At 36.5% G+C, this 144,179-nt stretch overlaps 1 long non-coding RNA gene and 1 pseudogene across 2 annotated transcripts; both read right to left on the bottom strand.

Annotated features, from left to right (window-relative positions):
• Positions 1–16,814: 16,814 nt before the first annotated feature.
• Positions 16,815–108,466, bottom strand: LOC311584178 (heterogeneous nuclear ribonucleoprotein A/B-like; annotated as a pseudogene). Its single transcript has 5 exons — positions 108,289–108,466; positions 99,220–99,284; positions 92,321–92,656; positions 91,852–91,938; positions 16,815–18,227 (listed from the first exon to the last, which is right to left on the bottom strand). The product of its transcript is annotated as a heterogeneous nuclear ribonucleoprotein A/B-like (transcript).
• Positions 108,467–113,987: 5,521 nt separating this feature from the next.
• On the bottom strand, positions 113,988–119,670 carry LOC311584378. The gene is made up of 3 exons (XR_014774843.1): positions 119,585–119,670; positions 118,577–118,664; positions 113,988–114,046 (listed from the first exon to the last, which is right to left on the bottom strand). It is a non-coding gene; the product is annotated as an uncharacterized lncRNA (long non-coding RNA).
• Positions 119,671–144,179: the final 24,509 nt, after the last annotated feature.

A 144,179-nucleotide genomic window follows, 5' to 3' on the forward strand; every position in this document is an offset into this window, starting at 1 on the left:
TTTTAATGTATACAATTATATTATTACACATGAATAAAAGAAACTACTATTGGGTGAGTGTTCAGGCAGTAGACTTTCTCAGTCATTTTTTTCATTTTGGTAGCTGCTAACCTGCACTTCTGGTTCACTCGGGTATTTAAGTTTTATTCCTTCTCAAATTTCTGATAGGGTTGAAAACCAGATAGTGTAGTCTTTCAATTAAGCTTAGTTTATCGGGAGTTAAGATGTTTTTTAGATCAAGATAGATGTTTTAAGTTAGTAGAGATGAGATATGATAGATATTAATCTTCATTCAGAAATTTAGATCCAACAAGATAGGAAAAATGTTTACTTAAGGTTTGCCAAATACAAATAGCCAAATCACTATGAATGTAACAAAGGAAAAGCAAAAGTTCAAAACTAAATGAAACTATCGAGTCACATAACTCTTCAATCAGCTTGCTGCTCTGAACATACTCCTCATTCATATTACAGGTTGTGAATGTATTCATGCCTATTTGATTAAAGAAACATCACTTTTTGCTTCTGAACATAATGAATAATCTCCTGTTCACTTGAAAGGTGACAATGTAACATTACTTTGATTTTCATGAAGGTCTGTACTGCTCCTTGCTAACAGCCTAGAGCAGTAGATTCAGATAAAAAATTAAAATGTTTACTATCTGTCACCTGTATTAGGTAAGAAGAGTCCTCTAGAGAACATCATTTTCTTATCAAGGACGATTTATGCTGTGCACTTTGTTTTCCTGTGAAATTCAGAAGGCTGACACCCTTTTGTCTTTATATGAAGTTTCATCTCTTCATCAGGTAGCAAGCAGTCAAATAACCTCTCAGGGGCTGTTGAAAGCAGATTCTAACTACATGAAATAAGTTGAACTGTTTAACATCAACAGCTAATTCTGCATTGCTTTGCTAAAATACTGCAGCATTTAAATACTGAAGAAGCAATATACTGATAATGAAGCCATTCGTAGGCAAATAATTTGGAACAGGTATTTAGTCTGCAGAGTTTCTTTACACATTTATGTGCAGTCTAAAAACATTTTCAGCCAATGTAATGCAAAGCAACACATCTGGAAGGGAAGTCATGCACCTCTACTAATCAGAACTTAACAGGGGAAGGACCTTTTCAACTAAAGCTCCCTTGAGTGAGAGAAAAAAAAAAAAAAAAAGAAAAGAAAGAAAAAAGAAAAAAACTATGTTTGGTTACCGACATACACATGTAATTAATTCAGCTGTCAATATTATTCATTTTGCTCATAACTATGAAATAACTTCATTTCTTGAACTCTAGAAAGTGTGTTGTAAAATAGTTAAATTAAGTATGTTCCCACAGTAAGGATCACGGCCCAATGAAATATGTTTATCTGTGTGTCTGGCATAAAAATAAAGTTATCTTCAGATCATCATTTTGTGTTTTTACTGACTAGAGAAATGTGTTTTCAATTTACAATGTTTGCTTCCTTTGTATTGTTATGCATTATTTGGGAAAAAGATGGTGTGCTAGTGGTATTAGTTTGTGAGGGACAAAGAATAGGAAAAAACCCCAGCCAAAATATAAAAGGAAAACGTTCAATAAAGTATTTGCAAGCCAAACCTAAGAACACATCAAAAATAGTATCCACCATGACCAAGTAGGCATCATCCTAGGCATATAGAGGTGCTGGGTGCGTCAATATACAGAACTCTATCAATGTAACCCATCATATAAACAAACTGAAAGAAAAAAAAACATTATCTGCTCCTTAGATACCAAAAAAAATTGACAAAATCCAACAAGTCATGGAAAGATCAGGGATACAAAGCACATACCTATACACAGTAAAGGCTATATACAGCAAGCCTAGAGCCAACATCAAAGTAGACATGGAGAAACCAAAATCAGTTCCTCTGTAATCATAGATAAGACAAGGCTGTCCATTCTTTCTGTATCTCTTCAATATAGTATTTAAATTCCTAGCTAGAGCAATAAGAATGCTAAAGGAGATTAGAGACTACAATTTGGAAAGGAAGAAGTTAAAGTATCACTATTCACAGATGATATAATAGTTTATATAAATGATGCAAAAAATTCTACCAATGAACTCCTACAGCTGATAAATACCTCATCAAAGTGGCTGAATACAAAATCAACTAAAAATATCAGTAGCCCTCATGTATACAAATGACAAATGGGTAGAGAAAGAAATTAGGGAAACTACATTCTTCATAATACCCACAAATTACATAAAGTATCCTGGTTTAACTCTAACCAAGCAAGTGAAAGACTTGGAGAAAAAAAAACAAAATATCTGAAGAAAGAAAATGAAGAAGATATCTGAAGATGGAAAGATCATCCATGCTCATGGATTGGGAAGATCAACATAGTAAAAATGATCATCTTACCAAAAGCAATCTACATATTCAATGCAATTACCATCAAAATACCTACCCAGTTATTTACAGACACTGAAAGATCAATTCTCAACTTCATATGGAAAAACAAAACAAAACAAAACAAAACAAACTAGAATATCTAGAATAATCCTCTAGAAAAGATCTGCAGGAATCTCCACCCCTGATTTCAACCTGTACTATAGAGCAAAAACTGAATGGTACTGGCATAGAAATAGGCTGCTTGAACAATACAATCTAATCGAAGACGCAGAAATAAACCTGCACACCTATGGCCCTTGATTTTTGTCAAAGAAGCCAAATCCACACAGTGGAAAAAAGATAGCATCTTCAAAAATTGGTGCTGGTCTAACTGTATGTCTACGTGTTGAAAAAATGCAGACTGATCATATTTGTCACTCTGCACAAAACTAAAGTCCAAGTGGATTAAAGACCTCAGTATAAAACCAAACACACCAAATGTGTTAGAAGAAAAATTGGGGAAAGCATTGAACTCATTGGCAGAGAAGACAATTTCCTGAACAGAACACCATTAGCTCATGCTCAAAGATCAAGAATTAATAAATGGGAGCTCATGAAGCTGAAAAGCATCTGTAAAGCAAAGGACACTGTCAAAAGAACAAAATAGCAGCATACAGAGTTGGAAAATTTCTTTACCAAACCTATATCCGACAGAGGGCTAATATCTCAAATATATAAAGAACTCAAGAAATTAAACACCATCAGACCAAATTATCCAATTCAAAGATAAAATACAGAGCTATGCAGACAACTCTCAACAGAGGAATATTGAATGGTCGAGAAACACTTAAAGAAAGGCTCAGTGTCTTACTCATCGGCAAAATTCAAATCAAAACGACTCTGTGATTCCATCTTACACCTATCAGAATGGCTGAGATAAAAAACTCAAGTGACAGCACATGCTGGCAAGGATGTGGAGGAAGGAGAACACTCTTGTATTGCTGGTGCGAGTGTAAACTTGTTCAACTGCTCTGGAAAGGAATATGGCACTTTCTCATAAAATTGCAAGACCCAGCTATACCACTGCTGGGCATATATCTGAAAGATACTCCACCGTGCAACAAGGACATTTGCTCAACTGTATTCATAGCAGCTTTATTTATAATATCCAGAATATGGAAACAACCTAGATGTCTCTCAACCAAAGAATGAATAAAGAAACTGTGGTACATCTACACAATGGAATACTATTCAACTATTAAAAACAGCAGCAGGAATCTGATCAGAGTGCTGGAGCAGTACGGGAGAGTGGAGTGACATGAGCACCATGAGGCATTAGCTCTACAGGGAGACCATCAAGGCTGGTTGATCTGGTCCCAGGGGGCCTGCACAAACTGAACAATGCATGCAGAACCTTGATCCCCTGTTCAAATGTAGCCAATGGTCAGCTTATTCTCTACATGAGGTGGGGTGCAGGTAGCAGGAACTGCCTCTGATATAAACTCTGGTATCCCCAATTTGATCACTGCCCCTTGGAGGGGCAGCCTTGTGGGCACACGGAGGAAGGAGAAGCAGGCTATCCTGATGAAACTTGACAGACTGTGGTCAGCCAGTCGGGGACGAGGGCACTGCCACCCCTCCACCCGTGTCAGAGTTCTAGATAAGTGGAGTAGAACAGAAGAGGGTGGGAGGGTGGGAAAGGGAAGATAAGAGTGAGGGGTAACAATTGGGATGTAATATGAATAAATCTTAATAAAAATTTTAAAAGAGTATTTGAAAAAAATAACTGAAAGGAATCAATTCTTGTCACTTAGGTGATGGAAAGCAGCTAACTGTTCTGTGATGGAAGCCAAGCATTGGTTAAGCTGTTTTTCTATGCTTACATTTTCTTTTATGTTCCTTGTTTCTCTCTCAATGGTGTCCTTGTCATCTTTTTCTGCTATTTTTTGATATCATTAGAAACTAACTATTAAAAGGCTAGTTTCATGGTCCTTAATCTTTAATCAGGTATAAGAATGGGAGCACATAGATCAGCTCCTTTGGAAGTAGAACCAGGGACAAGTGTCCTAACAATGTAAAGGTTTGGTCATTCATGTGTAGGGATAATCATAGTATCTTTATCATGTTATGATAACTAAGAGAGAGAGAGAATGAATTTGAACTCTTTATAAAATCTGAACATTCAATTTAGTGTAGGTGCTTAATTCCACAGTATTAACCTGGAGCCACGGTGCATGCCTGTGATCCCAGCACTCTGGGAGGCAGAGGCAGGGGGATCTCTGTGAGTTCAAGTCAAGCCTGATCAAAGAGAATCTTGGACAAAGAGAGTCCAAGACATACAAGCAGATGAGCCTATTGCAAAACACTAAAAACAACAAATAACATAAAACAAACATACAAAAAATTACACAGTATAAACGTGATTTGAAGTAAAAAAAAAAACTCCTTTCTTCCTCTGGAATTAAAATGCCTATATCTGATCTACTCATAATGAGTACATTGAGTTTGGTCTTGATGAGAATACATTTTATTCTGTGAACATGGTACAGATGGGTAATTGTACATTCGAGAAAGAAGCTTCTTTGTTCAGAGATATGAGATCTCAAGGCTGGAAGGAAAGACAGGCTCTCAATTTCTTAGGCAGATGGTATTTCTGCTCCTTATACTTGTGCCCATTTTAAATAGGATGCTTAGGAATGCTTTGATTTGGAAGATGGAATAGAAAAAAAGAAAAGACTTCAATTTTAATTTATCCTGTCAATTCTTAGATCAAAAGGGGCTTGGATTTGAAATCAATCTTTGATAGCTACATTGCCTACTAATCAACAAATCTATAACTGTCATGATAAACATAAGTTTTATTTTCATGTAGTGAAAGTATTAGACATGCCATATTACCTTCAATATTATGGTTTTCAAATATTAGTGAATGAGTCAAACACATTATACCTGAAACTCAACATTATTTATAAATAGCATAGTTGTCGGTTCACTAAGTATTTTACCAAGGCTAAAAATCCCATCAAGAGTGGAAAGACATTAGATTCCCCTTAAAATTTTTTTCTCTAGATTGTCTATGATTATTTTTAATGTTCTTTTCAGAGTACTTTTGTGTCTTTGAACACTGAATGGACAGAAATAGCAATAATTGTATAATTTTTATGAATCTTGCACATATTACTTGAATTATCCATTCTCATAAATACATATTAGTTAGTGGCATATAAAACAAGGCAAACATTTAGCATATATACGATTTGGTTGTTAACAGAGCCTTGCACTTTTTGATTCTAGGACTATAAATCTTTACTAGATATCAACTACTTAAGTGAATCACAAAATTTTCAATAAGATTGAGCTAGAAATGATCATAATGAGTGAGTTAACCCAGAAGCAGAAAGACTCAAATGGTATATACTCACTTATATCTGCATATTAGCCCAAGGGGCATGTCCCATGAAAGCCTTCACTTACCAGGAAACTGAGACACAGGGGAGGACATTCTAGTGGGACTCTAGATGAGAGAAGCATGGGAAAGTGGCAAAGTAGAAGGATCCAGAGAGTCCTAGAAGCCTACAAGTAGAACATTATGATAGGCAGATTTGGGCACAAGGGTCCCGCTCAAACTAAGGCACCAGCCAAGGACAACACAGGCGGTAAACCTTAAACCCCTACCCAGATCTAGCCAATGGACAGAACACTCTCCACAGTAGAGTGGAGAGTGGAATATTACTTTCTCACATACTCTGGTGCCTCATCTTTGACCATGTCCCCTGGAGGGAGAGACCTGGTGGCACTCAGAGGAAGGACAGCAGGTTACCAAGAAAAGACTTGATACCCTATGAACATATACAGGGGGAGGTAATCTCCCTCAGGAACAGTCATAGGGGAGGGGAATAAGGGGAAAATGGGAGGGAGGGAAGAATGGGAGGATACAAGGGATGGGATAACCATTGAGATGTAACAAGGATAAATTAATAAAGGAGAAAAAAAAAGATTTCTGTTAAACTGCAAACATGCTATATTTAAATCCAGAGGGTAATTGTGACTTTATAGAATTCATTCAGTGAACCTTAAAAATGTACACACACACACACACACACACACACACACACACACACACTATAGAATTAGATAAATACTAAGATTACTGGGCTGACTTTATACCTTAAAAAAGATTAAACTTTTATTTTAAGTCTTTTTACACAGATTAAATTGCTATTTACCTATGGCATGCACTAGAGAGTCTGGCAGCAGCCAAGTTTTAGTATCTGCCCATGTTTATGTCATCACAATGCCATGAAGTGCTGATTCTAAAGTGTGATGACATGGTTGAGAACTCACTGTGGGCTCTGTGGTGAACCTATTTGTATGTAATTTGTCAATGTCAAAGGTATACATGCTGTATTTAAGGTCTATTGGTTTGGGCACTTGTAATATATCAGAGATAATACTTCTTTACTGAATTGATTTGGTACATTTCAGTAAGCAGAAACTAAACTAGGCAATGTGAATAATACAGAAAAATTTAATAAATTGTTCTATATGCTATACATTAAAATATGGTTGTGAGGTTGCTATATATAATATATAATTATATATAATTAATGTAATCTAAAATAACATAATATAATATAATAAATGTGCATATACTTTTAATTCATGCATTTATACACACATATATCAAAGTATATATTGGCAGAAAATTTTAAATCATTTAGTTATTCTAGATTTTCCCCCTGAGTATTTTGTTAATTTGGGATAAGAATATATTACAAATAACTAAAAATACTAAGTTAATCGTGTAAATACTCTAATATGTTGCAAAGATGAACCCAAGAAGCAATATAGTACAGTTGGAAAATACATGAGTAACCTGTTTTTCCTAATATAAACTATTTATAAATTGAGCAAATTAAATTTATTATCATGATTAACCTTCAGTTGAATGCAATACTTTGTGTACTGTGTTAAAATGCTATCACCCTTTTCAAGAGTTGCATAGTCATTGTAAAACACTGTTGTAAGAAGGCCTTGTTTGGCAAGAGATAGTCATTATGTAGTATCAGCTCTGCTGATCTCTGGAAGACATATCCTTTTCTGGCTGAGCAGCCTGCTGGCTACTGATGCAGAAGCTTCCCTGTCAGTTCTCCTGGCTGCATGACAATCTTGCAGCATTGTCTGGCTCAGCAGGCTTCATTTTATCTCCTGCTGGGACTAGAGGCTTCTTGAAAATGTGTCTGGCAATGAATTTTATTTAGTCCTGATGTGGGTGAGTTGCTCTGCAACCCACAATGCATAGCCATCTGTTCATCTGAGGCATCTCCATCTGGGCTCACTACTGGGCTCCCCTCTAACTGTAGACACTTGGGTTAGTGTGAGAGTTAACCTGGATGTGGTGACCAGAGTGACTCAGCTGATATGGTTGTGCTTACTTGGGTGGGGAAGCTGACTGCGATTCGGTCTCCTTGGTGTTCTATGGTGGTCACAGAAAGGGACAGTCTGAATTTAACAGGAGATGTACTGTTTATATTACAGTTACCTGGGTTGCCCAAAGCAATTCACCATTGTTTAGCCCCAGTGGGGTGGTAGACACTTGGACCACATAAGAGTAACTCTATAACTTCTGTCTTGGTTTCCTCCTCATTAAATATATTCTTAAAGAGGACACCTAAAGAAAAGTTTTCTTTAGAAAAAAAAAAAATAATGAAAATTTCATTTCATGTTTGATTGTTGAAATTAAGATGAGAAATACAAAACAGATGTAGATGCAATACATATTTTTTCACGTGCCTGCCATCGAAAGGGATATTAAGAAACAGTACTGTTCTCCCCTCTGTCCCACTTTCCTAGTAAGTGAAGACTTTCGTGGGACATGCCCCTTGGGCTAGTGTCCAGATATAAGTGAGTATATACCATATGACTCTTTCTGCTTCTGGGTTAATTCACTCATTATGATCATTTCTAGTTCAATCCCTTTGTCCGGAATTCCTTGTTTTTAATAGCTGAGTAGTATTCCATAGCGTAAATGTACCACAGTTTCTTTATCCATTCTTCTACTGAGAGACACTTAGGTTGTTTCCTATTGGACTCTAGATTAAAGAAGCATGGGAGAATGGCAAAGTTGAAGGATCCAGAGGATCCTAGAAACCTACAAGAAGAACATTATGATGGTCAGATCTGGGCCCAAGGGTTGTGCTCAAACTATGACACCAGCCAAGGACAATACATGCAGTAAACTTCAAACTCCTACCCAGATTTAGCCAATGGACAAGACATTCTCTATGACTTTTACACACACTCCGATGCCCCATATTTGACCACATACCCTGGATGGGAAGACCTGTAGGCACACAAAGGAAGGATAGCAGGCTACCAAGAAGAGGCTTGATACCCTATGAGCATATACAGGGGGAGGAGGTCACCATCAGTCACAGTCATAGGGGAGGGGAGTAAGGGGAAATGGGAGGATACAAGTGATGAGATAACAATTGAGATGTAATATCAATAAATTAATAAAATATATTTTTTAAAAAGTAACAGTACTGTGCCTGAGTGTTTTGCTTTGCTGGTGGTTCTGACCTCACCAATCCGATTGGCCAAATAGAGGTCTGCTCAAGAATTTAGTAATTAGTTGAGTATCTCAGTTATGATTTCTGTGACAAACTACTGTGACCAAAAGCAACTTAGAGAGAAAAAGGCTCATTTAACTTTACACTGGGGAGAGTGATGGAGTCTTTATTATGGTCTGATGTACAGAAGAGGAAGCCCTAGGGCAAAATGTTAGGAGATTCATTGAAGATTAAGCCTAGTAAGTGCTTGTGCCTTTCTGTGCTTGGGAACCCATAAAAGGCACTGACCATCCCACATTCCATCTCATTTAATCCATACTCTAAGGTCATGACATGCAGTTTTTCCTAATTAATAGTTAGGAAAATAACTCTGCACAGAGAAGTTGAATAATCATCCTGGAACTTCTGTCTCAATTGGTAGATCTAGTGTTCACTGGAGCGCACCAGCTTCCTGATCTTTCTTTCTTTCCTTCTTTCTTTTCTTTTCTTTCTTTCTCTCTCTCTCTCTTTCTTTTTTTCTTTGTTTCTTTCTTTCATGTAGCAGTCTATCAAGTCTGTCATTTAAGGAAGTCAAAACAGGAGCCTGGAGGAAAGAACTGATGCACAGACCATGGAAGACTGCTGCTTATTGGATTTCTCTTCATGGCTTGCTTAACCTGCTTTCTCATAGCAACCATGGTCTCTAGACTAAGAGTGACATGCACAGTGAGCTCGGCCTTCCCTCACAAATCATCAATAAGAAAATAAATCACAGGGTTTCTCATAGGCCAATATTGTGTAAAGATTTTCCAATGAGATTTCAGTTTCATATGACTTTAAACATGTGTTAATTTGACATAAACCTAGCCAGGACAATGAAGTCTGGCATCACATCTTAATCTTAATCACCAAAATTACTTCATGGTGAATAAGAAATCATATTTATAATTGGACACTAACTTTATCATTTTAATCTTAGATATTTCTTATGAAAATTAGGAGCAATATGTTGTTTTGTCTGAAGTTTATTTACTCTTTACCTTGTTGATGAACAACAATGAACAATTGATATACTTCTCACCTCCAAGTAGTTAGATACAGCTCAAATCTCACCAGACAATGGCATAGTCCCACAAAAGACAGGTCCTGATTTTTGGAGCCTTGAGTCAGTGTAACTTCTGACCAGATCACTAAAACTGTGTATTCCTAGTACCTATTCATTTTTGGTAACTGTAAGAATGATTAAACAAGACATAGAAACTAACAATTGTACTTTTATAATGGGTAAAAAGATACAAACTGGTAACAGGCAAAGGGAGAGATGTATAGAGTAAGGCTGGAAGAAGCCCAAACACAATAGTTTGGGCTCTCCTACAGTTATAAACTCTTGTAGAGCTATTACCATCTGACTTTTCAAAAATATTGTGAACTAAGGAGTGCTCAATAATTTTTCAGTGTCCAAAGCCTTTGTTGGAGTTTAACTAGAGATTATTGCTTGAGTGTCTGACTTTTATTTTCCAGATGTTCTTAGAGTTTTAAGAGAAATATGTAACTATAATTGCATTTTTCACAGTCACATAACATCTTCATGATGTACTTCCTGTTGTCAAAAATATCAGGTGGACAGAAACAACCTTGACTGTGGACAGGGCATTTCAGTAGCTTAATTATCACTTCTAGTTGGCCTAAGTGAATGCCACATCTCTCTTTGGATAAGATGCTGTTTTATTGCTGCTTTGGTATGGGGGTTGTTTTTGCTGTTTGCTTGTTTGCTATACAGCAGGATTCTTTATAAATACAGGGACTTACAGGCAAGCTTGGGCATTACCACAGAGTTCTTCATGTGTAAACACACTTAAACTAGAACACAATTCTGCCTTTGCCTTACAGTGTCTGTTAAGCTTCTGGTTACTATAAATGTTTCTGCTTTTACTTCTCTGAGAAAAATATTGTCCCACTGTATTATTTCAACAATTCCATTTTATTAGTCTACTGATGTATTTGTAGTATCCACTCAATTTCAGTTATTGCTGGTCAATATTGCTAAACACCAACAGCTTTAAAGTAGTCTACTATGCTTTATGAATATAGGTTTAGTCATAACTGTTTACTACCTGATGACAGAGATGAAAACTTTTCAGTTTTTATTCCCTAAGTCTATGTATGTCTCATATTACTAGAAATTCATATTGACTTGCATAACTATGATTATAATCAGTATTTTTTGGAAAAGGACACCATGATAGCCTATAAAAAGCATTGAGGTTACAATTCTAAAATAGATTGTTCAAATTAAATAAATTATTATAGTGGCTAGTAATTCTAACAAAATGGAAATTCAATAGGTAACAATGGGAACTTTATTAGCCAAAATCTATCACTGCCATCCCAGATATGACACTTCGGTCTTTTGATGGCACAACAAGGACATTTCAAATAAAATCAATAACTTCTAGTACTTTCTTATTCTCATTTTCCTGATGCATTCTTCATGTAATGGGTAATTTAGCTCTAGTGTAGCCTGTTTTCAATTTATTTAGGTAAGTCTGGATATAGTCAAGCACAAAGCCACCTGACTGTATTTGAAAAAAAAAAAAGATTTATATACCTCAAAACTAGAGGTATGGGAACTCAATGGAAGGTTTGTCTACAGACTCCAGCCCTGTCAGAAACCTGCTACAGGTAAGAAGTCACGGTGCAGGTAATGATGTGTGACTTGATGAGGGCCAGACACAGATGATTTTCTTGTTTTGTGGAGATGCGGTGTGGTTTCTTGACAGCAAGGTTATATTGCAGCTTCAAGACACTGGGGAATTGCATCAACAACTCAATGGCATTTGCAGGAAGGGGGCTTGAGGATGAGTTAATGGGAGATCTTAGAATTGACTGGGAAGTGGCCCATGCTTTGGGCATTAGAGAAAAAGTTTTCTCTTCTCTAGTGCAGGTGATGCCTTGGGCTCTGAGGCAGTAGGAAATTTCCATTTCACAAAAATGTAGATTATTGGTCCCCATGTTTTGTTTCTTTTCTCTGTTTTCTTCTCTCTCTCTCTCTCTCTCTCTCTCTCTCTCTCTCTCTCTCTCTCTCTCTTTATCTTTCTTCTTCCTTTCCTCTCCATCTCTCTCTCCCTCTGGCCTGCCTGCCTATTCATGGGCCCACCCATCTGTCCTTTTGTCTGTCTGTCTGTCTGTCTGTCTGTCTGTCTGTGTAATAGCACAAAGGAAAGAGAGCAGTGCTAGGCTAGAGGCCCATTCTTATAACAACCAGGTAACTAGTCCACGTAATTAGTCCACATAACCAGTCCAGCTGGTCAGTTATTGGGGGGTCGAGGGGGGTTGCAACCTGTGGTTAAAGATATGGGAGAGAGAGACGCAGGGCTCAAGCGAACAGTAGCTTGTCAAGAGCCGTTTATTGAGGGTGGGGGCAGGCTTTTTAAAACCTGCTTTAGGGAGGGCGGGGTAAGCGGGGAGGGTAAATGGAAAAGTACAAAATCTTCTGGGGTTGAGCCCCGGGAACATTTGCAAGGGGAGGGGTTTTCCTAGGTGAGACAAAGCAGGATGTCTCTGTGGTTATCTCAGGATCCGATCGCTCTCTTCTCAGGGCTAAGCCGGATGCCTTGCATGCCTAATGAGTGGCCCAGCAGGATGTTTGCTGCAGATGCTGAATGGGTGGGGGTCGGCCACAGGCCGTTTGGTCCCTGGCAACCAGGAATTGTTTCTATATTCAGGGACCAAGAAAAGGGATCCTAGTACAGCCACTTCCATGTTCATATACTGAGGCAAATGGCCCAATGCATATTGTCAGTATCAGGGACATAACTTCTACACAGAATACCGTAGGACAAATGAAAAAAGGAGGATGGAGGAAATGTGTAAACTGGATTGCATACTGGAAGTCCCCTTGGAGTTAATAGTACTTGTTCTAGAATCCTTTCTTTTTCTTTTTTTATTATGTTTCTTTTTTTTAAACATATACATTATTACACATGAATAAAATAAATTACATACAGCAGGAAGAAAAGCAGGAATTATGTAAATTATATAAATGTTACACTCATAGTGATTTGGCTATTTGTATTCGGCAAACTTGAAGTAAACATCTTTTCTATCTTGTTGGGTCTAAATTTCTGAATGAAAATCAATACCTATCATATCTCACCTCTATTAACTTAAAGCATCTATCTTGATCTAAAAACATCTTAACCCCTAAGCAACTAAGCTTAATTATAACACTAAACTATCTGGTCTTCAACTCCATTAGAGACTTAAGAAGGAATAACACTTAAATACCTGAGTGAACCGGAAGTGCAGGTTAGCAGCTTCTAAAATGAAAAAAACAAAAAAACAAAACAAAAAAACAACTGAGACAATTTACGGCCTGAACAGTCATTCAACACTTTCTATAATGTTGGAGCAGCATCTGCAGCCTTCTATCCCAATATATCTACAGACATATTTGTGCGGAAGGAACTACTGAGAACTTGCTTACCCTGTTTTGGCAGAGTTTGGGTGTCGACTCTGCCTGCCCATTTTTTAGGCAGAATTCTGCCTGTGGCAGAAATGAGGACATTTTGTCCAGTGGCTTGTTTGCTGCAATTGAAGCCAACTCCATAAGGAGGTTCTTTGGTGCTCATCTTCTTTAAGATAGGGTGGGTGTTGCCAGAAGTTGTCTTGTTGTCAAAAAATCTTTAGAATAATAAAAAACATCTTTTAATGCCATATTCTGTAGGTCTCCAAGGCCTTTGAAGACCTTATTTAACTATTTTAATTTATATATCTATAGAATCATATCTATCTGTTAGACCTAGGATATATATTCTTGTGATAAAATTAGACTAATATTTGACATGACCATGATTTGTTCAACTAACAATTAGCTAGTACTACTAAATTATCTTAAATAGGCTGCAGCACCACTTTGAAGGTATTGGAAATAAACCTTGTATTATAATTGAGTTAGATAGGTATAATACTTCATCATAGAATAGAATATATATATGTGTGTGTGTGTGTGTGAAGAATAATCTTAGATATGAATTCTATACAAATGTATCAAAATTACACTTATTTTGCTTCAATATACAGAATTCTATACCAGTGACTTAAAAAATAACGTTATTTGTGAGTAACATTAAGGCTTTGAATTGAGGATTAGATTCAATAACCTACCTTTTGTTCTATCATCCCTCTATATTTCTATATCCCCCTTTCTTTCTTTTCAGCTCCTATCTTCTTACCTATGAAAGAAAGATAAAGGAAGAGAGCGATGTCCCTGAGTCCAACCTAGTTTTCTTTCTGTATAAGACTAATACTAACTTATAACCACCTCCTGATGAAAATAAGCATCTGTAGGCAAAGAGAGCAAACAGAAACCAGCCCAACCTCCCTTAGAGGAAATGGGATGTTGTTCTCTTAAGGTTTCTTCAGGCTGATTTAGGGTGAATAATACCTTTGAAGGACCCTCCCCCCAAATTGGGGAAAATGGTCAAGCAAGCCAGGGATAGCATTTGTGGTCCATTTCTTAAGTTCCAGGCTTAATAGGATTCCTGTGTGGGACAGTCTGAAATGCTGGATCAATTGGGATCAGAAGCTTTCTACAACAGTGTCCTGGAAGCTGTCCTGCTCTGATAGGTAACAACAATTGAGATGCCTGGGGCTGGAACATGGAGGATGCAGGATGTCAGCATCCAGCTTGTTGAGAGGAATGAACTCTGTCAGGTCTGATCCAGCATCAGTGTCACACACACACACACACACACACACACACACACACACACACACACACATGCACACCCTTTTTTTTTGAGGAGGGTTTCTCTGTGTAGTATGGATTTCCTGGAATTTTCTTTGTAGACTAAGCTGGCCTCGAAATCAGAGATACACCTGCCTCTGCCCCTCAAGTACCAGGGTTAAAGGTGTGTTCCACAGCTCTGTGGCCTAGAACCCTTTCTTATTCAAAAGACAATAATATTTGAAGTTTTGAGCTATCTTCTTACTTTTTAATTAAAAATATACATTTATTTGTGTTATTTTATATGCATGGTAATTTCTGTTTGAATGTCTGTACATGTATACCTGGTACCCGTACAGGCCAAAAAGAGTTTGTATGCCCTGGAGAAGGTATTATGGATGGTTGTGAGCCACTATATATACTCTAGAAATTCAATGCAGATCAGTCTTCTTTCTGCACCCTGACGGAATTATTTAATGGAGAATAAAGAACCCACCAGCCAAGCTAGTGTCACAGGGTAGTAAAGTGCTTCAGAAACAGAGGATGGAACTCTGGCTGATAACTCTGTAACAGAGATGGCTACGTTTGGTAGTTGTAATCCTTGACGTAATTACTCTCATTGATAAGGATGTGGAGGTCCTGCTTTATGTGGTATGGAGGAAGAGATGAGAAAGAATAAGGAGGGATCGAGTCTTAAGGTCTTCCTACTTTAGTGACCCTAACAGTGAAACCTAGGTGTTATTTTCTAATTTGTAGTGTCTGTGACATTAAACAGGTACAGTGTGCTAATTAGCTCATTGTTATCGCCAGTCTATACCTTTCTGGGTTTCTTTCTTTTCCTTTCTCCATATGCTTAGGAACCCACATATAACATTCCCTTGGGAAATTATTGTGTTTCCCGAAGCAAAGACAAGACAAAGCATGCAAGGAAGGAAGCTTTTAAATCCGGAACTTTCTCTTTGCTTCTCACAGCGACCACTCAGAGTGAACTCTCAGTAGAGAGGCAGTGGGGGTGCGCCGTGAAGTTTGGTTCTGGGCTTAAGCTGGAGGGACTGGTAAGGAAAGTTTCTGTAAATAAGTAGAAGGTGGTAGGCCAAGCATCACAATAGAGAAGACTAGTAGTAAGAACTTGGTAAAAATCACCATAAATGATTTCTTACAACTCTCCATAGAGTTACTGCATGCTTGCCATCCTAACCCTGCTACTCAGCCCCAGGGTTTAGAGTCCATGTTAGTGTTGTAGTAGACATTCAAGATAAAAGCTGGAAACAGTTATTATTTTGACCGTGCGTTCATTTTCTGTATCTTTAAAGTTGAGAAACATTGTGATATAAATGTATGAGCTGGCATATTTCTTACTATATTCACATAAACTTTCACGCTGAAGTCCAATTGAACAACCTATTGAGAGCTATATAGACAGAGTAATACTCCTTTCCTGAAATGAACGTATCTTTATACCTAGAACATGTGTATATTGTCAAAATGTGACCTTACCAGGAAAGGACAATGTTGCAGTTGTTTTTGGAGTTAACAAAACTCAAGATGAACCTAATCATTATATATTACTTGGATGGGACCAATAATGAAGTGTCATTAAAAATAGAACTTTCCCAAGAAAGTTCCCTGATATTATGAGGACACTGACAATGAAAACATGTTTTTAAAGAGTACAATGTTCTAAAAAAAAAAAAAAAAAGCAGATGAGGTAACCCAGGAAACAAGACTTGGATGGTGTCAAAATGTGGCTAAAGGACTAATAAGTTGGCTCACCAGTTAAAGGTGCCTGTTTCCAAGACTGATGAGATTTTTGTTTCACCTCAGAAACCCACATGTTGGAATTTTAAAAATCCAGTACCAGATATTTTTCTCTGACCTCCACACATACATTGTTGCACATGGGTATCCCTACACATGCACAGATACAGTTTAAGTGTGTAAGTGTTCAAAAAGTTTCAAAGTGACAAATTTGAAGGAACAGACTATCTGTCATCCTATAAAAAGGAAAAGTGTTTTTCCATTCACTCAATTTGATTGCAATTAGAATTCTTGCCTTAAAATTAATGCAATCATCTAAGATAGTAAATAAACATTCTTTTTGTCATAATGTATTATAGACGCATGAATAAATTAATATGTCAACCAATTTATAGAATATATTCAATTCTTTTTTGGGAGGGTTTAATTTTTATTTCAAAAGCTTGGATAGCTTTAATATCCAGGTCGTAGCAAAATCAGGACACATGTAAAATACCTTACAATACTTTAGATTCCCAAGGTGTACCAAAAAGTACAGTAAAATCAACACTTCCATTACTGCAAATCTATGACACAAATAATATAAAATTAAAAGGTGAAAAGGGTGACACTGGTTTCCTAAGATACAGTTTACTCTTTACAACCAAGGTCCACAGGTCCAGCCTGCAGAGCGGCAGCAGGAAGCCGAACCTCCAATCTAGAACAGCGTAACCTGTTAATAAAATCAGCCCCCTAAGTACCGCTCTGGCCGCTGAGATGCCACACGCTGCCTACAACAACTAAGAGCTCTGGAATAGTACACAGAAGAGTGATTTCAGGGGTAAATTTTAAATAAGATGCACATGGGACAGGCCATAAAAGTTTGCCAACTTAAATTTGGTACATAATTGTGTTCACTCCGAGTCCAAACAAAGCTGTGCGGTCAGTCAGCCATCTCCTGCTGCCTCAGTATGGCTTGCAGTTACTCTGATGGCCACCGCGTCGCTGGCTCTTCCCGGTAATTAGTACTACCCTGACCTCCACCACTGCCTTGGTTCCCTTGATTATGGTTTCATCTGCCCCCAGAGCCATACTGCTGTTGCTGATATACTTCTTTGGGCTGGGCAACCTTGATTTCACACTTGCTTCCACTAACAGTATTAAATTTTTTCTCCAGGGTCTTCCTCTTTAAATGTAACAAAAACAAAACCCCGTCTTTTGTTCAATTTGGGTTCTATTGGAAACTCAATAGCCTCAATCTCCCCAAATTGGCCAAAGTACTCTCCAATCTTCTCCTCCGTGGCTTCAGGATTCAGACCTCCCACAAAGATTTTCTTCACAGGATCCTTTTTCATAGCCTTAGCCTTTTTAGGGTCGATGACATGACCATCCAGCCTGCGCTCCTTCTGCCATAAGACCTCCTCCACCCTGGAAGAATCCTTGAAGAGACTAAACCCAAACCCTTTTGATCGTCCAGTGTTCAGATCCATTTTTATTATACAGTCAACGACTTCTCCAGACTTAGTAAAATAATCTTTTAAATCTCTTTTTGCTGGTATCCCAGCTCAGACCACCAACGAACATTTTTCCCGCGTCCTCCTCAGTTCTTGCGGGCATTGATCTGGTCGCCTTAGGCGCCATTCTGGTTCCAGCATAGGGGTGCAGTGGTCCCGCCCCCGGAAACGGCTGGGATTGCAGGGGTCGCTGCCCCAGCGCTGGGCTCGACCAGGAGGGGGGCCTCGCCTTCGAGGGGTGGCCTCGTGTCCATTCTCGGTGGCTCCCTTGGTTTCCATGGGCTGCTCCTCAGCAGTGTCCAATATGGTGGGCCAGCCGCAGAGGCTCCTCGCAAGGAGGCCCTACTCGCCTCGGAAGGAGACAAGGCCTTGGCCGAGTTCATGCTCGCCACCCCCCCTGCCCCGCCCCCGGGATCTTAGCATCCACCAACGTTGTAGCTCCATTTGGCCACCTCAGTACTCTGCTGATAAACCAGACCTGAGCTCTGTCCCGCCCGGTGCCACCGCCTCATATATTTAATTCTTAACTGAGGAAAACTTGTATTAACTTTTATTTTTAGGTGGAAGAATTATTTTTTCCAAATAATGCCCAAGCTTTGAATATCTGTATATACAAGAGTGTTTATACGTACATTCTTGTGTTCATGAATCCATTTATGCACAACATTAAGAACTCTATGTTCTCTCATTTAGTAAACACTTAACACTGTCTCGGGTAGCAATTAGTGCACACTCTTCCAGGTGAAGAAACTGACATTTTAATAGGTTGATGATTTATTTAAGATTTTTTGTTAAGTAACCTAGGTAAGTGTAAAACAGTGACTGGTCAGGCTTGTCTGACTGCAAACGCTTCTCATGTTCTGTGCAACCAGAGAATGCATTGAAAACTAAGCCTCTTAGGTGGAATGCTGTGGTTCAAAGTTTCCTATTTAAAGCGAAGGAGTATAAACAACTGAGTATAGCATGAACTGAAGAAAAATTAATGATATGAAAACAAGAACCTCTATTGAAAGGTGACTTTTCTAAGCCGCCAAATTTTGTCATACCCATAACCTTTTTTCCCTAAAGGACCTTAGCAGCACATTACAATATTTAACTTTAAAATTAATTAATTCATTTTTTACCCATTTGAAACAGTAAAATTATCAATATGCTTATTTTTGATGCATTTTTTAAACTTTACATCATTGATAATTTCATACTAGGTGTTTTGATCCTAATCCCTGCAAACCATACACTTTCAGATCCACAGATTTTCTCATCCACTCAAGGTGGAGTAGTTTTTCCATATCAAGGCCAATTTGTGCTGTCCATATATTATCATAAGTGTAGTTTTCCTCTATAGCACGCTTGACTCACTAGTTGCTACACTCTTGGAGAGCTCTGTCTCCATCTCTCTCAGCAGTTAACAAATGCTAGTTGCTCTACAGCTAGTGATTGGATTTTATGCCCAGCTTCCCTTGCAATGCTTATATTTAGTATGAGTTTCTGAGCCTTTAGAGGAGGATGTTTATATATATATATATATATATATATATATATATATATATATGTGTGTGTGTGTGTGTGTGTGTGTGTGTGTGTGTGTGTGTTTCATGTATGTATAAATAACTGCCCTTTAAGCTGAGCATTCTGCAGTCTCTTGTTTTCTGTGCCCTGGCCAACTGTGGCTCTCTGAGTTAGTCACTATTTCATGTAAATAGAAGCTTCTATTACAGATTGATACACTAATCTATAACTATAGAGATAACTTATTGGAAGCTCACTTAGTACTATGTCCACAACAGTTGTAGATTCTTTTCTAAGTGCTATGACTTCCTGAATCATAGATTCTTGGCTTAACAATGGTTTCAGGTATGGGGTTTATCATGTGGAATACGACGGAAGTTCACCAAGAAAACAGTGGGTTCCTCTGATGAAATTCAAGCCTTTGTTGCACAAACATGGATGTGTTACCAGGGCAATCATTACTACACTTCACAGGGTTAGTATCAGTGTAAGGTTTCTGATTGCTTTTCTTATTTGTTAGCTTACATGGAAACTTCTGTATCATGGAAGCTGCTCACTCAGGGTGAAATGTCAAGGTCATCACAGGCTTGGTTTCTCTATATTCTATTACTTGAATATGTGTTATTTTTAACAAGACAGTTTTAACACAACTCTGGAGGACAGCTAAGTGAACTGGCAACACTCTTTACTGTGTGGGGGTCTACAATTCATTGACCAACCACTCCAGAAACAACCTATTCTTGTTGCTGAGATTTTATCTGTTAGCCTCTGGTGTCAAGTCCAGGCGTTATTGCTCTGGTGCATGGTAGTTCAATTTTTGTTCTTTTTTGTGTTTATATAAGAAATACACACACACACACACACACACACACACACACACACACACACAGGAGTTTCAGCAGTAGTATAGTTACAGAAGATGTTTTCAATAGTTCCTTAAATTATCTCTCACCACATTTTCCCTTCTATTATACATTTCTCCAATCCAATTTAACCCTTGCTGTTCCATTACTCTGATTAGTTCTTATTGTCAACAATATAACCTACAGTCCTCTGGCGTGAGGGAACTTCACTTAAAGAATTGCTTCAATAGAATTGACTTCTAGCCACACCGATGAGTAACTGTCTTGATTGACAATTGATTTGACAGAGTTCAGGCCACTATGAATACTGCCATCCCTGGCAAGTACTCCTGGGCTATGTAAGAAAACTACCATGTACTTCTATGGTTTATGCTAGATTTTCTTCTCTGAGTACCATAAATAATGGATTGAATATCCCATAATTATAAGATGAAATAAATCCTATCATTTGCAAATTGCTTTAGGCAAGAATGTTTTATCATAAAATAGAAAAGCAAAATATACCACTTTTAAAGTAAACTTATTGAATTATCATGGCAGATCCAGGTTAACACACACACACACACACACACACACACACACACACACACACACACACACACATTTCTAATAATCTTGTAACCATTAGGAAAGTATTATGAAATGAATTGCTATAATCAAAAGATGGAGACAGACAGAAATATGAGACATCAAAGTACTCTGCTTCTACATTTATAAATTCAAAGAATGAGTCATTGTTCTATAAATAAGTCATTTTGAGAATCACCTAGCATTTCAATTGCTCCTACGTGACATAATCTTTTACTACCATCTATAAGGTTTAAGGCAAAACTATGTTCAATTTGAGACTTCTGCTGTTAGTAAAATAGCATTTCATCAATTCAACAGATCCTACCATTGTTGCATTTGAACCTAAAGAGAGTAGGAATTAACCCAGTGAAGTGTAGATGATGTCTTCATTTTATTGAAGTATATTAAGGTAGACCAGTTGGTGCTTATGAATGATAAGCGTGAGTGAGCTGTTGAACAACATAAGGCTGAATACTTCTTTTCCCATGAGTTAATGTTTCAGCACGCACTGATATGATTGGGGACTGAGGCCTGAATAAGTTATGAAAAGGATAAAAGAGCCTTTGTCATAAATGTAAAAGGTTTTTCTCCTTTGGGATTTAATTATAGTTTGCTTCATGAATTCCTTCAAATATTACACTTGGAAATTTGTACTATAATGATATTATCAGGATCATTGTCAAGGAAAAAAATGAGAGTGTTGAGAGGAAAGCACAGACATTATGATTAAGACAATATGTTCAAATACAGATATATCTCACAGATCTGTGGTTTATTTTTTCTTTTAATTTTGAGAAACAATACTCATTGGTGAAGAAAATATTTCAAGAATCTTTAAACATAGGTTAGCAAAACATAAATGAAAGCAAATAATAGCTTTGTAAGACAATTGAGCATTAGGAAATTAAGGTCTCTCTGGGGCATCTCCACTATAGTTGTACACCACCTGAATTGTTCTGTATTGACTTTTTCTGCATAAGGAGTATTGTGTTTCTCATTTTTGTAGGTATATTTGTATATTAAGTTTCATGGTGTTAGCAGAATGTGTGTTTTATCACTATATAATTAAAACTTCTCAGCTCAGGCCCTATAAGTATAGACTGCAATAATTCTTATAATTACAAAGTAGTGATAATAGGTTGGGACAAGGTGTATTAATCAGTTTTAAAAACCTAAAGCTCTAGGTTTATCTTGGGGATTAAGAATGTTCTTAAAAAATCATCCTTACTATGGACAGATTAAACAGCTTGGGTGAAATTTAAATGCAATAGAAGTAATTGCTACCATTTGAAACCTGAGTTTAGAGTTTACAATTTGACCTATTCCATGGCCGTATTTTTATTTACACTTTCCATTCATTACTAATGTCTACTGACATTGCTTCCTATGTTGTGACTGTCAGAATAGATTGAGGCCATCTAGACAGAAATGGATATTAGAACCAGCAGAAAGTGATTACTGTTGGCATCTGGCAGGAGCCATTTTCTTTTAAGGCTTTGACATATCACTCCTAGTAAATCGGTTCTATTAGCTATATAAAGGCACCAGATGTACCATAGGAGATTATGGCAATCAATTTTTTATTTTGTGTATATGTTCACTGAAGTTCACATGAACTTAATTGTGTTCATTTAGAAATGAAATCCAATGGAATGTTCTTAGGTACTTCTGAGCTATATAAATATTTCTAAAAATTGTTCTTACATAGCAGAAACCAATGTTAATATGAAATATTCTTTAGAATACATTAGTATACTGATAAGCCACTTTATCACTTTTATTTATATTTCTTCAAATTATTACCATTTAAACTCAATATATTCTAGATATATTATATAATAAACTATTCTCTGTAAGATATAGAATATTTGATTATTTTTGCTTGATATGATAATGAATTACCCAGTAATTCCCCAAATATTATGATAATAAAATGAACTGTGTATGTAACACTGTTTTTCAGTTTGATGGCAGATATGAACTTACTGGTGTTCAAGTGAACACAGATTTTATATGGTGTTTTGGTTGGCTTTCTTTATATTGTGAATATGAACACAAAAACTTCAGATGCTAAACATCTTATTCTTTAACTCATATCTGCTTCTATATTTATTTAAATTCTGTATGTCTTTTGGGGTTCAATTTGTGTCTTATGTTTAAAATTGTTTATTTCTAACAATCATTAATGCCTTTTCTATTTCCTATGTACTTTAGTACAGAAAGATAGAAAAAGGTCCTGCAAGTTGATTGTTTTATATAGTCATTAAGTCCTATTCATATGGCAATACCAATAGGTTTTACTTTTTGCTAGAAAAGTTTTGCTAGAAAAAAATTTATTACTGCAACTTTTATGCTTTGCATATAAAATTATTTTTCTATTTTTTATCATTCTTGCTTTTTATTTCAAATTCATCATTCTTTTTAAAAACCACCTTCAAAGGTAAATTTTACACTTCACAATATTTATCAGGACTAATGCTAATCAGTAAATATTTTAGCTTAATATTTTCATTTTTATAAAATTTTTATCTAACAACTTGTAAATAAATAAAATATTAGAAACATTTAAAATAATTTTATTTATTATTATTATTAGAACATTGTATATATATATATATATGTATATATATATATATATAATATTATATTGTGATCACATCTACCCCAAATTTCCTAGTCCATATTCCCATGGGACTCTATCAACAGATTCCCATCACTACTGAGTCTTTAAAGTTTTTAGATAGCAGAGTACAGTTAATGCTGTCCAGGTATACATGTAAGCCATAATTTTCCCCTCTGAATACTTTTGGTATACACTTTTCAATATAGAGTGTTACAGTGTAAGTGTTGTTTACATTTCCTCATACGAGGGGATGAGATGAGAGCCATACTCAAGCTTTACAAACACATGGCTTATGCTGAGCCTAGAGTGTTTTTAATCTAATTATTCTTATGCCTAAGCCTAGAGGCTTCCAGCCTCTGAACCATCTTATCTTCTGTAAGCCCAGATCTTGAAGTCTTTAGCTTCTAGCTTCTATTGGCTAATCTAGGCCTAGAATGCTTTCAGTCTCTAAGATTTACTGCTGAATAAGCTCATCCTTTCTTTCTGAACTTTGGTTGGCTAATTCAACTCACTTGCTCTGGCTCCAAACTCCTCTCCAAGCTGATTGATTCAGCCTAGCTTCTCTGCACTCCTCTCTGAATTAGTGTGCTTGGAAAAATTTCCTCTGAACCCCACAAACTGAATTGCACAAACTCAACTGCACTCAACTGAAGTTCACCAAACTGCACTGTGCTGCGCTGTATTCCAGAACTCTACTGTACTGTCTGCACCAATTCTGCTGTATTCCTGTACTGTACTCTCCTCTACTGTACTGTGATGTCTAATTCTTTCTGAGAGTTGGGAACATCCTATCTCTGATTCATTCTGTCCAATCTTTCCCTGATAGTCACTTTGTCCCTCAATTAGAGGGCACTGTTTGGAAATAAGGTATATACTAAAGGCCTGTCTGTATTCCTTAATACACACACTAAGGGTGTGTGTGTATTACAGCCAGAGTAGTCATGTTACTGGATAAAAATTATTCTATATAACAGGAAAAAATGAAAGAAATATGCAACAGTGTAAGCATTTCTATATCTTGATTGTTCATTTTATATGTATAACTGAAGTATTTTAATACATTTGTTTTTTAAATTTCTATACTTGATAATTCTTACAGGAATTCATTCCATTTTTACTGGACATATAAGTTTTTCTTGAGTGATTTTCATTGTGTCATTTCTCTGATCGTTTTTAACAGGAGGGCACAGAATAAGGTGGAAAATTTGCCCTAGAGGGATTTATTTCTCTTTAGGGAGAAGGAATATGTTTCTTAAAATGTATCAGTACTACTTAGTAGAGGACTTTAATTAAGTGTCAAAATGACTGCTGTAGCAAATTAATACCACACGATGTTTATAAATGAAGAACATGGAAAGCCAAACATAATAAATGGAGTGAGGGTATGTGATTTGCAGAATGTTTTCTCATATACCTGGGGCTGTAATACCTAACCATAGAAGCCTTCAGAGCTCACTGATAAGCTTTTATGCCCTTTTTATACCAGTGTCCATTGCTTTACACAGAATTCCTTGTAACTTTTTTTGAAAAGTTCTCTTGCCTTTTAATTTTTACACTCAAGATGAAAACACATCACCTATGAAAAATTAGGAGTAGAAAATTAGATGCAATAAAACATCTCTATAGAACTTTATGACCGTTGTAAATAGTCATCTGTTCAGCCCATGAAATTTAATACTTAAGAGCCAGTGTATTCACTTACTGAAAGTTGTCTCATCTACAGTGAAGTAATCATTCTCAAGTCTGACTTGCTTTTTCATAAAAGAGACACAGAAAACGACATGCTCATAGAACCCACTCAGTGGTGTGTTGTTGAGACCAGAGTTCTCTTTTTGCTTCCAAGGTGCTTATAAATGAACAGTGTGCATGATCCATTCATGGTCCTATTTTTTCAGGGACAATTCCTTATTACTAAATCTTATGCTATTGATTTTTGTCCTATGATTGTATCAATGGTATTTTGTAATTTAATATTAGTCCTCTTTCATAAATAACAGATCAGGCATCAGACTTCTTACTCTGATATCTATGAGTTGCTAGCCAAGGCTAAGGCTGATAAAACAAACTGTTAGACAAGCTCCGTCTGTCCTATTTAGACAATATACAGTGTCAGATCTCAGTGGAAGTAATAACTGCAAACCACTCTCTCAGGTGTACAGCAGAGAGGGCTGCTGATCACAGAGATTAAAAACAAACAATCACCTGAGAGGAGGTTGTAGGAAGGATAAATTTAAGTTAGATAACTATTTGCAAAAAAAAAGACCTTGGCATTTAGAGCTAATGCAGGTCAGTGTATTTCAAATGTAAGAATCCTTGATTTGACCATTAAGATCATAGTTTGAAGAGTGAATTGTTTTCCCCTCTGAGAGAACAACACATAAAGGACACAGAAAACTACAAAGCATTTCTTCAAACTCTCAAGACCCACAGGCATTTTAAGCTACACAGAACAGTTTACAAAAGCAAGGTCAGCCATGGAAGAAGAGACTTTATCCAGGCTCAAATGGAACCTACAACTCTACTCTGAGATGTAATGGAAACCTCAATTACCAAATAGTACTGTAATATAGGTGGAGTTTGTAGAAGCAGAAAATGCCCCCAAATCCTAGACTCCATTGAATGAATGACAAAAAATTTATTTTAACAAATGTTTCTATTTAACATTGTTAGTACCTGTGTAATAATTTTTGTTAAGACTTTTTGCTTTGGCTTTATATTTTTGTTAAATTTGCATTAAAATAGTGTAGATGTCAGCTACATAGTTCTTCATAAAACTTATTTGAAGCAGCTTTGAGAAGTTAAGAGTGAGCAAAAGTGATTAGCTCAAAATTGGGAGTGATTTTTATATGTAAAAATTTGCATTTCTTAGATGGCTTCTGAAGCTAAGGTTTGTGCTAGCTATCTTATATTGTTATCTTGAAAATTCAGTGAATAAAAATGTAAAAATCCTTGGTAGCCTGCTACTCTTCCTCTGAGTGCTACCAAGTCTCCCCCTGCAGGGGACGTGGTCAAATCTGAGGCACCAGGGTACATGTGAAAGTCATATCCCACTTTCCATTCAACTGTGGAGAATGTCCTGTCCATTGGCTAGGCCTGGGTAGGGGTTTGAAGTTTATGGCCTGTATTGCCCTTGGCTGGTGCCATAGTTTGAGCAGGACATATAAAGGGGGAGGAGGTCCCCCTCAGTCACAGTCATAGGGGAGGGGAGTAAGGGGAAAATGGGAGGGAGGGAAGAATGAGAGGATACAAGGGATGGGATAACCATTGAGATGTAACAAGAATAAATTAATAAAAAAAGGAAAAACATGTAAAAATTTTGTTCAGTTGATTTTCATAATCATCAGGCGCACTGAAGATCAACTAAGTATTAATATTTGTATTGATTTCAAAAACAATCTTTACTATGTTGAAAAATAGAAAATATAGTAAGACAGAAAGCTATCTATTGTGTTATTTGTGGTGACTGAAATTTGTAAAGTAGTTTTTGAGCAAGAAAAACACTAATGCAAAATAAAAGAATGAAAAGATGAGAGAGTCCATCTTATACCAGTCAGAATGGCTTAGATCAAACACTCAAGTGATAGCACATACTGACATGATGTGGAGAAAATGAAACATTCCTCCATTGCTGGTGGGAGTGAAAACTTTTATGACTACTTTGAAAGTCAATATGCTGCCTTTTAGAAAATGGGGAATAGCTTTATCTCAAGACCCAGCTATACCACTCTTGGGTATACAACAAGAACATTTGCTCAGCTATGTTTATAGCAGATTTATTCATAATACTCATCATCTAGAAACAACCTAGATGTCTCTCAACTGAAGAATTGATAAAAAAAAAAAAACTGTGGTACACTTACACAATGGAATACTACTAAGCTATCAAAAACAAGAAAAGCATCAAGGCTCATGGATCTGGACTCAGGGTATCCTGTACAATCTGCTGCACCAACCAAGGCCAATGCACGCAGATAACATAGACATCTTGTTTAGGTGTAGCCTATGGACAGATCATTATCTACATGTAGGGAGGGGGGACTCTCTGACATTAACTCTGATGCCATGGATGTGATAACTTCTCCTTGGTGGGATGGCCTTGCAGGAAAACTGCCATGGACTCTGTTGCCTGCTCTTTGTTCACTTCTTCCTGCCAAGGCAGCTTTGACAGGCCATAAAGGAAGAAGACACAGATAGTCCTGATGAGACCTGATAGGATGGAGTCTTTGGTGGGGGAGGAGGGCTCCCTCTTTCTGAGGAATAGGGGAGGGGAATACAGGGAAGGTAGAGAGAGAGTGGGGCAAGGAGAGGACAAGAAAGGGGCCTACAATCAGGATGTAAAGTCAGTAAGTTTTAAAAAGTAAATTTAATTTAAAAAAGGAAAAGAAAAACACCAATAAAGAAACAGCTCTTTGAGAAACTAACAAACAAAATTCATGTTTCTATAAAAATTATATGAGAAGAGTGAAGTAGGTTACTTTTAATGTCTTTATGTATTATTCTCTTTGATTAACAAATTACACTGTTCTAAAAGAAGATGGCATAAACCCAGTAATTCATGTATACCTCATAATACTTGAGAAATTCTAAAGTGTTTTCTAAGGTCAGAGTCTCTCAACTTATCAGTGCAGATGCTGACATATGAGCTCAGTTCTTTCTTTCTTTCTCATACATTACACAAGTTCTTTCTATCCACTATATGTGAGTAGCAACCCATTACTTTTTAGTACTAACCAAGGTTACAGAAACTAAAACAGCAATGTAATACTAATTGCAATTTTAAAATGTGGTGCCAACTTTTACAACCACTTTGGAAATCAATCTGGCACGTTCCTTATAAAATTGGAAATAGTGATATCTCAAGAGCCACCTTTATTATTCCTCTCGGCATATACCCAAAAGTTGCTCCACCATACAACAAGGACAGGACATTTGCTCACCTATGTTCATACCAGCTTTATTCATAACACCAAGAATCTGGAAACAAACTCTACGTCTCTCAACTGAAGAATAGATAAAGAAACTATGGTACACTTACACAGTGGAATACTATTCAGCTATTAAAAACAAGGACATCTTAAGATTTGTAGGCAAATGGATGGAACTAGAAATGATAATTCTGAGTGAGATAACTCAGCCCCAGAAAGACAAACATGGTATATACTCACTTATAAGTAGATTTTAGCCCAACATAGATATCCTATGAGAGACTCTACCCAGTGGCGGATCTGGACATACACTGGGACATACAGCTGGACTCTGGGTGAACCACTGAGAGGTGTATGGAAAAGCTGGGAGATATAAGGTTCAGAGAGGTCAGGAGCTCCACAGGAAGACCATCAGGGCCGATGTATCTCAAGTTGGAGGAGCAAGGACTGCATAACTGAAGCACCACCCAAGGACTTTGCAAGCAGAGAACCTAGAGCTCTGTTTTGGTGTAGCTGATGGGCCATTCTTCATGTGGAGTGGCAGAGAGCAGTGACTGCTTCTGACATATACTCTGATGCCAGTGATTTGATCATTGCCCCTTGGCAAGAATGCCTTGTGGGCACACAGAGGAAGGGGCTGCATGCTATCCTAATGAGACCTGATAGGCTGAGGCCAAAAGGTGGGGGAGGAGCCCCCCTCATAGGCCTAGGGGAGGGGAATAGGGTGGATTAAGGAGGGAGGGTGGGAATAGGAAGAGAGGAGCAAGGGGATAACAATCAAGATGTGATGTGAATAAATTATAATAAATTTTTCAAAATTTAGAATGTGGTTAAAGTAAAAAAGTTACCTAATGCCACATGTTGAAAAAATAAACTCACTGTGTTGGAAGCGTCAAGCACTGGCTCTGCACAGGTCTGTGCCTGGTCTTCTGCTTTTATATTAGTGCTTTCACTTCAGTATTTTTATGGAACTCCTGAATGTGTGAACGAGTGAGTGGTTCTCGGATTCTTGTGCCTGCTCTTGGGTATCTATTTCTCCTTTGTAGCTTTATAAATGGTACAGAACTTCTCAGGAGAGTGGACTCATTGGGGCAAAACTGCCTACAAACTGCATAGGGGACAAAGATGATGAGCTTCTGTCATTGGCATTCAGGTTGGGGTAATGGTCTTGCTCATATCTGAGTCACTAATTCCCCTTCAACGTATCCCTCCCTTAGGCCTTGTAAGTAAGTTAATGACTTTGTTAGTTCACCAAGTTAGACTTGGATGCAAATGACTCTTTGGAGTAATTTAATGACTTTGTTAGTTCAACAAGTTAGTCTTGTGTGCAAATGATTCTTTGGTATGTCACCTGTGCTTTGTCTGTGGCAAATGAATGCTTGCTCTTGTCTCTCTATGAAATAGTATTTCACCAAGTCCCTGATTTCAATCCTACATATCTAGCCTCTTTGAATTGTTTCTACTTTCTCTTGTATTATCTTTACATTTGAGAATTATTTTAAAAATGTTACATGTTAACTAAGAAATCTAGTCTCATACTTAATTTAGTACTATCATTTTTGTTAATTTATGCCACCATTATTTCATTATCTATATACCTCAGAAGCTGTCAGTTGCTCTGGTTTTTTTTTTTTTGTAAAAATGAGCATCCACATTAAAAAATGTTTGCATTATCATAAATGTGTATATTTTCTTTTTTGTTGTTTTATTTGTTTTTTAAATATTAATTTTATTAATTTATTCAGATTATAACTCAACTGTTCTCCCACCACTTGTATCCTCCCATTCCTCCCTCCCTTCTGCTTTCACCCTATTCCCTTCCCCTAGGTCTAAGACTGAGGGAGACCTCCTCCTCCACTATATGGTCATAGGCTATCAAGTCTCATCTTGGTAGCCTGATTATTCTTCTTTGAGTGCCATCAGGTCTCCTCACCATGGGGAGGGGTCAAATATGGAACACCATAGCTCATGTCAGAGTCCCCGCTCTTCACATAACTGTAGAGAATGTCCTGTCTAGTGGGTAGATCAGAGTAGGGGTTCGATGTTTACTACTTGTATTATCCTTGGTTAGTGCAATAGTTTGAACACATCAAGGATATCATTCACCATGACCAGGTAGGCTTCATTCCAGGCATGCAGAGATGGTTTAATATATGGAAATCCATCAATGAAACCCACTATATAAACAAACTGACAGAAAACCACCACATGATCATCTCCTTAGATGCAGAAAAAGCATTTGACAAAATCCAATACTCATTCGTGTTTAAAGTTTTGGAGAGATGGAGAATTCAAGGCACAGACCTAAACATAATGAAGGCTATATATAGCAAGCCAATAGCTAACATCAAATTAAATGGAGAGAAACTCAAGGAAATTCCTCTAAAATTGGGGACCAGACAAAGCTGCCCACTTTCTCCATATCTCTTCAATATAGTTCTTGAAGTTCTAGCCAGAGCAATAAAATATCAAAAGGAGATCAGGAGGATCCAAATGGGAAAGGAGGAAGTCAAATTATTCCTATTTGCAGATAGTATGATAGTGTACATAAGTGACCCCCAAAATTCCACAGGGGACTCCTACAGCTGATAAACACCTTCAGCAAATTGACTGGATGTAAAGTTAACTCAAAAAAGTAAGTAGCCTTCCTATATACAAATGACAAACATGCAGCAGAAGAAATTAGGAAAACTACACCCTTCATGCTAGCCACAAGCAATATAAAATATCTAGGGTAACTCTAACTAAGAAAGTGAAGGACTTGTTTGAAAAAGAACTTTAAATCTCTGAAGAAAGAGATTGAAGATGACATCAGAAGATGGAGGGATCTACCTTGTTCATGGATTGGGAGAATTAACATAGTAACAAATGGCCATCTTACTAAAAGCAATTTACAGATTCAATGCAATCCTTATCAAAATACATACACAATTTTTAAAGACATTGAAAGATCAATTCTCAGCTTCATGTGGAAAAACAAAATACCCAGAATAGCAAAAATAATCCTATACAATAAAAGATCATCCAGAGGAATCTCCATACTTGATCTCAAGCTGTACTATAGAGCAACAGTAATTAAAACAGCATGGTACTGGCACAGCAGTAGGCTGGTTGATCAATGGAATAAAATCGAAGACCAAGAAATGAATCCACACACATATGGTCACTTGATTTTTGACAAAGAAGCCAAATCTATTCAATGGAAAAAGAATAGCATCTTCAACAAATGGTGCTGGTCTAACTGGATGTCCACATGTAGAAGAATGCAATTGGACCCATATTTGTCACCATGCACAAAACTCAAGTTCAAGTGAGTTAAAGACCTCAACATAAAACCAGAGACACTAAATCGGTTAGTTGCTATGGTAATAAAAATAAGATTACTTACTAGATGACAGGAGTAGGCAGGACTCAAATGTCTTTGCTCCCAGCTTCAATTTTTGGCCATTTCTTGGTTTGTGGGCAACGATGGCTTGTCATTTTCCTATACACCCCTCATCTTTTTTTCACTCAGACATTTGTTTTTTTTGTTTTTTTTTGTTGTTGTTGTTCAAATTGAGCTTTCATTGAATTTTGTTTGAAGTACTTTCTTTTTTTTTTTTTTTACATTTTTTTCTCCTTTATTAATTTATTCTTGTTACATCTCAATGGTTATTCCATCCCTTGTATCCTCCCATTCTTCCCTCCCTCCCAATTTCCCCTTATTCCCCTCCCCTATGACTGTTCCTGAGGGGGGTTACCTCCCCCTCTATATGATCATAGGGTATCAAGTCTCTTCTTGGTAACTTGCTGTCCTTCCTTTGATTGCCACCAGGTCTCCCCGTCCAGGGGACATGGTCAAAGGTGAGGCACCAGAGTATGTGAGAAAGTCATATCCCACTCTCCACTCTACTGTGGAGAGTGTTCTGTCCATTGGCTAGATCTGGGTAGGGGCTTAAGGTTTACCACCTGTATTGTCCTTGGCTGGTGCCTTAGTTTGAGCGGGACCCCTGGGCCCAAATCTTCCTATCATAATGTTCTACTTGTAGGCTTCTAGGACCCTCTGGGTCCTTCTACTTTGCCTTTCTCCCATGATTCTCTCATCTAGAGTCCCACTAGAATGTCCTCTCCTCTGTCTCAGTTTCCTGGTAAGTGAAGGCTTTCGTGGGACATGCCCCTTGGGCTAATATGCAGATATAAGTGAGTATATACCATTTGAGTCTTTCTGCTTCTGGGTTAACTCACTCATTATGATCATTTCTAGCTCAATCCATTTATCCACAAATTTCGGGAATTCCTTGTTTTTAATAGCTGAATAGTATTCCATAGTGTATATGTACCACAGTTTCTTTATCCATTCTTCTATTGAGGGACACTTAGGCTGTTTCCATGTTCTGGCTATTATGAATAAGGCTGCTATGAACATGGTGGAGCAAATTTTCTTGCTGTGTGCTGGAGCATCTTCTGGGTATATTCCAAGGAGTGGAATAGCTGGGTCTTGAGGAAGCCCTATTCCCATTTTTCTGAGATAGCACCAGATAGATTTCCAAAGTGGTTGTACTAGTTTGCATTCCCATCAGCAATGAAGGAGTGTTCCTCTCTCCCCACATCCTCGCCAGCATGTGGTGTCGCTTGAATTTTTGATCTTAGCCATCCTGATGGGTGTAAGATGGAATCTCAGCGTTGTTTTGATTTGCATTTCCCTGATGATTAAGGAGGTTGAGCATTTCTTTAAGTGTTTCTCAGCCATTTGATATTCCTCTGTTGAGAATTCTCTGTTTAGTTCCATGCCCCATTTCTCGATTGGGTTATTTGGTTTGGTGGTATTTAATTTCTTGAGTTCTTTATATATTTTGGATATTAGACCTTTGTCAGATGTGGGGTTGGTGAAGATCTTTTCCCAGTCTGTAGGCTGTCGCTTTGTTCTCTTTACCGTGTCACCTGCCTTACAGAAGCTTCTCAGCCTCATGTGGTCCCATTTATTAATTGTTGACATTAATGCCTGGGCTGTTGGTGTTCTGTTCAGGAAGTTGTCTCCTGTGCCAATATGTTCCAGGCTCTTCCCCACTTTTTCTTCTAAGTGATTTAGTGTCTCTGTTTTTATGTTGAGGTCTTTAATCCACTTGGATTTGAGTTTTGTACAAGGTGACAAATATGGGTCCAGTTGCATTTTTTTACACATAGACATCCAGTTAGACCAGCACCATTTGTTGAAGATGCTATCCCTTTTCCATCGAATGGATTTAGCTTCTTTGTCAAAAATCAAATGCCCATATGTGTGTGGATTCATATCTGGGTCTTCGATTCGATTCCACTGATCAACCGGCCTGTTGCTGTGCCAGTACCATGCTGTTTTAATTACTATTGCTTTATAGTACAGTTTGAGATCAGGTATGGAGACTCCTCCAGAGCACCTTTTATTGTACAAGATTGTTTTAGCTATTCTGGGTTTTTTGTTTTTCCATATGAAGTTCAGAATTGAACTTTCAATGTCTTTAAAAAATTGTGTAGGTATTTTGATAGGGATTGCATTGAATCTGTAGATTGCTTTTGGTAGGATGGCCATTTTTATTATGTTAATTTTCCCTATCCATGAGCAAGGTAGATCCTTCCATCTTCTCATGTCATCTTCAATCTCTTTCTTTAGGGTTTTGAAATTTTTTTCAAACAGGTCCTTCACTTGCTTAGTAAGAGTAACTCCTAAGTACTTTATATTGCTTGTGGCTAGTGTGAAGGGTGTAGTTTTCCTAATTTCTTCCTCTGCAAGCTTATCATTTGTGTATAGGAAGGCTACAGACTTTTTTGAGTTAATTTTGTATTCAGCCAATTTGCTGAAGTTGTTTATCAGCTGTAGGAGTTCTCTGGTGGAATTTTGAGGGTCGCTTATGTAGACTATCATATCATCTGCAAATAAGGATAATTTGACTTCCTCCTTTCCCATTTGAATACCCTTGATCTCCTTATGTTGTCTTATTGCTCTGGCTAGAACTTCGAGTACTATATTGAAAAGATATGGAGAGAGTGGGCAGCCTTGCCTTGTTCCTGATTTTAGAGGAATTTCCTTAAGTATCTCACCATTTACTTTGATTTTGGCTATTGGCTTCCTATATATAGCCTTTATTATGTTGAGGAAAGTGTCTTGTATTCCCGATCTCTCTAAAACTTTAAACATGGTATTATTTCAATCCTCTTGTATCTGTTGAGGCTTTCTTTGTGAACTACAATGTGATCAATTTTGGAGAAGGTTCCATGGGGTGCAGAGAAGAAGGTATATTCTTTCTTGTTTGGGTGAAAGGTTCTATAGATATCTGTTAGATCCATTTGACCCATGGCATTGGTTAATGATGTTATTTCTCGGCTTAGTTTCTGTTTCGATGACTTGTCCTTCAGTGAGAGTGGGGTGTTGAAGTCTCCCACTATTATTGTGTGGGGATCGATGTGTGGTTTAAGCCTTTTTAGCAGATCTTTTACAAATGTGGGTGCCCTTGTATTGGGAGCATAGATGTTCAGAATTGTGATGTCATCTTGGTTGACTTTACCTTTGATGAGTAAGAAGTGTCCATCCTCATCCCTTTTGATTAATCTTGGTTGAAAATCTATTTTGTTTGATATTAAAATGGCTACGCCTGCTTGCTTCTTGTGTCCATTTGCTTGGAATATTTTTTTCCAACCTTTTATCCTGAGGTAATGCCTATCATTATGGGTGAGATGTGTTTCTTGAATGCAGAAGAATGTTGGATCCTGTTTATGCACCCATTTAGTTAGTCTGTGTCTTTTTATTGGAGAATTGAGACCATTGATGTTGAGAGATATTAACGACCAGTTACTATTAAGAGTCTTAATTTTGATGTTGGTTCCAGTTGAGCGTTTGTGCGGTTGTGTTTTTGCCATGGTATAGTTATCTATTTCCTGAGTAGTTTTGATTGTAGCTTGACCCTTTGGGATGGAGTTTTCCTTCTAGTACCTTCTGTAAAGCTGGATTTGTAGATAGGTAATGCTTGAATTTAGTTTTGTCATGGAATATTTTGTTTTCTCCATCAATGTTTATTGATAGTTTTGCTGGGTAAAATAGTCTGGCCTGGCATCTGTGGTCTCTTAGGGTTTGCAGGATCTCTGTCCAGGCCCTTCTGGCTTTGATGGTCTCTGCTGAGAAGTCGGGTGTAATTCTGATAGGCTTGCCATTAAATGTTATTTGGCCCTTTTCCCTTGCAGCTTTTAATATTTTTTCTTTGTTCTGTATGTTTTGTGTTTTGATTATTATGTGACGGGCAGTTTTTCTTTTCTGGTCAATTCTATTTGGTGTTCTATATGCCTCTTGTATTTTTATGGGCATCTCTTTTTTTAGATTGGGGAAATTTTCTTCTATGATTTTGCTGAGAAGAGTTTCTGGGCCTTGGAGTCTGATATCTTCTCTTTCTTCAATGCCTATTATCCTCAGATTTCTTCTTTTCATGGTGTCCTTAATTTCTTGGATGTTTTGTGTCAGGGATTTTCCAGATTTGGCATTTTCTTTATTGGTTGCTTCAAGATCTGTTATTGTATCTTCTAGACTTGAGATTTGTTCTTCCATCTCTTGGATTCTGTTAGAAAAGCTCAGCACTGTGTCATTCGCCTTCTTCTCTGAGGTCTCACGTTCTAGTTTTTCTTCTGTCTGTGTGTTTATCTCTGAATCCATTTTCATTTTCATATCTTGAACAGATTTTTTAATTTCTTTCATCTGGTTGTTTATATTTTCCTGAAAATTTTCCATTTCCACTCTATGTGCTTCTTTTTTGTCTCGCACCTGCTTCGCTGCTTCTTCCTGCATCTGATTTCGAATTTTGTTTGTTTCCTCCGTTAACATCCTCATTACCAAGGATCTGAGGTCATTTTCTTGTGCTTCCGTTGTATGTGAGTTCTCCGGGTTGTTTTCTTTGGGATAGCTGGGAACTGGAGACGTCATGTTGTTTTGGGGGTTTTTGCAAATGCTTTTACGCTGTCCCTTAGGCATCTTGCCGTCTCTGTTTTGTTGGGTAACTTCCAGAGTTGAGTGGAGGGAGTCTGATGATAGATTCACTTGTTTTCTCACGATTTACGTAGGCTGGAAGCCCTGATACTTCACTGTTGTGGATGGCAGGAGGTTATCCCTGTAGTTTTGGGCTCTCACCACCTGTGATCCTCAGCTCCCCTTTGCTGTGGGTCCTGCAATCGTTCTGGGTCTCTGAATGATCGTTGGGTCAGGCCAAGGTATCCACAACCTTTGGGCCCCCTGCCAAGTCCAGCCAGGGATACTGGGCCCAAGCCCAGCTAGTTTCTCAGGGCCTGAACCGTCTGCCACAGCAGGAGAACTGCGACTGCACTGAGCAAGCACCTGGTGGAAGTGAGCGCTCTGCCCAGCTTGTGTCACCGCAGGAAAACCAAGGCTGCACTGAGCAAGCACCAGGGTATAACTGAGCGCCCCGCCCAGCCCGCGTCACAGCAGGAAAATTGCGGCAGCGCTGAGCAAGCACCTAGGGTAGAAGTGAGCGCTTCGCCAGGCTTGCGTCACAGCAGGGAAACTGAGACCGCACTGAGGAAGCACCAGGGTAGAAGCGAGCGCTCCGCCCAACTTTCGTCACAGCAGGAAAACCAAGGCTGCTCTGGGCAAGCACCCAGAGTATAACTGAGCGCTACGCGCTGCTCGCGTCACAGCAGGAAAACTGCGTCTGCGCTGGGCAAGCACCCGGAGTATAACTGAGCGCTCTGCCCCGCTCGCGTCACAGCAGGAAAACTGCATCTGCGCTGGGCGAGCACCCGGATTATAACTGAGCGCTCCGCCCCACTCGAGTCACAGCAGGAAAACTGCGTCTGCGCTGGGCGAGCACCCGGAGTATAACTGAGCGCTCCGCCCCGCTCGAGTCACAGCAGGAAAACTGCGTCTGCGCTGGGCGAGCACCCGGAGTATAACTGAGCGCTCCGCCCCGCTCGCGTCACAGCAGGAAAACTGCGTCTGCGCTGGGCGAGCACCCGGAGTATAACTGAGCGCTCTGCCCCGCTCGAGTCACAGCAGGAAAACTGCGTCTGCACTGGGCGAGCACCCGGAGTATAACTGAGCGCTCCGTCCTGCTGGAGTCACAGCAGGAAAACTGCGTCTGCGCTGAGCTGGCGCCCAGGGTAGAAGCCCGCACTCCGCCTAGCCTGCGTCACAGCAGGGGAGCTGCGCCTCGGGCAGAATAGCCTGCCGAGCCGAGCCAGCCTCTCCACAGCACCGCTCACTGAGCAAACCCAGGACTCCGGGCCGAACCGTCCGCTGAGTCCAGTCTGGGTCTCAAGGCACCACGTGACCCAAATCCTGTCCAGAGTCCCCTCTCCCGCAGCAACTCCCACCGTCCACCACACTATTCACCTCCACTGGAAGGCTCTGAGCTGCAAACCTCAGCCACCGCCGCTGGAGCCGCTGGTGCTGCCGGAGCCGCTGATGGCACTGCTGTCCTCACCGCCGCTGCTCTGATCCAAGAAAGTCCTCGCTCCTCCCATGTGCAGGGGCAGGCAGGTCCTTTGCACCCTGGTCCCTCCGAACCGTGGAGCACTTCTGCTGCCGTGGTATGGGGACCTTGGTGTTCCTGGCTCAGAAATCTGTGCAATTCCCTGAATTGTTCGCTGGAGCTTTCAAACACGGTCCACACTGCTCGCCGCCATCTTGGATCTCTCCACTCAGACATTTGTATCTGCTACTATGCCTAAAAAGCTTTCTCTTAGCCTTTTTTTGTAAATATTGTTTTTACTTTCTCAGACGAAGGAATGAGATAAGAGCCGTACCCAAGCTTTATGGCCTAGGCTGAGCATAGAGCATTTCAATCTATTTCTAGGCCTAGGCTTTCAGACTCCTAGCCATCACAGGATCTAATCTTCTGTAAGCATGCACTTTAAGGGCTTCAGCTTCCAGCCTCTGTCTGATAACTCAGGCCTAGGATGTTTTCAACCTCCTGAGAAATCTCACTCTGTTTCTAATACTTTCTGAAGCCTGAATGGTTGGTTCAGCTCAGCTGTTCTAGCTCAAAACTCCTCTCCAAGCTGACTAATTCAAACTGGCTTCTCTTGCTTCTTATATAATTAGTCTGCTTGGGAAAAAATTGCCCCTGAACTCCACTAACTGAACTACACAAACTCATTGGCACTTAGCTGAACTGTACCAAACTGTACCCAACTGTGCTGCACTCCTGAACTCTCTTGTATTGTCTCCATGAACTGTACTGTATTGCTGTACTGTACTCTCCATCACTGTCTGTCTAATTCTCTCTCTGTGTTGCTCATAGGCAGCCAGAGTCTCTCTGCCCCCCTCTCTCTCTGCCTCTCTCTCTTTTTCTGTCTCTGTGTCTCTGTCTCTCTCTCTCTTTTTCTGTCTCTGTGTCTCTGTGTCTCTGTCTCTGTTTCTGTCTCTCTCTCTCTCTTTCTCTCTTTCTCTCTCTCTCTCTCTCTCTCTCTCTCTCTCTCTCTCTGGGCATATACTATCTCTGACTCTTTCTCTCAAATTTTCTCTGAGTTTTTACTTTTTCTGATTCAGTTAGGCATCATTGTTTTGGATTAAAGGTATGCACTAAAGGCATGTCTGTATTCTAGGCAGATGGCTTAAAGGTGTGTCTTCCAGATAGAGAGATTAAAGGTGTGTACTGAGGGGATGTTTCTATTCCAGCTGGATTACACAAACCTAGGTCTTAGGATGTCATCACTTGCCAGTGCAGCATTGTTACTGGATTAAAGTTCCTCTACACTTCATAAATCCCTATTTTATTTCTTGAAAATTTGACTCTTTAATGCAGTCCCAGAAACTGTTCAAATATCTCATTGACTTTCCACATCAGGCAACAGCTAATTTCCTTAATAGAAGCATTCACAAGCTGTCATGTTGTTGGATCATTTACTAGTTTCCTCTAAGTTTATACTAGAAATATGAGCTTAAGAAGTCAAAGGCCTCATCCATAACTTCACCACAACCTGGATGGCACCATCTAGCTTAGAGATTCTTTGCTCATGCTTGCTGCACATGTGTCAGTTGGATTAAATATTATAGCAATATATCTGACAACGTACTGTCATAATTAATTAAAAGGAGAAGTTATATGAAGTGAAGGATTTGAAGGGTCCATTTTGCTCTATAGTTCTTGACTCCGTTGATTTTTGGACCCTTTGTGAGGTACAATATCAGAATGGCTGGGTAGTGGCAGGGACTGTTCACATCCATTGCAGATAGAGAGTAAGAGAAAAAGGGAGAAGACCAGAAAAAAGGTATAGCCTAACAAAGCAGATCATCTTTGTCATGCTTTTACCAGCAAGACCAGTCTCCTAATTTTGCTAGTAACAGGACTGGATGAAACATTTAACAAATGACCTGGGGCAGGGTGAGGAACATATATTTTATTATCACATTGTAGTACCAAGTAAAGCAACTAAGTTTGTACACCATTGAGTGAAAAGTACTATATACAATGATACAGGAGCCTATTCTATTATACACAGCTCTAGAAAGATGAGAGCTCTTAATTCTTAAAAATAGTTTTGTATAAAAATCAAAATTTAATGTACTTGGTAATGTAAAGATAGTTATATTAGTATTTCTTGACCTGAGATTTATATTTGTGTCAAATTTCATATCTATTTTGATATAGATATTACTAAGAGCAACTAAGGTACTCTGTGTATACAGAGAGTATCCTAAAGAAAATTATCATATGTTTATAGGCAAATTTTGATCAATAGTGATTGGAATCAAGTGCTGATGATCTTATTTTTTTGGATACAGTCTTTGTTCCCTTTTTATCTAAATGAGATTTAATTTAAGATATAACTAAGTTTGATAGGAATTGATTTACTATAAGCCAAATTGCCTTTTATAAACATGATTTTGGTCTCAGATATTTTCCAAGATACTCAGGGAGCATAAAGAAAATAATTGTGTTTTCATTTCATTATAGATGTAAAATTACTTCATGTAGAAAACTTTAGTTCAACAAATAAGTGTGATAATATTCTGAATGTATATTGAGGCATCATGGAATTCATGATTGAGGAAATAATGAATCACAAGTCTATGGCTATTTTCTGTTTTGTTTTTTAAAATAAGCTTGAGTTATATTAACTGAACATCATCATGACGTTTTCAGACATGAGCATAAATTACATTGGTAACATTTACTGATCTTATGTCTTTATTACTGATACTTACTCATCCTTTCTTTTCCCACTGGTGCTGTTGCTCTTCCCTAGTCAGTTCTTTACTATTACTGGTTTTCTGTTTCATGTTTATTTGTAATGTAGGGCATTGAACTCAGAGACTCAGCGAGTGAAGCATGATAGATGAGTGTTATGAATCTTACTCATTCTCCTTATAGAAAAACCTCAAATTTTGTCTATTTTAAAGGAAATCACACAAATAATAATGGATTCTTTGTATAGTCACACCACATTCTTTATTATTTAGAAATAGTATATACCTTTACCATTACCAACCTAATTTGCTACATGTTTACCCATGCTGATTATTTTTAAAGCCACATGGATTTTGTAAGTAAATCTGAGAAATTATTATACTTCCTATCCCACACACTTGAAAGCTAAGATACCGAGTAAATAATTAAATCATCTCCATTACAAACTTGTGATACAGCCCAGGCTGAAGGCTTGACGGTCAGACTTCAAGGTTTGTTCTTTAATCTCTGGGCCATAGTACTAACTCTTGGTCCTCTACTTGCTTTTCTGAGTGAGTCTGGTATACCAATAAGGGTTAGGTATGTGGGAGAGTAATCCGTACATTATAAACATGTATAAATTTGTAAAAGGTGAAAATTTTAAAAATACTTCAAGATATGTTTTATGTAATGCAATTTTGCTATTTGGTGTTTTGAAAACTTTCTTATGTATCATATGTATCACTGATTACATATTGGTATTTTGAGTATGATTACTTTATTTAGTATTAAATAAGAACGATAGTATCATAAGACTGAATATGTTATTTTTTAAAATAAAATAAAAATGTTAGACCTTATCTACTATGTTCATTCTGGAATATGCTTCCTAATCATTTTAGAAGGAAATTCAGAATGGGAATCTTGAACAAGCAATAAGAATGTTCTTTATGAAGAAGTAACTGAGGAATGTAGGGTAGCAAAATATGAGTTCAATCTTCTCTGGTTTGACAGGGGAGCTCTAAAGCATCAGGTGCTCTGGAGAGTTGGTAATTCATTCATGCAAAAGAGGAAGCCGTTGTTCTTTTCATGTTTGTCTTGAGCAGTTAGCCAGTCACTGATGTCTATAAAGGAAGACAGATGGGAAGGGCACTATACACGGTCTCTAATTCAAGATGGCCCCTGTTTCACCAGCAACATGTCTATAGAGAAAAGGACAGTGATGATCCTTAGCCAGAATCATTTGTATTAAATATCTGTGACCCAAACAGATATCTCAGCTCTGAGGGCAGACAAGACTGAGACTCCCAGTGTGTTTGCTATGTTCACGATGTTTGAGAAGTTAAATAGGAACAGAGGCAGCGTAGAAGCAGGTGATATTTAGGGGTCTGCTATTGGAATCCGGGAATGTTTTTCCAGATTAAGAACTTCACCCTAACTAAGATTGATAAAGAATGTCGGGGGAGACCATACTTTTCTAATCCTACTCAAAGTCAATAAAAACATATGAAGTCTCCTTCTTATATCCAGAAACTTTGTGACATTTGTGTTAAAGTGTATCAGCACTCCATCTCATCCCTGTAACCAATGTACCTCAAGACTACTTGAAATTTCACTAACAAAAAAGCATAATTCTAATTCTCACCTGAATGTTAACCATGTCCTTTGAACAATGTTAATTTCAAAAACCACAAAGTCAACTGTATGTCTGCACATATGTCTCTCATTGTATCTGAATCAATCATCAGCTTATCCTTTACACATCTGTATCACTACAAATCTGTATACTTATCTTTGTTCCGAAGACATTCAGGTGTTTCTCTCTGCTTCTCTTCACTGATGTAAGTAACTCTACCGGTTTTTAACTAGTTATTAACTCTACTTAACCAAATAACTATGTTTCTCCTATGCTGGTTCATGAAGTTCCATTTGTGATCTAGTCAATGTCCCATCCCTACCTGAATTGAAGTCACTATGAGAGAATTTCTCATACCAAGGCAGCAGTGTTGGGATATGTCAAAAGTAGTTAAGGTTTTATAAAATAAAATTCAAGATTTGGAACCTAAGGGTAACCTTATTGTTCATAGTAAATGAATTTTAAGATAAAATTGCAGAATTCCATCTGTCAAAATTGACACATTACTGGTACCATTATTGACATAAGATAACTTTTAATCAATGTAAAATATAATGCAGTCATGAACATAAAACACGAACACCTTTATTGACGTATTTGTAAAATATTTTAGTTAATTTTGATACTATTTGTCAGATATTCAAAATTGGAATTGTTTTGTCTTCTAGTATTTTCACTTCTATGTAAACATTCATGAGAAATTAAATTCTCATCAATGTAAAAATTTGGTCATGAATACTCTCAGCAATATTTTTCATAATATCAAAACTCACAAATATAAATATGACTCGTCCATTCAATGAATAAACAAATGTTATAGACATATATTATTTAGAAACAAAGAATGAAGCACTGTTTAATTCTTCAACATTCAGTCTTAAGTTTTTATGGTAAGTAGTTGAAGCCAGTCAGTAAATTGTAATTACATAATTCCTCCCTGTGAAATGTCGAGTACAGACAAAATTCAGTGACGGGCTATATATTATTGATTGCCCTTGCTTAGGGATTGTGGGAGAAAGGAGAAGAGACTGATGACAGATGAAAGCTTTTTGGATAGTACAAACATTGTAAAAATACCTAGAGATGATGAGTGCAACACAATGTGCAAGCAATCAAGATCATTAAATATATATTTTCAGAGTATGACTTTTATTATAAGTGAATTAGTTTTTACTAACCCTTTACTTCAAAATCAGTTTGTGTCCTGATAGATACCTCGCAGTCATGGATGGTATAAAACTAATCTAGAAAGGGGATGGGATTCATAATAGCTCTTTCTTCCTCACAAGGACTTCACCCGCACAATTACTATGTCACACTACTACCTTTAACTTCTCTTGGTGAGTCATATTGTCAATAACTGATAAATAATTGCTTATATTAGAATTAAGCACCATTACAGTCTTCAACATTCTACCTAAAGTATTTTATGCTAAGTAGTTAAAGGAGTATCCTTAATGAGTAATTTAAAAAAAAACTCATTAATTTGAAAACAAAAGCAAGTCACCCCACTGTTTTATCTATACAGTTATACTGAAACACAGGCAGATGCATTTGATCAAATATTGTTTGCAACTGCCTTCATGTGAATCTGGACAGGATGAGTTGTTCAGGGGCAACGTTTGATGGATAACAAGTTATCAAACCATATGAAAGAGAGTAAAATGGTTATAACATAAGATGAGACATTATCCTGAGAGTCATATTCTCCAGGGATTTATGCCATTTATTAAAGAGTTGGGAATGAGCTTTGTTTTATTATCTAAAAGCTTATAAAATATCTATTAGTCATATTATTCACCTATGTTTCAAAAATTATATATATATTCCTGTTTCCTAATGACTCCTTTGGACATCCAGGCCTCCTGGTATGCCCTATCCTTATATTGCCAAATCGACATGTTCTTCTGTATTTGTCAGGATAATGCGAGTAGCAGGATGACTGTCCTCTACTGCTGTGGTGTGTTTCTGCCCTGGTGTGACACTCATCAGATCAGATCTGGGCACGTTTCCCATTCCAATACTACCTCTAGGGCTGCTGGGACTGGAAGCCTTGATGATGGTTTTTATAGTCAGTGATTTTTGTCCATCACTCTACCTAAAGGGACTTATCTGAGTATTTCCACACATGACTTCAGCCTTACACAAACTCTGTGGGTTTCTTTTATGTGCATTATGACAGCCAGGAGCATCTTGTAAGATATTTTTTTTCTGAGATTGTAAGTTCTATGCCTTTTAGTGTAAGAATACATACAGTCTTAAGATTCTACAGAACAGATTTAAAAGTACTTACTACATGTTATAAAATTTCTATAATTCATGTTACTCACCTGTGTTATGAAGATTATATACTGTAAATTTTAGAGATGAAATGACATTTCAAGGAAAAAGTATTTAATTTGTAAAATAATCCAATCTTGACCCTCCTTTTTAATTGTGGGATTTAGTATGGCATGTTTTAAATCATTGAATTACCAATAATTTTTTTTACAGAAAAATTTCAGGAACTGAGTTATTAGTGAAAAAAATTTTATTGTTTCATGATATGAAATTTTGTTTTTATGTGTATCCAACAGAAGGTATACAGTAGGAAAATAATACAGGTATTGTTTCATGATTACACTAAAAGGTGATGTTTTGTAAATGCAAAATCAGATTCCAGCACTAAATAATTTTTACACTTTACATTTATTTATTGTCAAGTAAATGTTAACAATATTTTTGTTTTGGTTGATCATTAAACTTCATTTTTATATTAATATTTTAGTGTCAATCTTGTCTCTAACCAATTAAAAAAATACATCTCAATTTAAACTTTAAAAGACTGTTTTTGAATTTATTAACTTCATTAAAATCTCTAGGAATTTCAATAAATATGTCTCAATTCATTCTTGTGTTTTTCTTGGCTTCATAAAGCTATAAATAATGGTGGTTTTCTAATATTTAATTTAGAAATCAAACAAACACAAAGAAACCAAATTGATATGCTGAAAAATAACCAAGTTCATTCAGCATTTGTTTATGAGCTATCCCTGAATGTACCTCATGCTCATACTCAGGTGGATCTGCTATAGCCACTGGCTCTCACATACCAACTGCACAAAATAAAGGAGAGGCAGCTCCTCCAAGACTCACTCAAGTGCATACCTGCCAGGAGCATACCTTTTAGGAGGATACCTTTTTTCATTTGTACCTTCTTTCTCTTGCCTACATCTCTTTTGCATGTGGACTGTAGTCTATTTACACTCTGTATCCTTTCACACCGTAGATCTGCTCCCATTCAGTTGATACCGTGTTTTATTACTTTTGGAGAAATAAAATATACCGCTTATCTGATTCTTGGTATATGAAGAATGATTGCAGGAACAATGCTTCAGTCTCATCGCTTGGGATTTTCATTCTCCCTTGTTCTCTTAGGTCATATCTTGTATTCTGGATACTCTACCAATCTACCTACAAAAGCAAAGAGCACCAAGCCTTAGTTCAGTGACCTCCATTGTGAGAATTCCCCTGTACACTAGTAGTTTCTATCTAAGACAACTGAAGTAGTAATTTATTTTATACTTAGGAGATGTTGTTGTTACCGTAAAATAAGTATGATGGGCAAGATGTTCTCACTGGTGAGAAGAGTAAATATGCCTGGAATTTGGGACTGTGACTTGGATTACCTGTTCTGTTTCCCTTTATCATTTTCATGCACATATACATTTACTCGTTCCATTCAATAACACTGGTCCATTATGATCCAAAGTGTTATATTTAAGAGTGCATGTTTAAATTCAATCTTAGAGGCTCATTAACCAAATTATATATTACTATAAAAAAGTAGGAGGTGGGTGGCAGATATGTAGAAATATTAGTGGGAAAGGTATAGTTAAAGTTCATTATATTCACATAAGGAAATGTCACAGTGAAGTGTATTACTTAGGGTAACGAATGTGCACAACTAAGAAAAATATTATATAGCACATACCCTCATAAAACAATAATGTAATAAAGATATTTAGAGAGTGACTGGGTGGTCCTAGGCACTAGAAATCAAATAAATTGCAAGTACATGATGCTTTGGGGTTGTTGAAACTCAAACACAAACATTATTCTTATTTTTAAAATGTGTGTTTTATGATTGATTTCTTAGCCAACTTTCAGAATAATAGCATGTTTGAGAGATCATTTAGGTAACTGGCACTGATAAACTTCTTTTTAATGTTTATTTTATTTATTTGAATTTAAATTTGCATTATATCCCGATTGCTATCCCCTTGAGTGTATCTTCCCATTCTCACCCTTCCTCCCCTTTCTGCCCTATTCCCCTCTCCTAGACCTCTGACCAGGGGAACCCTCCTACTCCATTGTCTGGCCATAGCATAGTAGGTCTCATCAGGACAGCCTGCATCCTCTTCCTTTGTGTGCCCAAAAGGCCATCTTGCCACGGGGCAGTTGTCAAATCGTAGGCACCAGTGTGCATGTCAGAGGTTCAGCAAAAGCCAGTCCTCCCCCAATGTGGAGAATTAGTTGTCCATTGGCTACATCAGAACAAAGAGTCTTGGGTCTCTGTGTCCATTGTCCATGGATGGTGCATCCGTTTGCGCAGGCCCCCCATGACTAGATTCACAGGCCTTGATGGTCTCCCAGTGGAACTCTATTCCTTCCCAGACCACTCTCCCTTACAATTCTCAGCCTTTCACCCAGAGTCCAGCTTCCAGTTGTAGTATCTGCCCCCCATTCCCTGCTAGGTGGGGTCTCTCAAAGGAGATCTATTTTGGGCCAGTATCTACTTATAAGTAAGTATGTATCATGCCTGTCTTTCTGGGTCTGGGTTACCTGAGGATGATCTTTTCTAGTTCAATCTGTTTGCCAGCAAATTTCAAGATTTCCTTGTTTTTAATAGCTGAGTAGTAATCCACTGTGTAAATGTACCACAGTTTCTTTATCCATTCTTCAGTTGAGGGACATCTAGGTTGTTTCCAGATTCTGGCTATTATGAGTAAAGCTGCTATGAACATAGTTGAACAAATGTCCTTGTGCAGCATCTTTCGGGTATACGCCCAGTACTTGAAGATTTTTTCACACAAGTCTTTCACTTCCTTGGTCAGAGTTACACCAAGACATTTTATGTTATTTGTGGCTATTGTGAAGGGTGTAGATTCCCTAATTTATTTCTCAACTGGTTTGTCATTTTTATACAGGAGGGCTACTAATTTTTTTTTAATTAATCTGGTGTCCAGCCACTTTGCTGAAGGAGTTTATCAGCTGTAGGAGTTCTCTAGTGTGAACCAGGAGAAAAGAATCTTTCAAGAAAAGGGAAAGAAATTTTATTGTATTTGTGGCACATGTGTGTGTGTATATAAAAGTGTATGTGTGTGGACATGTATATGCAGATTCCTACATAGGCATAAAGAAGAAATCAGATCCTGTGGATCTGGACTTATAAGCCTCTGTGACATCTCTGACATAGATGCTTGAAAATTTGCTTTATATAATGACCTATCTTTCCAGACAATTAAAAACCTGAAACTCTTTATAATGGAATGTTCATCAAAGCCTTGAGCAGAGGATTGTAGGTAGGGATTAAGAACAGAAATACTGTTCTGTGAATGTGAAAAATAATATTGTAAAATGAATCATATTGATGGCAAACATTGCTCAGATGAGTAGTGTTCAGTTCCCAGTAGAATTTTTGATGACACATCTAAATTTCTACACAGTGGAAGACGGACTACACTTCATACAACGTACATGGTGTACTTTATAGTCTAAACCTAATTTGTGGTTGATAACTATACATACAGTGTACAAGATTCTGTCAGATATAAACGAATAATCATTATGTGTAAGTCTAAACTAAAATGAGTGATATACTATATGACAATATGCCTGGCAATGATAATTCCCTAGCATTCCATGGTGACAGTAACTTCTTTGATGATGATCACTTTGAGAATCACTCAGGTTGCGAGGTATCCTCCTGATCCTTCTATATATTTTAACTGCCTTGACCATGTTCAGGTCTTGTGCAGGTAGATGTGTCATTTCCAGAGGATAGCACTTCACTGCCCTTCCCCGCACCCTCTGTCTCTTACAATATTTCTATCCACTCTTCCATGATGTCTCCTCAACCTCAGAGTGTGGTAACTGATACCAGTATTCCACAGGCAGCTGAGCATTCTCAGTAGCTCAACCTCAGAACTTTGAGAAGTGCTGCATATACACTTGAATGTATAATGACCGTCTCAAATAATAACCTTTCTATGAGCAATGTTTAGAACAGCCTGTCTATGAATATAATCATAACAACTCAGAAGGCAGTTTGACTACATGACCACTTAGCAAACTTTTAACAAAGGATTCTCCTATAGGACCCACAACTCCCAAAAACGTGCATTTTGACAGTACTATTGTACCATGCAAAAACTGCCTCTTAAAGGAGAGGCCTCATATATGATTAACAAAGTAGTTCATTGCTCCCATAAGCAGTTTTACCACCATTACTCCAGTGGACATGTCTTGACTTATCTGGTCAGTATTATAGTATGTCAAGGACAATGGCAACACATTGAGGGCCTTTCTCCCCTGCAAGGCAGCTAAACCCCTCCCAGCACTATGATCCCAGTCAGCTGGGAGGCAGATCTTGTCATCTGTGTGAGACTGGTTTCTCCATCATGATAGTAACTTTTTGGATGATGTATGGATCACTTCAGTTGTAAGATATTCTCCTGACCATGCTGTAATTTTGTCTTGATCATGTTCACATCTTGTGCAGGTGACACAATTACTGTTAGTTTGTGGGTAAAACACAAGTGTGTGATACCTTCAGCAACAAGAGACTCAAGCAATCCAAGTTATTTATTTATTTATTTATTTTTACTGCTCTTGGATGGCCATCACAGCATCTTTTCTTCAGCAAACTTGCCACTGTGTTAACTTTCCATTTAAAGTCATTACATTGGTTGCCTCTTACTTGCTCTGCATTAACTTTCTCTGGTTTTACTGCTGGTTCCTTATGCACTTTTTTCCAGTTTTGAGTTCCTAGAACTGTGTTCCCAGGAGACGTTCTGAGTATAAACTTGTTTATTTGCACAGTGATCCCAGGAGGCACAGGAGGGAGTAGAGAAGCGATGGAGGGATGGAGAAGGATCAGGAAAGGGCTTATTAATAAATGATTCATTTCTGAGGCAATGGCAGCTCAGTTTCATTTAGCAAACCCCTAGAAGTAGCACAGGAGAAGGGGTTCAGTGAGGACACTGGCATATTTTGTGTTACTTCCTGTAAGTTGTTCATGGAGCTGCAGCCTCTCACTGTAATTTCTACATGTCCTGGATAATGCACAGCAAGATGTGATGAGAATGAATTAAAAATTGAAAGTTTTCCTGTGTATTATGGCTTTGTGACAAACTTCCTGGGTTGTGTTTTATTTAATCAGAACAATCATACAATGAAGGAATAAGCTTATTTGTAATCGAGAGTATTTTAGGTAGTTCTTACACAATCAATAGTGTCATGGTATGTCTTGCTCTGGCTCATCGTAGACAAAAGAAGAATAACTCAAACATTTGTTGTTAACTGTAAATGAATCAATGCATACTGATCTTCTGCATTCTTCAAGGCAAGCATTTAGTTCCCACTGAATTTTGGTATTAAATTCCAAAGGTTTTAACCTGGTAATTGGGAAAAATGATAAAGAAAACACATAATCTAATAATTAAAATTAATTGTAGATACGTATTATCCTTGAATTTCTATTGCAGATTTAAAAAACACCATGACAAAATACTGGGGAGAAAAGAATGTATTTCATTTTACACTGCCATCACTGAAAGATATAAGGGCGGGAACTTAAGGTGGGAACCTGGAGGCAGGAAACCAGAAGTTGTCATAGAAGAACTGTCTCAAGTTTTTTTTTTTTGTTTTTTTTTTTTAACTATCCAGGATCACCTGCTCAGGAGTAGTATTATCCACAATGAACTGGGCCTACTCATATCTTTCACTAATTACATATTACTTTATGGGGAAATATTCTCCACTTAGGTAACCTGCTTTCAGAGGACCCTAGCTTGTGTCAAGTTGACGAAACAAACAAGGTAACCAAAAGTAAAATGTGTTAATTTAAGTTCTATTTTGACAACTGTGCATATTATCTGTTATGTGAAGACAACTAATTTATCTCTTCATACACAAAGAGGATTACATTTCCCAGGGAAACAGAAGAAAAATTCCCGCCCTGTAAATATCACTTATGACCAATTGTTAGGCATGTGAATAATTGACCCCTGATTTTTGACACACCCAGAACGTGACAGTGATTTTAGCATTTTACATGCATGCAAGCACACCTTAGTTTTAGAGATCACATTCTTAAACTTTTCCCAGAGTTTTAAATTATATTCATTTGAAAAATGATCAAGTTGAAAAAGGCAGTGATTTTTAACACTGGTAATGTATCTGCTGCTCAGGAGAACCTGCATTTACACACTATAGCAGTAAGAACAATGGCACAGGCTCTCTGAAAAATGGTTAACAACATGGAAGTTGTATTGGCTGTGATAACGCTATAATTCATTGCTCGGAATACAGTAGCTACACTGCCATTATTTTATCAATAGACTCATTAAGATGCTAAAGATTTTTCTCCTTGAGTTATGTGTTCTTCTGAGCAGTCGATGAGGCCTTTAGCAATTCCCTTGATCTGAACAATATGCCTTTGTTTCTCTGAAAGAAAGATGACTAATTGTGCTAGAGAGATTGTAGCTTCTCTAAAAAAAAAAGCCCTGTAATTTTAAAATGTAAATACTTATGCATTATACACTGTGGGATATTATGGACTATGAATGGCAAGCAGGAATATAAAATTAAAGAGACCTGGTTTTCAATTCAATTCCAGATCACGTTTGTTGAAAATTGTTTCAAAAAAAAAAAAAAGAAATTTGTATATTTGTTCATTAAATCATTAATCTTTATAATTTTCAGTTTAAGTTCCTATGAAATAAACTATCTATACTATGGGTCATATGAATTGGAAAGATAGTGTATAGTAACTTATTCCTGGAAAAATTAACATCTCACTGCCGTGCAACAAGTATTGATGCTCTTCAAATTTCTTTGAAATCTGTGAGTTCCTAGTAAGCTGGCTCATTAGAGGTAATATCATTTGATGTTGCTTTGTCTTTATACTATAAAGCTACTTGGAGACTTCTCTGTGTAGGTAGTGGAATTTAAAAGGAGTCCTATAATTAGTCTCTAATTGTGGCTGCTCTTAAGTAGTTTAATTAAATGTACAATAGAATGAACTTCTGCTTGTGGGCCCAATTCTAGGTATTAATTTGCAGATGTCTCTTTGCAGATCCCTTGTAATACACAGCGGACCAGAGGGGCAATGGCTCAGAAGTGAGCGATATAAATCAGAGCAACCTCACTTCAAATGCCCCATTTAACATCTGTCTGCCAGTGTTGTACGTAATGCTAACAATAGTTGTTTAATTTCAGAGCAACGTTCTGTGAGGAAAAATAGACAAATAATATCAGCATCTCATTTGATCATCTTTCTTGAATGGAACTTTGTACTCTGGCAACTTTGAACACTGGTTCCATGTTTAATCAGAAAATCTCATCTCCATCACATTGTTTATTTACCAAAGCTTGCTACAGTAATTCGTAAAGTGCACATACTGGTTCTTTGCTTCAACATGGGCCCCGAGTAGGTGTCCTCCACTGTGTTAATCCTACGATAGTTACTTCCTAAGATGGTGAACGCTGTGACTATTTATCTCTTTACTTGATTTTTGTTCTGTTGAATCTCTGAGAGACGTGCAACAGAAGCAAGCTTTCATGACATCGATCAGTCCATAAGAAGTTTCCAAGTATCTACATTTGTGTCTTTTGATTCTGTTTTTTTTCCTCTAGAAAGGTGTTATAGTTTTGTGAGACTTAAATTTGAAGGTGCACAAACCACAAAAAGACTGTGGGTAGCTACAGCCTACATTATTCCAGATATGTGGAAGAAGAACTGTTTTTCACATATTTAAGGAAGATGAGTGCCACGCGAGGGAGACATGAGGAACACAAGCATGCAGCATAAGTCATGAGTGATAGCGACTCTCCTTCTAACATGGGAGCAATGATAAAAACCTCACTGTATGTTCCAAGATTCCTAATTTACTAGAACAAATAGCTGTCGCTTCACCCTACTTTTCTCTATATTAATATGAACAAGCTAAGGGGACAGTTTTCCCCACCTTTGCCTTTTTTTATCCCACTAAAATCTTTCAAGTCACTTGCACAAGAATCGTCTTCAAAGCCTCCCTAGATAGTTGAATGGGGCAAGTTCTGTTTTTATGACTTAAAGATGCTCACACTGAACCAGGGATACACGAATTTGTTCCCTCGAAGTCATACAGTTAATCACTAAAAGAACAAGCATGCGAACCATGCATTAAGGCCTATGTGCTTAACTGGAACACAATCATGCTCCTGACAAGCTTCCCTGTCTCAGCAGAGAAGCATAATTGTGAGAGCACATATACCACACAAACCTGAGCACAAATAAGCCTCAAGATATAAATAGAAATCACTCCCACCCTAGCTTCCCTCTCTCTTTGTTCTTGGGGGGTCTGTGTCTTTTACTGTGAGGAAGAATGCGCTGCAGTGTTTAGCATGTATGCCTTCTGTGAGATGGCAGGAAGACAGCACATGGGGCTGCCTGGCTGTCGGCCAAATGCTGTGGTGTTCTGTTTGCACCATGCCAATCCTTTTGTCACTTGTTAAAAATTCAGTGTTCTTTCCACTCTCAAACATTGCTACCATCTGCTTGCACATGACTTTCACAACGGCTATATGGTAATTGCAGCTGTGCGCCTGATACCAATTAATAGATGAAATGGCCTAAGAAAAATTACCATTAAGCATCTATTTAAAATAAAGCTATGCCTTTATGAGGTTTTTTTGTTCCTCTCATGGCTAAATTGATGATTCCTTTTGGTATTTGTGATGTTATTGGAAATTATGGATATTTTTTCCCTAAAACAAATTATAAGAATGTTTGAAACATCTATTAATAAAATAAAAATATCTAAGGAATTTTTAAAAAGATCATAATAGCTATTATTTGGTGTAGCAAAATTTTTCATTTAATTTCTTTTAGAAGAAGCCATGATATCACTCAATAGGGGCGGGAATAGAGAGAAATGTTGGTTTCAGCCATCAAAGCTGGAAAAGTAGAACCATTTAAGACATTTGAAAGTAAAGTCTCAGGCAGCCAACGTGGAACTACAGCATTGAGGATTTGTCCTCCTTGTTTCTAATCTTGTTTTGATACAGTCTTTCCTTGCCATCCTTAATTCCCTAATCATATATATGCATATGTAAATATCAATTACATATATAAAACACACACACACACACACACACACACACACATATATATATATATATATATATATATATATATATAATGCCATTATATGTTGGAAGTATGTAATTTGCTTCTTGATTTAACTGCAGGTTTCAATAAAGGATTACACTATGGCTTACACCATAAAACGGTGTTGCAACTGAAAGACCGTGGGGATTTTTGAAGTTGGACAAAATGCATGTGTTGATATGGCCATTAGAGTGTTGGGGCTAGTGCTGGGATGTAGTGGCTTGAAGGGGACACACCTTCCATAGGCTTAGGCGTTTGAGTCCGTGCTTGGTGACTCTGTCTGGGAAAGCTTAGGTGGCACAGCCTTGCTGAAAGCAGGATGCCATAGTGGAGGTGCTTTGAGAGTTTGAACTTGTCCCACTTCCAGTTTTACTCTCTCGGCTTCATGTGCAGTTCAAGATGTGACATCTCCGCTTCCTGTTTCTGTCACCATGCCTGCCACTTAATGCCGTGCTTCATGGAAGCAATGCAAGAACCCTGAGGTCATGGTTTTTCTATCACTCTGGAACTATGAACCCAAAATAAAGTCTTATATTGCAAATTAAGTGGTCACTATTGTTTTTATCACAGCAGTAGAAAGGTAGCTAAGGAATGGCCCATTGAACTCAGTCTCACATCCTGCCTTGCTGTCATAGCCTGTTCATAGTGCTGTCATAGCCCGTTTGTGTTCTTCTCTATATATGTTCTACTTCTCCTTCTGTAAAACTTTCTTGGTATTCTTGCATTGCTTCCATGAAATTAAGCACAACTACAAAAAAAAAAAAAAAAAAAAAAAAAAAAAGAAAGAAAAAAAAAGCCAACTTTCTGCTAATGGATTGCTTTCTATTTATAAGTCGGAAATTTAACATGTAGCAATATTATTTACCTAATAGATTCATCAGCCCACCTTCAATTAAATGCACATTTTGTGGGCTTCCGTTTTAACAGGTCAAAGGTTTAACAGTAAAACAATGCTGCAGTTCCTGCCACATCTAAGAAAAGTCCAGGCCATTTCCTAGTTACTTCCCCAGCAACAGCTTAGTGTTTATGGTAAATCTCTGCCAGGAAGTTGCTGTGCACGAAAACCTTCTTGCTATTTTACACTTTCTTACTCCTTGCTTGTCTACTATATCATCTGAGGATTCTTGCTGGATTTGGTAATATGGTTGCTACCACGAGAAACACGCCTTTCTGCTTTCTGATTACTTGGCTCTTCCACTGTTCTTGGCACTTTCTTCCAGCTTCTAGGAGTTTCAGTCTTTTGGTGTTTTATTTTTCTCACTACCCAGTTCCATTTCCCTGTCAGGTTTCTCTGTGAGTCATTCTGAAAATATGCACTGTCCTCTTCAGCTGTCATCCTTCGCTTTTTGGCTTCCAGCATACTCCCTGGGTGACCTTCCTCAGTTCCAGAGTTTTACTGTATGCTGATGACTCTCCGATTTACAATTCCAGCCTAAATCTCTCCCTTGGGCAGTAATCTCATATATTCAACTGACTATTAATATTTCTCCTCCGCATTTTTAGGCCTCTTACACATGCAGCACACACCGTTAGCACACAGCGTGAAGTACTCTTCCTTCATCTCTTCTAGCCCTTTCTTCATGCAATTCAATTCTAAGCTTACACATTTATTCAGCAAACAACTTATTTAACATTTCTCCAACTTTATGTTTCTTTTTTCCTCATTTATTATTATTTACAGGGCATTTACTTTTTTTTCCCCCCATCTCTCCCACTAGGAAGCAAAATTCATGAAGACCTACACTGTCATGTCCTTAAGAATCCAGGCTGTCCGGTTGGGACTATGGCTCGCTAGAGAAAGTGCTTGCTACTCAAGCGTAATGATGTGTTATTGGAAATTTCAACACCCTCAGAAAACAGCCAGACACAGGGTATGCACCTTACCTCTTGGAAGGTACTTGGAAGAGAGGAGAACAGGGTCCCCAGATGCCATGGCTTAGTCAGACTAGACAATCTGTAAACGTTGGTTCACTGGGAGATGTGGTTTCAAAAAAAAAATAAGGTTTCTTTAGAAAGAACATGTAGTGTTAACCTCACGATTCCACTTCTATTCATACACATAAGCACACATGCACACAAACACAAATACACGCATATACTACAGTTAAATGCACACAAACCTTTTTAAGTAGTCAGAATAAAATGCATCGCACAGTAGACATTCACTATTTTGGTAAAGAAATAAACATGACTATGTTAATAGTTGAATGTGCTCAGAAATGAAAAACAAATTACTGTATCAAAATCAAAATTTATATATCCAACTATTTATCTATCAATAATCTATCATCTATCTATCTATCTATCTATCTATCTATCTAATCATTTATCTCCATTTTCTGTGAGAATAACATTGTCATATATGATTTTTTGAGATGATTGCTTTGGCTTAAAGAATGTGAAAATACCTACACAAATCTAGGAGAAAATACACTTGCCCAAGAGGAAATCAGAGGTATAAAAATTTATAGTGTGACAGAGGTTGATGAATCATGGCCACCACTGACGAAGCTTGATGAAAGGTGAAGAAAGGAGAAAGTAGTATGCAGCAAAGATCAAGAGATGAGCACAATTTAGATAAAAATAGGATTTTGTAGATCTGATAAGGGGGATTCTTAGTGTGATAGTTAATGGTGATTTTCAACTTGATATTAGTGTGATAGTTAGGGTTAATTGTCAACCCAGAAGAATCTAAAACCATCAGGAGATAGGCCTCTGGGGGATTATCCAGAATGAATTAATTCAGGTGAGAAGACTATCCCACAGTGGTGACCCCATTCCCTAACAGACATCCTATGGTATATAAGTGGATAAGGGAGCTAAGTAGCATGGTATATTCTTTGTTCTGTTTCTTGATTATAAATGTGTTGTAAGCAATTGCTGCAGAATTCATCCTGTCGTGCCTTGTTTACCTCCAGAAAGATGTTTCCTTAAATAATCAGTCAGAAAAAACCCTCAATAGCGTTTCTTTTGTCACAAAAAGATAAAAATTGACATAAAAAAGTAGTGCATTATTGTGATAAAGCTGACCAAGTGGTTCTTAAGGATCTGAAACTCATGAGAAGAATTAAGAACTTTGGCTTTGAACAGCCTTGAAGCGTTTAAGCAAAGCGTTATGGCCATTCTGTTGTCTGGAAAACAAGAATGTAGAAAGATAAGCTTATTTCTTCTCAAGTCTCTAAGGAAGCTGAAGACCAGGTAGCTTGGTTTTACAATGACGCTTTATTGTTTAGGGGTTAAGATGCTGCTTTTAGGTATAGATAGATGTTTGAAGTTGTTAATGACAAGATGTGGTGGATATTGATCTACATTCAGAATTTTAATCCATCAAGATAGGAAAGATATTTTCTTCAAAGCTGTCAAATACAAATAGCCAAAACGCTAAGAATGTAACATTTATATAATTCCTATTGTGTCATTGGTCTTGTTGCTATAGGTAGCTAATTGTATATGTAATAGTAGAAATGTGTATGTAAAAATTAAAAAAATGTTTAATTAATTAAAATAAAGAATGTAGAAGGAAACATGGATACTGGGGACTTGACTCAAAACATTTTAGAGTAAGGCAAGGCTCTATGAGGAAGCTGGACTAGGTACAATTCATGTGGTATTTGGATACCAGTGTGATTTCACTCTATGTTTTAAGAACTTGAGGGAAATTTGAGTCATAACTAATATGTTTGGTCGAAGAAAGTTTCTGTTAGGCAGTGCCCAGATGCAAAGAAAAAAAATCAATCTTTTATGTTAGTTATTTAGTCATAAATTTCACTATTACCAACAGATCATTCTAGAAGCCATAACATATTTCACAGTAGCATTGGCCATTTATTGACCTAGAATAACTTTTGGAAGGGAAAACACTTGTGTAGTTTAAAACCAACAAAAACAGCTGAGTCATTTCTAGATAATCTTACAAATAGTCACTCTAAAAAAAGGTTTAAAATAGAGAGTGTTGGGAGCTCTTACCTTGGGTGCCACTGGGCAGCAGTCACTACATTTCCAGAGTCTGTTCCACAAGTCAGCTCTACTTTGTTTGACTTTCTTTATTTACCTTAAGAGAAATAAGTAAAAAAGACATGAAATTGCAAGTGTATCTAATTACAAGTAAAGACAGGACATGCTAAGCCAAATGAGTTTGAAACTATACTTAAAACGTATGAAGGAGACCCTATTTCATAAATACAAAGGGATTTTCTACCACAATAGGAAAAATATTTAAATTGTATGACTGGAATTTCAGAGCCCTCAATTATAATTGGTAACCAGAGTACCGTAGTTCACTTGTTTATAGACCATTGTGTAACTGCCTAGTAAACCCATGAAGTTGTGGACAAGTGGTCTCAGTCTACTCCTGACCTACTTACCCTGTTTGAACTCCTTAATTCAGAGTGATTCAATTGTTTTCCCCATTGTTTACATGTTACAGTTAAGGAACATTCAGAATTCACTTCCCAAAATGAATCTTTCACCTTCTCTGTGCTTTCATGATCAAAAGAGATGACATGATTTCCCAAAGAAGATGTCAAATTAAAATATTTAGGGGAATGAGAACAAAATGGCAAGACTATCTTCAACACATACAATAGTGCGAGGTGCTAGGATCAAGTCCACTGAAACAAAAGGTGGTGGTTCTGGGTTCTAGTCCCCGTGTTTTATGGTTGGACAGTTGTCACAGTTTGCTTTCCATCATTCTGCAGACACTGGTCTTTACCCGATTTGCATTTTCTGACAATTGCTTTTGTAGTAAGTTTGCATCTCAAGGGGCAGAGTCCGAAATTACAATGTCACATTTTCTAAAGTTAAGAGCTTTAAGAAAGGGTGTATAGCAAGAAAATAATCTGTCTAAAATTTAATGAAGTAGAGGGCAGTGTTAAGCATGTCCTGTTTAACTGTTACAGAACGATGCCCCAAGGAGACACTGCAAAAATGTCATTTGTGATACATATGCTCTGTCTTCATATGTTATTCAAAGCAGCACACCGAGAGTTCTGGACAACCTGGACTAAGGGGTATGCGCTTACTGATGTCCTGTATCATAGCTCTACTCTGCACCTGCTCTGACTTCTCACATTATTTTGAAGAAAAAAAAAACTCTTTTTTTTTTTTTTTTTTTTTTTTTACAGCATGAAATGAGAGGATGCTGTGCTCAGGCACAAACATTATCTGCCTCTTCCTCAGGCAGTAGGAAATCCCTGGAGAGGGTCTTGTGAGCAAGAAGGCTAGAAGTGATGTTGAAGGGAAAAGTGATTGCTTCTGACTGCTAATGTTTAATCTGTCCCCTACAGAAGGGAAAGAGGCCTTTTATCTTGGAGCAGAATAAGGTGATTTAGAAGGAGAACAAGATGATGCCACAGTCATTGATGCCAGTGCTTTAGTAGTAAATTCAATTCAGCACATGACTTATGTGCATTTAAAGAGCGAGATAGACTTCACAAACATAATGTCTCAGAGTTTCTTTCAAGTCTCTTAAGCTGTTGTTGCCTTTCAGTTCCAGGTCACAATAAAATACTAATGTTTGAACTACTGCATTAATGACAAAATATCATCTCATCATCTTTATAGAAGCTTATCACACAGAAACTGAACTCTAAGGTGGAAAGGAAGTCAGAATATATTTTCACCCAAGCTACGAAATAATTCAGAATGAGTTCAACAATAACAGGATAACACTTTCATAACTGTTTTTTAATCAATTTGCATTTCAATTTTATTTTCTAAAATACTCTTTGATACCTGTAAGGTCAGGAGACTTTATGGATGTCACTCAAGTTATACTGAATCATGCCAGCGTAACTGGAGTGCTCAGAATATTTATTTCTACTTCATGACATTGCCACGGTGAGCTTATGATTTTTGTATTATTTTTAAGGTATAGTTATATGTGAACTCTTACGGAGGAACAGTTTATAGTTTTGAAGAGAAATATTTAAGTAGTGTTTTACAATTAAATTAATACATAAGAAATTGTATATGGTGAAATATATAATATAGTGAATTTTTAGACATTTAAAAGTGTGACACCGATACCCCCATCAAGTTGGTTATTTAGAAAACAAAATAGAAGATCATGAAGCTGAGAGATGAGAGGAAATGTGAGCCCTACCCATAGTTGAAGGGGTAAAGGTGTGATCTAATCACAATACATTGTATACATTTATGAAATTTTCAAAGGACAAAAAATTATTTTAAAAGGGTGCTCATTGAGAAGCACAGACTTTGGGTGCGGTTAATTACATTATTTCTTATTTCATGAATTTTACCTTTTGAATTTAAATTGTAATTGCATTGCTCGCCAACTTTTCTCTCCTCCCACCATGTTTCCTGTGTTCCCTCTCTGTGTATTTGAGCTTCTTTTTTCTTTTATTTTTTCATAACTTCTTTTTTATTATAATTATGCATTCACAGATGTGTACATGGACAGGCACGTATGTGCCTCTGTGCAAATGTGTGTGTGTGTGTGTGTGTGTGTGTGTGTGTGTATTCCTAAATATACTGATACAGCCTGCTCAGTCCACATAATCCTGTTTACATGTGTATGATTTCATGGCTGACTACTTAGTATTGGATAATCAATTGCGGTGGTTTTTCTTTGGAAAGACTATTTCTCCACATCTCAGCTTTCCTTTCCCCATTATTATCTTTAGTTCTTCATCAGTGACTGAGGGCCCTTGAGATTTCACCTCTTTATAGTAACCTGCTTATGGTTACTGCTCTGGTTCAAGACTTGTTTAGGCAGCCATTATGCTGACCCTATATCATTACTAAGTACATCCTAAATATTTACCTGTGTTTTCACAAATAAATATGGTTTTCACACCTCATCAATTATACTTCTCTTTGAAACAGATAGAGGTTGTTATAGAAAACCATGGCAGACCCAAACGCTCCATAGCACATCTTCTCTACTTAGGGCTTGGGGATCATGGTGGAAGTGGGGGGGGGCAGAAAGATGCTAAGAGTTAGAGAAAGAAAAAGGTTGCTGTAAAACTTCATTTTCTAGAGATATCAGAGAAGCATTTGTAAGTTCTTTACAATAAAACCTTAATTGTTAAATACAAGAAGAATATTAGTTTCTGTCACTGTACTCCCTTTTCTACCCACAGTTTTCCGGTTCTTTCTAATATTAATCTCATGGACTTTCCCTTCCCCAATCTTATGATCAAAGTTAAACTCTCATTGACTTTCTGGTAAAGGCATGGTAGTTTGAGTTTTCTAAAATGTTATATACATGAAGTTGAACAACACACGATTCTTTCCCGTGTCTTCCATTACTCAGTGTATTTTCAGCATCCATATATTGAGTGCCTATGGCAGAATAGAAGCAAACTGGAACTTTCCACAATGGAATTAATATATTTTGTGTATGCTGTGTTCATTTCCCACAACATTAATTTTGTTTGTTTTTTTAATTACCTGGAGTCTATAGGAGGATATTATAGAATTTATAAACCCACCCACTGGTAGGTAACCAGATCATCTGAAGTACGGAGAAGTATTTACGGTCTTGTTTGCTCATCTCTGCTTATTAACATTAGTAGTAGAGAATCAAGGCAATACGCTATGTATGTGATTCACTTTTCATAAACACAATCAGCATTTTTCTAACCATATCCTATTTTACTTTCTTACCAGCCATGTGCTGCTGTCTTGAAACTCATGAATACAAGTCTCACTGTTCTTGCTGTGAATTGATGCACTCTATCTCTTTTTATGAGACCACTGTCGCCATACACCTGACAGTGGTTCTTTCTCTCGCTCAGATTTCCCCCAACACATGCAATGAGGAATACCCTAGGGACATTTTCTTTGAACCTTTGAGGTGTCTCACCATGCCTGGTTTTCATGTTGGCTCTTTTTCCTGAAGAATCTCATTGCCTTGGCCTTCTACATCCTCATTTGCTGCCTCCATCTCACACAGTCTACCTGGTTTCTGCTCACTGAGGCCTGGCATGAATTCTTCCAGGGAGTAAGCGGAAACAATCACAAGAATTACCTGGTTGTGTTATGGCCTCATTGGCCACTGCCCTTCTCTATATCAATAAAATCTTTGTAATTTGGTATTTTGTACAGTTTGCCCATATTTTTCTTCTTTTACAGGAAGAAAAAAATCTGATAGCCCTTACGGGCTGGAAGTAAAATCTGGTTTTAATATTGATTTTTATCATATTACTCTATGAAATCATCTGAGTTCATCCATCTTGCTCCCAAAGATCCAAAAGATTTCTTCATTTTTACTTTTGAATAACAAATGACTGTGCTGATTTGGAAGTGCTTTTTCCTTTAGATTCTTTTACATTATAAATATTAGTGCGAATTCTATTCATCATTCAAAATTTAGATTTTATTACTTTCTCTTATTTCTTATGAGAATGAACATCTCAAGCACTATTATTTCTGTGATATTGTATTTATATGTGTGTGTGTATGTATGTATGTATGTATGTATGTATGTATGTATGTATGTATATATGTACATACACAATGCTTTGGATCAAACTCAGATCCTTATAAATGACAGGCATGTATTTTGTCACTTTGTTGCATCTCTTTCGAGTTTTTTCCTGAATGCTAAGTGGGGAATTATTATAATAAAAAACTTGAGGTGATTTAATGATGCATGAAAATGTCCTCTCTTTGCTTTTACATGTCTTACCCTTGAATGTATTTTAAGGCTAAATCTTACTGACACACATCTCTCAATTTTTATTTTTAATAATTTTCATGTTCTATATATGCCTGTTCCATATATGAGCTAACAAGTACTTCTTTCAGCATTTAAAATTTTATTTTTCTAGGTATATTTTAAATATTTTTAGAACTTTATGTGTGTAAATTGTAGCTATATAATTTTTACCTCTGTGTCCCCTCTGTTCCCCGACCTCTCTCTGTCCTACTTTGTCCGATTAATGTGGATAAATCATATATATAATTAGGGGTTACCATTGAGGCTTAGGATCATCTCTGAAGACAATTGATTCTCCCTTTCTCAATATTTATTAGTTTTCTATAGCTTCTTATCTAAGGATGGAACATTGTAAACTTTCACACAATGTATCTTGGCATAGTGACTGGTGTGGTTTGAGTAGGTATTGACAGGCAACCATATTGTTGAAGGTTTATGGATGTAACATTTGTGCTGTTTCCATGCAGTGTCCTGATCTTATGGCCTTTGCAATATTTCTGTCTGCCCTTCTTTGATATTTCCTGTGCTTTAGGTATTATAGATGCCGCATTTGAGGCCGGGCACTTTAAGGACCTCCTTCAGCATTTATACAAATATATTTGATTAATTTTTTGTTAATTTCATGTATAGATATTATCCAAGGTTACTATCTTAAGAATTAAACATTAATTTTTTAACCATTCCTGTTCTTCAACATCTGAAACACCAAGGACAAATCCACTCAGTCTTAATGATTCAGTAGCACAGTTTTACTTATTTTTTTAAAAAAAATTAAAAAAAATTTTCATTATGTTTTCTAACATACATATTTATATTATTACACATGGGTAAAATAAACTATATAAAGCAGGAAGAACCATGAGACAATTAGGAATTATATAAATATTATATTTATAGTGATTTGGCTATTTGTATTTGGCAAATTTGAAGTAAACATCTTTCCTATCTTGTGTTGAAATTTCTGAATGGAGATTAATATCTATCATATTTCATCTCTATTAACTTAAAACATCTATTTTGATCTAAAAACATCTTAACCATTAACCTACTAAGCTTAATTGTAAGACTAAACTACCTGGTGTTCAAACTCATCAGAGACTTGAGAAGGGATAAAACTTAAATAATTGAGTGAACTGGAGTGCAGTTAGCGGCTTCCAAAATGATAAAAAATGACTGAGACAGTTTACTGCCTGAACAATCATCCAACACTCTCTCTAACATTGAAGCATCATCTTCAGCCTTCTAGCCCAATATATCTGACAGACATATTTGTGAGGCAGGAACTATTGCGGACTTGCTTACCCTGTCTTGGCAGAGTTTGGCCATTGAGTCTACCTGCACCTAAACTTGTCCATCTTTAAGCAGAATTCTGTCTGTGGCAGAAATGAGGACATTTTGCCCAGTGGCTTGTTTGCCACATTTGAAATCAACTCCATAAGGAGATTCATTGATGCTTGCCTTCTTCTGTGAAGCAGGCTGGGTGTTGCCAAGAGCACAGTTTTAAATCAGAGAAATTAGCCATAGTGTATATGGTGTATTAATGTAGTAAATGTGAGAGTTTGTGTTATGTGTTTATGAGTGAGTTCAAAATAGTCCCTCATCTCCTCATTGAACTTTCTTCTTAAGAGATGTTCCCTTTCTCTGATTTTTTATTTTTCTGGACTTGTTTGTGGCACATAACGCAGAAAGATGGAGATAGTCTTGGACTTGTCAGATTGCTATTTTCAAGGTGTCCCTATGTCATTAGCAAACTCTATGACACTAGGCACATAAACATTTCTTGCTTTCCTTCCTCAGTTTTACACAGATAGCCTATTTCAAAATAAGGGTACCAGGATGAAATAAATGTTTAAAACACATTGAACGACTCAGAGTGTTGTATAATGAAAAATGTGCCTATTACTATTATTTTTCTTTTAATCCTGTAGTATAGTCACTTAGAATTTAAGACATCTTTTGCATAGCTTTTCAGCCATTTCATTATATTGACATCCCAGGTTTTTGGAGTTTTCACATTAAATGGTTCCAATTGGATCTTTTATATTGATCACAACCAAGCCTATATTTATGATTTATGTCGAGGCAGCTGGGAAGGTGGCTGTGGCTGGTGAAGATACACTTATCTTCAATATGTTAAATATTAGACTGCCAATGGTTATATTTGGAGTTCGAAAACTATTCTTTTTCCTTTTTACAGCAAATGTCTGGAAGGTACTTAGAATTGTGAGTGCTATAATTTAATTTTGAGTGAAGTAAAGAAATCTCATATAGCTCGTAGTTTTTGAGGATCAAGGGAGTTGCCTGCTGCAGCTTGGTTCTGTTGAGGACAGTGTGCACTATGATGCTTGCTAACAGTAGAGCCTATATCAAGTGGTTCACATTGTGAACCCAGACTAGGGAGAAAGAAGTTTGCTCTGGGCCTGGCTTACTTCTTTAACAATGTTGTCACAAGAATTACTAAGTTAGGAGAAGGAGAAATAACTCATGTCCCAGTTACCTGAGAAACTCTGATTAGGCCTTGTCAGCTTTCATCTACACTGTGGCATAACCCTGGACTGAGCCATTAATCGCAATGGATACTGGCAAAACAGTCAAATCAACACAAAATATGGTGAGCCAGTCTCTGTGTCTCTGTTTCTCTCTACCTCTGTTTCTTTGTCAGACTGTCTCTGTCTCTGTCTGTCTCTCTGTCTCTGTGTCTCCGTCTGTGTCTATGTCTGTGTCTGTCTGTCTGTCTGTCTGTCTGTCTGTCTGTCTGTCTGTCTCTCTCTCTCTCTCTCTCTGTCTGTCTCTCTCTCTCTCTGTATGTGTGTGTGTGTGTGTGTGTGTGTGTGTGTGTGTGTGTGTGTGTGTATCTGTGTGTTAAGAGGCCATGAGTTTTATATGTCATCATGTGCCTCATATATCTACTGTATTTTTTTAGACAGTGTAAGAAAAGGCAAAAGGAATGAACGAATTAATGTGATGAGACGGCAGGATAAAGGACAAAAAAAATACAGTGGAAATTAGAAGAAGCACGGATGATAATTGATAATAACAACACATAGTGAAGAAATAGCTCAAATGTTTTTTATACAACTTAAGAGATAACATGACACTCAGTAAATGACACTGTTGTTTCTATTGCATTTATTTTTAAGTTCCAACATCAAGCAGCCTCGGTTGTTTAAAATAATCTCTGCGTGGGAGTCCTCCAAGTTTTTCCACCTAAGATTTCTCTACCTTGTTTATTTTCAAAATCACAAAATATATTTTTGTAGTTCAGATCACATATGTTAAACAAACATTCAGTTAATCTAATGTTTATTTCTTATAATCAAACTAAATATTACCTATCTTTAGGTATACCAAGTTACCTAGAAATAGGTCATTTGAATTTTAAATGTAACATTTGAACCTTAATGATTTTTTAATTTTTAATAATATTCTAAAAACTCTATCAATTATTAAAATTGTATTTAGGAGTGCAAGTACAATTAATTTATAAGATTAAAAATGTTATTGATTTTGGTAACTTCATGTATGTTTAGATATCTGTATACATGCATGTATAAATGCATATACATGTGCTTACGTAATGATATATATATATATATATATATTTATCAATGACCATTAAAATGTTGCCTTGTCTTAATTAATTGTTTCTTCATTTATAGTGTGTATCTTCCTCATTCTCCGGTGATTTTACAATTGTTTTGAAAGTTTCAAATTTGTGATAGTTGATATAATAATTAAGATTATTAATTAAGCAATAATTCTGTCTTTGTTAGGTTACTAGTGCTGCAATAAAGCACTATGGCCAGACCAAAAGCAAACTGGGGAGGAAGGAGTTTATTTGCAATACACTTCCACTGTCCATCTTTGGGGAAGCCAGACTATTTATAGGTGACTTGGTATGCCTAAATATAGGTAATATGTAGTTTGTTTACAAAAAATTATACCTGCAGATTTGGACTTAGAAACTGTGAAAGTAAATAAGATTTTTTTACAAAAACATACAAGTGCACACAATGGAACTTGCTTAGGTACCATCCATCTGTAAATAATTTTACTCATCCTTATGTTGTTAGTGAGAATGCCTGGGAAATGAAGTGAGCAAGGCAAATTTAAAACTCACAGTTCTTAACTTCTTTTTCTGTATTATCTTGGTTTTGATGATTAAACTTTTATACAATTCAAAGAAAGTATGAAACAAGACAAAAGGGAGCCATGTGACAATCATGACACAGGGTGAAACAACACAATCCACGTGACAGTGCTCAAGGAATTTAAAAATAGATAAGGTTAGCAAATCACAAAGACAGATGCTTTGCACTCAGCATTTGATCCTAAGAACATTTTCTAATTTATGTTCATGATGACCAACCATATTTTCAAAGTTATCCAATGCTATGTTACTACAAGTAGGATAAATTTTTAATATGACTCTTAATTTACTGAAGTAACAGAAAATACAGATATAATAAAACCTCAATCCCATATCATTCTTCATTTCAACTTCCTGTTACATGAGCGTATTTTAAATACAAAGGAAGGAAAGTGTACTAACTATATTAATAATATTGTTATACAGACCTTCTGAACTAACTGTAGTAATTTTATATTTGCTCATAAATTAACCATTTATGATCAATCAAAATGCCCACTAAACTGTTATTAACAGCAAGAAATATTTCTTAAATAGAGAAGCTATTGAAAATACAGTTTTCACTTATTTTCCATGTACTTTATCCTTGAACTCAAATCATCAATACCTTAACAACTGGTATTCTCTGACGATATTCTTCATTATTTTAAAAGACTAACAATGTTGCAAATAGATTTATTATTTCAGTGCTGAACATCAGTCTGTGTGGCATGTTCGACACTCCGTATCTCAATTTATTTCCTCACCTGCGGGTAACCTCAGATATTAGATTAATGTCATTTGATGACAGTGCAGTTCTATATGACACATTTTCAGTCGCACAGACAAATCTTTGATGAACACCTTTAAGGTAGAATGAATCTCTCTGGCTATTAAAAGGAGTCCTTGCACACTTTTTCAATCATAATGAATAATTTCCAGAGGTAAAAATGTTGCACATTTTAAACTACCAATAAAATACACTAGTTGTAAATTGTTTTTCAATGTCAAAATCATCGGAGTAATTTAAACTGCTTCCCACTGATGCAGCCCATCCTAGAGACCTACAATGCATAGATGAAAGTGTTGAAAAGTTCTGATTAGCCCAGTCAAGTCCTCAACAACCAGGGTTGGGAGCACAGGGAAGTCTCTAAAGGACCAGAAGAGAGATACTGTTTTTGGCATTTCATCAATCTCATTGCAATAGAACATTACAATATTGCACCTGTGTATTTTAAGATGATCGTGACTGATTATTCCTTAACTCTGAAAATTGTTCATCAAACTTACATCAGAGATCACAACAATGCTGATTCCCCATTGCCTAAGTTTCAGAGTTTGTTCAATATTCAGATTGAAGTTGTGTTGAAATGATATATATATTTCTCAGTGATTCTTACAATTTTGGCCATTTATTTTCTCAACTAAGAGAGATTATAGTGCTCACTAATAACACAGAATAACAACAATGTTTTTAATGAATTGTGATGAACATGTAAAATAAGGGTTGACAATATGGTATTGCAAAATGACAATAGTTAATTCAAAGTATTTAAATCCTTACAGTACACCATTTTAATACTTTATTCAAGTTCATGATGAAAAGAATCTAAAAATAACTGACTAATATGTAAAATCTTTTGTGATTTTATCTATATATATATATTTCTTTATTCCTAGAAAGCTTTTGGATAATACTTGTACATGGCATCACTTAACAGTATTTTATAACATTTGTTGATATTATCTTATTATCTTTAATTTCTAGCTATTTAATATAATATAAAATATATTTATAATTATTAAATGCAATTAGCAGTTGTGTGATTTTAATTCACTGACAGCCTACAATAGCTCTATTGGGTAATTGTTATTATAAGCAGAGGGGCACACACACACACACACACACACACACACACACCTAGTTTATATAACTGTTATGTTCAATATTCTGTTAGAGATCCCCTCCCTTCTCAGATGATAAGCAAAAGAGTGTTAAAATAGAGTGCATTCCACACAGATGATTTCTGCAAAAGAACACAAGAGGACATATTTTCCTCTATTCCCACCAGCACCAACTTGGACTTTTAGCCATGTAAACACAGAAGACAAAAGCCCCAAGCCACTCTTCAGAACATTTGTCCTTCAGACTATTAGCCAAGTCCTTGTATGATTAAGCTATCATCTCATTCATTACGTCTATAAATATCATTATTCCTGTGCTCTGTCAACAACACACAGAAAACTATCTCTCCAAGTCTCCCTGTACTTCAGTGCATTCCTACTTTGCTTGCATTTGCTTAATGTATTAGCTGTGTATCTACCTCCACTCTTCCTGTAAAATGCATTCAACATTACAAGCTGAAATACATGTACCCAAATCTGTATTTCCTAATTACGAGGAATTTCATAAATGCTGAGATAATGTATTGATTAATAAAAGGAGGCTAGGAGAGGAATGGAAAACAGGAGGCATAAAATATCGCAGATTAATAAGATGGAATTTGTTTTGTCTCCAATACTACAAGGCTTTTAATATAATCTTCTGTAAAGTTCGAGAACTGAAGAGATGTGGGAACCAGGCCCGACTGGGCTGCCTGCCTGTCTTGCTGTTGCCTGTCCTGTTTTTAGCAGCTTCCGTGCCTGTGCTTATGTTGTTTAGCTAGTCCTGGTTACTGCTCTGAGAATGCACCCCTCCCTTTCTTGGGACTTTCCCTCATGTGCGCAATCACCTGCAAGTGGCGTTCCTGCTTTGCTGCCTATAAAAAGGCTCTTTGGACTCTGAATAAAGGCTGTTGCTCTCTTAGCACGAAGGACCCGCTGTTTTATTGTGTGTTAAATCCGCAGCCCCTCTCCCTTGAGTAGGTACCACGGTGGGGCAGGCAGCACAAAGAAAGGCCTCAATCGTTGTTCAACTTTGTGTTTCCATTCATTCAAGAACGAAATGAACATAACGGCAGTGCCCTGTTTGTGGTGTCTTTGCTTACAGGATGCCTGTTTCTTGATCATGTTTATCAGTAATATTAGATATTTTTCCTATCTTGTCTTCTAGTTCACTTTTTAACCATATGCCTGCTCTAAGAAGAAAGAATAAAACAGGAATATTTTCAACACATTCATCCTCTTGCCTCTGTTCTCATTCTGATCTTATATCCTTTTTCATCATTTTTCAGGTCTTGTGACTTTACTTTGTGTTTCCTCCCATGCACCTGTGAACATGCACATGTACACACACACACACACACACACACACACACACACACAGCTTATACATATTTAAATATTAACTTACAAATATAATTTAATATTTTAAAAAGAATTGCATATAAGAGTACTACTTCTGTACCTCAGCTCTACCCTTCCTCTTTGCTTCCTGCTCCTCTGCGTTGCCCCATTTCATCTTAAATTCATGTCCTCTTCTATAAATATAATACACACATACAGACACACACACACACACATGTATATCTATTGAGTTCATTCATTGTTGCTTTTATGTGTTATGTGTTTAGGACTGACCATTTGGGATTGGATAACCAGATGGCTTGTCACTGGAGAAAACTGCTTCTTCCTCTCTCTGAAGCCGTTATCCATGGCTCATTCTTACCTACACAAGGGGACGTGTGAGGCACTGGGTTGTAGTTAGTATAATTTGCAGCATATTTGCCTTCATCCTAGGCTCTATCTTTTATCCTCTGTGGCTGAATCATGTATACCTTAGCATTTAATTTACCCAATTCTTTAAAAAATTTTTTCTAGGGGATGATTTATTTGAATATTAATGTTATTCATTCCTTTTGAACTCGAAGTCTACATATATCCTAATAAAATCACACAGCTTGTATCAAAAGCCTTAAAAGAACAGTGAACTCTGAATAAAAACTGCATCTTCTACACTGTAATCTTGTTTTCTTGTATCGACTCTTTTTCTTCACATTTTTATTGCCCATTTCATGGAATCTGTGTGGATTCTGCATTTGATATGTGTTCAGATGAACACATATGTTAATAACAGAAATATTTTAGAGGAAGAACAATGGAAGACTACTTAGAAAATATTTCAGTTTATGCTCAGGGGTTTTGGTTTAATATTTTTGGATGCACTAGGTTTTGGTTTGTTGTGATTTCTTAACCTTTATGATATTTTTTTCTCATTAATTATGAACAAATATTGACTTTCTTATTTATATATTACAACAGGGAGAAGTTTTTCTATTGACATTATACACTCAGTGTTACATATATTGTTTATTTCTAGTATACGTACATGATAAACTGATTGATACTCTTGTTCAAGTTCATATTATTCTACATAGAATGCATAGAAAAAGAAACCAGGTAGATAAAATATTTGTGTTTATCATGTACTTGAATATTTTAAAGCTAATGGTGACTTTCTTATTGTCATAGGCTGTGGATTATATAAAATATACAAACTTGTTTTCACAAAAGTTCTGAAAGAAAGCGTTCTTTGTTGCTGTTAAAATGTTTTTTTTTCTGACTTGAATCCATACAATACATAAATTGCATATCTCATTAATTTCATCATTAAATGTTTTCAGATTCTGCCATTCAATTCATCTCCCCAAGGAAACCTTATGAATAAATTTTCCTGAGAGTTTTGTTTATTTCATCAAATAACCCATATTTATTAGAAAACAGAATGAAGGTTTCAGTTGGAAGAAATATCTTTCAGGAATGTAAAGTCTTTTAATGGAAGGACAGCTTTTCTGAATGTGCATTTATTCAAAACATATTATTTGTGTATAATTTTAAAGTACAGAATTGATTATTAGAATAAAATATGATATTAAGGATTTCCAAAAATAACTGCTGTTAAGCATTTACTTTGATCATAAATGTGATTGTAACTGGCTTCTAATTGATGCATGTTCTGAACAAATTGTTCTGCGGAACAAATGAAGAGAATGAAGTCTAAATAAGTTAAAATCTGCATTTTGATTTAGAGAACCTAAGTTTGTAATGGACATTTCAGTCTTATCTGCTTAGTTCATCCTGAGTCAACCCACAGAAAATTGTTTTTTTTTTTTTTTTCCATTTCGAGTCACAGAACACCTCATGCTTCTTTGTAGTGAAAAGATGAGAGTGGGAGACGTAAGATCATATTGGTTTACGGTTATATGAAATTCTTTTGAAACATTGCAGCATTCTGCTTCTATGTTCTCAGTGTTCAGAAGGCCATAGTTTATGATACACAATGTCAGGTACCACCTCTATTGCCCATCTCCCAAATCAACCAGGTATCCAAAGACATAACTTAGAAAATTCCTTGGGGAAAGTTCTTGAGCCTTATCAAACTTTGCTCTAAAAAGACATAAGCTTTGTTTTTATTAAGTCATTTAGGTTACAGAATAACTTCATCATAGCCTTCTTACACTAATGGGCATTATGTTCCCTATCTTCACCTAAACTTCAAATTATCCTGGGTTTCATAGTCAAACATTCTGCCATAGCCTGAGGGGTTCATACAATTCTTGAAAAACTTGAAAACGAAGTTACATAAGATGCAATAATCTAGTAAGGTAACACAAGGGCATGGACGGGTGGCTATGACAGTGACAATAAATTTGACTCTCTATTAAGAAGTAGATCATGAAACGTGAAGAATATATGGGTGCTGTATTTCCTAAACTATTTAGGAAAATCAACAAGAAAGATTTAGCATGAATTTGATTTGGGTACTAAACATTGTGAGTTCCTGTGCGAAGAGGACAGACATCGTCTCCAGATGACAGCAATGACTTTAAATGGCACATCACATGCATGTCACAGCTATTGAAGAGTCAGTGCTCATGATTAGTATATGTGGATGCAGAGGTATTTAATTAGGAGAGGCTGTGAGTACTTGTTCAACATGAGTAAAAGTCTTGAGTTTATTAATCAGTACTTGAAAATAAATCAAATCTATAATTTTGTATTTATTATTCAACTCAGTTTTAAAATTATCTTTTCAATATATGTAACCTTTCCCACCTGTTATTTTAACAGATTTCTCACATTAATTGTTTCTATGCTAGTTGTCTTTTAAGAATAGCACATGGAGGGAATTTATGATGCTTAGAAAATATATTATGTGATGCTTTAAAAATATGTTATATAAATCTTTCTTGTTTTTAGTTATAAAAATATATTTTCCTGAATTCTCTCATTTAGAATATCTTTGGAGATTCACCTAATTACTGCAGAATAGACAATTTGACTCAATTTAATATATACATATACATTCACGAAACTGGGAATATTTCTTTGATATTGACTTGAAAAAAGCTTTCCTTTATGAAAGAAAATGTAAAATTCTCACAAGATTTCTGGTATTAGAGTCAGAAATCTCATTAAATTTCTCCTCAGAAAAATCCATGGAGTGTTCAGTGAAGGAATAAGAAAGTGAACAAATCAGTCATTTCTGAGAATGGATGCTGAGAAATACCAGCAGCCAAAGGATTGAGAATGAGTTTCTGGAAGACAGAGGACTGATGGGAGTACCTTGATTGGCATATTGTAATAAAGGGAGCAATGGTTCAATATGCTTAACAAATTTGCTTTAGTGGAGGTAGAAGCTGTGGGAAGCTCCCTAAAATAGGTAGAGAGACAGAGTTAGATAACAATTTGACTCAGATAATTGCAATAAAAAAACCCAACTTTGTATCAGGTCACCACCATTTCTTTAGTTAAAAAACATCTTTTAAATTTAATTACCAGATACATAATTGTTACATCAAGCAGAATATATGTCTTCATTACTGAAAGGTTGTTCATGTTGATAAGACTACACTTGCTTTTATATTTGAACATTTCTATATTAGTATCTTTAAAATTGCTCTAAAATTTTAATATAACTTCAAAACATAAACACAAACACACACACAAACACAAACCCATACACACACACACTACTACAAATCCAATCATTCAAGGAAAAGCCAATAAAAGCCAAAGAAATCCCATGCAAAGGTTAAATTTATTTACCTCTTTTATTTGTCATGTTTAACAATAAGCTACCCTGAAAAAAAAAAGGCAGTCCTAAAAGAAAAGCAATAAAACCCAAACTGAAAAAGATGCAAACAAATAAATATCTACTTTAAATTAAAAAATTCAGAAAGGGGAGCCCTCCTCCCCTACCATCTGGCCTCTACCTATCAAGTCTCATCTGTACTACCCTTATACTCTTCCCCTGTGGCCTGGTGAGGCCACCCTGGCAGGGGTAAGTGACCAAAGCTGGGAGACGCAGAGTCCATGTCAGACGTAGTCCATACTCTTCATTTGTACGCCTCTCTACTACATCTGAGCAGAGGGTCTGGGTCCACATGATATTTGATCCTTTGTTCATGCATCAATCCCTGTGTTGTAGTGGCTAATATCTGCTTATGAGTTGATGATCCAACGTTATAGAGAATTTTGGGTGACTGCTCAGGGAGTAACCTGTCTCTGTCATCTTCTCACTTAGGAAGCTGCTCTCACCAACACTGCCTCTTTACTCAGGGAATTCATTTTATTCCTTCTCAAGTCTCTGATGGGGTTGAAGACCAGATAATTTAGCTTTACAGTTAAGCTTAGTTGTTTAGGGGGCTAAGATGATTTTAGGTCTAGATAGATGTTTTAAGTTGATAATGATGGGATGTGATAGGTATTAACTTATATTCAGAATTTTAGACTTACCAAGGTAGGAAAGATGTTTTCTTCAAGATTGTCACATACAAATAGCCAAACACTATGAATGGAACATATAAATAAATCCTGATTGATTCATGATTCTTCTTGCTTTAGGTAGTTTATTGTATATATATATATGTGTGTGTAATAATATACATGTATATGTAGAAATATTTAATAAAAATTGTACAAAAATTAAAAGTTTCAGAGTTTTAGATATAATTTAGGAAAATTATGCAAAATAGTTTTCAATTATATAAAATTTAAAGGACAGGTGAAAAAATTCAAATCTAATAAAAAGTTTGTAAGTAAATATAAAATGTTTAAAACAGAAATAAAATACTAATCAATAAAATGTGATAAATATAAGTAATGGAAAATGAAAAAATTGTTAAATATCAAATATGGAATGAGTGTACAAGGAACAGCAGAGGAGATTACCAAATTACCAGTCACAGTTTTCTGTAATTTTTTTTTTTGTTGTTGTTACGAAGAGAAGCTTTTCTGGTGCGGGTTCAGGAATATCTTTATCTGTGAATACAAGGAAAAAATATTTGGAATACTGTTAAGAATTAATGCTATTTAGCAAAATAAAGGTAGTCATTTCTCCTCTAGGATCCTAATACCACATTATGTCTGGATAGTTGGCTTGATTTCAAGTACCAGAAATAATTTTCCTTGGCTTAGCTTAGGTTACATCCAATGAAACAGATGTTAGGTATCACCAACACATGAGTGGTGGCCCTATTGTACAAGAAGGATTATCTTGCCATGTTGGTCCCTGGGGCTCATGGGCTTCATGGCTGGGTTGGACTTCTGGGCTGTTCCCTTGCCTTTGCAATTTGCACAGCCCCTTCTAGGGCTAGGAATTTTAGTTATCAGGGAAGCTTTCAAGTCAGATCCTCTGAGTCCTGTGTTTGAAGTGCAAGGAGCTTCCAGCAACAGGGATTTAACTTCAACCTATGGGAGGCAAACATGGGCAACAGAAATAGCCCAAGTAGTTTGTCTGTACTCCTTTGACCAAGAAAGTCAAAGGGAGTCTCTCATACCATCCTTGGTATTGTGATAGACTATCAATCTTATAGTCCCATTTTTTAGGGGCTGGACAGACAGCTCTGCTGTTATGAACACGTGTTGGTCCTGTAGAGGACCTAGGTTTGGTTCACAGCACACACATGACAGCTCACAGACTCCTCTCATTCCAGTTATAGAGGATCAGAGCTATTTTTAGACCTCCGGCGACAAAAAAACAATATGCACTATATCTGCATACATATAGGCTTGCATTTACCACATGTTCAGCAAAACAACAGTAACAAACAAACCCCAACAATAAGGCTGTCTGAATAAAACCCGAATAACGACAAGGCACTTGACAACCCAGTATTGATGAGGAACATGACACGGGCAGCATCTCTGTGAGAAGTACATGCAACGAAGGGTTGTTTTAAGAAGGAGAATTAGCTTTCTGTGGAGATGAGCCCCTAACTGGGTATCCATACCAACTGATCAGACCTCAAAGCATTCATATATAAACCAGGAGTGGACGGCACATACATTTAGCCCTTGGGATGAGAGGCAGAGTCGGTTGAATTTCTGTGAGTTCAAGGCCAGCTTGCCCTTCATAGTTAGTTCTATAGCTGTCATTGTGACACAGTGAGATGCTGTCTCAACAAAACAAGACATAAACAACAACAAAACACGTTTATACCACATATACTGTGCAGACACAGCTGAATGTACTTAGGCCATATTTTTATATTTGTTAATTTCTGTGATGTGGTGTGTGTGTGTATGTGTGTGTGTGTGTGTGTGTGTGTGTGTGTGTGTGTGTGTGTGTGCAAAACAAAATTAATTAGAGAGACAATGGATTTGGAGGAATCATGGTTGTGGCATTTGAGGAGTTGGAGGTAGAAGAAAGAGGGGAGCATAAGTAGGATTTTAGTTAAAAACGAAAGTTAAAAAAATCACTATAAAAAATCAAGCCCCTTCTCCACATTCATGACTTTTTTGTTTGTATTTTGAAATCAAATGAGTATGAGCATGATCAACCGCTGACACCTGGTAGGTCTTTCAATGGCTATATAACAGTCATTTCCCCATCCTTAGAATCATCAGTAGCCAATGGTTCATCATGAAGTAGTATTGTCCCGTAAATCCATCTAAGACCATGGTGGACTTTTGAATGGTCAAGTCTTGTGTAGGTTCACTACAGTCAACGACTGCCACTGTGAGGTCATGACTGCATTGACAGTGGCCTGCCCAGAAGACAGCATTTCACAGTCCTCATTTGCCAGCTTTTATATTAGTACTGCCGCCTCTTTCACAATGTTCTTTGCAGCTTAGAAGGGACGGTACAAATGCTGAATAATCACCACCATTTATTCCCTTGGGCAGTCTCATGTCTCTGCATTCATTGCCTTTCATTGAAAAGAAAAAGTTAGTGTCGAAAGGCTGGGAGTAGATTCTTTGAAACAGGCTAAGTATCCCTGAACTAAGTGAAATGCTTTACCTGCCACTGCATTGAGGGTGAAGCAGAAGTGAAAAAGCATAAAACTGCACACTTATAAAAATGGAAGAAGAAAGCTTAATATGTAGGAAAAATAAACGTGCCTGTAACTAAATAGTACTTTGTATTTGTAAATTATATTTGTAAAAGAAATTATCTAGGGAAAAACATTTGCCTTAATACTATAATGCTATTTAAACTTCTTAGGGAATATTAAAGAAAAGTGAAGTTTTAATTTTAATATGCACATGAGATCAATTAATGTATCACATATTCAAATAGGAAGGGAATGACCCTAATTCTGAATACTTGTTATTTCTGGAGCTGGCATATGGCTCTCTCTAACAGCAGACATAATAATTTCAATAAATTAGCTGCTAATGCCACGTAATGAACTCTGATTTGTGTTAATTTAGCCATTACTAATCAATTGCATGTTAATATTTTAAAATGTCACTTTTGAGGATGCATTAGAGATTTTATTTTGCATGCAATTTTTCAAATATAAAAAGTACAAGGGGAGAATTTTCATTCCGAAACATGAATAAAACCATAGCAACTTTGGAACATAGCACTGTAGGTGTGAGCCAGGAAATTCAAATAAAAGTGTTTGTAATAATGCAAAGGTTTGGAAAGTGTGATTAATATTGAACAATAATAACGTAAAATAATTTAAAACGTTGTGGTGGCTTTTAAGCATTGCTGAAATCTTTCCCCCTTTTGCTTTAACTCTTGGAGAATATTCGATTTGTTTGTTAGTGATGGTGTAAGCCATACCATTGACAGAAATATTCAAATATATGTAGGGATATGTGTTACAGGTATCTCAGATACACATTTTTTCAGTTTATATATTTATAAATCTAATATAATAAAGACAGAAATAAATTTCCCACTTATCATCAAGGTTTTACCTGCAAGCCTGGCCTGGTCCTGGCAGCTTATTATAGATTTGGCTTAAAGAGAACCTAAAAACCACAAATATTTTCCATTTGGTTCTAGTGGGAAACTTAATAACAGAATGTGGTAGAAGTAAAATGATTTTATCTGTTATGTAAATTATTTTAATATCTTACTTAGCTGTCCACGCCTATTGCCTTTTGCTAGAGTAGGATCCTTAACTCAGTCAAGTCTCTTGAGATATTAGTGAGTTACTGTATGAAACTGTAGAGCAAGTGGTGGGATTAAACTGGAGTTGGAAGGCATGTGTCTAAGTGGTTGGCATGCAACTGAGCAGAGATTTCTGCTTACATCTACATTCATAATCTTCAATGACAGCTGGTATGAAACATAAACATAATCTATGCTATCTTTGTAAAAATTCTACAATAGATAATTCATGATAAAGCCAGAGTTCATGCTATAAATGCATGTTTTATGTTTTCTGTCTTTGTCTACATGCTTTGTCACTTGTCTCCCTTTCTGGATCATATTGTCTATCTGTCGATGTTATATTGTTTGTATTAACTAATAGGTCACGGTTTTGTATTATTCCAAACCACTTACATGGGATTATTTCTGCTTTAACTGCTTTGATACGTATATTTTACTGGAAAACTCATAACAGTTTGGAAGAACTTTCTGGGATGTTATCATTAATCTTTGAAGATAAATCCTTTCAATCCTCTCACTGATGAGTTCTGCATATTTAAACATGATACAATTTGTTCTCATAGATTTTGTGCTATATTTTCTCAGCATAATACTAATTAGATCACAGTTGACATATTTTAATACATGTAACTTTGTAGGTAGGTACCTTGCACATAATAACAACTCAGAGACTATTTCCCAATATCATAAAGAATATCATTCAATAACTCTACTCGTTAGATGACCTTGCAATATAAAAAATAATGTAAAATGTAGGGCTACCTTTGGTAACTTAGTTAGATCTTATGTTTATGAAACAATATTTATGATAGTTATCAGATGTATTATTACACTAATTACTGTGAAATAAATTATTTTGCTATAATATATAAGTTTGAAAGTACTTTCTTCTATCTCTACACTCTTTAAAACAACTTATGGTGATTTCTGTGTATCTTTGACACTAGTGAATTTCTCACTTAATGAAAAGAAATAACCCCATGTCTGATTCAGTCAGCTGACAGTTTTCACTGAGCATATTCATGCTTCACATCCTTCTTAAAGACAACGTTGAGGAGATCTTGGATAAAGAGTAATGATGTGAATGTTGTCATTGATGTAGAAATACATGATAGCAAAAGAACAAAATAAAACAAAGAAATACCCATGGGCTCATACAAATAGGTGAATGGATAGATGATAGATCATAGACAGACAGACAGATATGTAGACAGACAGATATATAGACAGACAGATAGATGAAAGATATAGGTAGATAGAGAGATGGATATGATAGATGGTATATAGATATTGAAAGATATAGTCTTTTGAATCATTCCATTTTTGTATGTATAGATCCATGGCTCCTCTGCATAGCCTCAAGGCTTAACTTCTTTGCTCACTACAATAAGGCCAGCCACTTTTCATTCCCAAAATAACCATGGCTCCAGATTCAAAGAAACTTCTGAGTAATGTAGCCGCTCTGCAACGTTGGATGCTGAATAAATTGAACAGCATGTTTGCTTTTTCTCTATCCACTGACCCCTAAGTGTCTGCCTCAGATCATTTTCCTAAAGAGGAGTCTTAGTTATGCTTTGACTGGAGGTGAGGTAAGAAGATTTGCATGTAGTCCACCTGGGAGTTAGATGCTAAAATGTGTACTGAAATAACCTGTTCTGCTGTGTTTGTAGATGTCATGATCATTGACACAACTGAACACAATATCCGTGCTAAGACAACCAAGGATTGTATTGCTCTTCCTTTTATTATACCTGAGTTGGCCACATTTTCATTGTGCAAAGTGACAAAGAAAATCTTGACACAATAATAATCTCACACTGAGTAGGTGTCATTGGCTAATCCATCCCCTTAATTAAGGTGGATAACATTATTCAGATTCATTTGGAGACAGGCCAAATAAGTGATTTTACAAGTTTTGACACCAGTAACCTGTATGGTGACTGGAGGTGCTAACATGAAAATAATTGATGGGATCACTGACAGACATACATATAGGCCCTTTCAATATGGTTCACATAAAAGATACCTATGGCAACAGTTTTACCCCTCAGATTTCTAATAATTTTACTATTAGCAAAGGTTAAAAACACCCATGAATTTATATTCTGAGGAAACGGAATCCACCTCACTGTTGATGAGGAGAGACAAGAGGTTAGCATCCAGGCACAGGTGCAATGGTCTCTGGGAGTCACTTTTACTCTTGATATAGACCTTTCAAGGAGACATGCTTGAAGGATATTAAACAGCATTAGAATTAAAATACCCATTTCTTGTATTTATAAACTGGCTGGAGATGGTGAAATAAAAATGCATAGTGAAACAATATATCCACTATTGATCTGAATATGACTGAGGAACTGCATCATTTCTTGCACATTTCCATGCTTTCCCTGAATACTATCAAACTCATCACAACTCCAATGCTATGCACATTGTCTTCACAGTGGAATGATATGATTATTTCTCACTCATTTTGTTTTTGGTTTTAGTGTATACTTGTATTCTAGTTATAACAGGGAAGGTATACATTTTTTACACAGGATGATAGATATATATCAATTTTTAAGAAGCTATGTATTTATCAATTTTTAAAGAAGTTATCACTTCCTGCATAATCTGTGATTAAATGAGATGTATGCTTCTATTCATTTTATATACATTATAAAATACCAGTATTGGCTTGCTGTTCAACATTATAGTTTGCGTATGACCCACTATATACTATAATTTTAGGCCCCTGATTAACATGTTTAGTTTGTGTGTGTGTGTGTGTGTGTGTGTGTGTGTGTGTGTGTGTGTGTGTGTGTGTGTGTGTTCTGTGACAGGGCTTTTGCTGGGGAGATGCAACTGGCATGTTGCATCCAGATAAGGATAAGGAGTCTACAACATACCAAAATATAGACCAAAATTGAACTCATCGAAACATGGCTTTCATTAGGGTTAGTCACAGGAATATAGGTGCAAGGCTATTTATAGGAGAAGAAATGATTTATTGATATAGCATTAATAAGAGCAGGGAAACAGAAAGACACCTTTTCTGACATCAAAAATATAAAAGGCTCATTAGTAGTGCTGCATAGGCTCCCAAGAGAAGTAGAACTCTATCTCTTTCTTGCTCCCTGCATCCTTTTCTGTCTCTGTCTGTCTCTGTATCTCTCTCTGTCTCTGTCCCTCTCTGTCTCTGTCTGTCTGTCTTTCTCTGACTCTGTCTGTCTGTCTCTCTCTCTCTCTCTCCCTCTCTCTCTCTCTCAGTGTTGTGTCAATGTTTAGAGCAGTTGATTTGAATCTTAATTAAAACCACTTCTATTCACCCAAAACCAATGGATTTCAGTTAGCATTGCCACTGTCTGAGCACATGTGTGTCAAAGAGAAATGTTTATCTTTGAATGAAAATGGTGTTGAGTGCTTAGAATAGATTTGATGAAACTGAGAGAAAAAGAAAACATAGTTCTAGTGAACTATGTTCGTGCAGAAAGGAGCAAGAATAGGAGAAATTACAAAAAGTATGGAGGCATTCAACAATCCTCTTCTGAAGAGCAACACTCTTCAATTTCAGCTCTCTTTGGTGAAATTCAACTACAATTCAAAGAGCAGATAAAAGTTTATATGCCAGAAAGACAGTCTAGAAGAACTTTAAACATTAAAGTCATAGATTGTGGTTCCAAATTAAAAATAATTGACACATTCAAGATTTCCTTGTTTTTACTATCTGAATAGTATTCCATTGTATAATTGTACCACAGATAAATTGGGTCAGAGGGCTGAAGAAGATGCTCCAACATTATAGAGAGTTTTGGATAACTATTCAGGTAGCAAACTGTCTCTGTCATCTTCTCATTTGGAAAGCTACTAACCTGCACTCCTGGCATACTCAGGTAATCAAGTTTATTCTTTCTCAAGTGTCTTATGGAGTTGAAGACCAGGTAGCTTAGTTTTACAATGAAGCTTAGTTGCTTAGGGCTTAAGATGTTTTTAGGTCTAGATGGATGCTTTAAGTTGATAATGACAATATGTGACAGAGGTTGATTTAAATTCAGAAATTTAGATGCACCAAGATAGGAAAGATGTTTTCTTCAAGGATGTCAAATACAAATAGGCAAATCACTAAGAATGTAACATTTGTATAATTACTGATTGTGCTATTGTTCTTATTGTTATAGGTAATCTATTCTATATATGTGTAATAATATAAATGTATATGTAAAAATAAAAATTTATAAAAAAGCAAAATATTGGTAAATAGTTATATACTTTATCTTATGCTAATGTAAAATGTTTACTAGATAGGTTTTTGTAATATCCTGCTTGAAACAAACAATTGAATAAACATATAAATATTTCTAGACTTCCAGATATTAATTTTGAGGAAATCTATATACTTACAATCGGATCTAAAATGACTCATTGCTTACTGACAAAACTTGCAAACTAATAATATTTGGCTTTGTGATCTTGCGGTTGTTATGCATAATGACAAAATAAAAATACTACTTTCATACACATACACACACATATCACAATTGAAGGATATGAGATTATCTTTTTTGTGTTTCGAGAGTAGAAAAGCTGTAAGAGAGAAGGTGGGATGTGAGTTGACACTGGTGTTGGTGGAATGTGAGCACTGCAGGCAAAATAAAATGTCAAGATTATAAGATAAGAAAACCAAGAGGCCATAAGCACAGTGTCTCCAAATCATCCAGAGTCTCTTCTTAGGAGCTATATGAGACTTATCAACAGAATGCAGACAAGTGTTGTCAGCTTTCAATAGCTTGCCAAGGTGCTTGTGATTTATTTTTCTGAGAAGAGTTATTAAATGATCCTTCACAGCAGTAATGACAAAGGGAGATAACATAATTAAAACCATAATTTATATGGAACCTATTTATTAGATAGAAGGGGCCGGAAGACTGGAGATCTGGCAACCATCAAGAAGATTATAATAAACAAACTTGAGTTATTTGACCTGCAACACTGGATCTTAATAATTATTTACTAAGATGAAATATTATGGTCTCTTTCTAATTGAAGTGATCACTATCACCTGTCAGCCTTTGCAGGTATATGGGTATTCTAGTCTTTTAATTGAAAATATTTTAACTATGTTGTTACATTATGTGTAGAGTAGTGCATAACATGTAAAATTTATTATTTAGTGTGGTGAATATAAAAATATGTTTTGAATGATTTTTGCTGACTTGTTAGGACACTACCCTTTGGAATATTTTGATGGTTACAGATTAGCTGGCCTCATTCACTCAATACTACAGTATAAGTTGCTTGACCTTGATATATTTTCTAATGCTCTTTCCATCCACTTCTCAATTTTGCTGACTTATATGTCTTCTTGTAACCTCAGCTTTATCTCCTCTTAGCTGATTTCATAAATCCATCTCCTCTCGTTTCCCATGTAACACTATCTCAATATACCATCTAATAGAGGATGGCCATTAATAGCACCAGTAAACTGTAAACTGCAGTAAATTATACGGCTGGGATTTTTATCTTGGATTTTCTTCTCATAAAATATATGTTTTTTTCTGTGTCTCTCCAGAATAGGCTTTGTCAAAAGTGAGCAGGATATAAATATTTGATTTATCGCATTCCTATCCAAAGCACCAAAATTGAAATGCCATGCCTGAAACACCATTTGTCATTAGGATGGCAAATGCTCAAACAGTCTACTTGAGTTTCTTTTCATGAACATAGCTAGAAGTGCAATTCATATGGCCCCAAAGAAGAAGGTAAGGAAAAGAAAAGGACTTATTGTATTGTCTCAAATATGTATTAATCTATTACACTTGTATAGTAGCAATCATTAAAAGGTAAATATGCTAGTTGTACCAAATATGACTCTTACCATCTACCGGCACCATTTCAACAATACTGTCCACAGACTGAGTTACTGCACGATCACCATAATCACAGGAAAGGCAATGAATTTCCCAATCCCCCTTTTATTTGTCTATCCTCTGTGGGTTTCAATGTATCCTGCCTGCCCCCTCAACTCTTCTTGTTTCTTTCATCTTGGAAAGGCTGTCATGGGCTTTTCATCAACATTCTGTGAGGTTTAAAGGGAGAGAAATATGTACTAGAAGACTGAATATTATTACTCTGTGCTGTGATTGGATGGAGGTGGAGGAGGCTGTGTGCAGTTCCAAGGTCTGATGTTGGGGGGAAGCCATTTTTTCATTTAACATAATTAAACACATCTTATAGACTTTTAGCCCCCTGTAATCTACTTCACATACTAAATCCAATTGGAGGACGTTGTACACTTTTAGTTTGTCTCCTACTTAACTAAATATTTGCTTGATATTTCTTTACTAAGTTTTCTTTTGCTTGAACTCTTACTGTTAGAGTGTCCACCTGCCTTCATTTGATCTCATCCCTTCCTTCATAACTTAAACATTATTTAAATGCTATTGAGTACATATATTTACTGATCTAATCTTATACTTGTTTTGTAAATTCTACAGCACTTGTCCTTTTTATTCAACATTTCTATTTTCACTCCACTGAACACCTTCAATCAGTTTGTCCCAAAACAAATGACAATTCCTTCTAAAATGCCTTTACTACTAGGCTTTACTTAACCAGATTATATGGTATATTCCCTGAATCTTCTTTTTCCTCATAGGTCTACATCCTAAACTTTTGTGGAAATCTTGTTTTCTTCAGTTTTAAAATAATTCAGAGTCAGACTTTTAAAAATCTGGCCACATAGTTTTAATTTTCTTAAATATATATATATATATATATATATAAATAGAAGTAGAATGTCTCCACATTCCTTCTCCTTCTTCCAGCCACTCCCACACTGATATTCCCTCCCTCAAATGCCCCCATGTCTCTTCCCACTCTGAAGTTTTTCTTTGATTGTTTTGTCTCTCTCTCACACACACACACACACACACACACACACACACATACACACACACACACACACACCAATCTGTTTTGCTCTATATCGATTCAGGACTGACCACTCTGTATTTGGGCAACTAAAGAAAGAGCTCATCTAATTCTCTTTCTCCCAACTGTCATTGTTGTGTATAGTTCTTTGTCCATAAGTGGGATCCCATGAAATTCAGTGCCCCTTCCATAGGAATATGGTCACTGATATTGCCAGTGTTCTGGCCTTGTTTACACAGCCATGTCTAGGAGAAAGTGTTTCACCGCAAACTTTCTGGTTCTGTGGCTCTTAGAAGCTTACTGCTCTCTATTCTGTTATGTTCCCCTAAGCATTGAAGCAGGGATTTTGATGCAGATGTATCCATTATGTTCAGTTGTGGTTTTCTATGATGATATCCTCTGTGTGTGTGTGTGTGTGTGTGTGTGTGTGTGTGTGTGTGTGTGTGTGTGTGAATATAGGCTTCTTTGTTGAGAGGCATTAGCCACACTTACCTATGGGCATAAAGGAATTATTTAGAATGTAGTAATGAATTATACTGCCTTAGAAAGTCTGAAGTAGTATGTTTTCTTCTATTGTCCATGACCTTTATAGCAACAGAAAGCTGGCTAGGATTCAGGTACCAAACTTGAGTCATCAACTGTCGAGTAGGATTTAAGTACAATTAGACAGATGTTGGTTACCACTGACACTTGAGTGCCACTTACTGTACCTTTGTAGGTATCTTGTCATACTGGTCATTGCCATGGTTCATAAGTGTTGGAAATGTGTAGTACTGTTTAATTGCTTCACTCATTTAGAAGCTAGCACAGTGATTTCTGGTACCATGGAAGCTAGACCTCAGGAAATAACTTTCCAAGTCAGATGCAGCTAAATCATCCAGTTCATGCATCCTATGTAATTCAGTGTTATCAACTGTTGAGAGGCAAACAAGTGCTACATTGGCATTTTATATTATTCTAAGGGTCACTTGGACTGTCCTGACCAACCATTTGTAAGGAAGTTTCTCATATCTGATACTGGGCTTTTCTTTAGTCTACAATTCTTGCATGGAGAAGTATTGTCTCCACAAGTATCTAAAATTCCTTTAATATAAAAGTGCTCATATACATTTATATATGTTGTATATAAATTTAAATAACTAATAAAATAGGATGATTCTGGAGACTTTATCAAACAATATACTATGAGCAAAAACAGAAAAAATAAAGATATAAATGTGAGTATTCCAACCTACAAATACATGATAAAGAGAATCAAAAACACAAACTGGAGAAAAAGACAGTATCATCAACACTTTGTGCTTGGAAAACTGAACGTTTATATTGAAAAGAATTAAATCTAACAGAGATCTATTTATCTGACCAAAAAGCAGTTCCAGGTGCATGGTGGTTCTCAGCTTGAAACCCAAAATACTGAAGGCAATAGAAAAAAATACAGGCAGTATCTTGAAAGATATAAGTATAGAAAAACCTCTATAAATAGGATTCCATTTGCCCAAGAGTTAAAGCCAACAATTACCAACCAAGACACTATAAAACTAAAAAGATCTCTTTATGACTGAAGAAATAATCACCTGAATGAAGAAGATCCCTGCATAATGGGAGAGACTCTGCCTGCACATCTGACAGAGAACTCAAAAGCAAGAGTCAAGGGAACAAATGACACAATGTAAAAAATAGGCTGGGGAAATCTAAACACAGTGTTCTCTGTAGAATAATTAAAGATGGCTAAGAAAGAACTCAAAAAGTGTTCAGTATCTTCAGAATTTAGGAAAACGTAAAACAAGACAACTTTGAGATTTCATCGCAGATAAGTCAGAATGGCAAAGATCAACAAGACAAATGACAACAAACATCTTGAGGTTTTGGAAAAAAAGGAGTCTTCACTCACTGCTGGTAGGAACACAAATTGTTGCAAGCGCCCTGGGATCTTTATGAGGAATCCCCCCAATACTGAAAATAAATCTACCACATGACCCAGCTATAATACTTCTTGGCATAAAAACAAAGGACTTGACATCCAACTTCACAGATATTTACACAGTGATGTACATTGCCACTATATTAGTAATAGATGGTGGAAACAACACAAACATTATCTACAGATGAATGGATAATGGAAAAATATGTATCATATATATATATATATATATATATATATTATTAGCCATAAAGATAAATGAAATTTTCATGCAACTGGATGGGCCTACATATTATTAAATTAAGTAAGAGGAGAACCCAGAGCTAAAAGACAAATGTCCTGTGTTTCTGCTCGTCTGCAGTTCCTAGCTGCACATCATCAGATGCGACTATATACCATGAAGTAAACCTAGAAACAAGGAATTTGTGAAGTAACTCTAAATGGGGGTGAGTATGGGGTGTGGTTAAAATGGAATAGCAGGATACAGGTGATGACCAAATTGGAAACAGAAAAACAGGAATGAGCCTCCAACTTTGGAAAAGAAATAAATACAGACGAGAAGGAACAAGGGATAAATAAAACCACTATCTTTTGATGCTTCTGGTCACAGTTGTTTTGCCAGAAGTCAGATGGTGGTATCCTTCAGAACCTCCCATATCACCATTATGCTTAGAGATGAGTCAAATATATTGTTACCCACAGGGGCCCTGGAACCTCCCTCATTCTTGTCTTTGTCACCTTGATACTTTTTTTTTTTTATTTTATGAACGCTTCTAGAATTCCTTTTATGTCTCTGAATTTTTACCTCAGCCTTTCCAAGAACACTTTTATCTCACTATAGCCCCTCTGTGTTCCTGGAGTAATCAGCTACCAATTAATTGTCCACATCAAAAGTCACTGCTAGTCTTTCCTTACACGTCACCATCTAATTGATTCCACTCTATTTAACAAGTAGTATGTATTTTGATACACTTATATTCCTATTTTATAGCATGCACACATATATATTTACATGCTTTACTATGTGTTTTACTAGTCTCTCTATAATGCACCTAATGAAGGTGGATATCGAATGTAATGTGCTTTGTCATTTTGAAACACTTACTTGGGCACCTATACTAACACTGTACATCACCAATTTCCCCATTTCCTGAAATATATAGTTCTCAAGATGTTTTAACATCTTTGTAAGCCAGGTGCATTTCACAGTTGGGAGCAGATCATGTAAAACAAAAACTTATTTTTCATTTTCATTTGCTTATAAAATAATGTGGTATATTTTATCATAAATGGTATGCTAGTTAATAAAACATAAGAGGCATTCTGTATTTATCAAATTTAAAATATGACTGTAAAGAATAAATGACAGCAATATCCTTAGATATGTACACACTGAGCAGAAAGACTTCTAAAAATCATTTAATAAAAGCAGTTGATGTAACCTATTGGAATGGCAGTATTTAAATATTGAAATGGAGATTATTCCTATGTACTCAATTCATGGTAAAAAAAAAAAAGAAAATAATTACTGTCAGTAGGAATGTAAATGGTTTTGATAAGATAGGAGCAGAAAATGTTAGGCCAGAGAAATGAAATCATAATCAGACAGTGATGTATGGTGTAAGTGGGTCACCATAGTTTATAGCTATTAAATTATAGTAGTTTTCTTTTAAAATATCACTTTATGGTTATTGCAGTAAACATTTGTGCTAATTGCACACTGAAGATAAGAAATTTCAAATTAGGGCCAGTAAATTGGCTCACTAGGTAAAGTCACACTGCTGCCAAGCCTGATAACCTGAGTTCAATCTTCCTGAACCATCACGTGAAAGGGAAGAAATGACTCCCACACGTAGACTGACCTCTACATGTGCACTGAGTGTTGCATGGCAAGTGTCATACATTGTGTTTGTATACAGAGAGGTCACTAGTTTTGAGCATCAGGCCTTAATATTTCATGCTTTTAGTCTCAGAACTTGAGAGGTCGAGACATCAGGCTGTCATGAATTCTTGGTCAGCCTCCGGTATAATGTGAGATCTTGTCCCATCGCTGCTTTTCTCCTGTGACCTCTGGTTGCTTTTGTAGATGACAAGAATTCAGTTCCCAGTATCCATAAGGCAGTGCTCAAATGTCTGTAACTCCAGTGCCTGAGATATGATGTCCTCTTCACCTCTTCAGGCCTCTGCAGGCACATGATGCAGAGATATATGCAGGCAAAACATCTATACACATAAAATAAAAATAAAACAAAATCCCAGGCACTATGTCACATGTCTGTAATCCAAACACTCGGGGAGGCAGAGGCAGTGGGGGTGGTGTCTCTGTGACCTCAAGGTCAGTGTGGCCTATGAAGTGAGTTAAGGACAGCCAAGGCTATACAGAGAGACCCAGGCTCAGGGGGGAAAAGGACTTTGAATTGTCCTCTGAGCTATGGACGATGACATTCTAGTAGGAGAAGTGTCACTAACAAGGAGGAGAGGCTGTCAAATGGATGACTTTTAGACCTTCCAATATTGTTCTCAATTTATAATGGAGATGCCTGATGTACAGTGACATGGGTACCAATATCTGTTGGATACACAGCTAGGACTAATATGCTATTTTTAACATCTGTACCCTATTGAGTGAGGACTTTTTTGATGATTTCTCATTACTCTTTCAGTTCTTATACACTAAGAAATCGAAGAGCCAGGAAGAAAGGGTGGTCAAAATGCCCTTCTTCTTTACCTTATTTTTTTTTTATCAAAAGAAAGGATAAAATATTGAAGGTGAAAGTATATTTTCATTTTAAACTGGATAGTAATAACACCTTTCAACAATATGACCGGACTGACAAAAATTGTTGTTATTAAAATATAAGAAAATAGATTTTACTATGGGTCAAGACAAAGACGAAGGTGAAATACACAAAATTATATCCTATACTGTTGAACATTCTAAATAACAGATATTGAGGTCCAAAAAATTTTCTCTTTAGAATATATTAGCAATAGAATTCATGCCTCCAATTGTTTTCATCTATTCATGAAACTAAGCCATTTTAACCCATTCATAACCTATGTAATTCATCAAAGTGTATGCTTTTTATAAATAAAAATATTTTCCTCTTATATGTCAAATTATGACTAAATATATATTGAGTGACATTATACCAGCTATCTTTAAAACAAGAAAGATCAGGTAACCTCTGTTGCTCATGTTTCTTGTAATTTTCTACATTAATCAACAGTTCTCCCCCAGTCACATAACCAGTACAGCACAGATCAATGTCTATCACTTCTATTTCCTTGTCTTTACTTTACTGAGTTAATCTGAGGTTCATTTTTTTTCTGAAGGCACTGCTTTATTTAAAACCTAGAAAGTCACCATTGTGCACAAGGAAACCTAACCCTGAATAGCTAATCTAGAATTAATTTCTTTTAGCAACTAACCTCATTTTCTCAATCTTCTCACTGACCCAAGTCATAGACCTCAATATCTCTCTTCAGAAGCATTTCAGTCATTGTCACATTCTTCTCCTATGCTCTAAGGTGTCTGAAGAGGCACTTTAAATCAGTATGTGCTTCAACCAAGTGTGCTTCAAATTCTTAGATCTGCATTGAAAAAGGTTCTTTGCTAAAGAATTCTGAAAATTCACAGCTTAGATGTCCTTATGCCTCCAAACACATCAAATAGAAAACATCAACATATGACTAGCAAATAGAAAACTCAATTAAACAAAGAGTTAGTCTTTATTTATACTTAATAAAAATCGGCGTTTATTCAGCATTTTTATTAACCAAAGAAACATTTACTAATCACTATTTATACAGTGAGTGCCCCAGGCAATAAGTTGTATCTAGAGTCTCATACTAACAGAATTTAACATTTAGATGATAGGAACAAGGAAAAAAATAAGTAAAAACTAAGGGATTATGGGAAATAAGTGCTTTGTTGAGCTCTAGAAGAAAATAGGTGTTATAATGCATTTAAGTAGATGACCTATCCATTTATGAGTCATGGAACACAACAAGAAAAGAGGAGTGAGTCAGAACATAAGGAAAGACCAAGGCACCCAGAAGTCACCCAAAGAGAAACCAAGGCAGTGTGATAGCCAACCTTATTTGCAATCTTGATGTACCTGGAAACACAGAGAATTTCACTCAAGAAACTGCCTCTCCACAAGATAGCATGTAGGCATATTTTTGTGACATTTTCTTATTTATTTATTGATTGTATGATCATGCGCCAAGTCTTCTTTTAGCGGTGCCATTCCTAGGCAAGCAGGCATGAGTGGCCCAGGGAGTAGGGCTGATCATAAACCTATAAGCAAGCCTGAGGGTCATGTTCCTCTGTGGTCTCTGCTTCAGTGATTCACAGCAACCCGTAAACTAAGAAGCCATACCCTCCAAGTTGTTCTTGGTTAGAATTTTATGACAGCAATGGGGAAAAAAATTACAAGAACAGGAAGGAAAAGCCAACCCGCGGAGTAAAATTTAAATTAGGCATAGAGTTTTTGGTGATTTCTAAATCCGTCTGCACCAAAATAAATGATCAAATGATTGATATTCGTGGTTTCAATGCATATTTTAATCATTCGAAACAGTAACTGACTGCTCCAGACTGTATGGGGCACTCTCCTTCTCGTTTTGGCATGCTGAACTGAAGTGCCTCTTTATAGATGGAGACTGCTTTAAAAAGGAATAGTGATGAAGAGTTCAACGGCAGTAGTAAGTACAATCACTGCAGAGTTTTCTCTTTAATCACTTTTTTTTTGTTGTTCTGTTCACATTGTGTACACGGCGAACTAGACAGGACTCCTAGTGGAGGGAGGGGAAAACCAACCCACCCACCAAAACTTCTACACACATTTATCCTGCTTACAAGACATGCAGGGATTAAAAATAAAGCACAGATCTAGAGAATGTGCAATCAATGAGTGACCAAACCAGAGACCCATCCCATGGGAGAGAGCCAAGCCTTGACACTATTAACAATAGTCTACTATGCTTGTAGACAGGAGCCTCGCAAAGCTGTCCTCTGAGAGGCTCCACCCAGCCACAGATTGAAACAGATACTAAGACTCACAGCCAAACATTGCGGGGAGCTCAGGGAGACTGGTAGAAGAGTTTGGGGAAAGGATTAAAGGGAGGGGGCAGGAGCTCCCTAAGAAGTCCAATAAAGCCAACTAACCAGAGCCCAGAGGGGCTTACAGAGACCGAAGCACCAACCAAGCGCTGTGTATGGACTGGACCTAGGCCTCTGTTCAGATGTAGCTGATGGGTGTCTTGGTCTTCATGTGGGTTGCCTACAAAGAGGACATGTCTATGACATGGACTCTATTGCCTGCTTTTCCAAGACTTCCCCCAGTGGGGCTGCCTCACCGGGCCACAGCGGAAGAGGATGTGCTCAGTCACAATACTTGTTGATGTGTGCTCCAGTGGGTTGGTAGGCGGTGGAGCTTCCTCTTTCTGAGAAGGAGGAGAGGTCGTAGTATAGGGGGAGAAGGAGGGAGGGTGGGACTGAAAGGAAGGAAAGAGGGAGGGCACTATGATCGGGATGTAAAGCAAATAAATAAATAAATATTTTCTTTAAAAAAGAAGAAAAAAGAAATATGATTATTCTGTGATATAGAATATAGAGCATACCTTTAGAAATAAAAATTACTGTACAGCATTGCACATTATTAGTGAATTAAGCTAAGGTGTTGAAAACATCATTTGGGTCTCTGCCTATTTTTTATAAGAAACCAGCTGTTATATCCTTGCCTTTAGGCATCATGCCTGTCAGGCATCCTGCTTAATGATGAACATGCTTATCTGTTAGAAATGTGGCAAACAGAACCAGGACTACCTTTGGGTAGCCTGAAGTTTGGAAGTAGGTGCTTTCCTTTCCAAATCTTCTAGGCTTTGGAGTATAACGTGAACAGATAATATGCCTGTCTCCAGCTCCTTTGATTAGCTGCAAAGGTTTAATGCAGCTGTTGTTTCTGCATTTCGTCTCTTGTGCTTCTCTCTTCCTCATGGGAAGAAGGGAACCATCTGATTCTGCAAAGGGTGTCTGTACAGTAATCGCACTAAAGCTGTTATAAGGAGGTACTTTCAGGCTTTCATTGCTTAGTCTTCCAGTGTATTTATGCTCAGCAGAAATAGACCCATCTTTCACCAACCCCCAGTAAATTACTATTTTCTAGAAAAAATTTTTCCATGAAATGCCTAATTAAAATTTGAGCTGAGTTTACTATGTTATAGAAGAGTGTAGTTTAATTTAGTATTGTACTCTCTCCTCACCTACGATGATTATTCAGTCTAAAATAAACTGTAAAAGACAGGATGTGAAATTTTTGAAAGTCTGAAGAGATAAGAGTTCATTTTTGAGATTAATTTCTGTTATGCTAAAACATATGTGTGCATCAGGATGTAGGTGGCATTATAATTACAGTGAAGAAGAACTGGATGTATGAAGAACCCAAATACCTTATCGAGGCTTTCTCACAACTGCAGACTTAACGTTATGATCATCCCACTTTCATGTTTCCTTGCTCAGCCCCTCCACCAAGCATGCCAGTCTAAGCTAGCCGTGTATATAGAATGCATGCTTGGGAAATTTTCTGTCTTTCATGTATCATCTACTCTAAAAATGAAGGGAGAATTGATGAAGTTTTGCTCTAAACAAGAGTATGTGGGGATAGGGTTTGAAAACATGTCTTTTGTTGTAGGTATGTAGTTAAGTGGTTCCTTTTTTTCTCCATTGTACTACTTCTCACTTCTCCTCTGGAGAAATGAGAAGTCTCAGAATCCTGACCTACCTGGATCCCAGGGATTTCTTTTATAGTACTTACTAGAAGGATTACCATGAAGAAATACAAGCCAAAAATTGGAAAAGCAGAATAAAGACTTGCTCTTATGTAGGTCGCGGCCAGGTTACCACAGCTGCTGTGGATTCACGGATCTGGTAATTATGCCATGTCCAAAAGACATTATTTCACAGGATTTTTCGCTAACAATAAACTTTTACATTCCTCCCACTTTCTCATTTTCAGTGATCATTGAGGTGCTTGATTTAAAGTATATGTTCCATTTAGGGTTGATTGCTGTATTCTAACTATTTCTTTGGTCATTCTGACTGGTGAGTTTGAAAAAAGTTATATTGTCTAAAGTAGGGTGAGCATATTATGCATGCCCATAGTCTCCAAATATTTCTTATGTCTCTCCTTAAATACTCTTCTTTTGTCTCTCTTTGGTTTGTTAAATGTCATGTCAGGATACAGGTGGATCTGACAATGAATTACTTAATGAAAAGCAGAGATAAATTAAATCATAGAAAAAATTAAATCATAGAAAACTAAGACAAACTTATTTTATGGTCATAAATTCTACTGTCACATTATTATCTTTTTTAAAGGATTTATTTATTATCAAGTATACAGTGCTCTGCCTGAAGGCCAGAAGAGAGCATCAGATCACATTATAGATGGCTGTGAGCCACCATATAGTTGCTGGGAATTTAGCTCTGGAAGAGCACACAGTGCTCCTGACCTCTGAGCCTTCTCTTCAACCTCACATTATAATCTTTTCAAGTGGGTCTTTCATGTACAAAATTCAGGAGTGATGGTTTAATGATATACAGCCTTGAGAATGTAGGGGCTGGTGAGATGAATCAGTGGTTAAGGATGCTTATTGCTTTTCTCAAGAACCCAGGTTTTCTTAACACCTGCAGTGCCTTGCTCAAAACTGTGTATCTCTAGTTCCATTGGCTATGACAGTTTCTGGCCTCTGTAGGCACCTGGACAGACATGGAGCACACAAGTCATAAAGGGGCACACACACACACACACACACACACACATACACACACACACACACACACACACACACACACAGAGAGAGAGAGAGAGAGAGAGAGAGAGAGAGAGAGAGAGAGAGAGACAGACAGACAGACAGACAGACAGACAGACAGACAGACAGACAGACACAGAGACACAGAGACAGAGACAGAGGCACCTGTTCATGCACTAGCACAGATTTTTTTTAAAAGTTTATTCACTTTACATCCCAACTGTATTCATCTGCATCATTTCCTCCAGATCCCACCCTATGTCATCCTCCCCCTTACTTCTCTCCCCTAGTCCTCTGAGACAGGGAGCCCTTCTCCCCTACCAACTGACCCCAGCCTATCAAGTCTCATCAGGACTGCCTGTATCCTCTTCCTCTGTGGCATGGTATGGCATCCCACCAGGGGGAAGTGATCAGAGTGCAGGCAACAGAGTCCTTGAAAAGAACAGCCCCTGCTTCCCTTAATAGGAGATCCGTATGGAGACTTGAGCTGCCTATAGGCTAAATCTGAGTGAGGGCCTAGGTCCTCTCCGTGCTTGGTCCTTGTTTGGTACATCAGTCTCCTCTGGCTCCTCTGGGCCCAGATTTGTTGGTCTTCATGTGGAGCTCATGTCCCCTCAGGAAGCTTCTGTCCATGAACTTACCCATAGGACTCCCTGTTCTCTGCCAAAAGTTTGGCTATGAGACCCAGCTTCTGCTTTGATCCTATGCTGGATGGGAGTCTCTCAACAACTATGGTAGTCTCCTGTCCTATTTCCTCTTTTCAACGGCTTCCAGCGTATATTCTATATGCGATTCTGAATGAGAATTAAGCATCCTCCCCGAGGTCCTCCTTGTTACTTAGCTTCTCAACGTCTATGGATTGTAGTACGGTTATCCTCAAATATATAGCTAATATCCCCTTATAACTTAGTATGTATAATGCATGTCCCTCTGGGTCTGGATTACTTCATTCAGGATGATCTTTTCCAGTTCTATCCATTTGGATGCAAATTTCATGATGTCCTTGTTTTTGATAGCTGAACAACATTCCATTGTGTAGACGTACCACAGCGTCTCTATCCATTCTTCAGCTGAGGGACATCTGGGTTGTTTCCAGTTTCTGGCTGTCACTTATAACGCCACTATGAACATAATTAAGCAAATGTCCTTGTATGGTGGAGCAGCTTTTGGGTATACGCCCAGGAGTGGTATAGCTTTTAAAATAAATTTAAGTGCTTTTAATTATATCATTTTTAATTAATTAATTTGTTTAATTACTTAACAGCATGATAGAGGCCCCCTCCCTTCTATCCTTTCAATCTCAGCCTCCCACTTATTTCTCCTTCCCTTCCTTTCATAGAAGCGGAGCCCCCCCCCCCCCCATGTACTGGCACATCAAATGCATCGGGACTAAGTGCGTCCTCTCCCACTTTAATTTTCTTAGAATATAAAAACATACATTAGGGGTGGGGCTAGAACTTAGTTGTACTTCTCTAGGATGCAGAAACCTTGATGAATGTGAAACGTTAACTGCTGTCGTCATCATTTAATGTTGTGTTGACTGGCTGATGCTTCCATGGATGAATATAATATCATAGTTGACGTGTTGTAATCTACAGATAGCTCCATTTCTAAGCAAATGGGGCTCTCTCTCTTGATTATTCTTATGAACACAATTATATTTATAGAATTATAAATTATCAATGCTGTTTGCTTTGGAAGATTCTGGTATATTTTGATTCACAACTTTAATTTTTTATATCTTTATTTTATACCAGCCAGCTTTAAATCTTGGCTATTGTAGTAAAATGGAATATTTATGTTGGTCCAATATCATGAGTTTTTTTTTTAATTTGAGTCTATTACTAAATTTAAGTCTGTTCATTTGTCATGATGAAATTTCTAAGTAGTGGCGAAATGTTACAAATCTTGATGTAGTCATAATTCATGAGAGGATCAGGAAAATGAGTAGCTAAAATGATACTAGTTAAGTAAAGTCAGCAGAGAAACCCAAAATGTGTATATTCAATTGACCTTATTAAATTATGCCACCTAAATATGCTATCATAAGTCACCAGGAAATATAATATCCATTTTTCATGTCTCAAAATTAAATCTTAATTCTAATTAGTTAAAATTTTTTTTAGGGTATACATATTCATGAATATCATGAGAAAATTTCGAATATTACCAGAAAACAGGTGTTTAGGAGATTGCAAAATAGAAATGTAGGTAAAGTTGAATAATTTCAGATATTAATCAATGAATAAACATTCTTATAATGATGATAAACACTTTGACATGTATGTACAATGCCAAACACATGTATGAATCAGCCACATGTTCTGATATTGATAGAACTGAAGCTAAATTCCAACCTGAAAACAACCTAAGTGTCCCTCAGTAGAAGAATGGATAAAGAAACTGTGGTACATTTACACTATGGAATACTACTCAGCTACTAAAAACAAGGAAATCCTGAAATTTGTGGGCAAATGGATGGAACTAGAAATGATCATACTGAGTGAGTTAACCAGAAAGTGACTCAAAAAGACCCACATGGTACATACTCACTTATAATTGGACACTAGCCCAACAGGGCTGTCCTCTGAAAGTCTTCACTTACCAGGAGATTGCGATAGATGTGGGGACTTCCTAGTGGGACTCTAGGTGAGAGAAGCATGGGAGAATGGGGAAGTAGAAGGATCCAGAGGGTCCTAGAAACCTACAAGAAGAACATCATGATGGACAGATTTGGACCTAGGGGGCTCTGCTCATACTACTGCACCAACCAAGGACAATACATGCAGTAAATATTGAATCCATACTCAGACCTAGCCAAGGGACAGGACATTATCTACAGTTGTGTGGAGAGTGGGCACTGACTCTGACATGAACTCTGGTGCCCCATATTTGACCACTTCCCCTTTGTGGGTAGGCCTGGTAGCACTCAGAGAAAGAGTAGGCAGGCTACCAAGATGAGAATTGATAGGCTGTGACCGTATGGTGGGGGAGGAGGTCCCCTTCTGTCACAGACCTAGCAGAGGCCTATAGGGTGTAAGAGGGAGGGAGGGAGGAATAGGAGGACAAGCCAGGGGATAACAATTGAGATGTAATCTGAATAAATTAATAAAAAATAAAAGAACATAGCATTAAAATGACTCCTAATGACAAAAAGAGAAAAAATAATTTGATTTTAACTTTTTTATATAAGACAAAAATAAACTTTATGTCACTCTTTTTGATCATTTAAACTTTGTATGGTTAACAATTGATAAATTTTGTACTACTCCCATTTAAAATATTAATGAAAATTAGAAAACAGATATAAGTAGGTGTTTACTCGCTTCTAAATTCTGTAGCAATAAGTGGATTTGAGCAAAAATAATTGTGTAGAACAATCCAGCCTATGGATGCTGCCCTCTTAACATACTTCATAGACTGTTGTTCTAAATAGAATGTTGTTTAAAAACACAATTGTTCATGTTGTAAATGATTTCACCATTCAAATTTCATAAATTTTATTTTGCTTTTCTATTAATTACATAAGTCTGAAAATCAAACTTTCAATCTTATAAATAACGATAAACTCACAAAAACCAAAACCAGAAAAGTAAACAAAAAATCAAGAACACAATACATCTTTTTCTATTAAAGATTAGCAAAGTGATCATGTGAGTTCAGAGTAGTATAATTTCTCTCTTTGGTGACACTCTATGTGCACAGAGAGAGCAAATAATGTCTTAATGTTTGAGAGAAGAAAGGTGTCAAGGATCTTTTATTGAGCCAGCAAAGTGACAATGATGAATTAATAATTTGTGTTACACAGGCCATTTCTATTTCCAAAATGCATTCCTGGTCATTCTATCTCCTGCAAAAACATACTCTATTAGTTGCTAAGTCAAAGAACTGCCACAAAAGGTTATCCCATACAAAAATACAATTAAAATGGTTGAAACTCAGTAATATTATAATAAGAAGAACTTGATTAAGATCAATAAATGGGATGTGCTGCTCTCCATGCAGCTTATAGTGTTAATGTACTTTATTTTAATGTTTAAAAAATTATAATTATATATTACTTGTGCCTAAATCAATCACACTACTTAAGACATTTTTCTGTATCATAACACTTAAAGATAGATGAAGAAGACGAACGGTGTTTCCTTTGACTTATGTATTAGTACATTAACCATATAACATAAATAATATAATTTAAATTCAATATGAAGAAGAAAGAAACTAAATGACAAAGGTGGAGAATGTGTGGTGGGTTAGGTTCATTCTCAGGAACTTTAGCTTCCTGTACCATGCTAAGCATGCCATAGTTCTTTATTTTTTAATTTTTTTTTAATTTATTCTTGTTACATCTCAATGGTTATCCCATCCCTTGTATCCTCCCATTCCTCCCTCCCTCCCATTTTCCCCTTACTCCCCTCCTCTATGACTGTGACTGAGCGGGACCTCCTCCCCCTGTATATGCTCATAGGGTGTCAAGTCTCTTCTCGGTAACTTGCTGTCCTGGAGTTGCTGTGGGAGAGGGAACTCTGGACAGGATTCAATGGCATGCCATAGTTCTTAAGTACAGTTTCTCATATAGAGAGATTACAAAATGGTTACATTCACGAAGAAGAGGAAGAAAGTCACTAGTCTGGGAGAAAGGAGCCCATCTCTTCCATCATATTGCATTACAATCCTGTAAACTCAACTCACCTCTGTGCACCTTAATTTTCTTCCTAGGAGGATATAATAATACTTAAGGTGATTTGATCTTGAATCAATTTGCCAAAGTGAAGATTACAGCTAACCATTTGTGTGTGAGGTGGGGCAGCTTTCATGTTGTTTCAGGATTGGCTCTCATCCTTTGCAATATAATCTATATAGTACCTTAAAAATCCTGTCAGGAGTGAATGCACAGGTATGTTATGCACTTACCACACTGTTTAGTTCATTTAAAACTACTAATGGATTACTACTGACAATCTTCATATGCTCTGATACTATCAAGGATTAAGGGAAAATTGAAAATGAATCCATGTAAGATCTTAATGTAAAATAAGAAAAATAATTTCTTAAAATTAGCTTGCTTGTGCATAGAGGGCTTGAACATGGTTTATGCATGTTTTACCAAAGTGTCAGGACAATAATGGATAATTTGCAAGTATTCCCATTTATGGATCAACTCAGCTGGGTTCAGTTAGGCAGAGGAGACCAACTTTCGGTTTCCAAGATTCCATGGTAAAATTTTGGCAGATAGTTAAACAACTGTCTTCATGGTGTTCAAACAAACCAGGAAAGATTAGTGAAGAGGTTGTTTCTATGGTATCTGCTCTTCTCTCGACATCAGCAATTATCCCTGAATTTTCTGAAAGTGATTTATATTAAAGTTGATTTAAGGATGATTTTAGGGTTCTGGGACATATATGGCAAGTGGTAATGTAAAATCCACCCTTAGGGTAGGTAACTTATTCATGAAACAGCAAGTTTGGAAGCCCACCAGAAACAGTCTTGAGGAGAAGTAGACACACATGCCACCGCTATATTCACTACCCCAAGAAACTAGCTACAGTTACTAACTACTTGCAAATAAGTATTTATATTCTTTCCAAGAAAGTCATACTGGGGAAGCAAACTACTTTTGCCCAGGAGTCAGTGGCCAACCGAAGAAGAACTCAGAGGTTCCTAATCTCATAATGTTGTTTTAAAACTTTTCCATTACACACACATACGCACACGCACATGCACACACATGCTCACACACACACGTACTTATTTTATCTATAACTGCTTGCACATACGATGCCTTCTCAGTAAATTTATGTGATTAGTGAGTGTCTGAACTCTCTGAGATCTCTGTGTCTATATCTGTTTCTTGTGCTTTTTAAATCTTTCTTTATTTCTGCTTGTTTTATCCTTTCTCTTGTTAGTTTTTGTTTTATCATTTATCATATCATATCATATTTTAATTCCCTAGAAGTCTGTTTTTTTTTCCTAATGAGATATAAAAAGGGGACAAATCTAGGTGGGAGGGAACTTCAGGAGAACTGGGAGGAGTAAGGAAGGGAAACTGTAATCTGGATATACTATGTGACAAAAGCTATATTGATTTAAAGAATATATATAGTCTCCTTATCTCTCCACATAGTATATATAAATTGACAATCTATGTTAAATAAACATAAATTACATATGATAATTTTGTTTATCACATTCTAAAAATTGTTGAAGCTTTAAAAACTGGATCTCAATTAAACCAAAGGAATGTACAATCATTTCCATAAACAAATATTTAAAGAATAAGATTATTTTCTGTCCAGTCTATAGATATAAAAATTACCCTTCTTTTTGATATAAAGTGAGTCTCCACTCCATCTGTCAAAATCAATTTCTATGTAAATTTTGTTCCCTGGGAACCTGTTCCCAAAGCTACTTTTATATGTGGAAAGATTCCTTCTCCAGTAGTGTGTATATTGCTTAAATGCAGAAGAGTTTCAATAAAATGGTTCTGCTTATGTTATTGTTTCTTACTGTCATTGATTATAAGTCACTTACATTTTCTATGGAAGTTTAATTCTATAGTAAAACTGCTATTTTACTGAGGGAGCTTCATGCAGAAGGCATTGAGAAGAAAGCTTAAACATTTAAACTTAAACATAAATCTATAAAGTAAGTAACGAAACTCTATTTTAATACTAATAATTTAAATCTCTTAGCATTTAGGGCTTGGATGAGAATTCATACTCAGGTCTGTAAGATGACAAACAAAGGCTCTGAAGCATTCTTCTGTTAGGAGGCTGATACCAGATTTTGAGGAGAAGAGTATAAATCTCCTGAAACGAAGGTCTATCTTTAGTACTCAGACTCCAGGAGCATGCCAGACTGAAAAATTGACGTAGCCGTGCAACCTGTTTGTGAAGATTGGTTAAGCAGGAATTGAATTCAGATGTTTCAAAGGTGAACGTTTCTGATGGTTCCCACATGACGTGATGACAAACAATCACCAATTTTTTTAAAAAAGAGATGTAGACAATAAGTTGCAGAGAATATGAGATTAGCTGCTTTTCTTTCATTTGATTGCATTAACACAGCATCCTTGCAAATATGCTTTTCACGTGCTTTCTGCTGTAATTGTTGCATGTAAAATATGATTTCAATGTCTGTAATGTCTTCTCTGAAGTCATGTGAATACTAAAATGTTACCTTAAAGTTACATGTCTTCAGTGGTGTGATTATTGGAATGAAAATGACTCCAACATGCTGCTAGTAGTGGCATTATTTGAAAGGATAAGGACATGTGGCCTTGTTGGCATAGGTGTCGTCCTTGCTGGAGGAAGTGCGTCACTGTGTGTGGGCTTTGAGGTTTCAGAAGCTCAAGCCAGTCACAGCGGCTTCAGCATTTTTCCTGCTGCATGCGGATCAGAATGTAGGACTCTGGGCTCCTTTAGCACCATGTCTGGTTGTACTTTGCCATGCCCCACTCCCAAACCCCCATAATGCTAATGGACCAAAATTGTGAACTGCAGCCAGCCACAATTTGATGTTTTTTGCCTTTATAAGAGTTACTGTGATCATGGCATTTTTTCACAGCAAAAAAGACCCCACTAAGACAAGTGTCTATTTATTTTACTTAGCCTGTTGCTTATGCCCTAATATCCTTTGTTCAAACTGGCATTGTACTTGCTTTATTTTTATATTTGTGTGTTAAGACTTTGCTTAAAACACTAATTTAAACTTAGTCTTATTTATAATTTTATCACTTTCCACTTTCAGAGAAAAAAAACTTGGCTAACTTGGACCCCGAATGTTTGATGTTGTATCCAACCCTCTCAGTTTCACACATTTTCAAAGGACAACAGTATTCAAAGGGAACAAATGGCATTCCCCATATTTTTTGAAAAATACAATCTCTTGGTAAATAGAAGTCTTTTCCTGAGACCTTTAAAATAGGGTCTTAGTTTTAATTTCCAAGATAAAGATAACAAACAAGCAAAAACACAATAGAAGAATTAAAGCTGTGGACTTTCTGTGACAGATTTTTTTTTCTAGCTGGGCTACACAATGTGGAGTTGTACTCCCTGTTGGGTGACACAGGTGACAGAGTAGAATAGGAGGCTTCCATGACCGTGACATCACCTGCCAAATGAAATTTCCTAGTTATTTTCCTGTGCTTCTTGTAGTTGATAATGTTGGCCTGCACTTTATATTTCACAAGGCACTGTTCCTTCATAACATTATTTAGTCTTTTCATTTTGCTGATTCATTGCATGAACCAATATACCTCACATCCTAGGTGCAAGGAGGGCAGTGAAAAGTTTATTGTTGAATCATGCTGATCATATGATCCGATTTCTCAGTGTATCTACTACTATATTGAAATACCCAAAATAACTAACTTTATGTTTATATAATTTACCTACATACATACACGTTATATACTATATGTTATAACATATTATATTTGAATATATATTCTACACACGTGTATACTCCTAAAATAGGCACACATATAAGCTTATTTCAGTTTGTCAAGACTCAGAAAAAGATGAGGATGCTGCAAAGATCTGGCCTCTGTAGATAACAGCATACTGTACAGAGTAAGCAGCCTTGTACCAAAACGGCGCCATTTAGTGGTAGAGAAAATGAGTTCATTTTCGGAACTAAATTAAAAGATTAAAAGGCAGGAAGGAAGAGTTCCTGGAAGTCTTGCAGCTTTATAGTAGATCCCCAGATGATACCAGGAAGTATGAGCCCGTTCTTGAGGACTTATTCTCATCGCCAAAAATAAAAAATTAAAATGGTCTTAATTCATACTCAAGTATCAATTATTGGAGTATAAATATATCCCTCCTAAGGGCATGCAAGCTCTAAATCTTAGAGTTTCTCAGAGTGAAGTAGTTAAATCACCATGGAGGTCAGTTACATGAGATAGGCCTTGAGGGAAACTATAGACAAATATTAAAGAAGTTTGAAACAGAAGAGTTAATAACACACTGGCTTTGGCAATCTTGTAAAAGAGAAATACAGAGAAGAATAAAACCCAGTCTTTGTGAAGGTAGTCAGACCAGATGGACCTCATGCAACTGGTAGGGACTTTACTAGGGCACAGATATTCACAGAAGGCAGAGTATATCATCTTAGGTAAACCTGCCTCACCAGGAGTTGTAGGAACCAGGCCCGACTGGGCTGCCTGCCTGCCTTGCTGTTTCATGTCCTGTTTCTAGCAGCTTCCATGTCTGTGTTTATGTTGGTTAGCTAGTCATGTTTACTGCTCTGGGAATGCACCCCTTCCCTCCTTGAGACTTTTCCTCCTGTGTGCAATCACCTCTTGAGGGATTTCACCTGCCAGTGGCATTCCTGTTTTGCTGTCTATAAGAAGGCTCTTTGAACACCCAATAAAGGTTGAAGCTGCTGCTGCTCTCTTAGCAGGAAGGACCGCTGTGTTATTGTGTGTGTATGTGTGTGTGAGTTAAATCCGCAGTCCCTTGCCCTTGACTCGGTACCGTGGTGGCGTGGGCGCCACAAGGAGTGGCAGCTTATATGCCTCGACTCCTTTTTAACTGAATTAACTCTCGAGTAGACAGGAGCATGTCCCCACTAGAGGTACATTTTATCCCTTATTGTAACAAAATCAAAAGAAAGAAATACTTAGAGAGGCTAGAGTTTACATCCTCTTTTTAAAAATATATTTTATTAATTTATTCATATTACATCTCAATGGTTATCCCGTCCCTTGTATCCTCCCATTCTTCCCTCCTTCCCATTTTCCCCTTATTCCCCTCCCCTATGACAGTGACTGAGGGGGACCTCCTCCCCCTGTACATGCTCATACGGTATCAAGTCTCTTCTTGGTAGTGTGCTATCCTCTTTAAGAACACACGCACCAAAGTCCTAAAACATAACCACCCATATTGCCTAAAATTAAAAGTACTGTGCTAGTATATCCCCAATTCCCTCATATGAATTTTTAGGAAATAACTCACCCAAACTACATAACTTCTTACAGTTGTGGATGAATGATTGGGTGTTGTTGTTATTTTCTGTTTTGTATCCACACTCACACCTGATATTGCACTGGTCTGTATATTTGAACAATGGTCAGCCTTTCTTGTTTCTCACTATACCAAGCTACTGTGACTTAATTTGATCACTCAATTAAACTGATTGTAACATAAAATAATGACTTGTGAGAGCATAAACAATAACTCTTAGAATCTTTAAAAATGCAATTTCATACTTTGCAAAAAAAAAAAAATCAAAAATGAAAACAATAATTAAAAGATGAAACTGACAGGGAGAGAGGAGCCAGAAAGGAATTGTAAGAGACTAGGGATGTGTGGGGAGGTGCGATGGAGGGTGGGGGTTGGAGGCAGACAATAGAATTTTATTCATCTATAAAAAAGAAAAATATTGGTGACCACAGAAGAAAACATATGGCATTGACTAGCCTGTTGAGTGAAATAGGCCAGCCCCTTAGTGAAAAGCGTCTGTGTTTTCTCTCATGTAGAATTTAGGGACAAAAAGACATTAAAGTTAATGGGACATATTAGACATTTAAAGAGGGGAGTGGAGAGAGAGAGAGTACAAGTAAAGGTAAGAAGATGGGTTTAATTAAAACACATTATATTCATGCATTAAGGAGTCGTGATGAAGCATGTTACTTTGTATAATTAACTGACCTTTATTTTTAAATAAAAGACAGTCACATTTTCTTAACTGTATTATTGCTCATATTAAACTCATAGTAATAGTTTGACAAACAAATGTATACTTTGATATTTCAGATGAAATATTAAAACTAGAGGTGCATTTTCCACAGTTGAAAATAGATTTTCAGATATTTACAAAATTTCAAGCATTTCATATTGTATGTTTTCCTTTTCCCCTATTGCTCAAAATTCAACCAGTACATTTGCTATATTCCTATATAATTTTTATTCTGATTGAAAAAGAAGCAATTTTGTAGTTTCTTATTGGTACTTTGCTGCTTTTCATAGTTAAAGAAACAAGGGCAAAGCAGAGACCATTACCTTGGGAGTAGGTGTGCTCATAAGAGGGCAGTCAGGACTCAAGAAATGCCAACCCTTGACCAAGATTTGGTTATTTTCTTACAAAAAGTGAATTCAATGCTTGTAAAAGCCAACATTATGTTGTTTCTGTTTATTTTACTTATTTCCACACTAATATCTCAGCTTTTTTCTAACATGCTTTGAAGTAGCTTGTAGGAAAAACAATTCACTAAAATAGAAACATTACTAAAGTGATTTCTTTCCTTTCATTTTTATTATGTTCCTTTTTTAACATATGCATTTATATTATTACACATGAATAAAATAAACTACATACAGCAAGAACAACCATGAGACAATCAAGAATTATATAAATGTTACATTCATAGTGATTTGGCTATCTGTATTTGGCAAATTTGAAGTAAACATCTTTCCTCTCTTGTTGGATCTAAATTTCTGAATGAAAATCAATAATTATCATATCTCATCTCTATTAACTTAAACATCTATCTTGTTCTAAAAACATATTAACCCCTAACCTACTAAGCTTAATTGTAAGACTAAACTATCTGGTCTTCAACCCCATCAGAGACATCAGAAGGAATAAAATTTAAATACCTGAGTGAACCACAAGTACAGGTTAACAGCTTCTAAAATGATAAAAATGACTGAGACAGTATACTGTCTGAACAGTCACCCAACACTCTCTATAATGTTGGAGCATCGTCTTTAGCCTTCTAGTCCAATATATCTGACAGATGTATTTGTGAAGCTGGAACTATAAAGGTCTTGCTTACTCTGTCTTAGCAGAGTTTGGCCATAGACTCTGCCTGCATCTTAGCTTGCACATTTTTAGGCAGAATTCTGTCTGTGGCAGAAACAAGGACATTTTGCACAGAAGCTTGTTTAACACATTTGAAGCTAACTCCATGAGTAGGCTCATTGATGCTCATCATCTTCTTTGATGACAGATGGGTGTTGCCAGAATTAACTTGTCTTTTTGTCAAAGAATCTTTAGAATAATAAAAAACATCTTTAAATGCCATATTCTATAGGTCTCTGAGGCTTTTGAAGACCTTATTTAACTATTTTAACATATATAAAAATATATATATATACATATATATATAATCATATCTATCTATTAGACCTAGGATATATATTCTTCTGATAAAACTAGACTAGAATTTGACATGACCATGATTTGTTTAACTAACAATTAGCTTGTATTACTTAATTGCCCTAAATAGGCTGTAGCACCACTTTTGAGGTATTGGAAATAAACCTTGTATTATAATTGAGTTGGATGGATATAATACTTCATGTTAGAGTGGAAAAATATGTGTGAAGAATAATCTTATATTTTAATTCTATACCAATGTATCAGTATTACACTTATTTTGCTTCAATATACAAAATTATATACCAATGAATTAAAAAAAACCCCTTATTTGTGAGTAACAAGGCCTTGAGTTGAGGAGTATATTCAATATTCTACCTTTTGTTCTATCATCCCTCTATATTTCTATATCCCCCTTTCTTTCTTTTCCACTCTTATCTCCTTACCTATGAAAGAAAGATAAAGGAAAAGAGATATGTCCCTGAGTCCAACCTAGTTTTCTTTCTGAATAAGACCAATACTAACTTATAACCACCTCCCAATGAAAATAAGCATCTATATATCAAAAGAGCAAACAGAAACCTACCCAACACCCTTTAGAGGAAATAGGATGCCGCTCTCTTAAGGATTCTTCAGACTGATTTAGGACAAATAATACCTTTGAAGGGGCCAAAAATGGGGCAAATGGTTAAATAAGCCAAGGATAGCATTTGTGGTCCATTTTCTAAATGTTGAGAAGTTCCAGGTTTAAAAGGAGTCCTGTGTGGGACAGTCTGAAATGCTGGACCAATTGGGATCAGAAGCTTTCTACAATGCTGTCCTGGAAGCTGTCCTGTTCTGATGAGGAATAGAAACTGAGGTGCCTGGGGCTGGACCATGGAGGATGCAGGATGTCAGCATGCAGGATGCTGAGAGGAATGAATCCTGTCAGGCCTGATCCAGCGTCAGTGTCTGATTCTTTTGTTCTGAAAACATAATTTCTCACAAGCATTATACAGTTCTAAAATTATAATTGTATGATGTATGTGGGATGCACAGAACAATTAAGGTTGGCTCTCTGCTCATTGTATGAGCAGAAGTAAGATATCTGCATATCTTCCTTCATGCCATACTAAGAATAGCCTCTAATAATAAGTCACAGAGAATCTGGACCAACATAAAGCCTTGCCTATGCATCGACATTTGTATCTCTGTCAGTCTCAGAGCTAGGTCCATGTTGTGGGATTAGCAACATAAGTTACCTGTTTGTTCTGCAGTTTGAATTCTTTGCAACCTGATTGCAACCCCTCCTTCATCACTTCTCAATCCCACTTCCTCCCTCCTCACCTCTGGTTCCCATGCCCTCCCTCATCCCCTTTCCTTCTCTCTCCTAGTCCTTAGAAAGGGGAGCCCTCTCTTCCCCTAACATCTGACCTCAGCTTATACAGTGTCCTCTGTACTACCTGTAACCTCTTCCTCTGAGGCCTGGCAAGGTCAACCTGCCAGGGAGGGAGGTGATTAACATTAGGAGGACAAAGTTCATGTCAGAAGCTGTCCCTAGTACCCGTATTATGGGACTCACAGGAGACTGTGCTGCCTGTCTACTACATCTGATCAGAAGGTCTAGATGCACATCCTACTTGGACCTTGGTTGGCACAATGGACTGCTATTCAGCTATTAAACAAAGAAATATTGAAATTTATTAGAGTGATTTTTATGTATCACTTCTTCCTATTCAAGACTATGGCAATTTAAACATTCCCTTAACTTTGTTGTATTTATTTAATCTTACTGTTTTGCCTAAAGGGCTGTATTGAAATATATCTTCCTGTAATGCTTCTTATGCTATTTCTAGTTCTTTTAGTGGCAATAGTTTTGGGCTGTATACTGACACATACCTGCACATTCTTTCTCTCTGTCCTTGAACTTAAAGGCTAGAGAGTCTGGGCTGCCCAGATGACTCAGAGAAGAGGGTGCTTGCTGCTCCAGCCTGACACCAGGTTCATCCTGGAATCCATAGAAAGGTTGAAGGAAAGGAACATATTTGTGGTTGTCCTCTGACTTCCCTGTGAACATTGTTCCACACATGTGCCCTCCTTTCACACAGCACATATACATATAACATAAATCAAATTTTGAATGTTGAGACTGTGTACAGTGCTTTAAAATGTATTTACCAGGAAAGTGAGACAAAGGGGAGGACATCCTATTGGGACTCTAGGTGAGAGAAGCATAGGAGAATGGGGAAATAGAAGGACCCCGAGGGTCCTAGAAACCTACAAGAAGAACATTATGACAGGCAGATCTGGGCCCAGGGGTCCTGCTCAAACTATGGCACCAGCCAAGGACAATACATGCAGTATTGCAATGGCAATACTTCAAACCCCTACTCAGATCTAGCCATGGACAGGACATTCCCCACAGTTGAGTGGAGAGTGGGGTATGACTTTCACACGAATTCTAGTGCCCCATATTTGACTATGTCCCCTGGATGGGGAGGCCTGGGGACACTCAGAAGAAGGATAGCAGGCTACCAAGAAGAGACTTGATACCCTATGAGCATACACAAGGAGAAGAAGTCCCCCCTCAGTCACAGTCCTAGGGGAGGGGAGTAGGAGGAAAGTGGGAGGGAGGGAGGAATGGGAGGATACAAGGGATGGGATAACCATTGAGATGTAATATGAATAAGTTAATCAATGATACATATATAAAAATAAAATAAAATGTCATCCCTATAAGCCTGCATATTATTTTACTTCATTCTTCTCTCTCTCTCTCTCTCTCTCTCTCTCTCTCTCTCTCTCTCTCTCTTTTCTTCTTTTTGTTTTTGGAGAGAGGAATAGCATGAAAGAGGGAGGGAGGAGGGATAACAATCTGGATGTAATCTGCATATATTATTTAAACATTATTTACTTCATTCTTATTTGTTAGTTATCTAAGCATTTTAGTGATCTCAATGAACAGACTCTTTTAGCAACATAGCTGAAAACTCTCTTAAAAGCACAAAGACCTTACCTGTGAGTTTGAGCATCTGGTTGAATTGTTATTGAGAATTACCAGGATGTCTGCATTTTAATTCAAATTTTAATACATAGATATGTATTAGTGGGGTATAAGGTGGAATTTTGTGAAGGCATTTTGAAATATGTATCTTGTATTTTTTTCCTCTTTTTTTTTTTAGCAGTATGTTTAATTTAGGGAACATAGTGTTTGCAACATCTCTAGTAGCTGTAAGCCCTCCATTTTACTAGCTTTGTAATCTCAAAGTCTACTTAGCTTTGTTCTGTCAAAGTAGTATTAGTTGGTTATTTTATCTTATTACATTTTATTCATTTTAAATTAAAACTTAAAAGTTAACATAGCAAGTACTATGTCATATTATGAAATTTAACATTGAATGGAAAGTGAATAGAATTTCTCCTACTCATCTTCTTCCATGCCTTTCCCATATCTCTAGGTCATGCCATCTTCCATGTGCTCAACCTGCCCTGTCATGTCACATGTATCCCATCACTCTCCACGGCGTTCCTTTAGGATAGGTTCCTCTCTTGCATCATCTGCATTCTTCAAATGCAGATCAAGCATATTAGAAAATGTGAACATATGGTATCTGTCTTTCTGAAATTTTTTATCTACATATCTGCCAACTGTACATCAAGTAGAGATGAGCATCTAGAATATATAAACAACTAAATAAAGACACAAATGAACCCAAAAGTCCCAACAAATGGGTCAGTGACCTTAATGGGGTATTTTCAAAGGAGGAAATACAAATGACCAATAAATATGTTATATGTACTTGACATCCTTACTCACTAAGGAATCACAAACTAAAAACGATTTAGAATTCTATCCCACTGCAGTCAGAATGCCTATCATCAATAAAATGATCTCAATAAATGCTGGGGCAGGATGAGGGAAAAGAAGAATATTTATTCACTACTAGTGTGAATGCAAATGTAGAAAGGCACTATGAAAATCAGAATGAATGTTCCTTAAAACAGAAAATGTAGGCCTATTGTGTGACCTGTATACCCAAAGAATTGTGAGCCTGCATACTACAGAGATCTTTGATCATCCTTGTTTTGTCCCGAAGCATTCACTGTACTGAAGATATAGAAAGAGCCTAGATAGACAGCAACAGATGAGTGAGTTAATGAAGAAGCTGAATACATGTACACAATGGACTTGTATTCAGCTATAAATAAAGCTGAAATTATGAAAATTGCAGGGAAATGGATAGAAGAAGAACTAGTGTGAGAGGTTTTTGTTTAATAATAGGCCCAAACATGGAACATAGAGGATTAAATATCTATCTTACCTAATAAAATGTCAATTTAACAGAAAAAGTCGAGGAGCTTCATTACAGTTCTTATCTGCTCATTCCATTAAAGGAATTATTAAAGATTGCTTCAGGATGTGGCTAAGTAATGAAGAACTCAGAGTAATGTCTTATAAATGTCATTCTTACCACTAATGGCTTCTAGGTCATCCTTTAAAATATTAAACCTTTTAAATATAATTTTGCATATTTATAATTTGTAGAAAGAAACTTTCCACATTTTTAGTATGTGTGTCTTCATGCATTTGTATGAGTGCATATTTGTATTTTTCTGTATAGAGATCATATGTATGAGTTCATATTCATGTATATTTTATGTATGAATATCACTTGGGCTGATTCAGAGATTCAGGTTGATTCTCATTCCACCAACCTATACCTTTATTTGGGAATGGTTGATAATAAATTGTGCCACATTTCATGCTTGTATCATAGCTCTGTTAATAGATTTTAGTTTTTTTTCCTAATCTCAGTGCAAAAGGTCACATCCAAATGAAAGATAACTTAAAAGAGAAGTGTAAACTTCTTCAGGGCAGGAGAAATATTTTGCAATGTTTCCCATGTCCACTCTTTCAGTGAGTGTTTGTGGGACACATTTTAGAGTTTCAACATAAGGAGAGCTGGGTCACAACCTGGTATTGTCATTTGTCTAATCTGAGATGCTGGGTAAGCTGTACTATTTTGAAATTTTTAGTCTATAGAAATTTTGAATGAATTTTTTTCTCCCAGACTTCTGTTTGTGTCTGACTCCTATCTGTTCCCATGATTATTGAGATATTTCTTTTTGTTTTACTATTACTGATAGAAAACTGTGAAATTCTTTAATCTATTTATTTACAAGCATTTTATCTACAAATCTTAATTTGGCTGAAAATTAAATAGTGATGAGTTTTAGAAAACATTTTGTAGCACACCATATTCATAGCAGATACAATTGGTACTGCAGTTATTGTGACATTTGGAAGCTAATAAAAATTTTTTGAATGAAAGTATGACTTCATTCAAAATCTCTCACTTTCTTACCTGGTGGTATACTTTTAATTGAAGTTTTACCATATATATATATGGTATGTTATGTTATATCAACATAACAGGCGACAGCCTACATACTGGGAAAAGATCTTCACCAACCCTACATCTGACAAAGGTCTAATATCCAAAATATATAAAGAACTCAAGAAATTAAACATCACCAAACCAAATAACCCAAATGAGAAATGGGGCTCAGTCCTAAACAGAGAATTCTCAACAGAAGAATATTGAATGGCTGAGAAAGACTTAAAGAAATGCTCAAAATCCTTAGTCATCAAGGAAATGCGAATCAAAACAACTCTGAGATTCCATCTTACATCCATCAGAATAGCTAAGATCAAAAACTCAAGTGACACCACATGCTGGCAAGGATGTGGAGAGAGAGGAACACTCCTTCATTGCTGGTGGGAATGCAAACTAGTACAGCCACTTTGGAAATCTATTTGATGCTATCTCAGAAAAATGGGAATAGGGCTTCCTCAAACCCAGATATTTACTCCTTGGAATATACCCAGAAGATGCTCCACCACACAACAGGGACATATGCTCAACCATGTTCATAGTGGCCTTATTCACAATAACCAGAACCTGGAAGCTGCCTAAATGTCCCTCAGTTGTAGAATGAATAAAGAAATTGTGGTATATTTACACTATGGAATACTACTCAGCTATTAAAAACAAAGAAATCTTGAAATTTGTGGACAAATGGATAGGACTAGTAATGATCATAACGAGTGAGTTAACCCAGAAGCAGAAAGACTCACATGGTATATACTCACTTATAATTAGGCACTAGCCCAAAGGCACTTCTCCACGAAAGTCTTTACTTACCAGGAAATTGGGATAGATGTGAGGACATCCTACTGAGACTCTAGGTAAGAGTCCTAGAAACCTACAAGAAGAACATCGTGATGGGTTGATTGAGGCCCAGGAAGTTTTGCTCACACTCTTGCACTAACCAAGGACAATACAATAGTAAACATCAAACCCCTACTCTGATCTAGCCAATGGACAGAATATTCTCCACAGTTATGTGGAGAGCGGGGACTGACTTTGACATGAACTCTGGTGCTCCATATTTGACTACCTCCCTTGGTGGGGAGGCCTACTGGCACTCAAAGAAAGAATAAGCAGGGTACCAAGATGAGACTTGATAGCCTATGACCATATAGTGGGGGAGGAGGTGCCCCTTGGACACAGACCAAGGGGAGGGGAATAGCGTGAAAGCGGGAGGGAGGCAGGAATGGGAGGATACAGGTGATGGGATAACAGTTTGAATTGTAATTTGAATAAATTAATAAAATTAAAAATAAAGTAAAATAAACCCAAAATATAGTCTTTTTATTTTTGTTTCAAATGTGAAATAACTTGGGTGCATCAGATCCCCAGGAGGGTATGTGGCACCAGAAAGGATTTCTGTTGTAAATGAATGGCATACTGGGACGTTATGCATTTCTGAGTTGAAGAAGTAGCCAACTGACAGCCCACGTGGCATCCCATCCCTGTAGTCTCATCATTTAAGTGTTGAAACGAGAGGATTGTAAGTTTGAGGCCATCCCAGGTTAGATGCAAAACTTCCTCTTAAATCAAAATTGAATATTTTAATGAAAGTGTTTCATCATTTGATTTCTATATTAAATAGATTTGAGGAAGACCATAAACATCAACATTCTTGCTCCTGACATTTGTTCCTGACCTCATTGCAGAATGACTATGGAAGATTAAGAAAGTCACACAAATAGTGTTTTACAATCTTTACAATTTTCCATCCTTATAATGTAATTTTAAAATAGAGTTTCAAAAGTACATTATTTCTTGACATCTCAGCTGGTATAAGATTGGACATAGCTCTCTAATTCAAAAGATTAAATAGGCTTCAACAGAAAAAAGCAAGGTTTGTTTTTCTTCTACAAATTGCCATGGGAACTGGAATGTTCAAAGGTAATTTATCTTTCATCTGAAGCCTCTCAACTAATTTGTAATATTGCAAACAATGACATTCATAACCTCCCAACCATGATCTTATCAACTATTCAGGTTGCAAGGCCATGATATGCTATGCCACAGCACAGTTTCACCAGCTTAATAAATAATAAGTTCATCTAGCATAATGTTTCAATTTGCAGCAGTTTCTAAGTGTCTAATTAGCAGTGAGTATGTACACTGAAAATGTATCAAATCCAAATAAAAGACAACAAACCTCACCCGGGGGGGGGGGGAACCCACTGGAGTAATAGCAGATGATATTGATGATGTAGTCTTTCCTTAGAAGTAGGGAAGCACTAAAACAAAATTTATAAAAGAATTCAGTGGGAAACTAAATTTAAGAGCAATTTGAAATGGAAGTTCAATCTTTGAAATATTACAAAGGTTTGGTACCACTTACTTAATTTTTGGAAGGACAAAAAAATACGTTACCTTTTCTTTCCTACAGCATGAAATTGACATGTTCTCAAGTATTATTTCTATTGCAGTATGCAAAGAAATCTTATTATTTAAATTACCATTCTTTTTAAGGTAACATATAATGTAATCTTCTCCTCTTCCCCCTTTCTCTCCATCCCCCCCCCATTTTCCCTCTCACACTTTAAAACTGAGATATATGCGAACATTTTCTTTGTCATTTTTAGAGCAAAATAAATGCCTTTAATAATCATTTAATTTTACCTGAAATTTGTGAATTCAAATTTTATCTAAAGCAGATAGAATGGAAATTTTCCCAGTGTTGACTCCCAAAAACTATTCTCATTTTTGTTTCTGGTACATAAACAAATTAGCGGCTCTATTTGAGTGTTTGTTTCTTTGCAAAATTCCCTATTGCAATGTGGAATCTTTGTTGATATTTAGGTTATTGAGCCTCCTAGATGTGAAACTACCATGAGATGGATTACGGTCCTTTAGGAAATCCTAGGAAGTTCTTTTCCCTTCCAGCCACTTGTAATTCTTACTTTTACATCAAATTCATACATGGTGGAGTCATTTGGGAAGACGAAACTTTAGCTGAGAAAACACCCTCACCAGACTGGCATATGAGCTAACCTGTGATACATTTTCTTATTTGATGTTTGGTGAAGAAAGGCCCAGATCATATGATAGTTTCACCCCTTGGAAAGTAGTACTGGGTGCTATAAAAAAAAAAGAAGAAGAAGAAGAAGAAGAAGAAGCAAACTGAACAAACAGGAGGAGAAAGGCAGCAAGCTGTATTCTTCCATGACCTCTGCATCTGTTTCCTAACCTGCTAGAATTCCTGCCCCAAACTTCCCAAAGTTGCTTTTGGTCATAGTGCTCATCACAGCAACTGAACCTCTAACTGAGATACCACCTGAGGCACAAAGTAAATACCAACTGGAAGCCCTGGCAGAAGCCAGCCACATCTGATACCTTCAGTGGGTCATCCAGATTTTAGAAGTCTGTGGGGACAAAGTGCTGTACTTGATTAGCCACTCAGCTCATGTATTTTGTTTAAAATTGCCTTATTTCACATGAATCATCATAGGCTGAGTTCTTAGTTTTCAAACATGTAGGTAAAGTATGGGTTCTCAAACATGTAGTATCAAATAAAGTGTTTTCTTCTAATGATTATTTACAAATTCTCTCACAGAGAAATTCTAACCCTCAGACTCTAAGTTTATATATTCACTACTTCTGTGAGTTCAGCTTTTTGAAGTTTAACAGAGTTAGATTCATCATGCCTTAAAAGTATATCTGAATGCTCGGTTATTTATTTTTACTGAACTACTCTCAGACATTTTATGTTGTACCTTCCTTAGGGACAGCTTTAGGAACTGTTTACTGTAGTGAAAACAGATTATAAGTAGTGTGTATATATATATATATACATATATATATATATATATATATATATATATATATGCATATATATGGGAACCAGCCAGAAGTGGGGTATCAGATGTAGAATTATGAATTTATTTCACTTTGCCACTAAACAGAGCATAAATCTGTGAAGGTACTTGCACTTTGAGCAATTAAAAAAAAGATTTCATGAAAATAATTTTCACTTAATGGGAAATGCTTCAGAATAGATTTCCCCATCCAACAGCATGACCCATTTTGCAGCTTCTCACAGCAAAATGATAAATGCTAAAGACAAAGCTGAACACAGTTTTATTATTTTCCTGCCTTCAATGCTTGGAACAAAGAAAAACCTATGACTGTACTTTAATCATACTGCTACTGAGTCTTTCTTAAGAATGAACTGGCAGTCACCATTAACAGGTTAATTGATTTAATAATGTGCTTTCAAATTTCTGACTCAGATTGCTTTTTCAGTTGATTGGTGCTCTAAAGTGGCATTCTGTAAAATGTATAGAAATATCAAAAATGAATTAAGCGCTTGGACCTTTTTTCAGTTATTTCATTAGCAGTTAAGAGTTTAAATAAATCATTGCATTTTCAGTTTCTTAAATACACAGCATTTGTTAGTGATGATTAGGTACTTGTCTGGCTTTTTACAAAGGTTCCTCGAGATGCAGCCTTGTTAAAGTAACAATAGAGAATACAAGTATGCTAATAATTTGTACTATTTTTATTTTCCAATTGTTAGCACCTTGCAGGAGTTTGCAAGTTGAAAGAAATCAAGATTAATTACAGTAACATTCAGGACAGTATATTCTTAAAAAGAAGAAAAGTAAAGGGAGTTCACAGTGTTACAGTTACGGGGTGGAGCGACTGCTCTAAAACATCTTCTGGGTTGCCGCAGCTCTTGTACTCATAACGTTATAGCATGGAAACTTCTTATAATGAGCTGATTAATGTTAAAGACAACATTGAAAACGGTTTTAATATTTTCCATGTACTAACCCTAATCCATTGTATATACATATATGTATATATACATACATATCTATACATATATAATACACACATATGTACACATGTATATGCATATATATATACATGTATAATACACATACCTTAACATATACTGATATGCATATGTATAAGCAACAGAGTTGCTGTCCCCAGTCAACCCAGAAGAATGAGGAGAACTGTGGCATTTATTACTCATTGTCTAGAAAGGATCCTGAGCTAGGGCTGAGGTTTTGTGAAAAACAATTAATAACTTGGCCTAAGGCAAAGTAATCTCATGTTAGAATCACTTTATGTTCAGAGCATGAGCCAAAACCATGCTCTAGTAGTTCTACTGCTGGGAAAAAAATATAGAACTAAGGATTAATATAAAGTTCATTAAAATAGAAAATATTAAAATTATATTTGATGTTTAATGAGAAAATTTAGACATTTGTCATTGTTGTACAAGATTAATTTTTCTTTGTTCTTCAAATTATGTTCAATAAAAATATTTTGGGCCAAAATTTTTTCATAAAATATCATATATAATTTTTATTGTTCATAACTTAAGGTTGTGACTATAGGGACAATAGCATGTTAGATTTTTCCAAATTGTAAAGCAAAGTTGATATTCTAGTTCCAATAAGAAAAATGGTTAAAGGTAGTTTTTTCTCAGAAACCCAGTGCCCAGATAGAATTATGTTCCTCAGCTTAACCAAAATTAAAAGGAGTATATTTCTTAAGTAATTTTTAAGAAGTCATTTCATTTCTGTAGCAATACCTTTTGGTTTAAATGTTTGTAAAGGACACGTGTATGGTGTGTGTGTGTGTGTGTGTGTGTGTGTGTGTGTGTGTGTTCATAATGATTGATCTAATTATTATACCACCTGAGTAACTTGCAACAACAGGCTTCACAAAAATGGAATTTGCAAGTTCTTACTCCCTGTGTCCTATCATATTTGAAAGACATTGGGGCAATGGAGGATCTACTGGCTGTTCTTCTTTACCATAAAATCTGTTATGTTCTTAGATGTCTGTGGAATCTGTGTGATCACAACCTGCAAACTGACTATGTTCCAGTTCAGTAAGGAAAAAAAATTAAGTCACATTGCCACAATAAAAAAAATCAACTTTCAATAATTTCAGTTAAAACATAGCTAATTTTATTGCATGTTCATTAACCAAAAGCCTACTGATTCTGTCCATCATAGTAGTGTGTGGTTTGGGCATTAGAGAGAAGGCAAAGTAACACACAAAACAGACTCATAAGTGTCCTGAATAGAAAGTATCCAAGACTGTTAAAGAATCTCTGGGACTGCCCATTTCTTTGAGGCCTAAGAATAGGACAAGGAGAATATAAGCATTTAATTCAGTCACACAATTTAAGGGGACTCCACACTACAAAGGAAGTTAGCACCTTGTAATTTAAAAAAAAGCTAACATCAATGATAGTCCCTGATCAATTAAGTAACAAAATAAGAAAATATCTTTCTTAGAAAGACTAGAGACTAAGACAAATGGAATATATTGATACTGAAATGACATACATGCTTTTATACATATTTGTCTAGGTGCTAGTATGTGTGTGTTGACCTCTGTGGAGGTATGCATTCATGAGTACATAAAATACATGTAGCATTTGATATAGGATGTCTTCTTTAGTTGCTCTCTATATTTAATATGTTTTTGACACAGGATTTGTCACTGCCCTTGAAATATAATGATTTAATTGTCTACACTATATATACCCAGCAGGGCCTAGGGACCTCACTTATGAAACATATGAGATGTGTGAGCAGTCTGCCAGTAACTCAACATTATACTCTTATGTTCAATTGTGATTTGAAAGAAAAACATAACTCTATGTATCGATTAATTTGCTCATATTTTGGAGATCAGAGTCATGATGTATCATGGCAAAATTCTCTGTATATATTAAAATGGAGACACTCATCTCTCATCTGGAAATTCTCAGAAAAAAAAAATAAAAGTACTCTTACAATTTCACATCTTTGTTATTGTAGCACTGAGGTGTCTGGTTCTAGATGCTACCCATATTCTTCCACCTTTGGCTCTTCCATCTTTCAGCTGCCAGTAACACATAGAATTCTCAGATGTCTGAATTTTCATCTTTCTCTGGTCTTTTGGTACATTTTTGTTCATTTAGAGATTATCATTTTATTACAACATTTGTACCTTCTCCTCCCTTCCTTAAAACACTGGCATCTCATCAAAGCATTATAAGCCTTTGAATGGCTAGTGTAATTCCCATTACTGATAGCCTACAGTTCTATCTACTCTAATTTAATCATGTCCATCATATTCTCTGATTCGTGGGTTAGAATTCAAAACTGTAGTAACACCGTGGAGATGCTGGCTCACCACACTGTGCCCTGGCATTTCTAGTTGGGAGGCTCATTCCTTGTGAGTTCCCAGAGCTCTATTGTACTTGCCAGTCTTCCATGAATCCTTTAGCACTGGCTCTGGAAGTTTCTATCTAGAGTCATATATAATCTTCCAGCAGTCATGGTGAACATCCGCCAATGAGTATTTTCAGGGAAGGAAAACATCACTGTGCCCTCTTTCATTTTTGTGAAGAATGCATGCTGGATTTAAACCCTCACTGCACCACTAACAAGCATAAAGAAAAATGAAGCCTTGCTTTGGCTAAAATCTGAGATAAGTACAGTTCAGATATTAAAGAAAATTTTAATTTTCATAGATATCGTTGACCTTACTTACAAGATTTGTATGCACTCTATCTAGTCTCAAACTCTTCCAAATCATAAACTACCTATCTCCAACTGTCTCTAATTGCATAGTAACACTTGACACATGTCACCTTTAATCATGGTTTCCTCTAACTGTATTAGTTTACATTTAAAAAAACCTAGAGCTGGTAACACAAAGGATAAAATTATAAATAGTTTATAATTCTGCTAAATGAAGCACAAGTACATTGGAATTCATGTTCATTGTACATACAAAGTACATAGACTTTTACATACCTAGTAAAAGCCTTATGTTACATCTTAACATGAGGGAGGTCCTCAGAATCCCAGTCAAGAAACAGGCTACTTCCTACTCTTTATGTTTATGTCTCTAAGTCTTGAACATCATCATGGGCCCCACCCTTATGACATCATCTATGCAGTGGCTTAACTGCTACATGGCATTGCTACAGATTTAGAGGTTTGCTTCTCAACATACAAACTTGAAGACATATTTCAACAATACGTCTATGATTTTTTTGCTCATTGTGTACACAACTGGGCACTGCTTGCCTGGAAGGAAGAAAATTCCAACTTTGTTTAAAGAGACAACAGAATGGCAAAGAACAAGTCAGAATTCTATTCTGATCTCATTTGCCTTTCTTTCTATGATTTCTCTGGAAAGAATAAAGGGTTTTGTGGCCACACTGTTTCTAATAAAAAAAAAAAGAATGCATGTTGAACGAGTAGTATAGTCTTAGGGAGAATTATTACAATGACAGTTGGAGAAACAGGAATTGGGTCTTTGATTTGCAGAGAATATCCCACACCTCCGAATAGGCTATCTTTAGAAATTGTATAGGGGATCCTTCTGTAAAGTTGAAAAATTATTAATCAGGTATCATTGACAAGAATACCCATTCTCAGGAAAGATGTCATTATACTAGCAATAAGCACATGAAAATAAATATGATTATATATTATATTCATACATATATGAATGACCTGGAAACTATAAGGAATTGGCATCGTTACTGGTATCCATTAAGATAACAGTTGCTTTTCTGCTTTTCAGAACAAGGCTTATCTCCTGGTACTTGGGAATTTCTACCACCAAATATCATTTTTTTTTAAAGTGAGAAAAGTAAGATCTTGTTTGTTCTCACCCTTTGCACTATTAGGAATGACATTAATGTGTTTATTTTTCTTACTGTCACCAAGGAGCCCTTGAGTATGAGAGGGCAGGGTACAACAAGAGTGGCAGGAGTGACAGCTACATATGCTTTTTCTTCATGTTGACTAGATTAAGGAGTCATTTCTCTGAGGTGGCCAAGAGATATATGCCAAAATATATTGAAGATTTGCCCCCATGCCTAGGCCATTTTTCTAATACCTGGTCTTTCATTTCCTGAAGAATAAACTCTTGAGACTCTGAGGCCCTCCTCAAGTTAGGACATAACATGAGGCTTTTACTGGGTACATAGAAGACACTGGTGCCATGTGCGTGGACTTCATTTACCAGAATTGTAAGCTAGGTATAATTTTATTCTTTATAAATTGTCTGGTCTAGGTATTCCAAGTTGAGATATTTATTTAAGGTTATTACAATAATCTTCATTTCTATTTATAGTAAATTCATAAACATTGTGATATATTCCTAAGAATGCAATCCCAAAGCATATTAATTTACTAATATGGAAATCATTTGTATGGGTTTTAAAACATTAAGGTAATGAAAAAACAAGGTAAAAATGGTGAAATCCTTTAAACTTTTTTTGGAAAAAATTTTATATAGAGTGATAGGAATTTAAGATGGACTTCCATGTGGAGAGTAATGTGCAAGGACATGGTATAACTTTTGGTAATGATTATATTTATAGGTATTTTTGTTTTCTTTCATAAAATTAATTGAAGCAGTTATTTATAATTTGTAATGTTGTTGCAATATCAAGTACAGCATTTCAACAAAGCTATTTTTTAAAGAAAAAGTGTTAATTGATAAGGTGTGTAATTACTTTATATCTTTAGATATAAATAGATACAGTATAAATAAAATGCACTACCTTATCTAGACTTATTGACAAGCAGATTTTATAAAATTCATGACATTGAATATTTAATAAAATGTGGTTTATGAACAAAAATTCTTTTTTCATGATCATTAACTTTGTATAAAATTTCCATCGCACCAATTATGAACTTAATGAAAACTAGAAGTATGTAATTGACCTTGAATGAGCTATAAGTTAATAGAAAATATTATTCACTTGACATTGAAAATAAATACCTAGAAATATAAAGAATAATGTCACTCTAAAATTCTAAATTAAAAAACCTTTATGAGTCTCTTAGAACCTTCTGAGTATATGTCATTGTTGAAGATCATTTAAAACTAACTAGTTATTATTTTTAGCTAAATACAAATAGCTGTAATATAAAAAAGGTGCTGTAACTAGGAAACTTTTGTTTTCTCTCTCAGGTTTTATCAAAATATACCTATTAATTATATGGAACACAATTTCTACTTATAAAAATGAATTATAAACCTTGAGAAGAATGTCACCTGTTCAATTTATAGGTCTGTTTCAATTTTTAATCAGAGCTTCACTTAAATAGTTCTTTTTTCATGATTAAAGAATGAAGGAATTGTTAGGAATTGACCTTGGTAATTGGGTTCTAAAGATGAAAAATTTTACTGGTGACAGGATGACAGGAGTGAATGATTAACAAAAGAAAAGCAAAGTTTCTATTAACTTGCTGTACTTCAAAATTCCTCATTCATAAACATGTCAGTTTACCACTAAACAAGAATTATTGTTGAGGACAATAGAATGCTCTATGTTATTTTCCCTGTTAACCTGACTACAGATTACAATATATCCTGAGAGTAGAGAATATTTGTAAAGTTAAAACAATAGAAGAAGAGGAAAATGATAGGGATCCTAATGAGGAAAAAAATACTGGCATTATGTTTTAAAATGTAAAGAAATAGGAAATAATAGATTTGCATGTTATCTTAACTGTATACTATTTAGAAAATATGTAAAATTTATTATGAAATTTAAAAAACAGTATATTAACTATGAAGTTGATGAGATAGTTAAGGTAGTAAAGAGCTTGCAGACCAATTATTTTAACCCAAGTTTGGATACATAGCACAGATCTAAAACTCAGGTGTGGTAGAATTCATGTGTAAACTCAATATGGAGAGATAGAAACATTACAATCTTTTAAGATGGGTGGCCATCCAGTTTTGCCAAAAGTGGTTAGCTCCAGGTTCATTGAAAGAACTTGCATCAATAAATAAGATAAAGGAAGACACCTGATGTCAAAATCTGCTCTCCTCATGCACATAAACTTGCATACATGCACCTGGATACACATATGGAAAACAAACAAGCATATATGCTACACAATCATATGCACAAACATATTAATACACAAATGTATCAACATAGTTTAGTGTCTATTAATTATTCAAACAATTGATACTACATTAAAATAAAATACAGTTTTCTTTTGTGGCTAAGTAATCTTAAATACCTCACACTATAATTTAGGCAACTACTGGCACGTGAATATCCTGTAATGGGGTGTAAAATCTCATTTATGGGAAGAACCATGGAATACGAGTGATCAGAACCCAAAAGGAACTTGTCCTATTGAGCTTAGAGGCTGCTTCATCCAGTGTTGTTGTTGTTGTTGGTGGTAAGTCTCTTTCCCCTTAAACAATAAAACCATAATACTATTCACCAAATCCCTAATTGTTGGCTAACAATCGTGGTCAGACATGATTTGTTACTGGTCAATTCAGAGTTTGTCTACAATTTTCTAGGACTAGGAATCCATGTGTTACCTTCTGTTGAAGAAGATACTTTAGTCACTGAATTTCCTATTATCACCCAAGAGTAAATTCTTTTTACTCAAACTTAGAAAGTCCAAGGACAGATTTGACCTATTGTAAAGTTGGAAGGATGAGTATACAGCTCTTTGTTCAACTGGATGATGTTGCACATAGAAAGAGAAACACAGCCTCTAGATGTGAACTCCTTGAGCACTGGCAAGTGTTAATAGACCTTTTTATTTTATAAACAAGCCAACTAATCATGATGTACAAGATCAGTGGTAAATCAAAGGGGTATCTAACTCCAATGTAGTAAAACTGAAAAAAATTCTACTACGATCAAGAATATTAGGGTGATATATGAAAGACTATAAAGAACTGTCTGCCACAAAATGAAAAAATACTGAAGCATTCAAAGAAAAAGACTGTGTGCCAGTTTCACTTTTGTTAAGGCTATCCAAGAGATATTTTACAATAAGGTGTAGGACACTCAATTAAAATCACCCCCACTGCTCCATCCAAGTCGCTGGCATGGATGTTAACAGCTGAGAAGCAAAGAGCTTAAGGGGTATGTGGAAACTCAATATAACCCTGCCTGTTTCCTCCTGTTCATCCTTCATCTTTTATTGAAGGATGAAATCAAATAAGCTGACAATAGCAATCTCAAGTGAAGAGGCATATCAATAAGAACTCTCATTTATTGCTTATGAGAATGATCAATAAGACTGCCCTTCGGGGAAAAATTTTTTCAGTTTTTTAAAATGCTAAATGGAGCTTTTGCATACAATCTAATCTTTATGGCACATGTTCTTTACTCAAATCACATAAAAAATTCTGCTTGAAAATATCTCGGAATGCACATGATAAATATTATCTTTATTAATCGTCCTTCGGCATTTGGAGAGAGCCTGGGCATGGTTGGGTACTCTCCCAGGAAGCTCAGGCCTTGGAGCATGAAACCAGACGTGCACACCAGGCCAGAAGAGGGTGCAGAACAGGGTCAAAGACAGAGCTCCAAATTCAAGGCAGTCAGCAATGAGGGCCAGCCCTGACCTGGGCAAGCTGGTAGCTGCTTTGTGAGCAGCCAGTAATAGAGGCTCACTTGGAGCTCGGAAACCAAGAGAGGCAAGCAGAAGTCTCGATGGGAAACAGCACCATGAACTCAGGTTTACATTTATGTAAATACAGATATTGGAGTACCTTTATCTATATATGTGCATGGGTTATTGTTTACATGTTTCCTTACTCTAGAGACAATACTCTAGTGCACCTAGAGACAATAATAACAACATTGAGCCTATTTCATGACTGAATCTTTATATTCTGAATCTCTATATATATTCCGAGACTGAATCTCTCTCTATATACAGAATCTTTAATTCTATTCTGTAGTCTATGGAGCTTGGACTCATTGTAGAAATGGTTGATTTGAAGATTAGGGAGACAAATGTACGAGAAAAACATTGGGTTCTTTAAAAATCTGGAAATTAGTTAATAAAAAAACTTAGAATTTGTCTGGTGTGGTGATATAAGCACACAGGAAGATAAATCAGGAGCACGATGGGTTGGAGGGAAGACTATGTTAGTTCTAGGTCAGGCTGAATAGAGCATGAAATAATCCCACCTGAAAGAACAGTGCACTAATTAACTAATGAAGAGGAAAACCTATATCCATAATTTTGAAGAGCTAACAGCACTTCCACAAGGATCAGAGACATGGAAAGAGATCTCATTTTAGCCACGAAACCCTAACACAAAAATACGAAAAAAGGAAGTGAAAGGTACAGTAGTGATCAGAAAGAAAAGGAGAAAAAAAAACAATTTAGATGACATTATTTCCTGTACAGAAATCCCCAAATAACTGATTGAAAAACTAAGATAAGATGGAAAAATAAGCAAATATAGCAAAGTTTGGGGAATACTGCAGTAATGAAGTCAAGTATATTCCTGTGAGTTTAAAAGGAATTAGTGGAATTTGAAATTTAAGACAAAAAGTTGTGTATATAAAAATCTCCAAAACAGAAGCATGAGCATTTGTTTAACAAAATAAAGAATAAAAAACATATGAGAAAAAAATAGAATTCCATTAAAATACAAATTAAAAGCCCAATTAAATAGACAGAATTTGTATCGAAACAAAATACATGACTACAGATAAATGACATTCTGATCAAAGTAAATCTATGTCATAAGTACAAAAAGGTCAATAGTTGGCAAGATTTATGTGGGTAGAGGAGATTATTGAGTAGAGTACAGTGGCTTGGAGAGCAGAACGTTTTCTCTGCATGCTTCTAGGGTAAAAGGTTCATATTACTGCACATATACCCTAACCAATGAAATGTGGAGCGCTGAGATACTGTAACATCTTATTGTCAGCTGTCAAAGTTAGCTAATCACTGACAAATATAACCCTCCGGTGAGGATGTTGATGTAAGGAAGGCTATGTAAATGTGGGATAAAATGTTCCGTTTTCTTCTTTGTACCTTCCTCTCAGTGTTCCTGGGAACAACAATAACCCCCAAAACTACACAGAAACAACAAAAACTTGAATACAAACACACAACTAACAATAGGAAACATTAAAATTGCACTGGTTCCCTCCAGAAAAGATCCTCCAAGAGAAAAGGCATAGAATAAATATCCATTCAGCCATGCATCCTTGATTGATATAAATTAATTTCAGAGTAAACATAAATGATAAAGGAAAAAAATCAATCTCTAAAGGAATATACTTTTCAATATCTTATAAAAGTGATCTTCTCTCAAGTTGGCAGAATACAGTTTTAGTTTTTAAATTTTGCTTTTTGAAACACCAGAATATGGAAAAAATGCCACAAGTAATCAAATACACTCTACCTCAACCCCAGTCATCCAGGTTTAGCATTAATGATGACTTTAGGATGAGAGTATGATCCTTTGATAAGTAAGGAATGTGAAATTTTTATCTATATAGTCTTTCTCCACAAAATTTCTAGACCTGTAGGTCTAATCATAAGAGAAACACCAGACTAATTCTAATTATGGAACATCCTATGCAAGATTTTAGTGCTTAAATTTTAACAAGAGCCTCAAAACAAGGCCAAGCTGAGAAACCATCAGTCAGAAATGCCTTGCGAAGCATTTAAAAATATAGAAATATTTATATACATGATATCTTTCATGAGATTCTGGATTTAAAATGTACCAGGAAAAATAAGCCATATGTTGGGACCAATTAATGATACTGTGTCAATTACACATCATTATATGGCCAGTGCACAGTAGCAAGCTAAGCTGCGCACAAGAAGGATATTTCCCATTGGAGATCTTGGAACTCCATTCTCTTTGTCATTTTTCTGTACAATCAAACTATTCTAAAATAAAAATTTAAAAAAGGTTGATTAGTTTGCAAAGTTAACAATTAGAGTTTTTGTAGGGAGTTCGAAGATCTAAATATCTGTGAACTACTCTGAGCTTTAAAAGGCTAGGCAAAACATTTTCTATTGTGGAGCAGGTGGACTGGACCATATCTTGTTGCATAATTAAAGTACCCACAGACACATTGAAAAATTCTATTTGTAGTTCAAAAAACTAAGACTTATGTCTTGTTAGTGGCACAGTCTGCTCCTTCTTGTTTCTCAGCAGCATTGAAGGAGAAATTTTATTATCTGTTGCCAGCTAATCAGCTTGGTAGGAAATACACACCACAAACCATTAGTGTGATAAAGACTTGCTTAGCACTTGAGAAGTCAGCTTGGTAAAATTAGTATTTTTCTGCACTGTTTTGAGAAAATACCATTTAGCTTTCACTATCATTATATTTGCAGACAGTCATTTATTAGATTTTGTTGACAATTTCTTTTCCTAGGACATTAGTGTTTATTAGTGTCCTAAAAAGGAGGAGAGATAGATTTTGAAAGAAATGGCATTTAAGGTAGAAAAATTAGTAAAAGAAAGGTAGTTAAATCTGAAGTAAGAAACATGTTCCCTTGATTTAAAATATGAAAAGGTGGTATAGATGTCAAATATTTCTGAATCTAAAATTATCAATATTCACATGATACACTTATGCTTGCTTTCTATCTCAAAATAGTTCTTCATTAGCTTTGAAATTCATATTTTACAATATGTATAATCTATTTTATATGTCTTGATCTTCCTCTCTAAATTATTGGTTTGGACTCTTTGTGGCCTTTATTTTTTACACAAATGTTTGAGATACAGCATTTTTTAATTTAGCCAGATGGAATGCTAGTGAGTTTCCCCTGGTACCATTCTCACACTTACAAATCCAGGACATGTGAAGGTTTGTAATAAACTGAATTTGTGATTCTTTTTGCTTTATATAGTGGTAGGAGAAAATGTTGCCTCTCCTATGAATTATATGTCTCCTTTTTATATAAAGTTTAGTTCATCATTAACTTCAAAATACACACACAAATACATACATACATACAACATACATACATACATATAGATATAATGTTATAATTTTAGTGACCTTACTCTTTTTATTATTACTTTTGTATTTACAATGGAAACACCAACAATAGAAAAACAATTTTAATTATGTACATACACACAGAATTTCCACAAATGTATGAGACCCAAAGAGGATCCATTTATTTAATGCTAAGATATCACCCCAAGGCTTCCCTTCCCTGAGATGTAAGGGAGGAGGAATTGGGGGCAACAAGGAGAGAGAGTATGACTGGGGGGAGAAGAGGGAGAGGACAATAATCAGCACATAAAATAAATAAATTTTAAAAATCTCACCACTCCAAGTTTGAGAAAGAAATAGATGCTTTTGACTTCTGGTAGTGGGGGTATAGAGGGGAACATCAGTAAGGAGTAGACAGGAAAGGCAATGCTTAGGTTGCTTTCGCACACACGCGCCAATTAGGCAATAAGGTTTCCTAACAGCAGCTATCTTATTGAATAGATAGATATATTCATGAAATTCCCTTTATAGATGTTAACATGCTTTAAAAATGGGACTGCTGTACTTTTGATTGTGGTGGGAACATTTTTTTGAGGTAGCATATTCTGTTGCCCCTCAGCCATATTGCAGGGAGGTACGTGACAAAACCCACCAAAGCATATGACTTTTTATGATGTGTAACATTTGTAAGACTTATTGTGCCATATCAAGATGATGGGCTTGCTTATAGATAGCTAGAGCCCAGGAAGTGACATGTAACATTGGAAGAGATAATTTTCTTTTTAATATATAACCTCTTGGTAAAATCCCACTTACAGATGGAAATAAGTTATTGCTGCATTTGTTTCAACATCAGTGGGTAAATATGTATATAATTTAATGATACCAAATGATAAAACATCTAAGATATTGTGATTATTTATGTTATTATAATATGACAACTCAATATAAAAGAAACATCTGTTGTTTCTAATTATACCTGTTCTTGAACACTTTCATCACACTAATTTCAGTTACTATGTTGGCATAATTGGATTTGCCTTTCCTTTCATATAATTTTTGTTTGAGCACACTACCTGAGGCTTCTGCCCATAGGGGAAAATATAATGAGATGATTTAAAGATATAGCATACAACCAAAGCTCATTTTCATTTATTCCCTGTCACATTTCTCATTACTTTCTTCAGAGTCAAAACTGTTTTATCCTCTCCAGCTGGATATTATCGGGGAAAAAATAAAGATTAAACTGCAACATAAATACTTTCTCAGAAAGTAACTTTTATAATAAAGATGAAGGAAGCAACATAGTATCCAGAAAATAGTTTTTCTTATTAGCTGCTATAGACAAACTCTTTATTTCATTTTGAATATATCGAGTCAATGCTTATATCAATTATATAACCAGTTGACAGAGCTGACTGTGTTTTCTCCATCACTGTAGGTCTGATGTACTCAGTTATAACTCAGTCTGTAATCTAGGTGAGTAGACAAGTCCTAGCATCTGTAAGACACTAATAATATAAAGTAATTATCTAATTACTTATTAGTTTTTCATGAAAAGGATAGAAAGAGATTACATGGGCGACAAAATCTTAGGAAATGTACATATGTATCTTGAGAATGAGTGAAATGGGGATCTATCCAAAGAAGAAACAAATGCATGCCCAAGGATGAACAGAGGTGTAGGTCAAGGAAAACATGGACAGATATATGAGTAAGAAACTAGACAACATCTCACACTTTTCTTCTCAAAATTCAAAATTGGCCCAGAAATTTGTGGACAAATGGGTTGAACTAGAAATGATCACAATGAGTTAGTTCACCCAGAAGCAGAAAGAGTCAAATGGTATATACTCACTTATATCTAGACACTAGCCCAAGGGGCATGTCGCATGAAAGTCTTCACTTTCCAGGAAAGTGGGTCAGAAGGGAGGACATCTTATTGGGACTTTAGGTAAGAGAAGCATCGGAGAATAGGGAAATAGGAGGACCTAGAGGCTTCTAGAAACCTATAAGAAAAACATTATGATGGTAAGATCTGGGCCCAGGATTCCTGCTCAAACTATGACACCAGCCAAGGACAATACAGTAAGCTTTGAACCCCTTACCCAGATCTAGCTGAAGGACAGGACATTCTTCACCATTGAGTGTAGAGTGGGGACTGACTTTTACATGAACTCTGGTGGCCCATGTTTGACCATGTCCCCTTGACGGGGAGGCCTGGTGGCACTCAGAGGAAGGATAACTGCTTACCAAGAAGAGACTAGATACCCTATGAGCATATACAGGAGGTGGAGGTCCTGCTCAGTTACAGACATAGGGGAAGGGAGTAAGGGGAAAATGGGAGGGAGGAATGGGAGGATACAAGGATGGGCTAACAATTGAATGTAATATGATTAAATTAATAAAAGAAAAAAAAGAAAAGAAAAAAATCGAAAATCGGCAAGAATGACAAGAGTAAAACTCTTCCACAGATGAAAGTTTGATGAAAGATTATTATAGGAGAAGACTGACTATAATGCAAAATAACTATAATTATGAAAAAAGTGAAGAAATACACACTATATCCATAGTGCTATACATTTAATGTTGCATAAAGCTTGAGACAGGAAGAACTGTTCTTCCAATGAGGGAGAATCAATCTTTCATCCCCGTGGACCTTCTCTCACATTTATTTTGACTTTAAAGATGCCTAGATTCTTTCATTCACAAGTAATTACTAGAGTGGCTTTAGCGCTTTGTGAGTACTAGAGATACTTGTCACTTTATTTATTGGCTTGAATTTCTCTTGAAACTCACCATGAAAGTAGAATCTCAGACTCCAGTATTACAGTTGACTGCCAGAGAATGATAAACTGTCGTCCAGGAGATCATCTGGTCAAACTTGTTGAGAATAGATTTCTTTAGTTAATGTATATGGACTGTTCATGTTCTGTCATATGTATTAGCATGCATATGTTAGGAAGAGGTTGTAAGAACAGTTAATGATGAGGATATTTTCCTCCTCCTATAAATAATCCTGTGTCTAGAGAGAAACCAGGAATAAGAAGTGAATTATGATATCAACACTACTTCAAGAAGTAATTTACTTAAAAAAATACATATTTCACATTGTACTTGCATTGAATATCTTTGGTATTATAGTATGAACTCAGATATCCACTATGGAATAGAAGATGTATTTCCCATCTGGCAAATGATTCACAGTTGTATACCCAAGTAAAAGACTACAGCATACTCACCCGAAACAAGCTCACACTTCCCTCCACAGCAGCCATGACACAAGATTGTATCACGATCAGGAAGAAGGTCATTCTGCCCCCATTTTATATTAACGCTAAAACATCACCACAGCTGTAAAAAGCTTTGCTTGTGTCAGCAGTGTTTCTTATTAGGTCTCAGTTACAGTTCAACCTCTATACCTGGTGGTCTATTTTTACTTCATTAACTACCAATTGAGCATTTTTATGCCAGGCATATGCCTTAAAATAATATTCTTTGGGCATTTGCTTTGTATATCAAATAATAACCAAATGTAAAATTTTGTGATTGTATATGAATTTTAGAATTATTATTTTTTATTTTTGAGAATCGTGAATGATAGTTTTAATTGGGGTAGCATTGGATCTATAAATACGTTTTGGTAGTAAGATCTTCTTCACAATATTAATTTTACCAACCTATAGAGTTTCCATTTTTAGTGTGTTTTTCTTACATATTCAGAGAGCTAAAGCTTTTATTGTAAAGGTCTCTCACAGTCTTGTTTGGGTTTATTCCTAGACGTGTTATTTTTTTTTTTTTTAGTATATTGTAAATGGGCATATCTGTAGTCTGCTTCTCAGTATATTTTTTTTCATGTATAGAAAAGCTATGTATTCATGTGTGTTGATTCTGTGTCCCGAACCCTTCCTAAAATTATTATTTACTAACATTTTTATTGGTTTCTTATTATAATAGTTTGGCATTCACATAATAAGTTAGGTAACAATAAATTTCAACTTAAATAAGACCTTTTTGGAGAAAGGATTGATGAGAAATTGTCAGTGAGGTAAAATTGAATCACAAAGGATTTTCCATGCCAAAATCTGGAGAAAACAAATTTTTATGAAAAAGATAAATATGTATCATGTCTCTGGAGGTTGGGATGGCCTTGACTTATTTGAAGAGTAGAGAGAAAATTATTATTACTGGAGCATGAAGTGGTTTACCTTTGCATCTCATTTCCTAAAGATTAACCTTAAGGGGAGATTGACATGAAAATGAGTCATTCAAAAGTATACTCAGGGTTTAGAATTATGGATCTTAGTGGAACGAGAAGGTTCTGTACAGAGCAAAGTAGGAGACATACACAAGATTTAGGGTGAAATAACAGTACAACTTATGTTTTATTTAGTAAAAATCATTTTTGAAAATGTTTGTTTTGGAAACAGGTTCTCCATGTGTAGTCCTTGCTCTCTTTTAGAACAAAACGTAGTTCAGGCTAGCCTTTATCTCACATAGATCTTCTTGCCTGTGTCACCCATGTGGTGAAATTAAGGGCTTCATTATTAGAGTTGTATTTGTTTTGTTTTGTTTTGTTTTTCTGAGACAAGGTTTCCCTGTGTAGCCTTGGCTGTCCTGGACTTCCTTTGTAGACCAGACTGTCTTTGAACGCACAGCGATCCACCTACCTCTGCCTCCCGAGTGCTGGGATTAAAGGCGTGCACCATCATGCCGGCCTGGAGTTGTGCTTTAAAGTACCTTTCAAGACTGATGTGCAAGAAAGTGAAGAAGGAAAACATGATGGAAAAAGGAAACAAGGGCATAAAAGAGAGATGCAGAAGCTCAAGTTAAAAAAAGATATTAAAAAAGGAGTAAAGAGTTACATAAATAAAGAAGGTAAGGTAAGGTAAGGTGAGGTGAGGTAAGGAAAAGCTAAGGTAGTACATGGGAGGAATTGGAAGGGAGGGGACAAGAGGTAGCAGAATAAACCTAATCTAATGTGAAAGAAGTTGACTCCAAGGGAATTGAATTTATGAAAGAAATTAACAGGCAAAAATAGATATTTAACATCTGAACATGCTTGATACATTGATTCCATACAATTTATTGTGACTTTATATATAGGCAATTTACCTATAAGGTCACAAAAGTGAACAAAAAACTAAAGGCAAATAATGAATACTAAGAGTGAGAGAAATAGTTTTATCCAGGGAACATCTAACAAAGTTGTTATTCAATACCAAATTAGTATATATATATACTAAACAGATTAAGCAGGTTATATTTAAGAATATGGATATGGATATTCATGTAGTCAAAAAGGCAATGAATATGAAAGAGAGTAGAGGGGTATATGGGAGGGTTTGAAAGGAGGAAAATATAGGAAGGAATGTTGTAATTATAATCCCCCCAAAATAAAAATATTTGTAAGAATCATATCTTGGGTATTGCATGAACAATTATGTTGTGATATTTTCTGCGGAAATTTTATTTGTAAATGAACAAGGTTAGGAAGCAAAAACTAAGAATTTTAGACCCTTAAGGAAAACTTGGGATAGAAAATGGATATTTTAGAATAATGCATACTTGAACAATATCTACAATACATAGTTGATATGATTTCACAGACAGAAGGGCAAACTTCAATAAGTAAAGTAGTAGAAAGAAAAGTAACTCACAGAAAGAAAGATAAAAATCTTTTTAACAGAAGGCCACAGTCAAGAGTAATAAATGATACTGAATGAACAAGAAATGCAAATATTTGTAAACACACACACACTTTTTTAAATTACACAATTACACGGCATTAAGAAATGATCCTGTGACTCTGGATATTATACAAAAAATGAATCTTTGTTGGTGTTGTCTTTTCCATTGCCTATTGGTCTAGTTAAGTACAACAAGGAGAAAATGGGGGATAACCTTGAGTCACTGGTAGAGGAGACAACTTCATGAACAGAACACCAACAGTTCAGGCACAAAGATCAACAATCAATAGATGGGACCTCATGAAATTGAGAAGCCCCTGCAAGGCAAAAGACACTATCCATAGGACAAAATGGCAGCCTACAGTCTGGGAAAAGATCTTCAACAACCCTACATCTTACAGAGGGCTAATATACAAATATATAAAAAACTCAATAAATTAAACATCAACAAACCAAATAATTCAAGTAAAAAATGGAGTACAGAGCTAAACAGGGAATTCTCAACAAAGAAATCTCAAATGTCTAAGAAGCACTTAAAGAAATGCTCAAAGTCCTCAGTCATCAGAGAAACACAAATCAAAAGGACTCTGAAATTCATCTTACGCCCATCAGAATGGCTAAGATTAATACTCAAGTGACAGCACATGCTGGAGAGGATGTGGAGAAATGCACACACTCCTCCATTGCTGGTAGGAATGCAAATTTGTACAACCACTTTGGAAATAAATCTGGAGGTTTCTCAAGACTATTGATAATATCTATACCTCAAGACTCAGCCATATCACTCCTGGGCATATACCGAAAAGATGCTCCTCCATCCCACGATGATACTTGCTCAACTATGTTCATAGTAGCTTTATTCATAATAGGCAGAAACTGGAAACAACCTAGATGTCCCTCAACTGAAGAATGGATAAAGAAACAGTGGTACATTACACAATGGCATACTACTCAGTTACTAAAAATAAAGACATCATGTAATTTGCAGGCAAATGAATGGAACTAAAAAAGATCACCCTAGATGAGGTAACCCAGACCCAGAAAGATACATGTGGTATGTAATCACTTATAAGTGGATATTAGCCATAAAGTACAGTATAATCCTGCTACAATCCACAGTCTTAAAGAAGCCAAGGAGGGCCCAAGGGAAGACACTTGAATCTCATTCAGGAGGGGAAATAAAATAGACATCCAAAGTAGATGGTAGGAGGCAACTGTGTGGGAAAAAAAGTAGGGAGGGTAACAAGGTTGGGGATTAGGTGTGTGTGGTGGGGGACCAGAAAAAAAAAAAAAGAAAATCCATGGCCGTGCATCTATGGGACAGGGGAGGCTCCTGGCCTTCTATGGGGTGATCCTAGCTGAGACTTCTAGCAGGTAAGAATAGAGCCTGAAGTTGACACCTCCTATAACCATGTGTGACTTCCAGTGTATGGAGTGGGACACCAACCCATGCATAAGACTTTTAACTGAAAATGTGTCCTGGCTACAAGAAGTGTAGGTATAAAGATGGAGCAGAGATCAAGGGAATGGCCAATGACTGACTGGCCTAACTTGAGACCCAATATATGACAACATTGATTATACTCTGCTCTGCTTGGAGACAGGTGCCTAGATTAATTGTGTAACTGTGTTCTGAGAGTCTCCATTCATCAGGCTGTATCTGATTCCGTTGGCTCCCTTAGGGTCCCTTTCCCCTAGCTGGGCTGCCTTGTCTGGCATCAGTGGAAATGGACGTACCTAACTCCTGTTAAGACGTGAGGTCCCTGCATGGGTTGGTATCTCGTAGGGGGCTCCCCTTCTCTGAGAAAAGGTAAAGGCAGAACGGGAACTGATGGCCTGGAGGTGGTGTGAGCGTGAGACTTAGAGGAAAGGAGGAAAGGGGCTGGGATCTGAGAAGTCCAATAAAAAATTACTTCGTCCACCTTCTTCACTGCCCACGAGTCACTGAAATGATGTCACTGTGCTATGTCTTAAGGAGACAAGATGATCTCTCTCATTCTGCATAGAGTATTTTAAACCCTTTCCTGTACACTGAATTGCCAGCTTTTGTATTTTCTTTTTCTCTCTTTAGAGAGAGCAGGGAATTGTGCTGCTGCAGTGGGAGAACCAAAATTCCAAACTCCTCACATGGCTGTTATGTGGTAGAATTCCGGCTTGCTTCTCTGTGCCTGTTTCCTGTGTAGCAATACAAAAACATAATGTCTGCTCTACTAGTTCTTATGAGAAACACTTGAGTTAATACAAAAAGTACTGAGGGTTGCTGGTTGTGTAATACATGGACTGCTATTTTCTCTCTGGTTAGTAATTTTCCTACAAACTATTTCACAATTTGGGTCCATAACCACTTTTCTCATTGTCAAGGGCCAGAGCTGGTCCTTCTCTGTGCTTTCTATGTGTTTTAATTTATATTTTGTTATATCCTTGCTGTAACCCTGTCTCTCCTAAGATGAGCTGCTCCTTTAGAGTCATTACTATATTACTAGTCCATCTCCTGAAGCAAGATGTGTCCAACTCCATCACATCAATGGATGCCATCTCATGTGCTCAGTAGAATCAGGTGGCAATTGTCAAAGTATGCTTGCCCTGAAACTAGGATTCAATAGAACATTTGGATGTTTTTCAGAGGCTCATGATTTGTGTACTCTAACAAGCTCAGAGTATGTCATTACACACATAATAAACAGGGAAATAAATGAGAGAGACATATGTTTTCTCTGCTTACTCCTTACAAGAGAAATCATTCATTCTAAATTATGAATAGAAGTAATTTAATTAATTTAATGTTTATATGCTTATTAATATTTATGAATGGATATATATATATGTTTTATATGAAAATACATTTATATCTAAATAATGTTACTTGTATTATGTCTTTGCCAAGAGGACATGATACAATTGAGTAAATATCACAAGTCTCTGACCTTTGAGGTCTACAGAAATAATATCAGGGAGTTTTATTCAAATAACCCACGCCACGGGATATTGATCTTTCATGTAAACCTTGAGGTGAGCTTCTTTAATTTGTATCCCTTCTGTCCTACACACACAAATCATATCTCCAAAGTTGATCTAGAAAGAAAATCTAAGGCAATGTGAGGGTTTGCATACAAAATTCCTGTTGTAAAATAGCATTAAATCTCTGTTTACGAGTATAGCTGGTTACTACTGATTACAAACCTGGGCCTGTCTGAATGTATCTCAAAAGATTTTTGTCCCAAAAGAAAACTAACTCCAAATGTTATTTTTATTATTATATGATAATTATTTTCTTCTTATTTTATCTACTTATCCAAAGTTTTTCGAAATGTTCTTGAGTCATCAGTCTAATCTATTTCACCCTCAACAAGTTGAATGTATTTTGACATATATCATTTACTTGAGAGCAAAAGGAGGCTATTTTCCGGACTTTTGCACACCTCATGAACATGGCGGTTTTTATTTGCTTATGAACATATTTTACTTACTATTTTCACTCAGTGCCTGCTTTAGTGTGTTTGGGATCTTTCAGAACCAAGATGAGTCTTTTACAGCAAAGCTATGGGAGTAGGATTTTTTCCTTGAGTGGGTCTCCACATTAGAATCCTACTCCCATAGCTTTGGCTGACACTAACGCCAAAATATACTAGAAATTCCGAGTCACTAATAGGCTTCTTAATTACTTTCCCCATGCTTTCAGATTAGTTTGTGAAGAGTCACACTTCATATCATGGACTATATTATATATTCCCATAGGGGTTCGTATAGATATATCAATATTTTTCACACTTTATATTCAAGCAAATAAAATTCTTCATTACTCTATAACCTGAATGGTATTGTTATATGTTGGCCAGTGCTTTTCTGCAAGTTAAAGGAAGCAACATGCAATTTCAAACTGAATATTATATTTTCTAAATTCATGTAGTTGGGAAAAGATGGCTAAATTTTGATCAGCTACATGCTCAAGTATTAATTCAGAAACATATGACTATAAAGATAAATTCTGTGTTAGTTTCACATGCATGATTTCATTAGAATCCAGCGATTTTCTGAAATAGATTTTTAGAAGCCAGATTTTGTTTTTGCTCCTCTATCCTCGTGATGTAAGAGTTGTGCATCCTTGGCAGTGTTTTAAAGCATGTCATCTACAACTGGGCTTACTTGCATGCTTTTTTGAATGCTTGGATTTTTTTAAATGCCTCAAAACTTCATACAGTTTGTTAGTGAAATTTAAACAATGATATCTACAGTTTTTAAAAATGAGGTTGCTGACTTTGTTTAACTTAAACCTTGATTGACGTAGGATACCTTACCTAGTGGAAGGTTATTTGGCCATCTAATTTAAATCAGAAACACATTTAGCTTGCTCTTTATCTTTTCTTTCTTTCTTTAACACTTACTTTTCTTTTTCTTTCTTCCTTCTTCTTTCTTTTATTCTTTATTATCTGCTCCTTCTTCAAAAATATTCATTTCAGTTCAAACTCCACCGGCCTTCACAAGTGTTCCCCAATGGTGACAGAGTATCTTCTTAGTTTATTTTCTATTTTAAAAAATGAGCAAAGACAGGTTATTGTAAAAATTTTATAAGTGGTACAAAAATTATCTAAATGTATTTATTAAAAATAAAAACATTTAAAACTCTAAGGAGACTAGTGAAATAGATTTATTGGTACAGTCCGCATTATTAAATTACTAGGACATCCATTCAATCCCCAAAACCCATATAAAGAAAGGCAGGTGTGGTGACACATTTCAGGCCTCTAATAGCTGTGTTGTGAAACTGGAGACAAAGCATCCTTGGGACTTGCCAGCCAGTCAACCTAGCCTATTTAATGAGTTCTGAGCTAGTGGGAGATGCTGTCTCTGAAAAACAAACAAAACAACTTGAACAGCCTTGTGAGCTCTCTATACACACCCATGCACAGACAGAAACAAACAAATTTACATAGTACTCTTGTTACAGGATTGTTTCACTGAGTGAGCAGATAGTTTCAAGTAGTTAAGGCAATCTGGGAAGTAATAATGGCCCCATTAAACATCACAAATTTCAAATGTATCATGATATAACACACAGTATGATAATTAAAAGATGATATTCTCATGTCTGTAACTATAGGCAAGTCCCTTGGTTCCTTGGCCAAATGGGTTTTGGACTTTCTGTAAAAAGAAGGCGGTAATGTCCTGGTATTATGTTTGTAGATCAGAAATAATGGGTACAGTGCACTTAATCAAAAAGTATTCTATAGTAAATACTGTTAAAAAATAGTCTCAATCAACATTAAACACATTTTCCTTTTAAAATTACCACTGAGTTTCTTGAAAAAAAACAACAACAACAGAACAAGAACAACAAACAACAACAGCAACACAAAAGAAGAACAAAGGCCAACTTGACAGGATTCTTTTGGTTCCACATTGCATCCTTCATCCTGGTTTCTATTTTTTTCCCCTGAAAATGAGTGGTTTTGTTTGTTTTGTTTTTATATCATATTGCCTTAGGAACTGTATAGGGATCTAGTTTTTCTGTGAAATCTTTGTCCTCAGCTCGGATCTGCTCATACTAATCTGTAGCTTTGTACTGGAAATTTATTAAACAAACCTGTACTTTTTTGAGCATGTGAAGGACTGTAGATACAATGTGGCTTAACGTGCTATCCTGCATTTGAATTAATATGATTTCCCAAGCCACAGATCCCAGACCTTTGAAGAACGCTCTGACCATAGTCTAGTAGCCTTCAATTCCTACAGAGTACTGAGTGAACCAAGTTACAAAAAAATGTGTTCATCCTAATTTTCTTATCTTTCAGATTATTAAGATACATATTTGAGAATAAAAGTTTTTCACTATGCAGTTTCTTACTGAGACCTTATTTTACGTACCAGCCAAGGAAAATACAGACTGTAAACTTTAAACCCCTACCCAGATCTAGCGAATGGACAGAACATTCTCCACAGTTGAGTGGAGAGTGGGATGGGATATGACTTTCTCACGTACTCTGGTGCCTCATATTTGACCACGTCCCATGAATGGGGAGGCCTGGTGGCACTCAGAGGAAGGATAGCAAGTTACCAAGAAGAGACTTGATACCCTATGAGCATATACAAGGGGAGGAAATCTCCCTCAGGAACAGTCATAGGGGAGGGGAATAAGGGGAAAATGGGAGGGAGGGAGGAATGGGAGGATACAAGGGATGGGATAACCATTGAGATGTAATAGGAATAAATTAATAAAAAATTAAAAAATTCAAAGCATAGTGATCCTTTAATCCTGAAATCCATTTGCCTTAGTTTCTTTTGTGGTTGCTTTGACAGAGGATTCTAAACAGAGCAGTTTGCAGAATAAAGTGTTTATTTAGTTTAAACTCTAGATTACAGAAATTTAAAGCAAAAATCAGACACAGTAGCAGGAGCTGCAGTGAGCTGCTCACATAACATTCATGGTCAAGAAGGAACAGTGAGTGGCCAGTGCTTACTAGCATGCAGGTGGCATTCTCTATTTTGCAGAGATAAGTCCCTCACACAATTAAAATGTATCTTCTCACATCAGCTAATGTAATCATAATAACAGACATTCCCAGAGGCTCATAACCCAGGTGGTTCTAGATTCTGTCAAGATGACAGTTATTATTATGGTCATAAATAATGGTCTTTGAAAACACCATTTCAATGAAATTACAAACCAGTCACTCACAGTGTGTCATGTGCCTGGAGTACCTTAGCATAGAAATAACATTCTTTCACTGAGCATTGATCTTTAATTGCTTATGCCCTATACTGTACTTGCATAGTATAGGCTATGTCCAATTGATAACTACTTGCACCTGAAAGATTACTTTTCTCCAAAGGAGTTTGAATGAGTAAACAAACCATTCTCGAGGGTTGTCCCCCTGCCCAGCAGTAGAAGGCCAGCACCAAATAATCCCAATGGTATTCTTGAAAGTTTTGTTTTGTTTTGATTTGTTTTCACCTTATAATGTTTTAGTTGAGGACCTTTTCTCATCTTATGGGATTTTTGCTTGTATATTATCGATTCTGAGTGCTTTTATGGAATTTCTATGTTTGCCAATGTATGTACCTCTGTGTCCACATGTTTCTTTTGTGGACTTTTTTGTTTGTTTGTTTGTTCATTTGCTTTGTCCTATCCAAGTTTCTTTGCTTATATTTTTCTTTTTTCCCCTTTCTTTAGATGCTTTTTTGTGTTTGAATAACAGGAAGCCAGTGAAAATGTGGAATTGGGTGGGTGGGTATCTCTAGGAGTCAGGAGAGGGGAAAGGATAACCAGAATGTGTTATATGAAAAAATCTAGTTTAATATAAAAGGAAATACAGTAAAAAATTTGTGAAAAAAATGTTGTGAACTTTGGAAAAGTCTGTAGTACCTGGACAGTACTGCAGTGTGGTGTCTTCTAGAGTTTTCAACCAAAAGAAAGCCCATTGTTTTCTAGCCTGATATAGAAGATGAAAGACAGCTTGCTGAAGCATCATGTTATGATGATTTTTGTTTTGTCTGAGTAAATTCTTACACAGTTGGGAAGGACGGAAATGAGGTAGATGTGACCAGGGTTTGGGGCTTGGAGCCCAAAGGATTGTGGGAAGGGGAAAGACAAAGCAGGAGAGGAGGAAGAAGAGACAGAGTCACCATGGGATAGATAAAAAAAGAACCATGTGGCCAGGAAGAATTTAGTCTTGTATTGGTGTGGAGAGAAGCAGCCCAGATGGAAAGCATGTACAAGTATTTATGGGGATATGGGATGAGAAGCAGCCTTGATAGGAATGATAAAGCAAATGGCATGGGATGTGAGGCTGGGAGGTCACAAGGTAGGTGTTTATATATGCCCAGCCCAAGGTAAAATAATGTTCATTTAAAACTTATAAGGTGTCTGTGCCTTTCATTGATATGGTAGTGAGGTAACAATAACCACCACACTAAATATCGGCTATTAATAATAAACACTTGTATTCTTTTATTGTCTGCAAGAGTTCCCTCTCTCAGCCCCTCTCCCTCCAGGTTCTCTCTCCTTATCCACTTCTGATTTCTATTTTATTTCCCCTTCTGAGGGAGATTCAAGCATGTTCCCATGGGCCATCATTATATAGCATCTTTAGGTCTGTGGTGTATAGAGTTGCTGGCCTGTACTTGATGGCTAATGTCCACTTATAAATGAGTACATACCATGTGTGTATTTCTGGGCCTGGGTTCCCTCATTCTGGATCATATCTTCCAGTTCCATCCATTTGCCTGCAAATTTCAAGATCCCCTATTTTTCAATAGCTGAGTAGTATTCCATTGTGCAAATGTACCACGGTATCTTTATCCGTTCTTCAGTTGAGGGACATCTAGGTTGTTTCCTATTTCTGGCTTTTATGAATAAAGCTGCTACGAATGTAGTCGAGAAAGTGTCCTTGTAGTATAGAGAAGCATCTTTTGGGGGTACGCCCAAGAATGGCATAGTTGAATCTTGAGGCAGAATTATTCCCAATTTTCTGAGATAGATCCAGATTGATTTCCAAATTGGTTGTACAAGTTTTCACTCCCACCAGCAACAGAGGAGTATTGCCCTTGCTCTAGCTGAGACCCTTAGTAGCAAGGCTTATGGAAACTGAAAAGGTCACACTCTGTCCAGACAGGACACCCAGTGGAGGGAGGAGAACACCAACTAACCCACAAAAACTTTGATGCAAAATGTACCCTTCCTACAAGATGTCCTAGAGGCTCAACACAGCAGCCAATTGAGACAGATGCTGAGACCCACAAGCAAACATTTGGCAGAACACAAGGAGCCTTGTGGAAAAGTTGGGAGGGGGCAGATTAGAAGGGCACATTAGAAGGACCTGGAGAGGACAGAAACTCCATAAAAGACCAACAGAGCCAACTAACCTGGGCCAAGGAAAGCTTGCAGAGACCGAAGCACCATCCAAAGGCCATGCATGAACTGGACCAGGGCCAGAGTTACCCAATGGGCTGCTTGGTCTTCATGTGGTTCCCTAGTAAAGAGAGTTGGGTTGTCTCTGACATGGACTCTGTTGCATGCTTTTCAATCACTTTCCCAGGCAGGGCTGCCTTGCCAGGCCACAAATGGGAAGAGGATATGACATAAGTACTGGAGAGCATTGGTGGAGGGGGCTCCCCTTTTCTGAGGGGTAGGGGATGGGGTGAAGAGAAGAGGGAAGGAGAGAGGGTGGATCTTGGAGAAGAGGAGTGAGGGGCCTATGGTTGGGATGTAAAGTAAATAAATAATTTAATTGAAAAAGTCATCCATTCATTTAGACTTTTCCAGTCATGTGGAGTAGAGGCTTTAAAGTAAGACCTAATAATTCTTTGGATTTCCTCAGTGTCTGTTGTTATATTCCTCTTTTTATTTTCGATTTTGTCAATTTGGATATTATCTCTCTGTCTTTTAATTAGCTTGACTAAGGATTTGTCTGACTTATTGATTTTTCTCAAAGAGCCAACTTTTAGTTTTGTTGAGTCTGTGTATTCTTTTTGTTTGTGAGTTATTTATTTCCACCCCGTGTTTGATGTTTTCCAGTGAGCTACTCCTCTCTGGTGTGTAGGTTAGGAAAATATCCTTCTGTCATTTTATTGAATATACCATAGGATAATATAATAAATTACAAGAAATGTGAAAAAATGTTCACCTTAAAAACATTAGAACAAAATGTTTTGGCATAAGTGTGTGAAAAATAACATTCTATAGACTGGTATAAAAACAATGAAATTCACTATAAAAATAAGCATTCATGTAGTTGACATGCAAAATCAGTATGAATATACATAGTCCATCTTCTGTAGGCAAAAATTGACATTTTATAGTATATTATATGATAGCTTTATAGAAACTCACATACGTTCAATATTCTTTAATGGCAAGTTCTTGCCAATAAAGAGAATTCCAATAAGACTCTTGTGAACAACGAAACAGAAGTGAAAAATAACACAGTAATTACCTTATTTCTTTCTGAATTGTAATTTTTAAAAGCTTCACCCCTGCCCTATAAGATGCACTTTGCTAGAATTGTGCTGCTTCATTCTCATTTACTGCTTCTCATACTTTATAGGCCCAATAAGGTGAGATAAAACACAATCTCTAGAGGGAAAGAAAGGAAACAAAATGATTTTTGGCTAATAAAACTGTTTACTTTTTAAATTTAATATATAATTAAGTGTTGCTTTTTTAAAATGCATCTGGAAATTCTGTAGTTCAACATATTTTCTTAGTCTAAGAGTAAATGCTGTGGCCAGCAGGTGGAAGTTGGTTGGTCTATTGGAAATTTTATGGAAGAAGAGCCTGTGGCCAAGAGATGTGGGAACTAGCCCCGACTGGGCTGCCTGCCTGTCTTGCTGTTGCACGTCCTGTTTTTAGCAGGTTCCGTGTCTGTGCTTATTTGGTTAGCTAGTCATGGTTACCACTCTGAGAACGCACCCCTCCCTTCCTTGGGACTCTCCCTCGTGTGCGCAATCATCTCTTGAGGAATTTCACCTGCGAGTGTCATTCTTTTTTCTTTTTCCATTTTCCTGCTTTGCTGCCTATAAAAAGGCTCTCTGGACACTGAATATAGCCCGCTGCTCTCTTAGCACGAAGGACCCGCTGTTTTACTGCGTGTTAAATCCGCAGTCCCTCGCCCTTGACTTGGTACCATGGTGGCACAGGTGCCACAAAGAGAATCACGTTTTGTACCTCAAATTTAACATCAGGGATCCAGGTGAAGAAACGTCACCTAGATAGCACACCAAGAAATATATTAAAATGTCCTCCGAGCTCACCAGATTCATATGATATTTTGTTCATTTAAGACCTTAAAAGCTGGAAAGAGAGAAGGTGGCATTTTACTGATGCATCAACTGACAGAATGACTTAGTGGTCAGTAATGTCCCTTCAGTATCCCTTGTTGCTGAAAACAAGCATGTAAGGGTTTGTGTGCAAACACACTTGAGTGCGTCTCTCTCTTGCACCGA

This window comes from Acomys minous (genome assembly GCF_964271855.1).
Source record: "Acomys minous genome assembly, chromosome: 15".
In the NCBI taxonomy this organism is placed as follows: Eukaryota; Metazoa; Chordata; class Mammalia; order Rodentia; family Muridae; genus Acomys; species Acomys minous.